The 121896-nt window shown below is 35.2% G+C and overlaps 5 protein-coding genes, 1 long non-coding RNA gene and 1 pseudogene across 10 annotated transcripts; 2 read left to right on the top strand and 5 right to left on the bottom strand.

Annotated features, from left to right (window-relative positions):
- Positions 1-11306: 11306 nt before the first annotated feature.
- LOC129884353 (uncharacterized) lies at positions 11307-11957 on the bottom strand (annotated as a pseudogene).
- A 2604-nt stretch (positions 11958-14561) lies between these two features.
- Positions 14562-28632, bottom strand: LOC129887547 (uncharacterized). 2 transcript variants are annotated; one of them, XR_008766428.1, is made up of 4 exons: positions 28479-28632; positions 28303-28364; positions 24604-24716; positions 14562-17329 (listed from the first exon to the last, which is right to left on the bottom strand). It is a non-coding gene; the product is annotated as an uncharacterized LOC129887547 (long non-coding RNA). The 2 variants fall into 2 exon arrangements; XR_008766429.1 differs by lacking the exon at positions 28303-28364.
- An 805-nt stretch (positions 28633-29437) lies between these two features.
- LOC129887546 (cullin-3A-like) lies at positions 29438-36590 on the top strand. The gene is made up of 2 exons (XM_055962671.1): positions 29438-30004; positions 34344-36590. The coding sequence occupies exons 1-2, from the start codon at positions 29841-29843 to the stop codon at positions 36382-36384; spliced, it is 2205 nt and encodes a 734-aa protein (XP_055818646.1). The 5' UTR covers positions 29438-29840; the 3' UTR covers positions 36385-36590.
- Positions 36591-38050: 1460 nt separating this feature from the next.
- On the bottom strand, positions 38051-51024 carry LOC129887545 (uncharacterized). 2 transcript variants are annotated; one of them, XM_055962669.1, is made up of 10 exons: positions 50819-51024; positions 50415-50534; positions 40637-40719; positions 39830-39913; positions 39656-39731; positions 39484-39556; positions 39116-39189; positions 38787-38880; positions 38441-38536; positions 38051-38335 (listed from the first exon to the last, which is right to left on the bottom strand). In XM_055962669.1, the coding sequence occupies exons 1-9, from the start codon at positions 50931-50933 to the stop codon at positions 38473-38475; spliced, it is 783 nt and encodes a 260-aa protein (XP_055818644.1). In that variant the 5' UTR covers positions 50934-51024; the 3' UTR covers positions 38051-38335; positions 38441-38472. The 2 variants fall into 2 exon arrangements, with proteins under 2 accessions (XP_055818644.1, XP_055818645.1); XM_055962670.1 differs by having other exon boundaries at positions 50415-50528.
- A 25744-nt stretch (positions 51025-76768) lies between these two features.
- On the bottom strand, positions 76769-78330 carry LOC129884352 (uncharacterized mitochondrial protein AtMg00860-like). Its single transcript, XM_055958668.1, has 2 exons — positions 78175-78330; positions 76769-77254 (listed from the first exon to the last, which is right to left on the bottom strand). Exons 1-2 carry the CDS (start codon positions 78328-78330, stop codon positions 76769-76771), a joined length of 642 nt encoding a protein of 213 aa, XP_055814643.1.
- A 4728-nt stretch (positions 78331-83058) lies between these two features.
- LOC129887544 (sphinganine C4-monooxygenase 1-like) lies at positions 83059-88110 on the top strand. Its single transcript, XM_055962668.1, has 2 exons — positions 83059-83753; positions 87276-88110. The coding sequence occupies exons 1-2, from the start codon at positions 83505-83507 to the stop codon at positions 87828-87830; spliced, it is 804 nt and encodes a 267-aa protein (XP_055818643.1). The 5' UTR covers positions 83059-83504; the 3' UTR covers positions 87831-88110.
- Positions 88111-89680: 1570 nt separating this feature from the next.
- Positions 89681-97498, bottom strand: LOC129887543 (probable methyltransferase PMT2). Of its 3 annotated transcripts, none has more exons than XM_055962664.1 (7): positions 97218-97498; positions 95161-96516; positions 94822-95032; positions 94332-94626; positions 93443-93817; positions 92711-92788; positions 89681-90302 (listed from the first exon to the last, which is right to left on the bottom strand). In XM_055962664.1, the coding sequence occupies exons 2-7, from the start codon at positions 95803-95805 to the stop codon at positions 90071-90073; spliced, it is 1836 nt and encodes a 611-aa protein (XP_055818639.1). In that variant the 5' UTR covers positions 95806-96516; positions 97218-97498; the 3' UTR covers positions 89681-90070. The 3 variants fall into 3 exon arrangements, with proteins under 3 accessions (XP_055818639.1, XP_055818640.1, XP_055818641.1); XM_055962665.1 differs by having other exon boundaries at positions 95161-95812; XM_055962666.1 differs by lacking the exon at positions 97218-97498 and having other exon boundaries at positions 95161-95812; positions 96300-97199.
- Between the last annotated feature and the right edge of the window lie 24398 nt (positions 97499-121896).

The raw sequence follows: 121896 nt of genomic DNA, 5'->3' as shown, positions 1-121896 counted from the left end.
GATGATTAGTTTGGTGGAAGTTCTGATGGTAATGTCGGTCAGCTTGTCATATTCAATGTGAAACCTCTTGAGCATATCTCCAATATATTTTTGTTGAAAGATCATAATGCCACTTATACCTTCTTTACTTGAAGATCAACAAAGAAGTTCAGTTAACCCATCATAGTTATTTCAAATTCACTTCCCATCAGCTTTGCAAATTCTTCACATAATGAGTCCAACATATCACCAAAAATGATGTCGTCAACATACACTTAAACTATGAGTAGATTTTTCCTTCTCGATTTTAATAAAAGAGTATTATTAATCTTTCCTTTCTTGTATTTATTTTTATGCAAAAACTTAGACAATCTCTCGTATGAGGCCTTGGTGCTTGATTCAGTCCATAGAAAGGTTTATCCAGTTTGAAAACATGGCTGGGTTTTCAAAATCTTCAAAACTAAGAGGGTTCTTCACATATACCCCTTTCTTCATAATTCCATTTAGTAAGTCACTTTTAACGTCCATTTAAAATATTTTATTTTCATATAGGAGACAAAAGTGAACAGGATCCTTATTGCTTCAACTCGGGCAATAATATAAAAGGTTTTATCATAGTCTATCTCATCTTCTAGATTACATCCTTGAATAATCAATCTACTTTATTCTTAATGGTGTTACCTGATCTAGGGTGTATTTGCGCATTCAAATACCAAATGTTGCTCGTATTTTAGCTTAGCTCTGATTATAATTTTATGAATATCCTTATGTTTATTGATGATATGTTGTGATGATCTAATGTACCTAATTAGGTTGACTTTAGGTCAAAACTAGCAAGAAATGATTCGGATCGGACCATAAAGAAAAGTAATTCGTGCTAATAGCTCTCAAAAAGACCATGAGGTAAACCTCATGTCGCACAAACTAAACTTTGAAGGTTCAACAAAAAGAGGTCAAACTCGAGATAGCCCCTGCTCCGCGGGCTGGTCTCCTCACGATGCCACTCGCCTAGCTACCCCTGTCTACCAGAATAGATTTGACCCAGTCAATCCAGGAGGTCGCGGGTTAAAGCCCTGAAAACAGCCTCTGGCAGAAATGCAAGATAAGACTGCATACAATAGACCCTTGTGGTCGGGCCCTTCCCCGAACTCTGCGCATAGCGAGAGATTTAGTGCAATGGGCTGCCCTTTCAATATATATATATATTGATGACGTTCTTAGGGTAAGAATTCTTTAGTTTAAATTATTATAATTTCTATTTCACACAAGTTATGAGTAGTTAAATTCACAACTGGGGTTATGAAACTTAGAATCGTGATGATGATAATGAATATTTTATATATATATATATATATATATATGGAGTAAAAGGGTACAAACTTTGGTGTTTGTCTTTACTCAAATTTGTAGTTATATATATATATTCATAAATAGGGTGATCATTATGTGTTAAGTTCATTTTATACTTAGCTTTAGATGATTGACAACCATTAATAAAGAAACTCGCATGTATTCTGACCTGCTTGACTATGAAAGTATAGATTAGGAAAAAGGTTCATTAACAAGAATTTGGTTATACTAACCACCATACTATAACTTGAGCTCAAGAGAGGATAGTTTACTTGAGACATTTTGTTGACGAAAAAATTAATTCGATACACAAGTGCTTGAGAATGACTTAGGGTGATATTCTCCTAATCCGGCTAAGAGGCTTTAGGAGACTTATAGATTTATCAGTTTTACACAATGAATACACCAGAATGAATGGATAGTATATTATTTATTGGAGTTTCACTATCAAATAATTGTAGCCCTAGTTTATCTTCTTTATTGATAAAAACCAAGTAATTAATGTAGTTAGTATATTATAAGAAAAAAACTCTATTTTCCAGGATAATAGTTACTTGTGTGATTCTCAACATGAAATTATGAAATAACTTTAGTACACTCTTTACGAGATTCGACCCTTAACCTAATCGGGTTACTGCATCTTGCATCAATCACTTTAATCCCTTAAAAGGAGAGTAGTTTGGGCAACATCAAAATTCTAGCGTTGTTACCGGGAGTGTAATTTAGAGTTTTATAATTTATAAAAATTAATTAGGTTGCTATTATTTTCTTTTTTAAAATTACACTTGTTTTTTTGTCCATTGCAATGTTCTCCATTGTTTATGCCTGATACTAGGATTCAACGATCTCCCTTGGTTTCAATTGATCCGGAAATAGAGAGAATACAGGCGATGAAGTTGCTCAACCCTAAAGTTTGAACTAAAGAGACACTCAAAGAAGAAGCTAATGAGTAAAAAATCGCACAATTAATGATGCAAATGTGTTATTGACTAAGCATGTAATGAGGGCACCTACACAGAAGTCAAATGTTATAGCTATTAATGATCAAGGGTAAATACAGAAGGAAACTTACCATAATTATGAGGATGAAGCTCACTATATCAATAACCAGGTGAGGGTTCCCTTCCAAACTACCAGGGTTATAACCAAGGACCTTGGTGGAAAGGACAAAGGGATAAAGGTTGGAACACAGATCAAAATGCATGCTGCAGAGATAGGAACCAAGATAATTGGGACAATGGCTTCAACCATGGGAGTGCTAATTCATGTAGGTTAGAGAAGTTACACAATTGTGTTGGGTCCTTACTTATCACAAAAATCAGTTCCCATTGATGAAGAACCACTAGTCTATTGTTGAATGTATATGACCTATTTTGTCAAAATTCCATCTTGTCTTCCTTATATGTAAAACAAAATATGAAATACTTGTCGGTGTGTAGAAACTTGTGGTATAGTGACAAAATTCCATACTCTATAAACAAATCACTACATTTCCTTGAATGAAAGATTGTCCTTAATAACATAGCCTATTAGGGAGGACTTCTACCACTAACACTCCTTTGTGATTTTCATAGGGTTAACTTAGACCTTCTTGACACCATCCTATCGTATTTATGGATAGAACTCTATCTGGAGTCCCATCTAAGTGGTTCAGTTGTCCTTTATTACCTCCACTATCGTGAGTGTGATCCTAGTGGCCGTTGCCGAGAAAGTATGTTTCCTTGTTGCAATGAATTCCCAATTTTCTAGGTTTTGCATGACTACATTGGGCATGTGAGTCCTTGATAAGTCCTTAGGCACTTCTTCACATACCAGTTGTAGAACTATCGATGCAGTCCATCGACCTGGCATCCAATTTGCAAAATGAATTGGATCTAAGTTTTTAGCAACACCAATCTCTGGGTTATCAATCTCTCTATTATCGCTTTTTCTTGTGTTATTTTTCAGGAAGATGGCGTTCATAGGGGTCACTTCTGTCGGGCTATAGCAATGGCGCAAATAAATACCTTGTTGATTGGCGCCGTTTGCAGAAACCCTAGGTTTTAAACCCATAATCCCCTATTTGATCATCTTTATTCTATTTTTCTATTTAAACACCCACCCACAAGTATAGAGAGAATATAAATAGAGTGTGTAGAAGGAGAAATAAAAATGGTGAGATCTAAATTTCAAAGAATCTAGTATAATTACCTTCCAAATTAGTGCACCTAATGTAGTCTACAAGGTAGTCTACAAGGACATGACCTACAAGGATGTTGGATTTTACATCCAAAACACAGACCAATGAAAGAAGAAAACAAAGAATAGAAAATGATAAAGAAAAAAAAAAGGAAGAAGGCACTAAAAAGAAACAGTCTGCGAATGATCCAGAACTGAATGGAGTTTACAATAATGGGAGATAATCCCTTTAGGTGTAGAATATTATCAAACAATAATTCTAGTCAAGAAAGTGGCTAAGGCAGGTCAAGAGAATGAACAGGCACTAAGAAACCTACTACCTCAAAAACCTTATAGAAAATATACTCAACAGAATTAGTCCATCAAAGGAGGAAGAAGAACTAGATAGACCTTATTTGAGACTGAAACCCAGGGGAAGATTTACAATAAGTTGTCTTTTATCACATCAAACAGAGACAAAAAGTGAATATGATGTACAACCACATGTGGATTAAAGGCATGCCTATTAAAATTTCCTTTTAATGTGAAAACTGTGGAAGACCAAATTAGTATTAGATGGTACTTTTAGAAGTTGGGGGATTCAATTCCACTCTAGATGCTTTTGCTATGATCAGCCCAAGGTAGAGGACATATTCCATGTCTTTCTACACTCACCAACTGCTCAATTGGAAGGGAAACACTTATGTGGGCCTGTAGGTATAAAAATGGAGAATATGCACCCAACTCAAGTAATAAATCTATGGTGGGAAATAATTGTTCACCATTAGGTGAACTATATCTTTTATGATGTCCTTGCCACCATTCTCAAGGATTTATAGAAAAGGATAAATAAGGTGAGTCATAGAGAAAAATGTTGTGTAGTAGATTAATTTACCAAATTATTCATACTCTAGTTTTACTTATAAAGACAAGGATGAGAAAGAGTAAGCATATTCCATACAAATAGAGGATAGTGGTGGAATCTCTAAATAACTACAATCCCAAAGTTAAGGTAACCAAGGTAGTTTTGAAGCAACCTGACACTAGAAGGATGAAAGTTAATACTAATGGAACCTCAAAAGTAAACTTGTAACACCCCAGAAGTTGGAAAGTTTAGTTGGAAAGAAAAGTTTAGAAAATTTTGTTGGTGCAAGTTTCCACGAGACTACCTACGGATCGTAAAAAGTCCTACAACTCATAGGTAAGCAGTCATAGGAGACATCCTAAGTTTGGAAAAATGATTAAGACATTAAAGGGTGCCGAGAGAATACATGAGGACCTACAACCCATAAGAGTGGTCGTAGGATGAGAATTAGAGGTAGTGTTTCAAAGGTTGGGTTCCACGAGAGGTCCTATGGACCATAGGATGGGGTTACGGGCTATAGGTGGTCCCGTCAATTGAGATTTAGAGAGTTGTTTTCTTAGGATGAACAGGACGAGAAGTTCTATGAACCATATATGTATGTATGGCCCATAGAGTGGGTCATAGGATGAACTTCAGAGACTTGTACTTTTGCACTGGTTTCCCACAAGACCATGGACGGTCCGTAGGTGGGGTCTATGGCTCATAGGTGGGGTCCATAAAGTCCCTCCAGTAGCTATTTCTCACGATTATTTCAGTCTTTTTTTATTCTTTTAACACTTAATTTATGTCATTTTAAGCCTATTCCTAAGACCTATAGCTACTTTTACCCTTCAAAATTCTCTCATTCCCTCTCATTCACTCAAAATCCAAAAAGAACTTAAGTTTTATTCTCCAAGGATCCTCCTAATGTTAATTAGGGTTCATCAAGCTTCAAGTCTCCTCTTTTAAATTTCGAGGCTAGAATCCATCAAGGTATGTGAGAATTTATCAATGGATCCTTTTCATCCATTGAATTCCAAAGATTTATCTACTTCTTCAATGATTTTGAATCCGCATTAGAGTTATGCAAGTTTCTTATGGATTCAATTATTTTTGACTAAATTCTCCTATTTGATTTTATTATGCATGATTCGATCTAAATGCATATTTTCAATGGTTTTTTCATGTACCCATGCATTATGCCTATTTTATGATTATGAAATATGTTTCGAGATTATGCATGTATCATGATTGGAGAGATTGTGATTTAATGATTCTTTTAGATAAAGTATCAATTATGATTTATGAAAATAAGGTTGCTTCGAATTGAAGTATTCTCATCATGAAGGATTACCATGACTTAGCCACTTCCAATTGAACTGTGTTTTTCTATGAAAAGTATATCATGATTAAGATGATTTAGATAAGTGTCTCTTATGAATGGATTATGTTATGAATCATGATATGTTGAAAGGAGTTATTCTTATGATTTTAAGTATTTTATAATGAACTTGATATTACTAGATACTTACCATTTCAAAAAATTATGATATGATTATATATATGTTTTTCATTGGGAGTTTACTTAGCACCGAGTGGACTTTGGAATGGGCGCTCACCCCATTAGTAGAGGCTTGAGACATTCCATAGAAATCCCATTGTCCTAGAACTATGTGTCATCATAGGAGAAAAGGGTCACTCATTAGTAGAGGCTTGACTCCTTAGAAAGGATCACCCATTAGTTGAGGCTTGATTCCTTAGTAGCTTAGTGGATCAACTTAGGAGATGTTATGGTCATTACTTTGGCAAGTAGGATCCTCTCTTTTCATTATGAGCGTAGAACAATGAACTCCATGTTATAGCTCACATAGTTATATGTCGGTTAATGGCACCTCCCACAAAAGACTATGTTTGCACTTATATTAGATTATGATGTTTAGGATATTGTATTGACCATGTACTATGTTTTTAACTCATATTGATAAAGGTACATCATGTTTTAGCTTGATCATTGCATTATCATTTTTTTCAGATTTATTTTGATATCATATCATTGCATGTTCTCCATACTCAGTACATTCAGAGTATTGACAGATACTTTTGCCTATATTGTCTCATAATATAGGGTTTGACGCTCCTTTTACTGGTTGTGGCTAGTTTAAGATTCTGATCAGCATGTACTACTTTGGTGAGTCCTCATGGTTTAGGATATGGTCATATTATGAGTTCTTTTATGTCTTTTCAGACTTCTTTCAGTTTTCAGATATATCGTAAGCTAGGTATTGTCCTATGCCACAACTATGAAATTATAGGCTTATATCAGACTTAGTATGATTTCCGCATTGTCAGTCTATGATTTCCGCATTGTTAGTCTTTGTAATGAGATTCTCCTTATGTTAAGATTATTCTTGAGATTTTCTCTTCCGCTTATCTTGTGTTTCAGTTATTTTGATTTCATAATATTATACTTATGTCAAGGGGCTTGTTTAGGGTCTCTCAGGATCCTATTCGTCATGTCACACCTAGGGGATTGTCTAGATCGTGACAAAATCCATGAAAAATCTTTTGCGATTTCTATGTAAGAGATAAAAGAGGAGATATTTTGCATGCACAACCTCAAGAGAATAAAGATTTGGCTTGTATAATCACTCAACCAAAAGTTATAGTTATTCTGCATGCCTTAAAGTTCGTTGAGGCAACACAGATGGATAGGGTGATGATTGAAACAGATTCTCTTCTAATAAAAACATTGTAAAAGGAGGCTGGAAGATTCCATGGCAAGCTCAGACTATTTATAGGAAATTTGGAGACTAAATCAAGAAAGAACAATGATTATTAAGCATATTTGTAAAGAAGGAAACAAATGATCACCTCGCTTATTATCACTAGCAACCACAAATCTTATTATGATTAGTTTTCAAGAGATGGAATCCCAAGGAAGGGGGATAATAAAAAGTGACAAGTTGATGATGTCCTATCTAAGAATTCGATTATGTAGAAGATGAAGTTGAGACTAGAGAAGGGGGGAAAACACTCGCAGACACAACATATTGAACTAGATGAGGTTTATCAAATACAAGAGGAGGGGCAATGGAGATACACACAAATTACAATTTTGATTAATACATCAAAATTTGGAAATTGAAGGTATCAACATCCTTGGATGCTCAACTCACTTCCCAAAATAAATGAAAAACAACAAAAGAATCAACCACCAGTATTTTCCATTTAGGAAATCGATTAAGATGGATAATAGAGAAAAAAAAGTTCTTCGAATTCAAGTCCAAAAGGAGGAAAAATATGAAAAAGTTATATACAATAATTGATTGTCTAACTTTGCAGGAAGTCAACAGACAGATAATGCACATCAAGAAAGAATAATACAAAAAAACAAAAGGATCTAAACCCACAAAAAAACATCGCAAATCACAACACATGCGTAAATCTGGTACAAAGAAAGAATTTCATACAACAAACCAGGACAACAAAGGAGGTATACACAACTTGAAACATAGAAAGTAGGACAATAGTGGTATCAACATCTACGGAAGCTCAACCCACTGTTCAAAATTTAATTTAAAAAAGTAAGGTACAAAAAATGACAGTGTTCCTCGAACAAAAGTCAGAAAAAAGAGATCGGTCAAGAAAGATACAATTCTATTAAATGCAATAAACACAAGAATAACAAGCATATAAACAATGCATCGAACATAAAACAAAAGGCTAAATAGGAGGAAGAAGAGAAGATACCTACCTTAAGCGTAAATACATCACAAGTCCAAATCAGAATAGAGACCACCGTGTTCAACAACAACCACACCAGATCTGGATGGTAAGAGGACACACATACAAGAGGAAATGGAAAACTAAACAGTAAAACATCAAGAAGTTGAAAGAAGAGTACAAGAATCATACCTTAGATGACCGGAGGAAACAAATCGACGTATCGGAGCATGAGCCACCGACGAACAACATGAGGAAGAAGTTCAAGGGGAAAATGAGCTAAAAAGGATCTTTGAGAGTGGAATGAAGGATAGGGGATTTCTATTTTTTTCTTTTGTTTTGTTATAAATATATAATTAAGGGTTAATTATAAAGAAATGAGGTTGATTTGAAATATTTATAAATTTAGGTTAAAAAATTAAAATATCAAAACTTTTAATAAAACCCTAAATTTTCTTCATTCTCTTCATCTTTTTAAATTCTCTGTTCTCCTCTTCCCTCCTCTCTTCTCTTCTCTTTTCTTTTCTCCATTTTTTTAAAACGCTCTTGTTCCTTTTCCCTTTCATCTTCTTCTTCCTTAACTTCTTTGCTTTTTTTCTTCTTCGTTTTTCCCTTTCTTTCCAAACTTTTTGTGTTTTCATCTACTTCTTCTTCGGATGTTGTCATCCTCATTTTTTTCTTTACTCCAATTTGATTGTGAAAATTATAAAAAAATTGATGAAAAGAGAAGAGAAGAGAAGAGAGAATATGTTATTTATATAAACAGGAGTTGTTCAAGCAACCAAGAGATATTGTTTAAACAACCCTAAGTTGTTTAGTTCAAATAACAGAAGTTGTTTAAACAATCAAAAATTATTTAAACAACCAAAAGTTGTTTAGTTCAAACAACCAGAAGATATTTAAACAACCCTAAGTTGTTTAGTTCAAATAACAAAAGTTGTTTAAACAACCAAAAATTGTTTAAACAACCAAAAGTTGTTTAGTTCAAACAACCAGAAGATATTTTAAACTACCCTAAGTTGTTTAGGTATTTTTTATGATTCTTTAGTTAAAACAATGAGAATATTTTAAATATCAGCTAGTTATTTGGAGATATATGAAAATATTTGCTAATTATTTTGGAGATCGAGATATGAAAATATTTGTTAGTTGTTTAGACAAATGTTTAAACATCGGCGTTTGAAAGACTGGAATGTGTTGAGATTGAAAAACAAAAGATATGGAAGAGGACGAAGATGAATGTGGGAAGCTGCTACTGCTGCTCCCGCTGAAAAAATGAGCAGATTTTCAGAAAACTGTTTGTTGCTCTGTTGGCTAAACAACCCTCTTATATGTTGGGCATGTTTGTAAATAGCAAAACTTTGGGGTGTATAAAAATATTCTTTTTTTAAATTAGCATAACCCATTAATACCTAATTATACTAGAGTCCCTTTTACCCAATTTTTAAAACTTGTGTCCTATATCCTCAAATAGATAACTTAAAAGTCTCTTTTAATTAAAATCCCCAAGTTCAAGACTATCCAAATTCAATTTGAAAACCTATTTTACTTTTGTTCTTTTGCTTTTACGGTATTTTAGTTTTCTGTACATACCTCTTTTATTCAAAAAAATAGTTAGTGGGATCTGTTTCACTGACCTTAATTTTTTTTTAAAAAAAAGTGGTTATTAAATGTAATTTTTTTAATTTAAAGTTCTAAAATATTAGACAAAGTTATATTGTCATTTAACTAAAAACTTAAAAACTTATTTCTTTACTACATTTTTAATGTTATGATTATATAAGGAAATAGTGAAACCTTTTCTAATATTGATTGTAATATTGTGATATGTATAGTAATTTTTAGCGGCTATATAAAAATTTTTGTTGAAGAATTAATTGTAACTTGAAATATGGAAATAAAAATGTGATCAAATGGTTAGGCCATTAATGCATTATTATATCAATATTCAAGAAAATTATAAAATTGTGTATTAGTTACGTTAATTTCTTCCCGCAAATTTGTTCTCCCTTTTCATATTTATAATAGTTTTATATTCCTTTATAAACATAATTTTTTTATACCCATTGAAAGAAATATTTGGATAAATTAATTCTTAAAAGAATAAATTTATAGCTCTGCCTATAAAAGAGTTTAAAGAGTCAATTTCGAATAAATAAAAAATTTAAATATTTATGATTTTCAGTGTTATCAAAGGCTAAAAGCGCAAAAAAGCTTTAAGGTCCATTGTGGCTTTAAGCGTAGAGCGCAAATAAAGTATGGGCTTTAATAAAAAAAGGGGCAAAAGAAGAAAAAGATACAAATATATATATATATATGTTTAGTCCAAGCCCAATAATTATAAACATGAATGATAAATATATGACCTAAGAAATTGAAAAAAAAAGTATGATAAAGTGAAATATCAATTGTTTAGTATCACTTCTTCAAAAGAGGCTCATTGGCAAGGAAAAGTAAGCATTAGAATCTTGATGACCACACTAAAGTGCACATAAAGCCAAACGAAGTGCTAAACACATTTTGAGCCTCACTTCAGGGCTTAAGCGCGCTTCAAGCACGCCTTTGACAACACTAATTATATCTATTAAGTTTGGCTCTAGATCAGTAACTATATTGTTCCGCCCCTGGCGCCGAGTTTGAATTGGAATAATCCATCCAAAATATGGTGGAGGGCGATTTTAGCCTCATCCCTCCCCCCAAACAGTGATACCATGATCCTAATAAAAATTATTGATTACCTGAAGAAGCACGCAGAGACAATGAATTTGAACGAAGAAGAAATCAAAACTCACAATAAGAAGTTCGTGAAATCTAGATTCAAAGATTAATTTGAAGTTCTATTGGTTACAAATTACCTTTACATTAGCGGTTTGATAGTTTAGGTATGAAACACAAAAAATTGAAATTTACGTTTTTTTAAGGTGGAATTATTTATCCACGTGGAGGGTCACTTGGCAATTTTTTTTTAAAAAAGTAGTACATGCACCATCAGATATTAGTTGAGGTGTGTTTTGATAAATCCTTGGTGATAATTCAAATACGAAAATCGTGATAGTACAGATATGAAACTTAAAAGACTAGAATACTTTAGGTGTGTTGAACTATTAATACCTTCATAATTCTATTCATCAGAAAAGACGTAAGAGAAAAAGATGTTCATCCTGTGATGAAGAATTTGAGATCGAAGAATTGATCGCGGTTCAATCTGGAACCATCAAAAACATGGTGGATGACGATTTTAGTTTATTTCGGCTCATTTAAAAAATGAGATGGCATTGGAGGGTGAAGAGGCACAATTAAGAGACTGCCCAACACAATAGGCGGCCTTAGCTGCATCGTCCTTAGATATATGACATTTCAACAAGAGCGTAATGTTTCTTCTTAAAACTCATGATTACATATTCAATCTCACAAAAATTGCTAAAAAAACTCTCTCAATCTTTGACAAGTATAATCATCACCGATTTTCCTCCAAGATACCTTAAGAATTCTTTCCTTGTCTACTACACACATGTGTGATGACTCTTTTTTTGAATGCAATATTGCACTAATTCGAGCAATTCGCCAATAAATTTTCTAGCAATTTGTCCCTCCTCGTCTAGTCGAGCCAGATTAATATTAGGTGCAAAAACCTACTCTGACATCATTTTTCTACACTTTGAATCTTGTTTCTGCTGTAATTGAATCTTTTTATCAAATAACTTTTTTCTTTTTCTCATCCTTGAGAATGTCGTATGAAGCCTTGAGCTTTTCAAAGTTGAAGTGAGCATTCATTGGATCATCTGGTCTCTTGTCTAGATGCAATTCTAATGCTTTGTTTTTATATGCCGATTTCAGAAAGAGTTTTCCCTTCCTCACCAGAGGGTAAATTCAAAGCAGTATAATGATCAACTTCAATATCCATTGCTAATTTCTAGACGTAAGAAACTATGAGAACTGATCATAAACATACTTGTTCTATTTTATTTTTCTTAATCCTATAATAACTCCAATTAATTAATTAGAATCCTGAAACAGTTAGGTCCTTGGAGTACAAGCAACTCCGATTCCTACATATTACGATTTCTAGGAATTCTATACTAACTTGGATGGCTTATTATTTACTATTCACCATGTCCCATTTTATGTGGAAGCCTTTCTTTTTAGCCGGTTTCAAAAAAAAATATCACATTATTATAACTTAAAATAATTAATTTTATCTAAATATTATTTTAGCCCATAACTTTCAAAAGACTTCGTTTTGTCAAGAATTGTTTAAGCTCCAGAAGGTATCTCTCCTTACTTCCACTGCCTACCACCCACAAACTGATGGTCAAACAGAAGTAGTCAATAGATGCCTTGAGTGTTACCTCAGATGCATGACTTTCGAGAGACCTAAAGAATGGCCACAATGGTTACCACTAGCTGAATGATGGTACAATACCACTTTCCATTCCTCTACTCTGATGTCTCCATATGAGATAGTGTATGGCCAGAAACCACCACCTCTTCTGCCTTATATGCCTTTGGATTCCCAATTGGACGTTGTGGATAGAAGTTTGACTAATAGGGAAACTACTTTGAGGATGCTCAAATCTAATTTGCTCAAGGCTCAAAACAGAATGAAATCTCACGCAGATAAGAAAAGGTCTTACAGAATTTATGATGTGGGTTATTGGGTTTATGTCAAGCTCCATCCCTATCGATAGACCTCCTTAAGATCTCACACCTTTCAGAAGTTATCCGCCAAGTTCTTTGGACCATTTGGAATTGTAGCTAAGGTTGGTTTGGTTGCTTATACTTTGGCATTACCAGCACGTACCTGGTTCCATCCCACTTTCCATATCTCTCAATTTAAAAGAAGATTGGTTCGCATGCTGCCTCAGTGACACTCCCTGTCATTCAATCTGACTCTGGCCATGTCCTCTTGATGCCAAAAAGGGTGTTGGATAGGAGGCTCATCCAAAGGAATGGCCGAGCTGTTCCACAATTATTGATTAAGTGGCTCAACACTGCCGAAGAAGATAGCACCTGGGAGGACTATAATAAGTTTGCTCTTCGATTCCCTCGGTTCAATCCTTGAGGAAAAGGATTGTCTCAAGGGGAGAGTATTTGATACGATCCTAATCTGTCGATGCCTATTTTAGCAATAGATTAGTCATTTAGAAGTTACGTGGTCAGCTGTAGGTAGTTAGAAAGTTAGTTGTAACTAACTTTTAGATTCCATTTTCCTAATTCAGTTACTCACAGCATAAATAGCAGAACGGTGAATTGTAAAGCATCAGAAAATTCTCAATCAATAAGATTTCTCTCTTTCTTCTCTAACTGCTGAATCCAATAAGGGTTCTAGAGTGCACTGTTCAAGAACAATTCAGCCATTTGTTCTTTAGGTGAGCTCAACTCTGTTCAATTTCATATTTCGAATTTCAGGTTGTATCAAATTGGCATAAGATTACGATCTCCCATAGTCTTCAAGTGTGTACATTAACCAAAAACTGCTATCAGCAACAAGGCTTTATAAAAGAACACTAAATTTCGGTTATTATATATGAAGTTGATCACTCCTTTTACATATTCCTTTACTATGTTACCAAAAAGCTTTTATGATTATGATGTCTTATATTCAAACTCAAACTTCTCAAATTAGATTCTTCATCGAACTAAATCTAAAACGAAAGATTTACAAATTTATTCAGACAAATATAAAAATTGGATGAAAAAATTGTAGGCAAAATTACAGTCAGTGGCCATTCGGCCCATTTGTTTTCAAAATAAATAGCCATGTCTTTTTATCTAACCAAACAAATGGCCAGTGGCCACTCGGCTGTGCAAAGCAAGTGGGCCATTTGCTTTATTTTAAAAAACAAATGCTATGCTCTTTGAAAATAAAATCATTAATTTATTTATTTATTTGCTCCTTTTTTATTTTTTTTTCTTTTATAATTGTTTCACTTTTTTTGTGGAAAAAATGAGTATTTATGTCTTTTTTTTTGTTTATTCTTTATTTGTAAAGGTGGGAATGCATAATAGTCAAATAAATATCGATACATTACATAATTATTTATATAATATCAATACATGATGATACACATTTATACAATATCAATATATTACATATACACTACATAATTATTTATACATCACATATACATGTTTATACATCATTTATACAATGTTGATACACATTTATACAACATTTATACAATATCAATACATTATATATGCACTACATAATTACTTATACAATATCCATACATTATATATACACTACATAACTATTTATACAATATCGATACATTACATATAAAAAATTGATACATGACATATACACTACATAATTATTTATATATTATACATGTTTTTACACAATTTATACAATATTGATAGATGAAAACAAATTATTGAAAAAAAAAGATATTTTTTAATTTAAAATGCAGCAAAAAAATAGTAAAATAATTTTTATTTTTGTAAAAAATCAACACTGCAAAGAAAAAAAGAAAAGGAAAGAAAGCAAAAAAAGTGTGTGATATTCAAAGTCTAAAAAAAAAATTCTCACTAGATGATCTCAGTGCACGGTAGTTAACGTGCGCAGGGGTGGTAGCTATGGTGAGAGGAAGAGGAAGAGGGAGGGGACGTGGTCGTGGACGGAAAATAACATTGCTAACACTAGGAAGCTTGGTGGGAGCTCGAGTGATAGGAGTTGTGGAAGAAATACAGGTGCAATCAAAAACCTTATCAGTGAATAAAGGGGAGAATGCTGAAATAGGAACTGCGTCAAGATTTGAGGTAGCTAGGAGATTGAATCTGAGTGTGACGCCTCCAACTGCAGATTCAAGAGGGCCCCCAGATTTAGAGCCTTTACATGGAGGTAAGGAAACTGAAATCAATGGAACAGTAACCAACATTTGTAGTAGCTAGAGCTAAACCGGATAAAAGTGTGATTGAGGAGGAACATACTAGTGGCCTAGGGCAAAACAAGGGCAAGGAGAAGATCAAGGATGCTGAACACATGAAGCCTTTGATGAATATGTTCAGGAACAATAGAGCAGCAAATAATGGTATGAACTTAGCCTATTTTCCTACGCAAATTATTGATGGACAAACCACAGTTCAACTGGAGGAGGAAGATGTCCAAACTGAAGAGGAGAAATAGAAATGTGCCCTCATTGTGTATGTTGTTGGAGAATGTCCTGGATACAACACAATGAACAGGTATGTTACTTTGAACTGGACTACAGTGACTAAACCAAACCAGATGTGTATCTTCATGAAGAAGGGTATTACATAATAAAGTTCCAATCAATCCATGATGTGAAGGAGATATTGTATACTGGACCATATACCATTAATCACAGGCCTATGATACTAAAACAATGGTGTCTTGATTTTGATTTTGGTAGTGAATTCCTAGTTGAAATTCCTTTGTGGGTGACCTTTCCCAAACTACCTCTCAACTATTGGGGTGTGGGATATTTAAGCAGAATAGAGAGTGCAGTTGGAGTACCACTGTTTGCTGATGAATGTACAACTAAGCAAACAAGAATTTCGTATGCTAGGATGCAAATTGAAGTGAATGTTACTAAGGACATTCCTTAACAAATAATGGTTATGGATCCTAACGGGAAGGCATTTCCCCAATTAGTGGAACTTGAATGGCGACCTTAGTATTGTGGTAAATGCCAAAAGATTGTCATCAATGTTCTAAGTCTATGATAGCTACAGATGATACTTCAAAGATGAGGAGGCCAGGGAAGAGGGTAACTCAGGCTTGGCAATATAAAGGACCTATCAGCCACAGAAGCAACCTATTGAGCCTAATAAAGAACAAGATCAGACACTTACAAGCCCTAGTCAGCACAATACAGATGAGCAAATGAAACAGCTAGAGAAGGGGATAGCTATAGCAATGCACACACCAAGTGAGACAAAGCAGTATAACTTTTGGCCAAATGCAGGATACACCAGCATATAATTCACTGTTACTAACTTCCCTGTGTTAGCCACTATACCAACTAGGAATGGATTTGAGAGTCTGATACATAGTAAACTAGCTTCACTGCCAGTGGATAGAGCTCAAAAACTTATTAATGAAGTGGTTATTCTGGAACTTGAGGGGTGTGAATAAGAGATATAAGCAGAAGGAGCTTAAGTCTTATTTGCAGAATAATAAAATAACTCTGGCTGGACTTATTAAAACAAAGGCGAAAGAGTACAACATGAAGGCTATTAGTAAAAGGATAACACTATGATGGGGAATACTAAATAACTATAATACAACAACTCATGGAAGGATATGGTTGATATGGGATAAAAACTATTATGAGGCCAATGTCATAAGCAATACAGCACAAGTGTTGCAGTGTTTAATTAGAGATAGAGCTAATGATCAACAATGTATGATATCAGTCATCTATGGGTTCAGTACTATAGAACTGAGGAAGTATCTAGAGCAAGATCTGAACACACAAGCACAAAGCATTTCTCCACCTTGGCTTATAGTTGGTGATTTCAATGCTTTATTAACTCTACAGGATAGGCTAATTGGGGCTCTAGTTACAATGAATGATGTTAAACACTTTGTGAAATGTGTGCAAACTATTGGCATTAATGAATTACCATGGAGGGAAGTTATTACTACTGGACTAACACGCAGTATGAGTCAGGAAGGATATAAAATAGAATTGATAGAGCCTTTGGTAATTATGATGGATGGTACAATGGGGAAATATTACCACTGACTATGGGAACCCTGGTATCTCTTATCATTGACCTATGGTACTCACCCTGCAAGAACCCCAGCATTGTAGTAAGGTGAACTTCAAGTTTTTCAATGTGTGTGCTGAACATGACACATTCTTGACTATGGTTAACATGTCACACCCCGGGAGGGTACCCTAGACGTGGCCGGCACTCGAAAGTCATTTCTTGCCTTCAAGCGAACCACTTGGTCCAATCACACTTTCATTTAATCACATTCTATCAGCGGAAGACTCTATTGTGGGCTACTAACCATAATATAAGGCCAAAGGCCAAACAACTATCAAATCAATAATCAGCTAGAATAAAGCTAATCAAAATGGACAATTCAACACTTCCACACTCTAGTCTATGAAGCCTCTATCAACAATCCAGGAGGTACCAATGACAAGTCCATGTCTACCAATAATCAAAATAAAGGAAGCAAAACAAAGCTATAAAGATAATCTCGGTATCCTCCGGAAACTAGGAGGACTCACCAACTGACTGGAAGTAAGGGGATCTTCAATGGTGCGCCGGTTGATGATCTCGAGTACCTGTCTTTGCATCATGAAATGATGCAGGCCAAATGGCGTCAGTACATGGAATGTAAAATGGCCGAATGAAACAAACATCAAGGAAGAATAATATCAACTCAGAATCTCAACTCAAGAGAAGAACAGCTCAATCAAGTGTCCTAAGTCAAAACAAGAATATGGTTTAGACGGGACCATTCACATACAATTCAACCCAATCTGACTCAGAGTACTATCAAGACCTATATGGGAGTTTCTCTTATCCGACAACCATCACTTATGAGCCCGTGACAGTACAACAAACCGACGTTGTTGCCGCATCCGTTCATACTTTGCCAGGGTATGAACGAATCAACCAATCATGGATCCAATCCAACCAAGTCATATAATGTCAGGACAATAATTTTGGGGAAGCATCCGACTTTAACGGTTCAATCCCCTCCTACATTTGGCGACGTAGTTATTGGATTGGAGTTATTACTTACTCTTACCTAATTCAGTGCTCGATACTCCTCCCAAGACTCAATGCTCATAAAACTCCATCCAATCAACTCAATCAAATCATATCGATAAGTCTTATTTACAACCTTGTCAACTCATCAACTCTATCACAATCAAACCTCTCCCAACCATACTATCCGATCAATCCCAATCATATCTTTCACGAGTAGATTAAATATGCATATATAACAACATACAAACCTATCCAATCATTCCTCTATTCATTTAACAAATCTTTTGGGACTCATCACAACTCCAAGGTTTTAAATCAACAATTCAAGATAAACAACATATTTAAGAAAATTAACATTCTTTATCAAAATCAACATAGTTAAGAAATTAACAATATATGATCGACCTCTCATCTCAATCAACTCATACCAATATGTAGCACATCACTTTCTAAACTCCACAACATCAAAATAATAGAAATTAGGGTAATAGATGAAAAGGACCTATTTGGACCTAACTCTATCAATAAACTTCATTCTTATGAACAATCAATTTCAAAGAAGATGTAGGGCACATGGGTGAACTCAACCCATGCTTTGAATAGCCTTACATACCTTAGTGAAGACTTTGAAGAAAACCTTGATGTTAGGTCTTCAATGGAAGGCTTGAATTCTTGAAGTTCTTGAAGCAATCCTTGTTGGAAATTGTAACATCCCCTAAAAAACGTTGTATACGATGTTTCAATTCTCGCCTAAATATGATACAACCTCTGTATTTTGGGCATAACTTTTCATAGGAATATCCAAATTGGGTGATTCAAATTTCTGAGTAACCACAAGATCTTTACCTACAACTCTTGTGAAGACCATATGTTAAGTTTCAGAGGTTAAGTAGGTCAAATAAATTAATTATTGTAAGACAGAATGCTGTGACGGAAAGGAGTGTTTATAGAAGAAAAATCATATCTTACTGTAGGATTATCCGAATTGGTTGATTCTTGAACGACATAAAATTAGACTTCTATATCTACAATTCTTATGAAGACACCAAATCCTAATAAGGAATTTATCCTGTTCAAACGCAGCTCCGAAAAGGAGTATTCTGTCAAAGATAACTCATTTCACCTACCATTGAAAGATCTAGATACATTTGACATCACTCATGACATAAATTATCCTCCATTTAACATCATCCATGACATCAATATATTCCATTAAATGTTCAGATTTTTCTTTATAATTATTTTATTTATTGTTAGGTCTCTCTTTCCCACCTATAAATACCCACCTTATTTCCTCATTTTATTCATCAAGCTTTGTCAAAGCAAATCTTCTCTCTATACACTTCTTTACATATTCTCAAATATAGTTTTAGTTCTTAGTAGTGAAGAAATACTATTCCGGTGATTCATATACTCCGGGTAGTACACAAAACGTTCCGGCAAGGAGAAAAGTTAGGACTCAAGAGTGTTCATTAAGTCTTTCGGTTCCGACTAAAGCTTCGGATTCCAGGTATGTAAGGCTTCAATGAGAGTATTCCTTCCACTCTCATGTCTAAATTATTTTGATTATATGATAAATTATAAAAAAAAAATTAGCTCTACTCTAAGTTATGTGGGTGTTTATCCATGGGTTCTTTCACCCATGTAGTCCAAAAACTCTTTCAATTAAGTCTTTTGATTTCAAGTAATATTTTCTTATGGAAATTCTTATTTTTACTTAATAGTATGAATCATGGTTAAACTAATGATTATTGGTCTATTTTGATGCAACATAATTTTATATGTATGAATTGATGGTTTACAAGTAATTCCTCTATTTATCTATTTAAAGATTCTTGAAATTCATGGTGGGTTGTTTAAAAGCATGATTTTTAATTAATGGATTTCAAAGTATTTATGTATATTTATTTACATACATATTTGCAAGTTGAAGTGATTTGAACCCACCTAGTTTTACTATGTTTTTAATAAAGTTTGACTTGAAAGCTTTGACTCCAAATAAATGTTTATGAAAGCAATATCTATGATCAAAAATGGAGTCTTATGAAATGAAAGAATGATGAAATGATATGAATGATGGATTCTTTATGCAATAAGGACAATTCTTGCATATTTGAATTATCAAATGTTTTAATGAGCTATTCTACCGAATATGATGTTTGAAATCTCAAGTTATATGCTATGAATATTTTGAAGTATTAAACTATTCCGTGGGATTGACTTAGCACCGAATGAGGCATTGAGGTGGGATTCAGTAAGGGAATCCTAGTAGCAACCCCTTGTCTCATTAACTATGTGCCAACATAGGAGCACTTTTAGGCTTAGGCTAATGGATCCATGAAAGCCCTTAAAGTTAAAGTTAAAGAAATGAATGAAGTTGACGGAGTTCTACCTGGCAAGTAGTCTCCCCGGCCAACGTAGGGGGTTATGTTGGATTCCATGTAATAGCTCGCATGGTCTTAAATGTCGGTTATGGTTAATTTCCCACAAAATGAATGTTTTAAAGGATATATATATGATTTATTATGCATACATTAAATTATGTTCCATATTACATAAATGTTTTAATGTTTTCCTCAATGTTCATGCATCCTTACATACTTAGTACATTCAAAGTACTAACGCATACTCTTTTGCCTACATGATATCACCATGTAGGGATCAGTGATCCTCCTCGTTCTCCTCCACGTGGCTAGTTGATATTCCATTGAAGACTACTTTTGGTGAGTTCCCATGTTCCGGGAACAATACTCCTTTATCTTTCTAGCTTATGATATGTTAAGATATTTTACTATGGCATTTCTTCTATTATAATTAAGGGTGAGCTAGGGACTTGTCTTAGCCCCATTAAATCTAATAGTTAGAGGTATTGTTGGACATATGTAAGTTGAAGATTTACTATTATGATTTCCGCTTATTTATTTATCATCATTACCTATGAAAGGCTAAAAGAATGCTAAGAGGCTGTATAATATTTAGGCGAGAATTGAAATATCGTATACAACGTTTTTTAGGGGATGTTACAGAAATGGAGAAGAAAAAGAAGAGAAGGAAATTTCTAGGGCTTTTAGAGAGAGAGAGGGACTGAAATAATGGTCCATAAATGTTCAAGGCTGATGTATATATAATTTGGGAAAATACCCAAATTGCCCTTTCTCCAAAAATTTGGAAAACAGGCTAAAATGCTCCTGGCGCGATAGTGGCGCGTCGCGCCACTGCGGCGCCAAGTCGAATTTAGGCTTAAAACCTGCACATCTGATAGTGGCACATCGCGCCAAGGACCAAACTACTGAGGCTGTTTTATGGCGCGATAGTGGCGCGTCGCGCCCTTACAACGCCAAGCCTATATTTTCTGGGTTTTGGAAAATAGGCTTAAAAACCCTGCACATCTCCTAGTGGCGCGCCGCGCCAGGGACCAAACTACTGAGGCTTGTTCCTGGCGCGATAGTAGCGCATCGCGCCACTGCTGCGCCAAGCCCAGGTTTCCAGCAGTTGTCACCCAGGCCTGAAATTCCTGCAGTACTAGTCCATCTTAGGAGAGTTGTAACTTTTGACTCCGAACTCCAAAAATTACAATCTTAGTGGCGATGGAAAGAATACTCGAAGACCTTTAATTTAATAGATCATGGGCTACCCAGATCTTCATATTTCAAATGATATGGTCGCTAGAAGTCGACCCCTTCTACAGACTCATTCTAAAACTTAGCCGAGATGAATTCTTTGGACTTAGCTTGGTTCTAGGGATCCTTTGTGACCCCACATAACCTCTAACACTCTTAAATTCCTTGGGAACTCATCCTAACTCATGCATACACTTCACAATAGTCAGGTTCGATCCTACATGTATACGAAGAAGGGTCCGAATCTTAGTGAAGAATTTTGGGGGGTGTTACATTATCTCCCCCTTGAGATCATTCGTCCTCGAATGATGAGTAAACCAAGGATGGACTCGGGATACAAATCACAATCAAAATTCAGTCATGCAACCAATCAAATTCTCAAACTAATTACTATCCAAACTCAAAATGCACAAACGAATTCAAGTCAAGAAAATGGACATTACCTTCAACATTCTCATCGGTAGGCACAAATAGATGTGGCTATTTAGATTTCATATCTTCCTCTGCCTCCCATGTGGCTTTCTCAATAAATTGATTTCTCCACAGGACTTTGACTGAGGCGATCTCTTTGTTCCTCAATTTGCGAATTTGGCGATCAAGAATTTGGATCGGAACCTCTTTATAGGATAAGCTATCCTTAACTCCAATACTATCAATGGGGACTACCAATAAGGGATCGCCCAAGCACTTCTTCAACATCGAGACGTGGAATACCAGATGAATGGCGGCTAGCTTTGAGGGTAACTCTAATTCATAAGCGACACTCTCTATCCTCCTCACAACCTGGTAAGGACCAATGTATCGAGGACTAAGCTTTCCCTTCCTTCCAAACCTCATGACGCCCTTCATGAGTGACACTTTCAAGTACACCCAATCATCCACCTCAAACTCCAAGTCTCTCCTCTTCACATCGGTGTAAGATTTTTGACGGCTTTGGGCTGTCTTTAGCCTATCTTGAATAACTCTCACCTTCTCCATAGCTTGGTGAACAAAATCAGGCCCAATCAACTCAGCTTCACCAACTTCAAACCACCCAATTGGTGATCTACACCTCCTCCCATACAAAGCTTCATAAGGAGCCATTTGAATGCTTGCATAATAGCTATTATTATATGCAAACTCTATGAGAGGTAAGCGATCATCCCAATTTCCTTTGAAGTCAAGTACACATGCCCTCAACATATCCTCCAATATCTGGATGGTGCGCTCTGCTTGGCCATCTGTCTAGCTGGGTTCGATCCTACATGTATACGAAGAAGGGTACGAATCTTAGTGAAGAATTTTGGGGGGTGTTACATAACCCCACCTAGAAGAAGAAGTTTAGCAATAATAGTATGAAGAATGTGTGGTTTAAGATGAAAGATCTTCCACAGGGATTGAGGAAGCTAAATAATTCTGAATTCAAATACATAAGCAAGAGAATAGAAAAGGCCAAAGAGGATCTCAATAAAATACAAGAGCATATAGCCATTCAAGCTACTGATGACTTAATTGACCAAGAAAAGGAGATGCTAATGAAGTCGGAAAAATGGTTCTTGATAGAGGAGAGTGAATTACAACAAAAGTCTAGAACAAAATGGATTCAGTTAGGGGATGCTAACAACAATTACTTCAGTGCTCTCTAAGGGAGAGAACTCAGAAGAAACAAATAAGGATCATCACCTCCCTTTCAGGACAGAGATTATATGAGCCTAAAGATATTCAAGAAGAATTTTTCCATTCTATAAGGGGCTTATGGAAACCTCAGCAATCAATCTACCAGCCATAGATATTCAAGTTATGAAAAGGGGTCCAGTGCTGACTAGACAATAAAGAATCAAACTATGTGCAGAGATATCGGAGGAGGAGATATATACAGGACTGCAAACCATTGGGAATGACAATGCACCAGGTATTGATGGCTATAATGCTTTTTTTCTTCAAGCAGGCATGGTAGATCATCAAGCATGAAATTATTAATGCAGTACAAAGTTTTTTCACTACTGGGAAGATTTATAAACTTGTTAACTGCACATTAGTATCCCTTGTCCCAAAAGTGAATAGTCCGACCAATGTGAAAGAGTCCAGGCCTATTGCATGTTGTACTGTGTTATATAAGATCATCTCTAAGGTATTTAATAAAAGGCTACATGATGTCATCCATACCATCATAAGTGACAGCCAAGCTGGGTTTATCCCATGGAGGAAAATATCTAATTGCTCATGAGTAGGTTAAAGCATACACTAGGAAGAATATTTCACCTAGATGTATGCTGAAAATTGACCTTCAGAAAGCTTATGACTCTGTAGAATGGGGCTATCTAGAACAGGTAATGAAGGAGCTGGGATTTCCTACTATGTTCATTAAATAGATCATAATTTGTATGAAGATAGTTAGTTACTCTATTGTTGTGAATGGCAATACCTCTCAGGCATTTGTAGTTGTTAAAGGGCTTAGAAAAAGGATCCAATGTCTCCATTTCTATTTGCCATTGCAATGGAGTACATTAGCAGATCACTCAATGGACTCAAGAATGACAAAACTTTCAAATTTCATCCAAGGTGTTCTAAATTGGGTATTACACATCTATGTTTTGTAGATGACCTCCTAATCTTTTCCAGAGGGGTGGTACTAGAGGATAGACATCAAATCACACAACAACTTGGATACTCAGTGGGAAAACTACCTTTTAAGTACCTTGGGATTCCATTATCCACAAAGAAGCTATCTGTACTACAATGGTATCCTCTTATAGAGAAAATAATGGCAAGGATCAACTCTTGGACATCTAAAAAACTATCTTATGCTGGCAGAACACAATTAGTCCAAACTGTGTTATTTGGGGTTTAGTCATACTGGGCATAGTTGTTTATTATACCTACAAAGATTATCAAGCTAATTGAAGGCCTATGTAGAAGCTACGTATGATCTGGAGAAGGTCATCTTACCAAGAAGGCTCTAGTTCTCTGGGATAGAGTCTGTTGTCCCAAAGCAGCAGGGGGTATGGGATTACTTAATTTGTAGGTGTGGAATAAGGCAGTACTAGCAAAAATATGTTGGGATCTTGCACACAAGGAAGATTATGGATAAAATAGATCCATAGTTTCTATATAAAGGGCCAAAGCATGTGGCAAATACCAAGACAAGCTAGTTGGATGGTCAGGGAGGTCATGGGAACTAAACAGGTAGCTGATCAAATGCAACAGGCAAGAAGTAAAAAAGGAAGAATGATAAGGCAAACATACCTACATATATTAGGAGAGCAACCAAGAATGTAGTGGAAATGTCATGTTCAGAAATGCAGCCAAACCAAAAGCCTATTTCACCTTGTGGCTCATGCTCCATAAGAGGTTATTAACTGTAGACAGATTAGTTAAATAATTGAGACTTCTAGTGTTCAGCCTATAACCTATTTTTGACTATTTTTTGTATAAATAAAAACATGGCTAAATTTTTGTTAATAACTCTTTGGTACTTATATGAAATTAGCCCAAAATTGTATTCAAAAGACAATCGAAGAGAAAACATATGAAGAAACCGAATTTAAAAATTGAAGATGGAGAGGGAGATATGAGAAAAACATTATCTTAAAATTACAACAATATTTCTCACTCTTGTTGATAGATTATCTCTGCTCACTCTTCAGCCCAGAAAATATATATATATATATACCTTCTACAATGGCTTACTTTGAACGCCAAAATTATTGAGTAAAAATAAAAAATCTTTAACAATATTAGTGTTTTGGGGATTTCCGGTTCAGGACACAAAATTTCTTCCATTAAATACGGAGTTGACACGTATACCACAGGTGTATCCTAGTTGAGGCTGTAGTGTTGTAGAAAATTCAAAATTCTCAAAAATGCCCTTTGTTATTTCATTAAAGTCTCACTGATGAACAACAACAACAACAACAATAACCCAGTGAAATCCCACAACGTGGGGTCTAGGGAGGGTAAAGTGTATGCAGACCTTACTCCTACCAAGGTAGGACGGCTGTTTCCGAGAGATCCTCGGCTCAATAGAAGCATAGAAGCATAAAAGAGGTCAGATAAGGCTGAGAAGTTCAGAGCGATAAGGCAAAGCAAATAACGAAAGCGATAGATTAATCAAAGTATAGGAAGTAATAGATAATAACAGAAATCAGAACATAAGAAATTATATTGCGATAATGTGCCTACTAATAAGAAAAAGTAGCGAGACTATGTACTAGCCTTCTACCCTAATATGAGTCTTCCACACCCTCCTATCTAAGGTCATGTCCTCGATAAGCTGTAACTGCTCCATGTCCTATCTAATCACCTCTCCCTAATATTTCTTCGGCCTACCCCTACCTCTTCTGAAACCATCCATGGCCAACCTCTCATACCTCCGCACTGGACATCTGTGTCTCTCCTCTTCACATGCCCAAACCATCTCAGTCGCATTTCGTGCATCTTGTCTTCCACCGAGGCCACTCCTACCTTATCCCAAATAGCCTCATTTATAACCCTGTCGCTCCTGGTATGCCCATACATCCATCTCAACATTCTCATCTCGGCAACTTTTATCTTTTAAACGTGAAAGACCTTAACTGGCCAACACTCCACCCCATATAACATAGCCGGTCTAACTACCACTTTGTAGAACTTGCCCTTAAGTTGTGGTGGCACCTTCTTGTCACATAGCGCACTGAAAGCGAGCCTCCATTTCATCCACTTAGCCCCAATATGATGTGTGATATAATCGTCAATATCCCCGCTGCCTTGCATGATAGACCCAAGGTACTTGAAACTACTTTTCTTTCTGATGGCCTGGTCACCAAGCCAAACTTCTGCACCAACCTATGAGGTGTCTCACTGAACTTGCACTCTAAGTACTCTGCCTTGGTCCTACTCAACTTAAACCCTTTAGACTCCAAGGTGTGTCTCCACTCCTCCAGCTTGGCATTAACTCCGCTACGAGTCTCATCAATCAGGACTATGTCATCCGCGAAAAGCATACACCATGTCACCTCACCTTGAATATGTCGCGACAATCCATCCATCACCAAGGAAAATAAAAATGGACTAAGAGTTGATTCTTGATACAACCCCATCACAACTAGAAAGTGCTTTGATCCATAATACTCCTGCAACACCCAAAATCATGACGCCTCCCTGTAAGTTCCAAATCTCCCAACACAATCTCTCTGTCCTCTTCTTCATTCAAGAGTTTATTGAAGTTTGACTATCATCTCTGTTTAATGAGGGTCTCCCCTACCAAAACTTTTCCATACTCATCCTTAATGCACTTCACTTGATCCACATCACGTGCCCTTCTCTCCCGCACCTGGCTAGCCTGAACAGTTTCCTATCCCCGCCTTTCTCTTCTAGTTCAGCATAGAGGCGTTCAAAAGCTGTTGTTTTTGCCGTTAAAACCGCCGACTTTACCACTTTCCTCGCTATCTTATAAAGTCCCATATTCGTCCACTCCACCACCTCATCCTTGCTTTCTATCAACTTCGCATACGCCATCTTCTTTGCTTCCACCTTCCCTTGCACTTCTCCATTCCACCACCAGTCCCCTCGATGCTGACTACGACTACCTGTCGAGACTCCCAACACTTCCCTTGCTACAACCCCAATACAACTAGCCGTCCTATCCTACATACTGTTCGCATCCCCATTACTATCCCAAGCCCCCATACCTTTCAATTTCTCTCCCATCTCCAAGGCGCTAGCCGTGTTCAAACTCCTCCATCTGATCCTAGGTCGGTCATCCCCGGCCCTCTTCTTCCTCGTCATCTTGATCCTTAAATCCATCACCAAGAGCTTATGTCGGGTCATAAGGTTGTCGATCGGAATGACCTTACAATCTTTGCACAGACCTTTATCGTCCTTCCTAACGAGTAAAAAATCTATCTGAGTATTAGCCACTGAACTACGGAAGGTTACCAAGTGGTATTCCTTCTTTGGGAAACTCAAATTAGCTATCACCAACTCAAAAGCTCTTACGAAATCCAACAGTGAAACTCCTCCTGCATTTTTGTCTTCGAAGCCAAATCCTCCATGCACATCATCATACCCTCCCGAAATAGACCCGATGTTCCTATTTAAATCCCCTCCCACGAAAAGCTTCTGAGTAGGCAACATGCCTCCCATTAACTCATCCAAATCCTCCCAAAATCGCCTCTTATCCTCCTCGCCTAAGTCCGCTTGCGGCGCATAAGTACTAATAATGTTCAATGTGATTCCTTCAACGACCACCTTAATCGACATCATCCTATCAGTGACTCTCCTAACCTCCATCACCTGATCCCTTAAATCACTGTCGACTAAAATGCCTACTCCATTCCTATACTTTGATCTACTAGAGAACCAAATCTTATACCCGTCTACCTCCTTAGCTTTAGAACATATCCATTTGGTCTCTTGGACACAAACTATATTAATCTTCCTCTTCTTTAGAATCTTAACTAGTTCTATGGATTTTCCCATCAACGTCCCAATGTTCCAAGAACCTACTCTTAGTCCAGACGCTCCTTTCACCCATTTACCCCTCCTTACCCTCGTCCCAGAGCGAGAACATGACCCTAGTCTATCATCACTATCCAAAGCGACGAAAACACGTATGAACTAATAAGTTATTCAAAGGTCTAAAGTCAGCAAAATGTAAGTACAACTGTTTGATCAAAGAATAGATATAACTACAGTAGCAGTTAAATAATACAAACAAATGCATATGCAGATGCCAAAGCCACTAAAAGATATGAAATACAAAGTGATAAACTGAGAACCAATTAGTCTAGAGAATACAAGCAATGAGATAGTACTTGACAATATAGAATGTAGAATGGAGATAACACACACTAACTAATAGGCAGAAAACAAGAACAGTAAGTAATTGATTAAGCAATGACAGTAACAATATGATATGAAACACAAATAAGCAGTTCAAGAAAGGAAGGAAAGGAAAGATATAACCTGTCCCGAAGAAAGAGTCTGACCGGCAAAGTTTGGACGTTTTCGGAATCTACTTAAGGAGGCTGAAAAGCGCAAGACGAAAAGCTTTGTCAAAAAATAAAGAAGAAGAAGAAGAAGGAAGAGTTCGCCGGAAAAACTTTACCGGGAACAAATAAAGAAGAAGAAGAAGAACTTACAAAAGTATCAGACCGAGCGGAGTTCGTCGAAGGACTTTACAAGAGGGGCTTCGCCGGAGGAGCTCGTCGGAGAAGACAGTAGCGAAGGACTTTGCAAGAGGGGCTTCGTCGGAGGAGCTCATCGGAGAAGACAATAGCCGCCGAGGGACAGTAGCTGTTGAAATTAAGTGAGGTAGCTTAGAATTTATTAAGATTTTTTATTTAACTATTAAATTTTTTGCCTTTCAAAATTAAGTGACGTTTTTACTTTTTTTAATTTTGTTTCATAAAATCAAGAAGAAATTAATTTATTTTTTAAGAAGAAATCATTAAAGAGCTAAGAAAAAATTCAAGAAATTTGATAAAAATAAGTTAGTAAAAATATTTTAACTTTCTAAAAGTGTGCATCTTAATATTTGTATCCAAATTAAAAAGAAAAAATAACACAGATAATCAAACATATATTAGTTAATTAGTTAATATAGCTACAATTTGATTGAATTACTACATTACGCGGCCCACGTCTAGAATTTGTATAATCCAGCTCCGAATTGTATAAATTCAGAATTTGTATAATCCGGTTCCTAATTGTATAAATCCAAAAATTTTCTAATTATATAAATTCAAAATTTGTATATGCTCACCCTAACTTGTATATAGTTATTCTATTAATACATTTGATTTGTATAAATTCTGAAAAACTCCTAAATATATAATAAATAATTTATATATACTTATCCTGTTTGTATATTGACAAGCAAATTATATAAATAAAAATACTTTTGACAAATAAAAATATAACTATGAAGCATAATTAGATAAATTATAGTTAAAAAACATAATTAAAATACTTATAATAGTTATTTGTGAAATTTCCTCTAAAAATGTCACTTGTTTTAAAATTAGAAGAAATGATTTTACTATAAATAGTTGAAATTTTCTTTTACTATAAATATACTCCTCCATATAATTTTCTTTTCATCGCATATATGCCTCTTCTTCTATTTTAAGATATCAAAAATCTTAACCCAATTGGGTGGATTACTTTTACGTATCCCTCAATCTTGCGCTTTATTCTTCTTCCTCCCCTTCACGCCCCACCCCAACCCCACCCCTACCATTTTCATAACCCTATTACTCCAATTTCATGCTTTAAAAATCTCAACTTTTTTTCAAGAAAATATCATCTCATAAATCTCTGTAATCTGTTTTCTTGATTTTCTTGTTTTAGGGGTTGTATAAACTATACAATAAAAAGGGAATCTTGAATCTCATTTATCACAAATTTTCCAAAAACCCAAGTTCTTGTTTTGTGTTAAATTATTCCATCAGAACTGATAGATTCACCATTATAGCTTTAGTTCAGCTTTTTCTGTATATAGGATGAGTGGTAATCAGAAGAAGAGGAATTTTCAGATAGAGGCGTTTAAGCACAAAGTAGTGGTTGATCCCAAATATGCAGACAAAACTTGGAAAATACTGGAGCATGCTATTCATGAGATTTACAATCACAACGCCAGTGGACTCAGCTTTGAAGAGCTTTACAGGTCCAAATCATTTCATTTTTTATTTTTTTACTCTTTATGTAACAATGTATAGAGTAGGAGATTACTTAAATTGACTGCTTAGTGCTTACATATGAATATTACTTGCAACTTTGATGAATCCTCTAATTCTTGATTAGTTGGGTATGCTCACCGCAAAGGGGAGATAGGCTTCAAGTTACAGTTACCGCAGAATCCAGTAGCTTTGGCCGAAATCTACTAAATATGTACAAAAAAAAATATTAGAACCCAGTTATTAGCCCTTGAGGTCATTGTCTTACAATTCAGAATCCATGAAGTGTAAATTCTGAATCTTCCTTTTTAGTGTGAAGCACTATATCAACTCCAATTAGCTTGGGATTGACACATAGTACCTAGTCTGCTTATTCAAGTTTCTTCAAGATCGAGAATGTGGAGAAAATATATAGATCCATTTGATGTTTGGCGTTTGTCTGCAACAAGCAGTGGTGTCGCTAGACATTTCATGAAGGGTGTTCAAACTTTGGATAGTAAATTAAAGCAAAAAAAAAGGCAAATCACAAAATTGTGGACATGGGGAATCGAACTTCAGTGACCTGCAGATTACTGCAGACTATTGCCTCTGAACTACTACTCTCTTCACATCAAAGTCTCGCGTTTCATAATCTGTTAAGTTTTAAAGCAGGTCACAAACTTAAAAACAAAATGCAGACCCCAGGGATTGAACTTGGGCGCCGTGTAAGTTTTGTGCACACCCTTGCCACTGAGCTCCCGCTTTGTATTGTTTCTAAGGGTGTTCAAAATGCTATATATACCAATATAAAGTAAAATTTGATCTATATATATAGTGTAGTTTTCTATCTATTCTTCACACAGTTTTCATGAAGTATGATTGACCAAACCTTGATTAAGTGATTACTAGTGCATTACACTGCATTTTCGTGCCTATAGTACGTAACAGCTACTCTTGTATGCAAGTCTATTGCACTGACAGTATATATAAAGAAGAAATCCATTTCACGTGTGCCTGTGTCGTGTCATAAAATATGTGACTTTTGAAATATTGTGTCGTAAAATATGTGAATTTGAAATATTGTTGCGCTTGCTTAGTTTTGATGCTCGTAGTACTGAGAGTCTTAGGAATCAACATTAGTAAACATAATCTTTTCCTGTATTCCATTCTTGTATTATATCTAAGTTCAATAATTTGTATTATTTCAAATCGGCATCTTGCTTCTATTGATCGCATGGACCATTTGGAAGAGATGTTTTGATTTCAAACAGAAAATGTAGAATCTCAGTTACTACTAAGTTGGATGTCGGAATTCTGTATTATTTAGATTGATATGTCATTATTCAAAAAGTTATTTAGGAAAGGATATAGTATCTCACAACACAATTTGATGTCTCCTTCTTTTGTGTTTGATATTTTTCCCAATGTAGATTTCCAAATCCTGTTATTATTGGAGATGTAATTTGAAGAATTTCTATGTCATCTATTCTGTGTCTTTAATACCTCAATGTGCCTGATTTTATAATTTAAAAGATGGATATAAACTATCGTTGTTTAAACTGATTAAATGATTCTAAAACTTGTACCCAGCCATTGATACTTGACCTAATCAAGTTTCCTTTCCTCAGCTGTCTTTTTCATTCAAAAGATAATTTGAGCCTATAGGAGCTTAAGTAATTTGTTCTGGGTTTACCTTGGTTGTCTTTAACTACAGTTAAGATGTGTAATTTTCTAAATGCAAGACAACTTGGAAAAGTAGCCCCTGGATTGTGAGGTTGTAAAATATGCGTTATGCTAGAAATTTAGTTGTTGAAAAAGAGTTCCTGAAATCTGGAGACTAGAATAGAAGACGAACCCCCCCCCCCCCCCCCCCGGTTTAGCGGTAGGAGGCGGAGTGCATAATGTTTGGACAGGCGCACATCACTTCTGTTCTGTACGCTGAGCATACATAGCAAAGTTTTTATGATTTTTCACATAAGTTAGTGTGGTATTGGCAATTTGTCCAAGCAAATTCATTGTGGTATTGGCTGTATGTGAACCACAGACCAATCTCGAACCTTTATGGCTTTTACCATGAAGAGAATTTGAGCTTTACAACAAAACAATTCTTTTTGCCCTTCTATACTACTCTTATTGATGCAAGTAAATGAATTTTTTGAGTCTGACTTAAGTTATTTAACATGTGAAAATTTGTTATGTGAAACAAGGAGTTAGCACTTTACGAGTGAAGTCCTGTGCTTTAGAGTAGTGTGCGCTTGATGTGCAAAGTGCTCTCAACAAGAAGTGGTCAGATTTTTGAATCTCAGTTCTGAGGAGTTGAATTTATGTCTGTGTTATCGTTTATTAAATGCTGAAATTAGTTTTTTTTAATAACTGTGGTGTACATACAAGTTTTTGCACATCTCGACTAATTCCATAGGATACTTGCCACCTCCCACCAGCAACAGGTACTAGGCAACTCTGTCCGGCTAGGACAAATGAAAAAAAATCACCTAATGTTTTTGTCTGTATTGAGATTTGAATATGAGACCTCATGGTTTTCAACCCACTTCATTGGCCACTAGGCCATACCTTGGGTGCGCTGAAATTAGTTCTATTACGACTTGATGATTATAGTGCTAAATCTATACGTGTTTGGTAATTCACTTTAAAAACACTGCTCCCTAATCACGGCAAACTCTGTACTGAGGTAAGTGTAAATACAATATCTTATATAGATCTTTTGCTTTCATGTGGGGCATCTAGATTCAGAAATTTAAAAGCTAAGAGAGGTTTGATTAGAGTCTCAATTGTAGCAGGTAAGTACTTTAAAATAGATTTTTGGGGGAAAACCTATGATCTTACAATCTGTTTGGTGGCCAATTATTACAAAATTAAATACAGTTCCATTTCTATGGTGATGGTTGGTATTCTAGATTCAATGTCGCTATTTCAGGATGCATTCTATTTTGTCGAAATGACAAGTTTTCATTCATTTGTCAAGCGGGGAGAATCTTCAATCCGTTGAAGGAAGGAATCAAGAATAGACTAAGAGGTCCTTTCTATCCTCAGCCTTTTCCTGAATTCTTTGCTCTGAATCGCGACCAGATAATCATTGACCCTTCCCCCATCACTTCTCCTCAGCTGCCCCTACTCCCCCTTGACATTTAGTTTCCTTCCCTTCCCATGCTCTACTAGTCTCTTTGCCTCTTAGATTTCCTTCCTACTAACTCTTTCCATTCCTCTAAATCTACCTCACCTTCATATCGTATGCTGCCTATTCCTCTCCTATATAAGGGTTTACAGTTTTTGTGTTTCAGTCATTTATACTATTTTCATTTCATTCAAATTCCAGTTAGATGGCACACCAAACTCTGGATGAAATGGTTCTGGTGCATCAAAATTCACACGTGTAGTAATCCTAGAATGAGACGAGTTGGGCATGGAGTTTGAGATTTCTAAAATATCATAATCTTAAGCTCACAATCCATCTGCAATAAAGGTTATTCAAGTGTATTACTAGAAAATCTAGTAAGGAAATTTCATACTGAGATGATAAGCTGACGTCTGAACATACTTATTATTTGCACATATTTCATTATTTGTAAATCAATATTTGTTCTTCAATTTTCAATTGAAATAGAGAATTCAATGCTTAGAGTATTAGTAAATTGTCTGTGGTCACGGATTGCATTGGCTCATGTTCAGTGATTCACAATTCCACTGTCTTTTGTTCTTTTTTCTCCCTGCAACTTGAATAGATAATTAAACTGGAAAGGCTGTTTGGTATATGGGTTGTTTTAATTTGTTGCTGAGGTAACGAAAGAGGAAGATGTTTGTTGGTTCTGTTCATGGAGAATTCATCAGGCTAGCAGAGAATGTGCCCCTTCTTGCTGTTCGCTTCATTCTTCCTTCTCAACTGAAGTTATTAGATGTCTTAGGGTGATCTAGACTTTCCAAAAGCCTAAATTTTAACACTTATTCTGTAGAGTTCCTAATGGCCTTGCAACAAAACGAGATGTAATGACTTCTCACATTAGAGAGATAGGTAAACAGCTCCCCAAATTTTAACACTTATTCCATAGAGTTCCTAATGGCCTTGCAACAATAAGAGATGTAATGACTTCTCACATCAGATAAATAGGTAAACAGCTCGTACCCGATCCTGAGCATCATTGACTCTATTTTTTAGTCTTACCTGTTTGCCATTAGTGATAAATAATGACACCTTTACAGTCTGAATGATCTGTTGCGTTGTGGTTGTCCTATTCCTTCTCCACTTTCGTTTCCAAAACTCTTTAGTTCCTCTCTTTTTTTTTTGCATGCTTGAATAGACTGTTCGTGATATTGAGATATCTTCTGTCAATGCAGAAATGCTTATAATATGGTGTTACACAAATTTGGTGAGAAGCTATATTCTGGACTTGTATCTACAATTACTTTCCACCTACAACATATCTCTAAATCCATAGAGTCCGCCGAAGGTGATTTATTCTTGGAAGAGCTGAATAGGCAATGGGCAGATCATAATAAGGCATTGCAAATGATAAGGGACATTCTGATGTATATGGACCGGACCTTTGTTCCAAGTACCCATAAAACCCCCGTTCATGAGCTTGGGCTGAATCTTTGGTGCGATAACATAGTACGTTCGAGTAAGATTCAGATGAGACTGCTGAGTACACTTCTTGAACTTATACTCAAAGAACGGGATGGTGAAGTAATTAACCGGGGACTGATGAGAAATATAATTAAGATGCTAATGGATTTAGGACCATCTGTGTACCAGGAAGACTTTGAAAAACCTTTCCTTGAAGTGTCAGCTGATTTTTACAGAGCAGAGTCTCAGGGGTTCATTGAATGTTGCGACTGCGGAGAGTACCTCAAGAAAGCTGAAAAGCGTTTAACTGAAGAAATTGAGAGGGTGTCACACTACTTGGATCCAAAGACTGAAGCGAAGGTCACTAATGTGGTGGAGAAAGAGATGATTGAGAACCATATGCCTAGGCTTGTCCATATGGAGAACTCAGGTTTGGTGAATATGCTTCTTGATGATAAATATGAGGATTTGAGAAGAATGTACAACTTATTCCGTAGGGTTCCTATTGGCCTTGCAACAATAAGAGATGTAATGACTTCTCACATCAGAGAGATAGGTAAACAGCTCGTTACCGATCCTGAGAAGCTGAAAGATCCTGTCGAATTTGTCCAGTGTCTCTTGAATGAGAAGGATAAATATGATAACATAATAATCTTGGCATTCAACAACGACAAGACTTTCCAAAATGCCTTAAACTCATCTTTTGAATTCTTCATTAACCTCAATCCGCGTTCTCCTGAGTTTATTTCATTATTTGTGGATGAAAAATTGCGAAAAGGCCTTAAAGGAGTCAGTGAGGAAGATGTTGAAGTTATTCTTGACAAGGTGATGATGCTCTTCCGTTACTTGCAAGAAAAAGATGTATTTGAGAAGTACTATAAACAGCACTTGGCAAAGCGACTGCTTTCAGGAAAAACAGTTTCTGATGATGCTGAGAGAAGTCTGATTGTTAAGCTGAAGACAGAATGTGGTTATCAGTTCACTTCCAAATTAGAGGGCATGTTTACTGACATGAAAACCTCACAGGACACAATGCAAGGATTCCATACAGCTTATGGTGCTGAATTGGGAGATGGCCCCTCATTGGTTGTCCAGGTTCTCACGACGGGATCGTGGCCTACTCAACCTGGTGTCACCTGCAATTTGCCAGCTGAATTGTCAGCTCTGTGTGAGAAGTTCCGGTCGTATTACCTTGGGACCCACACTGGTCGAAGGTTATCCTGGCAAACAAACATGGGCACAGCTGATTTAAAAGCGACATTTGGGAAGGGCCAGAAGCATGAGCTCAATGTCTCTACTTACCAAATGTGTGTCCTCATGCTCTTCAACAATGCTGATCGGCTAATGTACAAGGAGATTGAACAGGCCACGGAGATCCCTTCATCTGATCTGAAAAGGTGCTTGCAGTCCCTGGCATGTGTCAAGGGAAAGAATGTTCTCCGGAAAGAACCGATGAGTAAGGATATTGGGGAGGATGATGCCTTTTTCGTCAATGACAAATTTACGAGCAAATTTTACAAGGTCAAGATAGGAACTGTAGTTGCACAGAAGGAATCCGAGCCTGAAAAGCAGGAGACACGTCAGAGGGTGGAAGAGGACAGAAAGCCCCAGATTGAAGCTGCAATAGTAAGGATCATGAAATCCAGAAAGGTATTAGATCACAACAACATCATTGCGGAAGTTACAAAGCAATTGCAATCTCGTTTCTTGGCAAATCCAGGGGAGATCAAGAAACGGATTGAGTCACTTATTGAGAGAGATTTCTTGGAAAGGGATAATGCAGATAGACGATTGTATCGCTACCTAGCATGAGAAATGCTTCACTTGGACTTGTCTTTAGGAACTTTGAGCAAGTCATAATTAACCACTTTCTTAAGCTTCTTGGTAGAATTGATATGATTAATATTGGAATTTTCTCCTATCCCTTTTAGTCTCTGTACCAGTAATAGAGTTTCAGTGGATGAAGGTGTTTCTGCAGATTACATGCATTTGTTCTATAAGAGAGAAAAGTATCATAATATTTGCTCAAAGATTTAATGGAATGAGCTATATAACCTGTCATGCTTAGCCTCAGTTGACATGTTAGCTGCAGTGCCCCTTATTATGAAGACCATGTCATGCATTTGCTTGTCTCATTTCTTCGTTTGTTATTTGATACCTGGTTTTGGGATTTCATTGACAATGTAAATATTTTCAATCTATCCGGTCATCTAAAAGATAATTAGAATAACAATTCTTTCAAGCCGCTTGATCCGGGTGACGGCGTTTTATAAGAGCTTGTTTGGGGTTTGGCGGCTCTCTAAGGCTTCCCACTCTAGTTTTAAGTGGGTGTGTGAATGAATTAGTAGGTGTTTTAGACATGATTTGGTTGAAACATGAAAAAAGTAGTGCTTGAAGTTGAAGTTGCTTTTAAATATGAAAACAAAATTGAAGTTTTATGAGTAAAAACTCTTAAGAACTCTTAAAATATGTTTTCTAAAATTCAAAAATTATATTTGAAGTTGGAATATTTGAAATAATTTTAAAACATTATTTCAATATTTTGAAACAAAATCTAGCTTATCATCTATTATCCCATCCTCCACTAATTCATCATTTTGAGTTGTTTATGCAAATCTCTTTATACTTTATTTGTATGATTGAAATTATCATAACACATATTTCCTTAGTATTCTCCTATATACATAGTACAACAATGATGGAAAAACGATTTTGTTCAACACTCGTCATCACTCTGTTAAGGACGGTCTTTGATACTTACTGAGTACCCTTATGCAAATTTTGATCTGGGTACCAGCTTTGTTCGCGATCGAGATTTCAGGTTGGAGCTAAGTTCACATGGTGAGCTGCTTGTTTTGTCCTATAGACTGCAGTGGTTATGGAGTCATTGTATCTCTATTTATTTGTATTTCTCTTTCAGTTAAACGTTGTATTATTCAAATACAGTTGCACTTTCTATTTCAGAGTTCCCAAAGAGCCTTAAGATGTATAGATAAGCCATAAAGTGGCAATACAGGCAGTCTGGTGCCCAAAACATCTCACATTTATGGGGGAAGGGCAACACCCTAAAAGGTGTGATGTAGATAGGCCATAAAGTAAAGATGTGAAGTTTTAGCTTCTCTAAATTAGCTTACATGCTACTTCAACAAGTTCTGCAAATCACACAAGCAACAAATATACTTGAGCTGTGAAGGAAGTACAGCCAAAATAGGCTGTGATTAGAACTGGGAATTCAAAAGGAATGAACATTGTGGTGAGCTTTCAGATTGCTTACTGAATCATCAACAACAACAACATACCCAGTGTAATTCCACAACTGCAATCTTGGGAGGGTACACAACCTTGCTCCTACCTTGTTAAGGTAGAGAGATTATTTCCAATAGACTATCGACTCAAGTGAAGCATAATAACAAGTATTGAAAGGAAATAAGAAGCCATGCAAAAAAGTAAAGTAGAAGAGAATAGTAGCAACAAATAATACGGTAACCAAACAATTTTGCTTCAAGATTGCTTACTGAATCATTGCTTCAAAAAAGAGACAATTTTGGATGCTCATAGATGCTTTTCTTATTATCATGGTCTAGCAACAGTAAAACTATGCAAAACTCCAAGCATGAAGCGTATTAAAAGCCTCTATAGCTTAACTTTATAATTTATAATTGAAGCATAGATGATTAATCGATAACGTAATGATCATCCAAAAACAACACACTACTTTGATGCTTCCCTCTAAAAGTAATACTTGATAGTAGTCAAGTTGTATCTGCAGTTATAGAAACAACAGTGAGATATTAAGTGCATTTATTAATATGAGATACCATTTTACAAGGAAATGAAAAGGAGAAAGAACAAAAGTTCTTTTGCTTACCATCCAAATGTCAGAACCAATATGAAGAAAAGCTAGGGTGCTGTTAGAATGCGGTTTTGTATATCTGCAAATGACTTCACATCTACATCCCATAGCCTGAAAGGCACAATTTTGTGAACGAAAATTTCATAACCAAACGACACATTGTTGTTCTTTGTATGGTTGGTAAAAAGTAACAGAAGACTTGAATTTTGTTTTACTCATAATTGATATTCAACAGTTCAAAATGTTAAACTGAACGGTTTTTATGGAGCAACTACAACACTAGCACTATCTTTTTGTTGCGCTAGACATTTGCTAAGGAAGTTGTCGAAATTTAAATACAGCAAGACATTCAGAAGCTCACCAGCAGTCAATTCCAGCAGCATTTGCTCCTCCTTTATCAGCCTTCTCGTCATCTCCGACATGAACAGTTTTTATTGCTTCCACACTGATCTGATCTACAACATTGCTAAACATGGTAAGGCAAACTTCTTGTATTCAGTTTTAGGTTTTATTCGACTAATGTATTAGTATCAAATTATAATTTAAGCCTAGTTCAGGGTCATAATATAAATCGAAAGAGTTGTTAAAGAAGTCAATTTAGAATATTAAACAAAAAAAGAACAACGCTAAAGTAGAGATACCTTCTATCATCGTGTTAATGAAAGATACACAAGTATTTGAACCACATACCTAAAGCAGCTCTGAATATCTTTATATCTGGTTTTTCATGTCCAACCTCTGACGATATGATGACAGCATCAAATCTGTGGATAGAGAGCAACAAAAGTAACTGATAAATGACGCATCTTCAAAATTTCAAGTAGGCATTGCCCCTGCCATTTCATGCAGATGAGAATTCTTAGTAAATTTAAAGGGGTTAAATTCATGCAACTATTTCCAACTGTTTCAAGGCTCAAATTTAAGACCATTTAGTTCGCAATGTAAATAGGTACTGACATTCAAGACCAAGGAACACAACTGACGCCCGACATAAACTAGTTTAAGCTCCAACTGTTCTTTAACAACGGGCAAAAAAATAAGAAAGGATTGATGCTTACAGATCCAACACATTCAGATCTTTCAATATCTTCCTCAACCGGGTGTCAAAGTTGGATACAACGGCCAGTTTGACTGTCCCAAGGTTCAGTAATTCAGAAACAAAGGATGGCAAGAAAAATTCATTACGCAAATCTTAATGTCAGAAGTGAAGTGATGCAGATACTTGATAACCTCCTGAACGTTTCAGAATCAGTATTGTGTCATAGGCTCCAGCTGGAAGATGCCATGCCTCACCACTTGCATAGTGCTGATTAAAGCAAACACTATAGGTAAAGCAGTCATATCTAACTTCGAATTTCTATAATATGTTTGACTTCATCTAGGTAGCTACTAGCAAGAAATGACCTGGTATACTTCTTCAAAGTAGGTATCGTCACTACAACCAGTTGCTTCAGAAACAACAAGCTTCCAGAAAGGCCGGCCATCATCCTGCCAATTGTACATAATCTTCAGTTGATTGATAATGTCAAAGGAACAGTAAAGTATAGGAAGAAAACAAGAACTTAACCCACAATTCAATTTTAGGACATTTTAATACATCAGTTACTGGACACTACGCTGGAGTTTTTGAATGGCTAAGAGAAATTGGAGGTGCACTGCCTGCAACTTTTCTGGTTCATAAAGAAAAACCACATAAATTACTCAATAACTGTGCCGATTCATACAGATATGCAGAATACACTGACAAAGTACATTTCAAAAAGGACAACTTTCCACAAGTAATCAGTATTCCAAGAGTTTTTTCATCTTTGTATCCAAAATCAACTCAGGATACCAGCATAATTTTCTCTTTGCTGAATCACGTTTCAAGTGCTCTGTCCATAGTGGGAAAAGGCAGGGAGAACGTCAAATTACCTTATTTCAAACAAGCAATCTCTTTAGCAAGTTATTTCTACAATTCTACGTGGAAGAACTGAGTCATCAAAAACTAAAATGGCTTGCTATATTTGCATGGGAAGCCCAGCGAGAGAAAGCGAAGGAAGGGTAAGACCAAGAAGAGGAACACATATAACACAAGAATATAAGAATAAGTTCTAGTTTTCAAATAAACAAATACTTAAAAGGCATCAGGCATGTTGGATTTTCCCAGTCAAAAGAAACTCTGATTTTTCACATGTGACAAACGAGCATGAACTCCAGTGAAGTTGTAACCTGATAACGAAGATTTTCTGGCCATGGCGCAGAAAAAGCTCTTTTGAAACCTCGCTTTATTTCGGCTGGAGAAGTTGTCATCCCTAAAATTAGATAAAGTACTTTTAGCAATCTTTCTGGAGAAACATACAGATATTAATGTGTTCTCTTGATCTTTTCTGCACTGGATAAAATTGTTTGCTTGAAGAAAAAGGCTAAGGAAAGACATTTAAGCTCACTTCAACGTTCCAGGGAAACTATTCTAAAATTGGTTCACATAATTGCTGTTGTTTTCTGCTGCATAATTTAGGACTTCATGTAGATACAAGGGGAATGCTAGTACTACATGCTTGATCATTTAACTTATATTTGACTGTTGGCTAAATAACAAGGTCATCTTCTGCTAAAATATTGATTTGATATAAAGGTGTACACACAGTCAGAAAGTCAGCCACTTCTGAAGCAGCATAGAATCTACTAGTAGATAAACCAGAACGAAGCTACTAATGTTTCTTTTCATTTCAGAAAATAAATCTCATTATTCCTCTTGTAGTTGTATCATCATGCATTGCAATTTAAGAAAGCATTTCTTGCAATAAATTGCCTCAAGAGAAGAACACATGCGCGTCTGAATTTCAACTGAAGTAGACTCACAAATTTGAAACAGCTCAACGGTAGCTTTGTAAGAACAATATATATAAGTAATACTCCCAACCAAAAAAGAATGACAGGATTAGGAATACAAGAGCCAAGGCATCCAAAACTTCATTTGAATTCCTCAATTTGGAAGAGAATTATCGAAAAATAACATAAATATAATATAATATTACAATTATTTAAGAAATTTTTAAAAAAACTCATAGTAAAAAAAACAATTTCACTCTCCAAATAGTAATAATTCATATAAAATGGGATAGACGGTGTTAGGATCAGATGTCCGGGTAGTGCACAATCAGACAGAGTAGCATTATAATGACAATAAAAAGATAATAGGAGACGAAGAATTTAACGTGGTTCCGTCAATTTGACCTACGTTTTAGTCTAATTAGCCTAAGAGAATAACCTTACAAAGTCACACCAATGTAGAGGTTCACACAAATTATTTTCCAATACTAACTCTATGGAATATATGAAACTCTCTATTACAAGGAGTACTCAAGAAGAGTTTATAACAAATTTTGGGATGATTCAAGGGAAGAAAGAAGACTTATTCTTACAAAGGAAAGTTTTTGGTCCCCAAGTAAAGAAAAAAGAAAATACTTCTATTCTTTGGCTCCAAGCTATGATGCTTTCGAAAAGACACACTTTACTGTGGCTCCAACGACACTTGGCCCTCACACAAGTAGTTTGCACATGGCTAAATTTAGGTCATATCTCTTAGAAATCAAGATGAGCTTGTAACAAACAGAAGGATTAGGACAAATGAGTGAGAAAAGTTGCTCGATCCTCAGCAAAAGAGGTATCTTGTGTGAACAAAGTACTAGGAATATGGAGTTTTGTGAACACTATGTGTTCGAGAAGCAGAAAAAAATCAACTTCAAATCTCTAGCAATTCATTAAACAAAAGGTACTTTGGATTACATTCATTCAGATCTTTTGGTCCTTCCCAAACCCTGTCAAAAGGTGATGTCAATGTCAACTTCCATTGATGATTATTCAAGAAAAGTTTGGGTTTATTTTCTGAAAAATAAAAGTGATGTTTTTCTAACTTTCAAATAATGGAAAGTTTTGATTCAACTTCTGAAAGTAAACACAACTATTATACATGCTCCTTGAATAACCATGATCTAACATACAGGAATATAAAATCGCTTGTAACCATTGTCTTAGACACTGCTTTAATCCGTACAAGGATTTCGTTAACAAGCAAACATGATCTTCACTTCCTTCAATTTCAAATCTTTCGGGTTGACACGTTTTTTTAACTCAAGTTCACTATATAAGAGAAGATATTTTCAAAATCAAGTTGTTCTAATTTCAAACCATACATGGCAACTAGAGCAAGCAAGATATGAATAGCTCTATGTTTAACAACGGGTGAGAAAATATCATTCAATCAAACCCCTTTTACCTGACTATAGCCCTTTGTAACTGAACATACCTTATACCTTTCATTTTCAACTCCTGGAATACCATTATTTTTCTTTAAGACTCATTTGCAACTAACAACTCTCTTTTCTGATGGTGGCTTCACAAGAGACCAAATACTATTTTGTGGAGACACTTGATTACTTCATTCCTTGCAATCAGCCTTTTGTCTGAATCTACACTCAAAATTGCTTCAGAGTACTTTGATGGTTCTCCAATTTCTTCAGTTTCTTGTGCAATTTAAAAAGCAAATGCAATATAATATCCACACCTTCCTGGTTTTTGGATTTGTATGCGTGACTATGGATTATAAAAGTTGTGACTTCTGGAGTTTAACCTTTGGCTGAACTTGAGCAGTTTCAAGTGTATTTTGTTCCACAGTTGATGAGATTGGCTCATAAGGAATGTTAAATCTCAAACTTCACCTGCTCCTATGTAGTCTTCCCTTTATCTGTATTACAAAAAAACTAGAAGACTCTTTTTTGGAATGGGATTGGGACACCATCAAAGTTACATCTCTCTAATTATAAATTTTAGTGACATGGGATCAGGACACCATAGTATGTATCCTTTCTCTCCAAATGTATACCCTAGGAAAATGCACTTTTTAGCCTTTGCCTCCAAGTTTCAATCATTTACATGCACATATGCTTCCAAATATTTTTAAACCAGTATAATCAACAGGAGCGCCTAACCAAAGTTCAAAGGTGTAGATGGAGCACGATTGACAACATAACACGTTGTAGATATAGCCTCTACCCAAAAGGCATTTGTCAACACAACTTTTGAAATCATGCAACTAGTTCTTTCCAAAAGAATTTTGTTGATCCTTTTTGCAACACCATTTTGTTGAGGGTCATCGTCACAATGTGATGTTGAACAATTCCTTCATTCTCGCAAAACTCGTTGAACTCAGAATTACAAAATTCCAAGTCATTCTTTGTTTTAAGCCGCTTAATTTGTTTTCCTTCAATCAAAACTTTCCATTGTTTGAAAGTTAGAAAAACATCACTTTTATTTTTTAGAAAATAAACTCAAACTTTCCTTGAATAATTATCACCGAAAGTTAACTTATACTTGACACCACCTTTCGACAGGGTTTGAGAAGGACCACAAAAGTCTGAATTGATGTAATCCAAAGTACCTTTTGTTTTATGACTTGCTGGAGATTTCAAGTTGACTCTTTTCTGCTTCTCAAACACATAACGTTCATAGAACTCCATATTGTCGGTACTTTGTCTACACAAATATCTCTTTTGCTTAGGATGGAAAGACTTTTTACACTCGTTTGCCCCAATCCCTCAGTTTGTTACAGGCTCATCTTGATTTGTAAGATATGACTTAATTTAGCCATGTACAAAATACTTGTGTGATAGCCAAGTATTGTTGGGGACAAAGTAAAGTGTTGTTAAAGCGTGTGACCATCTCATTTAAAAGTTTAAGTTGTTAGAGAGAGCACACTTTTATTATTATATTCTCAACACAACCCCTTATGTGCAGGCATGATTCTTTTTCATGTGCCAAGCACTTACAAAATATTTTTTTGAATTTTGATATGGGTGGCGATGAGATTCGATCTCAGGAACTCTGCCTGCTTTGATACCATTAAAGATAGAAAAATATAAGACAAAAAGATTGTGCCAAATGTTATGTATCTTTATTCCTCTATACAATGCATGTATAAACAGCAAAAAACAAAATAACAAACTACCCAACTATCCTAATTATTAGCTACCCTTAAATAACAAAGTAGCATTTACACAGAAGTAAAAGTGGAAAAGGTAACAAACTACCCAACTATCTCCTAGTTATTAGGTACCTTAATACAAACTGCTATTTACATGGAAGTAAAAATGGAAAAGGAAAACTACTATTTACATATGGAAAAAACAGAAGTAAAAATCTAGAAAGTCTCGTGTGGTTATTTTTGTATACTTTCTGTTGTCTGAAAAGCACAAAATCCTTTTAACCTTTTTCATTCTTCTTTGTTACAAAATCAGCCTCGAGCTTCTTCTCGGATGAGTCTCCAATAAATCCAACACACCCTTTCAAGTAGGAGGGGGAGGAACGAAGACCCGTCTTGTTCAATAGGAAACGATGAGAAGTACCGGGTAGAGGCTTCGTAAACAAATCTGCTACTTGGGATGAAGCTGGAAGAAAAGAAAGAGAAATCAAGCCATCGAGGGATCGTTGACGGATGAAGTGACAATATAAGTCAACATGTTTAGTCCGCTCATGAAAGACGGGGTTTTTAGCAATATGAATTGTTGCTTGGCTATCTGAATGGAGAGAAATTGGTAAGGAAGGAGGCAGAGACAGGTCGGAATGGAGACGAACTAACCAAGTCAGCTCAACAACTACCCTCCTCATCAATCTATACTCAGCTTCAGCGGATGGAAGGGAGGATTGTTTCTTTGACTTCCATGAAATAGGACTATTACCGAGACTAATTAAAAAAACCACTAACAAATCGTCTAGAATCCAAGCAAGTAGTCCAATCAGAATAGCAAAAAGCTAGGACAACATATCATGAATGGTTAAACTTGAGAATAGCTTGACAGATCCTGAATGAGAAACCTTAACCCCTTGTGAACTAGGAAGGCTTACAGAAGTAATTGTTGGTTTAAGATTGAAAAAAAAAATTCTTCGTTATAACTCATGCTCAATTTCACCTGAGTCTACTATCCACATCTTTTTAGTGAAGGTTTTACAATCAATATCTGAGTTTAGAGAGAAAGAATTAGGGGTTAAAGTACTACTAACACAGTTGATAGAAACTATGACATCAGAATTATTGCCCTGATCCTTATTTTTCACCTGCTGAAGCATCTGCATGACCCGTGTGAGGAGTTTCTCATGCTCCTTGATTCTGCGTTAGTCATGAAAAAATCTCCAAAAAATTCATTAGAAGTCACAGCATTACTCTTGACAGAATTCTAAATATTTCTCTGCTTAGTCAATTTAAAATCAGGTGGAAAACCATGTATTTTATAACATTTTTCAATGGTATGTCCTGTTTTCTTGCAATATCGGCAGACAAGAGTAGAATTCTTGATATCATAGTTTCCTTTATGTCCCCTGAAATTCGTAGAAAATGGTCTTTGTCCATTGTTTCCCTGACTGGCAGCAATGAATGAAGAAGCTTCATCGGGAAATTTCGGTGTATTCTGGACCTCCCTTTGCTTCAACAATGCAGAAGGGAGTGGTGAAATCATAAGTATATTACCTCTAGGTGCACAACAAGAGTCATTAAGGCCCATTAAAAATTGAACCAATCGTTCATCTTGCTTGGACTTAATGTTCTTTTCCTTTGCGCCTCATGAACGAGCACAATTGCATGGAATGAAGAAATCCAATTCATCCCAAAGACGTTTTATCCTAGTGTAATAAGTAGCAATATCAGATGAACCCTGAACAAGGTCACTGAGTTCCTTTTGAAGCTGGAAAAGCTTAGCACTTGAACTCTGTCCAAACCTGGCTTCTAATTCTGCCCACAGAACTTTAGCGGTGGAAGAGTATATAACACTTTCAGAAATTTCTCTAGAAAGAGAGTTCAAGAGCCAGGAAATTACCATACTGTTTTCTCTAGACTAGGCACTGTGCAGATCTGTACCAGCAGCAGGTTCTTGAGTTGATCCATCAATAAAACCTGACTTGTTTTCGCAGTCAAGGCTATGAACATGCCTCTCTTCCCTCCCCCAAAACAATTGCTATCAAAAGTTGTATTAACCAACAACATACCAGGAGAATCAGATTCTCAGAAGTAAAAATGAAAAAAGGATGAGAAGGGTTTATGAGCACAGTGGCTGCATTAGTTCCAGCAAGAATGGGAACTCGAGTCTCAGAAGATGTGTTTACAGGATCTACCATTGTAACAAATTACACATCAGGAGAAAATGAAATAGGAGCAGAGATTGAAGAAAATAAAACTATTTTCATTTTTTTCCTGATCTACAATTTGTTACAATGGTAAATCTGTAAACACATCTTCTGAGACTCAAGTTCCCATTCTTGCTGGAACTAATGGAGCCACAGTGCTCATAACCCTTCTCATCCTTTTTTCATTTCTTCTTTTGATTAAGCTGGTATGTTGTTGGTTGATACAAATTTTGATGGCAAGAGTTTTGGGGAATGGAAGAGAGGCATGCTCATAGCCTTGACTGCAAAAAACAAGTCAGGTTTTATTGATGGATCAACTCCAGAACCCGCCGCTGGTACAGATCTGCACCGTGTCTGGTCCAGAACAAACAATATGGTAATATCTTGGCTCTTGAACTCTCTTTCGAGAGAAATTTCTGAAAGTGTTATATACTCTTCCACTGCTAAGGATCTGTGGGTAGAATTAGAAGCCAGGTTTGGACAGAGTTCAAGTGCTATGCTTTCCCAGATTCAAAAGGAACTCAGTGACTTTGTTCAGGGTTCATCTGATATTGCCACTAATTACACTAAGATGAAATGTCTTTGGGATGAATTGGATTTCTTCATTCCATGCAATTGTGCTCGTTCATAAGGCACAAAGAAAAAGAACATCAAGTCCAAGCAAGATGAACGATTGGTTCAATTTTTAATGGGACTTAATGACTCTTAATGTGCACCTAGAAGTAATATACTTGTGATTTCATCACTCCCTTCTATCCCTAATGCTTATGCATTGTTGATGCAAGAGGAGAAGCAACGGGAGGTCCAAAATACACCGAAATTTCCTGATGAATCTTTTTCATTCATTGCTGTCAGTCAGGGAAATAATAGACAGAGACCATTTTCTACTGATTTCACGAGAAAAAAAGGGAACTATGATAAACAAGAAGTCTACTCTTGTCTGATACTGCAAGAAAGCTGGACATATCATTGAAAAATGTTATTATATACATGGTTTTCCACCTCACACATGTGCAACTGGCACAGGTCATGCAGATGCTTCAGCAGGTGAAAATAGGGATCAGGGCAATAACTCTGATGTCATAGCTTCTGTCAGCTGTGTTGGTATTACTTTAACCCCTAATCCTTTCTCTCTAAACTCAGATATTGATTGTAAAACCTTCACTAAAAGACGTGGATAATAGACTCAGGTGCAACTGAGCATATGAGTTACAAGAATTTTTTTGTCAATCCTAAACCATTGCCTAGAATTACTTCTGTAAGCCTTCCTAATTCACAAAGGGTTAAGGTTTCTCATTCACGATCAGTCAAACTATTCTCAAATTTAACCATTCATAATGTGTTGTATGTGCCTAGTTTCCCTTTCAATTTATTCTCTGTACACAAGTTGGGCAAACAACTTTCTAATATATTATTCTTCACTACTTCTCATTGTTTCATGCAGGGCCCTTCAATGAAGAACCCAATGCTCCTTGGTGAAATTCAGAATGGTCTCTACATCTTGAAGAATAGGCTTCCAGTTGCTTCCTATTCTGCCAATTCCTGCTTTAAGTCTAGCTCTAGTTTATATTCCCTAAAGGATGACAAATCCAGTTTGTCATGTATTTCTCTTTCTGTTGTTCAAAGCAAGTTATGGCATGTAAGGTTAGGGCATATGCCTTATCCAATATGGAGAATATCAATGGAATTCCTGTTTCAGTTTGTTCGAAATTTCTGTTCCTTGTTCTATTTTTCCATTAGCAAAGCAATCCAAACTTCTTTTTTCCTATTACTCATATTTCATCTCAACAAATTTTTGATTTAATTCACATTGATACTTGGGGGCCTATAAAACCCCTACTTATGATGGTTACAAGCATTTTTTAACAAGAGTGGATGATTTTAGTAGAGGGACTTGGACTTTTTTATTACCACTAAAAGTAATGCATTCTCTTTTCTCAAATCTTTCCTTGCAATGATCAAAAGACAATTCAATAAGAAAGTTAAGGTCATTAGATCTGATAACGCTTGGGAATTGGGTTTAAGTTTAGAAACCTCTAATTTTTTGTCTTCACAAGGCATTATTCATCAAACATATTGTGTTGCCACACCACAATAAAATGGTGTGGTTGACACAAAACATAGGCATCTTTTGGAAGTCTGTAGAGCTTGCTTTTTCCGTCTCATCTTCCACCGAAATTTGGGGGGGGGGGGGGGGGAGGGGGGATTGTGTCCGACTAAACTATTATCTTTTCAAACACCATGAGAAGCTTTTTGGTCATCCTCCAAATTACTCTAACTTAAAATGTTTAGGTTGTCTTGGTTTTGCTTCTACTCTTTCCTAGGGTAGATCTAAAAATTGGATCCTATAGTTGAGCCCTGTGTGTTTCTTGGGTGTCCTTTTGGGAAAAAGGGGTATAAGTTACTTAGTTTACATTCTCAAAAATACTTTGTTTCCAGAAATGTTTTTTATGAAGATATATATCCTTTTCTTCTGTTCAGCCTACTGTTTCCGTTTTTCATCTTACTGATTCACTAATTACACCTGATCCTGATTTTCATTTAAGAAGATTACATTTGCAATATTATCCATTTCTCTAATGTGTATGATACTTGTTTTTCTTCTCCTATTTCTGTCACACCATTTTCTTTTACTGCTTTGTCCATGTCGAATCAACAATATATCAATTCTCTTTCACAAATTAAAGAACCTACCAGATTTTCCCAAGCCATTTTAACCCCAAAATCTAGCTCATGGAGGAGGATTTTCCAAGACCATATAAGGAGACAAAGGATCTTTCCACCCACCGATGTGGGACACCAACACACACACACACCGCACGCCCAAGACTGGACATCTGGAGCATGGACAATATAAGACGGGGGGGCCCAACATCGGAAACAATGAATTGGATGGATCTGACTTTGATACCATGTAAATATATGACACCTGGGCCTAACTCAACCCCAAAAGCTAATTCATGGGGGAGGATTGCGTAAGACCTTATAAGGAGATCAAGGACCTTTTAACTCATTGATGTGGGACACCAATAATAAAAGTATGCTTTCTCTAACAGCTTAAGCTTTTAGATGAGATGGTCACACACTTCAACAAGTGTCTTGGTTTCAAAACATTACAGCTTTGAGCCAAAGAATAAAAGTATGTTCTTTCATTCTTTTTTCTTTACTTAGGGACCAAGAACTTTCCACTATAAGTTAGGTATTCTTTCTTCCTTTGAATCATAGCACAAATTGTTAGAATCATTCTTTGTGATAGAGAGTTAAGTATATTCTATAGAGTTAATGTTCAATAATACTTTGTGTGAACCTCTTCTTTGGAGCGGCTTTGTAAGGTTATTCTCTTGGGTTAATTAGAATATCTACTCCGATTTTATACTCTGTTGATATGGTAAATTCCTCCTCGGCGTTTGTGGAATAGGTTATATTGACTGAACCACGTTAAATTTGTGTGTCCTTTATTTTCTTAACTTACCATTATTATCATCTCGCATTGTCTTTGTTATTATCATTACAACGTTGCTTGGCAAAATTCTATACTACCTGGTTCCGATCCTAACAGAAGGTGTAGTTCAGCATTCCAGTTAACAACGATGATACATGAAGAAAGCTATAACTACAAACATTAATAGGGTGAAGCTCTAAACTACAGGCCAATTAAACTTGTATGACTCTCTCTCTCTCTCTCTCTCTCTCTCTCTCTCTCACACACACACACACAAGAAACTCAACTTTTGCCTCACCCCAAGAAGTGGATTGGAAAATGGATATAATGATTTCTCCTTTGCTGTTTGAGAAGTGAAAATATTACTATTAAAGAAAGGAACCAACAAACCATATTTCTTGCCAATCATAGCATAAGTCTCTTCAACTGGCTTTGTCAATTGCAAAAGTGTATTTGCTGCATCCAACAACAGTCCATCATATGCTCTCCTCCCCATTTCTTTCCCTGCCCCTACCAAGAAATTCAACATTATGACACTACTAATAACTGCACTTTAGGATCCAAGATTTTAAATCCCCACTTTCACAATATTTCTCTACTCACTATTTTCCTTGCCAATTGATGCACAGCAGCAGAGTTGAGTAAAAATACATATACATTTATAATATTTTCAACTATATGTATATATAATTCAAGCTAAAAAAAATAGTGGGTGTGTGCCAAGATTACATTTTTATAAGAGTAGTGGAAATTTAAAGCAAAAAAGAAAGAGAAAAAGAACCCTTTAAACGAACCTGTGGGAATCTTGATAGAGGAAGAAGAGGAAGAGCATCGAATTGTGAATGAGCCAGAAAACTTTGGTCTGAATTTGAAAGGATTCAGAGCTCTGAGAAGAGCACCGGCTTCCATTGTTCTCTCCTCTGCCGACGGAAACTACAAGGTTAAAAGTTCTATTTTTACTAAATTGAGGGACTACCTTGGAGATTGGCTTCTGTTTTCTTTTTTCATTCCATTATGAAAGAGTTTTGAGTGAAATGAAATTTACCATGTTAAAGAGCTTTTTTTGGATTAGTTAATGGTAAATAATTGATATATTTTAAGTGTTAAAAAATATTTTTAAGTATTGAAAGTAATTTTTAAATAAATAATTATGTATTTAGATGAAAATGTTAAAAGTATTAATAAGTGGAGCAATTAATGTATTTGGTAAAAAAAAATGTAAATAAGTTATTATTTTTTTTATTAAATGACTGAAACATCTTTATATTTTTTACAAGACATTTATATCCTTAACATAAATAAAATAAGCAAAAGCACAAGGAGGGGATATAAAATCTTACCTCCGATCCTACGATGGATTCATAAGTCGATTAACCTACTAAGGTCGGTCGACTCATTCCCAATACTATAAATTAAACTTAAGAACTATGCACCTAAAAAAGAGGACTCCTCTCGATACAAAGAATCTAGGAAAGCGTAACAACTCTTCCTTTACAAGTAAGAACAAAATCAAAGAAAACCTAAGACCCTATTCAAAATAGCTATAACTTAAAATAAAGAAATAGCAAGATTGAAAAGGTAAAGGAGAACAAAAGTTGCACAGAGATAGACTATACATTCGGAGGTGTGAGAGGTTAGCCATGGATGGTTTCAAAAGAGGTAGGGGTAGGCCGAAGAAATATTGGGGAGAGTTAATTAGACAGGACATGACGCAATTACAACTTACCGAGGACATGACCTTAGATAGGAGGGTGTGGAGGACCCACATTAGAGTAGAAGGCTAGTTCATAGTCTCGTTATTCTTCCTTATTAGTAGGCGTATTAGCGCACTATAATTCCCTGTGGTATGATGTCTATTATTATTTATTACTTTCATTACTTTCTGTACTTTGATTGCTCTATCTTATCTGGCTTGTTTTCGTTACTTGCTTTTCCATATCGCTTTGAACTTCTTATTCTTATCTGACTTCTTTTTTGATTTTACTGAGCCGAGGGTCTTTCGGAAACAACCGTCCTACCTTGGTAGGAGTCAGGTCTGCGTACACTTTACACTCCTCAGACCCCACGTAGTGGAATTTCACTGGGTCGTTGTTGTTGTTGTAGACAGACTATACATTTTTGTTTTGGGAAAGATATTTTGAGAATTGAAAAAAATATTAAGAAAAAAAAATAAAATACTTGGTCAAATTCAAAGTGGTTATAATTTGAAAAAGTATATATACAAATTGGAATAATCATCTTATGACTTTTGTCTTATAAGTACTTTGGGTGTTTATCAAATGTATAAATTAATTTGACCAACTTATAAATTAATTTGACCAACTTATAAATTTAACCAAAATTTTCATACAAAAAAGAATCAATATTTTGGAACTATTAAAAACAGAATAAAATTATCATATATTTGGTTGTTGATCCAACAATATTCCTTTCGAGTTACTAGAAATGAGAAAATAGTCAAATGACCCCTCCTATCTCCAATCTATCATCAAATTTTCAACTACATGCTTATATTTCACGAAAATTCTACTACCCCTGAACATTTTAAAAGTATAATATATACCCCTCAAAAAACTTACACTCAAATTTGTATCAAAAAGTGATCTTCACGCGCTCTGTCATGTAATATTATCTTTTTTAAAATAATTTTTTTTTCCTTTATTCAGTTTTTTTCTTTTAAATGTCCCTTTTTCTCTTTCTCTTTCCTTCGCATCCTCTTTTTTCTTTGACTTTGACGAATTGATTTTTTAAATCAATGAGGATACCTTTAATGACTGCCACCATCCTTTTCGACTTTCACCGAAGTTATGAAAGCAGAATCTTGATGTTCTCCATTGAAGCTAGACTTTAACAATGTTGACATGAAAAGTCCGACTAATTTTTGCAACTATTTCAATAAATGGATCTTTCACCCAATAATCTCATTGATGAATTCTTCTCCATTAATAACACAAATTCGATCCTCTTAACTTTTGATTTTAAGCTATTGTCAAATTTTCACATTGATGAGAAATGGATTTATTGTGAAAAATTTGTAATTTGAGGATGAAAGTTAGCTTAATGGTGGAAGACTGATAAGGGCGACGACCTAGTGGTGGAGATGAGCTGTCGTCGATGTTTCTCCATTGAAAAGAAAAAAAAGAAGAAAAAGAATGTAAAAAGAAAAAATAAAACACAATTAAAAGGAAACATATATGAAATAAAAAAATCATTTTAAAATTAAAATTTTAATTATTATTAATTACACTTTCTTTGTCACCTCATCATTTAGGGAGCAAATAATTTCATTTTAAAATAGGCTAAGGGGGTAATAGGACTCCAGTAATGAATAAGTGCGTAGTTGATAATTGGATAATAGAGTGGGCGATCATTTGACTATTTTCTCTATTAAAAATAGGATAAAAAATATCCTCAACAATAACAAACTAGCTCAATTATGTCCCTATTTCGTGAATGGAGCTTTAGCCACATGTATTGTCTTTTAAAACTTATTTCTTTATTGGGTAATCTTTTTTAAGCATACAAATTAACGATTGAAAATAATATATTTTATTATATAAGAAGAGGGAATAAGCAAGCACCAGACTGTTAACGTGTCTGCTTGTGCTGCTTGCCTATTCTCCTTGGTTAATCTATTTCAAATTTCAGCTTTGAAAATTTACTTTGCTTGGGATCATTCATAAAATGGGACCCATGAAAATATTTCGTGGGTTTCATTTATATTTTGTATTTACTTTGTTTATTTTTCTTTGTTCATTTTAAATTTTACACGTCTTTTAAATTAATGATTAATATGCATATTTTGTGACAATTTTTATATTAATTAAAAAGATATTATTATTACTATTATGATTATTATTTTAAAAAAATCTTTTTACATAAGTGAATTTTTACTATAAAAAAACATACCAAGTATTACTTAATTTGTTGGAATTTTATTTAAATTAAATTATTAATATAAGTTTTCTTAAATAAAAGGTTGTGTCTTTCATTTTTTGGTTACCACCAATTCTATTTAAATTCAACTACTGCAGATTTACAAACAACCTTATATTGAAAATATTTTCTTTACAAGATTCTCAAAAGAAATATTTTCTTCTCCGAAAGATCAAGTCTTCAAGTTTTTGCTTTTCAATAGGATTTCTTCACTATTTGCTTAGTGCAGAAATTCATAGGCTTGTCATATCCACTAAAACTATTTGCATACAATCCCATAGCAATTTCGTGGAGGAGAGGGAGCAAATATCATTTTTAGAAAAGCGTTTTGCATGTGTTTCAAGCCTACAATTTTGTATTCTTTGTTCATATTATCAAACCTTCATCTTAGTGTTCTTCTTCATATAAATTTGTGTCCTTGATATATATTTTTCAACAATATAAAAACATATTTAGTGGTTTGAAGAAGATACTGACATGATTGATAATCCAAAATAATGATGGACTGATTAAAAAAAATAAAAGGAAGAGAAATTGTGGTTGTAGTTTATCTACTCAAAGTTGGACCTCTATATCGGATGGTTCCTAATCCTATATTCTATAACTGAACTTGTATTGGGGAAGAGATTTTGGCTCTACTTTCAATGTGGCTGATGTGTTTAAATTAATATGTCATCCTTTGTCGTGTGGAGATGAGTTGTTGGCAAGCAAGATTAAAGTTTGTTGTTGTGATAAAATCATTTAAAGTGGACAACAATGTTAGTGTGGATATCTTCTTTGACAGAGTATATTTTCCTTTGTATGGAATAACCAAGAAGACACTCTGATCCTTAAAGATGGATGATGAATTTGAAGAAGCGGGATAAGTGTCGATTGTCAAGGGGATACTAGTTTAAATAAAAAAAAACAATGTTGAAGAAGTGAAATTTGGAAATTAATCCTACTAAGTTGCTGGAGTATATGGTTTAGCAGAAAATTAATCAGAGATGCTAAAAGTTGTTTGGGTTATACCAAATTCTCGCGGGTTATTACAGAAATGATGACTTTGAATCTAGATATGGTAAAAGTGATCATATCAAAGAATGGAGTATGACAAAATCAAGTTCTATTTTCTTAACCTTATTTATGAGTTTTCTTCCTTTTGTGATTTTGTGAATTTATTTTCATAAATGATAGGGTAGATATCTAGATGATACATTTTTGATGATTTTCAAATGCTTGATAATTTTAGAAATAATATGTTCTTATGTGATTATTGTGATTTATTGTTCCTACATAAAGATCATATGTGAAGTTTATTTTCAAGTTGTGAGATGATATGAAGTATTTCATTTATAAGAATCATATCAATACTTGAAAACTATTTTTATTGTTTTAAGATCGTGAGAATGAATGACATGTATTGTTTGATACCATTTAAAAGTTAAAGACATTCTTTGACTTTGATGATTTGAAAGAAGCCTAGTAATTTTGTGCAATTTATCTAATTGTGATTTGAGTTTTCTTGTGTAATGAAAAGGCTTCTCAAAGATTCAAATTGTGGAGGCTTCTTGATTATGAGTAGAAGTCAATATATTAGACTTTACATTATTTCATATATATTTGAAGAATATAAATTTAAAATAGTTAATATGCCTTCAACTTTTGATGGATATGTGATATTGTGTGAAACTTTGTCGATATGTTGATCATAAGAATGATACAAATAACATAATATACACGAGGAGGTTTTCAAATTTCACATTTATAATATAGGATCCTGGAGAAATTGGTACTACGTTGGATATCAAGATTAAACAAAATAGTGTATTGAGTTAATCTCATTACATTGAGAAAAAAGAAAAATGCTAAATAAATTTACTTAGAGACTAACACCCTTTTTGATCCTATATTGAGTTATCTAATAATTATGGGGAAACAATTGTGGCTTAACTTGTGTAAGGAAACGCTATTGGAAGAGTCAGTAGTCGAGTACTTCTTGATTTTCATTATAAAATAAATGATTTGAGAAACTCTAAGTTTCTTACTATTTTATAAGGATATATTTCGGTGACAATCGAACATCGAATATGTGACAAAAATAAAGTTACCATATGATGGGTATTTACCTTGAGAGAAGGTACAATTTCTTGAAATAAAGAAATAAACTTGCATTAGTAGAAGCAAGGAAAGGAGTTGAGTGGTTGAGAGATTTATATCCTTTTAGAAAGTACATTGACTTTGCAAAATATGAGCTCAATTTTGTGATAGTCAAGCCTCTCTAGTCCTGATTTTCAGTCCTTAGATGATCTTTCGGGGATTTGGTATCGCTCTCGCGGCCCACATCGAAACCGTTCTTTACCCCTAGATGTCAAACCCGAAAAAGCACCTCTCCCCGACTAGCCTTGCAAAAGTGGGTGGACAAAAACAAGGGATTCCCGGGGCCCGAATCCCAATAAGAAGATGAAGTCTGATCGGACCAAAAATGTATTACGAGCTAACAGATTTATGGGGAACTCTTGGTCATCTGTTCCCTACCTCATCCCTTTGTTGGCTCTTTTCTGGAATCTTCTTTAACGGAAGAAATAAAAGCTCGCACTAGAGAATCGGAAACTTTCACAACAACTTATCAATGTTGATAAAGCTCATATTCCTTTGTTTAGAATCAGAGTCCATCCATGAATATTCTAGTCGTTATTTTCATTGAACTGCTACAAGATCATTCTACTCAATGTCTGCCTCGCCACTGCTTTCGGAGCAAAAAGATTAGACGTCCCCCATGCTATGGTTCCCTTAGGTCCAAATTCGATGCGGCTCCATTCGATATCCTTAGAATATCCCAATTCAGTCTCTCTTGGAATCCTGAATATGTCAATACATAATAAATTGTACTAATACACATATGTCTCTCTCCCATCGTCCAAGAAGGAAAAGCTAAAAAGCTCGTATACCAAATCAACCTACAATCTTAGATGTAGGAAGCAAAAAAACTTGCGTGAAGGACGTTTTCTCCAAATGTAACTGGATCGAGATGAGAGTGGACTGAACATCTTTTCAATTTGAAAGCAGAAAACTGCCCACAGAACCCCAACCCAGTTTGATATGAAAGATTTAGGAGACTCAAAGTCTCTTCTGGAGATTGTCCCAGGACGGACATAAAAGATGAATAATGAAAGATGAGGAGAGGGGTTCGTAGCCTTAATTCAAGCTAAGCATGTTAAAATTATGTATTGAAAAGTCAAAATGCATAAGTCATTGACATGATTATGTGAGAAAGTTAATTCAAGATGGAATGACTTCTATCATATTGATGTAGTCAAAGAATTTGACTAATCTATTTATTATTTACTAAACCTCTTAAAAGGAAGTTATTGAGTATAACTACAAGTTTGATTATGTCAAAACTCCTTATTTAGGTCCACTAATAATGACAACCCTACCCGACACTATAAAATGAATAGTTATGGGTTCAAAGGATAACAACAAATAATTGATATATGGATATTTCAATACTAAATTAAGAGATATACTAGTACTGGTTGTCATAGATTAGAGGGCTGAGTTCTATTTCTCTTAATGAGGTTCAGTTCATGGAACAAGTGTCTCAAATATGACAAAGACACTGAAAAAAATTCACCTATATGAACGTAGAAGTGGTGCCGCTTCGATTGAGAGTTGGAGTTACTTTCATATATGTTCATGAATTTGGATAGCACATGGCCATTAAAGTGCTAAGCATGTTTGAGTGTAAAGCAGAAATACAATGTTTATGTGTGTAATGTCACCGATGTTATCACAAGGAATAACATGTTCAAAGCTATAATGCTACATGAAATTTCGATTCCGTCTTGTGACATTATACTAAGGTAATGTTCAAATCGAAAGATACATTACTCTGTGCATGAACATATTTTGATCTTTGTGTCCTAATTTATATTTAAACAAGTGGAGGATTGTTGGAATTTTATTTAAATTAAATTATTAATATAAGTTTTCTTAAATGAAAGAGTGTATCCTTTCATTATTTAGGTGGTGTCTTTTAAATGAAAGACTGTATCTTTTCATTTTTTAGTTGGTGTCTTTTAAATGAAAAAGTGTGTCTTTTCATTCTTTAATTGGTGTCTTATGAATGAAAGGTTCTTTCTTTCATTCTTTGGTTACCACCAATTCTATTTAAATCCAACTACTGTAGATTTACAAACAACCTTATATAGAAAATATTTTCTATACAACATTCTCAAAAGAAATATTTTCTTCTCCAAAAGACCAGGTCTTTAAGTTCTTGTTTTTCAATAGGATTTCTTCACTATTTGCTTAGTGTAGAAATTTATAGGCTTTTTAGATCCACTAAAACTATTTGCATACAATCCCATAGCAATCTCGTGGAGGAGAAGGAGCAAATATCATTTTTAGAAAAGCATTTTGCACGTGTTTCAAGCCTACAATTTTGTGTTCTTTGTTCATATTATCAAACCTTCATCTTAGTGTTCTTCTTCATATAAATTTGTGTCCTTGATATATATTTTCCCGACATAATTATGTGCAGCAAATATTCACAATGTTTTAAATTTAAATTTTTGATTTAATTGTCCAAAATTCTATTCATATTTTTTTGTTATTAACTAAGTAATATGGTTGATTATTTTATTTCTCAATCTTTTTATCTATAAATTACCTTTTATTTCTATTGTTAATGTTAAAATAGTTAATATTATTAGTAGAAAAAATCAATATCATTGAATTTAAAAAATTAAAAGTACCACAAATAAAAATTATGAATTTCAAATTATGGTGATCCCCTTTTCTAGTGTGAATATGAATATGAACTACCACAATGAAAATCAACTTTTAGAAAGGCAAAGATTAAAAAAATTGTTTTTTGTGTAACATGTCCTTCTTTTTCCCCTTGTCCATTGATTTTTTTTTTCATTTTGGTTAGCCCTTTTTAATATGTGAGATGCGGAAATGAAGAAGCTAGCTTTCAAAGGAACTTCACTCTATTTTAGGAAAGCTATCTACATATCTTCTCTTTTCAACAATAAAATAAAATAAAATCAAGTCCCACGTAATTCACAGTTAATCAATGAAATAGATTGCTACATTGTGTAGTTTGGTACATTTTATGTATATATCGTTAAAACTTGTTATAATGGTCATTTGTTATAATGACATTTCACTATAATTGCTTGATTTTCTCTAAAATTGATTTTTCATGTTATATTTTACTTATCTATAACAACATTCTACCTATTACATCAATGACATTCATTATAGTAGTATATTCTTTGTAAAATTACCTCTTTATATAAGTTATAACAGTCATATTCAAATATTGTGTAATAATATTTTGTAAGAAATCCCTTGTGGTCAGGCGCTTCCCCAGACCCCGCGCATAGCGGGAGCTTTAGTGCACCGGGCTGCCCTTTTAATATTTTGTAAGAAATATATTATGCATAAAATAAAATATTACAATATTATGATAATCATCCTTTATGTCATGCACATAGTAAATTTCAAGTAAAAATATCTAAAAGAAAAAACAAATGTATTTAAATAATGTACCTTACAGGAGAACCTATCTAAATCAATACTTTGATAAATTAATAAATTCTCAAAGATTATATTTTTCTTCGATCCTGACTTGGACAAGTGAAAAAAATTACCGATTTTGATAAGATAATAAGATAATATATTTTTGGAATATCTCTATATAAATATATGATCCCATTATGTCACGATCCTGGCCTGTTGTGAGTGATATCCACACTAACCCTCCGGTGGAAGAACCAACTTCTAGCCAAAACTTAGCCCATCAACATCAGCTTAGAAACAAACACATGTGAGAAATGAAGTAAAACAATTTAAAACAAACAAGACAGAGTTCTCATAAACTCAATCATTAATAAAAATTATTTGCGAAAAAACACCTCCTAAAATTTGAAAGTCGTAGTACTAAAACTTTAACAAAAGTCTAGAATATGAGGATGCAACCCCAAAAATAATAAACATAAGCTAAAGAGTATGAGATTGTCTGAATCCAATAAGAAAGGACTAAGAACCACGAGGAATCTATGGTAGCCTAGCTAAAAGAACTGACTCACCTTTGAATTCGAATGATCAAGTATCTCTCAACTGAGGTCTCTCAACAGTCATCTGAATATGTCATGTACTCAACAAAGAAAGAGAAAGTACAATATAAGAAAACAACCATAGTATACTGGTAGGATCACACAACCAGTCCAAAGCATGAATGTAAACAAGCAACTACAACATAATAAAATAGGCTAACACATACATGTATATTACAGTCATGACTTAACCCAGATTTCCAAACAGAATATTCTGAACAACTATTGAATGAAACATGTATCACATAATCACAGAAAATACATACATAGTCCTCTCATGGAACCCACACATAAACTGTTAGTGTATTGGCACGTACTTGAGCCAACTAATACTGAATCATACTAGGCGTAGTACTCGAGTCAACCATATAGATATTCTATACTGGCATGGTACCCAAGCCAACCATTTTGATATCTGTATTAGGCAACCCGAGCCAACCATCAGTCACAAACAACATGCACAATCACAACCACAATGAGCAATATACTTGAAGCCAAAAGTAAATAAACAGGTTTATTGCATGCGATTATCAATATGGTGTCATTTCACATTAATCTTTTAGTTTCCCTCACATGCATTGCACAAGTAATACTAAAAAACATTAGACATGCATACATACATAATTTGGAAACACATAAATCATCACCTACCTCAAATCAAGCCTTGAAAACTCTATGGAACCTGAGCTTTCCCCTTGTTATGAATCTTGTCTTGTTTTTGGTATAAAATAATAATAAAATACAAATAATCAATGATAATGACCTAATTAAATCCAGATTATAACCAAATCCTAACCCATGCCAATTCATAATTATTTCACTCAAACTAGAGCTTCCCACCATCAATTTCAAGTTAAAATCATTTCTTAAGGTTACCCTATTCTAAAGCTTAAGATTACAGGTTGGAAAAGTGATTAACTTACCGTAATCGATGAACACGGTGAAAAATATCCTAAGTCGTCCTTGCAATTCCCCCAAATAAGATGGCCAAATAATGACTAATTTTGAAAGTTTTCTGCAATAAATTTTGACTTACCCCACTATAGCAGATCGATCCGCTATAGCGGCCCGACATAGTGGTCGGAGTACTGCTATAGCGCCTGAAGTACTCCACTATAGCATTCATGCCCGCTATAGCACATGCTTCCTGCTATAGGGGGTGCCACTTTCTATAGCGGCTTGCACGGTACTGCATCTTGAAAATTCCCCCAAAAGGTCCTATTTTACAACACACATTTAATTATTAACGTTCCAAACCATCCCTTTCACACCAAATTAATTTTAAGGAGTTCTACTCACCCGAATTTAATTTCATAAAGTCCTACAGACTCCTTTGTTAGCATCAAAGTATTTTGACTAATGACTTGACTTTCTGTAGTAGGAAATCAGTACAAGAAATAAAAAAAGAAGAAGTATTTATAAGGAAAGTAAGGAAATCAATCAAGACAAATCACAATTAGATGATTTGGTCAAATGGAAAGAAGATCAAGAAGAAGATATTACAATCCTGTTGATTAAATCAATCAGATCCCGTAGAATAAGAAAAGAGGATTAGATCCCAACTATTAGGGATCAATCAGAAATAATTGACATCAGACGAATATGGTAAGAAAATTGTTGACAAGAAAAAGGACATCAAGCATACAAGGAAACAAGATTTCTGTACAAGACAGAAAAGCTTGAAGATCATACAAAGGAATACATGGACATATCTAATATGGACATGTACACTCAATCAACGAAACATTACATATACTTGATTGAATGAAAAATTCCTTGGGTTTTTTCAATCAGAGCTAATGACTAATTCCTCAACAAAGCCGGATATAAAAAGCCTCTCTACATCATCAAAACAAACTACACAATTTTACTTGAACTTGTACTCAATTAGTTCTTTCATCTTTCATAAATACTCGAATGAGTCAATGTAACGAGGGATAAGCTTACCTTTTTTATAAAATCTCATGACTCCTTTCATAGGTGACACCTTCAGCAACAGTTGTTCACCAACATGAAAAGTCATATCTCATATCTTACAATCCGCATACTCATTTTGTCTACTTTGAGCTGCCAACAACTTTGTTTGGGTGTTCCTTACCTTTTATTGAGCTTCCCTCACTACTTCAACACCCAAAAGTTCCACCTATCCATCCTCAAACCACCCTATAGGTGATCTACATCCTCTCCCATAGAGTGATTCAAATGGTACCATACCAATACTGGAGTGGTAATTATTATTGTAGGAGAACTCACACAAGGGTAAGAACTGGTCCTAATGGCACCTAAAGTCTATTACACACACTCTCAACATGTCTTTCAATAATTGAATCATCCTCTCTAACTAACCATCAGTCTGTGGATGAAAACATTATACTGAAAGTGATTTGATTTCCCAACGCCTCAAGCAACTTCCCTTAAAACTTAAAAGTAAACTGAGTGTCATGGTCTGAAATGATAGAAAGGGACACCTTGTACAACTTTACTAGCTCCTTGACATAAATCTTAGTTAATTGTTGAGAGTTATAATCCACTCTGATTGGAATGAAATGAGCTGATTTAGCAACCTATCTACAATGACCTAAATTGAGTCATACTTTCCCAAGGTCTTAGGAGACCCACTATAAAATCCATAATTATCCTTTCCCACTTCCACTTAGAAATAGGCATTCTCTGAAGTAAATCTGCAGGCCTTTAGTGCTCATACTTCATCCGCTAACAGTTTTAACATTTGGATATATACTCAGCAATTTCTTTTTTCATCCTAAGCCACCAATAATGTTGCTTCAAATTATGATACGTCTTGATCACATCCGAATGAATCGAATGTCATGATCCAATTGAATCTTCTAACACATTCTTGATCAAATCATTAACCCAAGGGACACATGTCCTCCCTCTAAAAATGAGCACACCTCCTGCATCAAGAGTGGCATTTGAGTCTCCCCAAACACCACTTTATTTAAGAGCTTATTCAAGTTGTCATCCCCAAATTGCTTAACCTTGATGTTCTTAATTGATGTGGGTTTGACCTTAATACTGGCCAACACTCCACCATTCTTTGAAATTCCAAGTGCATGAACTTAGATTCCAAGGCCTGAATCTCTCTAGCTAAGGGTCGCTTGGACACCCTCAAGTAAGCTAAGTTTCCCATGCTAACTGTCTTTCGGCTGAATGCGTCTACAACTACATTGTCCTTATCTGGATGGTATTAAATAATCACATTATTATCTTTAAGCAACTCCATCCATCTTCTCTACCTCAGATTCAAATCCTTCTGAGTGAACACATGTTGCATACTGCGATGATGAGTAAATATCTTATACTTGACATCATAGAGATAGTTTTGCCAGGTCTTGCGAGCAAACAATATCGTTACCAACTCTAAATAATGAGTTGTGTAGTTCCTCTCATGTATATTTAACGTCTTTGAAGCATAGGCTATGACATTCTTGTCACCCAAGCCTGAATGTGAAGCATCACAATAAATAATAAAATCCTTACCTTCCATCGATAATGTTAGGATATGTGTTATAGTTAAAAGTGTCTTAAGATTTTGAAAGCTCTCATCACACTTGTAAGATCACTTAAATGGTACCTCCTTTTGAGTCAGCCTTGTTAGGTGTGTTGCAATAGAAGAAAAATTCTTTACAAATCGGCGATAGTAGCTAGCCACCCCCACAAAACTCCTACCCTTAGTCATAGAACTAGGCCGGACCCATTACTTGTCTGCCTCAATCTTTTGGGGATCCATCACCCCTTCTTTTGAAACCACATTCCCTAAGAAGACAATCAAAGCAAACCAAAATTCACACTTAAAAAACTTAGCATACAATGCAAAAGTGGTCTACATGCTCTTTTTTACTCTTGAAATAGATCAGGATATCATCTATGAACACAATCAAGAAAGAATCTAAGAATGGTTTAAACACACCATATATCAAGCTTATAAAAGTTGTCTGCGCATTGGTCAACCCAAATGATACTACCACAAACTCATAGTGCCCATATCTGAGTCCTGAAGGCTTTTTTAGGTATATCCTCAGGCCTAATCTTTAGCTGGTGGAACCCTAACCTCAAGTCAATCTTAGAGAAAACTGAAGCACCCCACAACTGGTCAAATAGATCATTTATACGAGGCAAGGGGTACTTATTTTGGATGGTGACCTTATTTAATTGTTTATAATCAATGTACATTCTCATGCTACTATCCTTTTTCTTTACAAACAACACAAGAGCACCCTAAGGAGAAGTGCTAGAATGGATGAATCCCTTATCAAGCAGTTCCTAAAATTGAGTTTTAAGTTCTCTCAATTCTTCTATAGCCATACGATAGAGATGAATGGAAATTGGGCGAGTGTTCAGCTCGAAATCAATGCAAAAGTCTATATCCATACCCGAAGGAATACCAGTCAAATACGTAGGAAATACCTCTTTAAACTTAGAAACCATCGAATAGACTCAATAAAAGGGGACTCTATGCTAATATAACAAGGATGAGAAAAATATGCCAAACAATCCTGCCCCATTAGCTTGCTAGCCCGAAGAAAGGATATGATCTTAACTGGCTTTAGCTTGTACACCTTTTCTCACTCTAAACACTCCCTACCCGAGATCTCTAGAGTCACAATCTTAACATTACAATCAAGTCATGCTCAAGATCACATCAAAATAAACCATATCCAAAATGACTAAGTCTACCCAAGTTTGAGATCCTATAAACAAAATAGAGGAAACACAATACACATGGGTAACAACTACTGACTTTCTAATCGGGGTAGATACATAATTGGGGGAATCAAGAATATCACATATCAAGTCATGATTCAAAGGAAACTTAATAGATATGTAGGAATACATAGAACCCGAATCAAATAACATTGTATCCATCCCGTTATAGATTAAAATCGTACATGTTATCACAGCGTCTAAAGCCCCAACCTCTGGTCTGCTAGGAAAATAATAGCACTAAGCTCGATTATTAGGATGAGCAACCCCTCTACCTTGTTTCACCACTCCTCTCCGTACATTACCATTTCCTCGGCCTCCATTACCTCCTTAATTACCTCCTCATCCACTATGTGGACGTTCTCTACCATTATTTCCTCCACTAACTGGCACCACTACTCTAGTCTGTTGCTGAACCTACCCAATTGTATGTCGGTAAGGGCATTTCCTCTTGAAGTGTCATTGCTCCCCACAATTAAATCAATTATGGCCTAAAAGACCTACCTGTCAATGCATAAGAAACCCCTTGACCAGCTGAGTCAAGGACTCCTAAGAAACCCCTGAATAACCACCCGTAGAAATGGGCATAACTGAATGAATTGGACGGGCCGAATACAAATTCCTGGCTAGAACCTTTGGAGTAGAAACCACTATAATTATTCGTGTTCGTGGGCCTCTTAGCCAATGTCTTGGATTGCACAACCTGTCAAACTCCCTCAAAATCTTAACATGATCTGAGACCTCAATGAAGCTTTTACCTATAGAGGTTAAGCGAATAGACAATAACTATAATTCAGAATTCAAACCATTGATGAACAAGCAAATCTTCTCTTCCTCAATGTTCATCGGCTGTGTAGCATGAAGGGACAAACTATGAAACGTAGCCTCATAAGTAACTACTGTCGTGTTGCCCTACTCAAGAGCCATAAACTTATCTTTCTTTCGGTCTCTCAAGGTATGAGGCACATAATTTTTCAAAAACAAAGCCTAGAACTAAGTCCAAGTTAACGGAGGTAGTACTGATGATCAACACTCCACTAAAGCTCTCCACCACTATTTTGCTTCACCCTGAAGCTAGAAAGTCACATACTCAACCCCATACTAATGCAAAATTCCCAGCTTGTGCAATCTCTCAAAACAGTCCAAGATGAACTCAAAAGCATCCTCACTCTCTAAACCGTGAAAAACTGGAGCCTTGAACTTAAGGAACTTGGTCAGAATTTTATGCTCCGTGCTAATCATCACGGGTCTATTAGTGGGCAAAAAAATACATATGTACCCAACACTTCATCTACCTTAGGAACTGTAGTAGAAACTGGACAAGTAACTGGAGCCTAAGTAGCCTGTACCATGGGAGTGGCTCCAATGCCTGCCAACTCACAAAAGAAGGCCAAAACCTATTGGACTGTGTCAGTAGATAAAGGGGGAAAACATGTACTCCCACCCTGTGTCGCTAATACGCCCAAATTACACCTCCCTAAAGAGGTATAAACCAGTCTTTAGCCAAGTATAGAACCTAACAGAGGTTAGGGTCGATCCCACAAGGAATATGGTTTAGACTTAGGTTAATCATTTATTATTTGTATTCTTAGTCGGATTATTTCTTTAAAGGAGGGTTTGTATAAAAAATAATTAATTAATTCGATTGCAAGTATCATGTAGAAAAGTAATAATTTAATATAATTTAATTCAATAAAAGATGAAACTAGGGTATATGTGTTCTCCACGAATCCTTAACTCGGTAGAACCTTATATTAGTAATTCATATCTAGTGTGTTACATGTAAGATCGATAAGTTAATTTCACCTAAGTTTTTGGTCTGGCAAATAAGTGATTATTACCAGGTAACTTGATCCATCTACGGGTGTATGCTTTACTAACCCTTAACAATGATCCCAAATTAGCTATCCTTTGGCCCGTTTAAGCTATTAGATGAGGGTTGATAGCCTCAAATCTCATTGTATAATCCATTTTCCCATCCGTTACCTCTTTGATCTGGCAAGTAAATATAAGACGATTTCTAACTCGTGCACACGTTAAAAAGCAATCAAATCCAAGGAAAAAATAATACATGCATGCACACTATTCAAAAATTATATTTTATTAGGTCTATGTCGTTCATTCTTCATGGTTCCCACAATCCTAGTTATAGAATTAGCTACTCATAATTGGATGATCAGAATTCATAATAATTTGGTTAAAATAAATCATGCACTTACAATAACAAGTTTAGAAATCCAAAAGCTTCAATTTAATTGGAAAGTAATCATCGATGATTAAAATCCAAGAATTAAAGCCAAAAGTAGTTTATGCTTCAATCTCAAACTCCAAAACATGCGTCACATAGTAAAAAATCCAAAAATTGTATTTATAAACAACTAATCCTAAATGAAATAAATTTAGGAAAAATAAGAAAAATAGGTCAGTTTGGATTCTACGACTCATTCCTAAGGATTGTAGAACACTGAACGAGTTGTAGGCCATTTCATAGTCACAACTTCAGTTTAGTCTCCGATCTCTTTTCTACTATTATATTTCTACGACTCATAGGAATTTCTACCGCTCGTAGCTTCCAATCGTAGCTAAGTCTTGCAGTTTATTACTCTGGTCATCCTCTACGGTTTGTTCCTACGGTTCGTAGAAATGCTTACGGCTCATAGACACCCTTCATAATTTTGGACTTGTCTTTAGATATCAACATTGCTTCTACGACTGCCACCTACGGCTCGTAGAAGCTCATATGGCTCATAGGTTGGCCTCTGGAATCTAAATCTCACTGCAATTTTACTATGTTTTCACTCTTCATCGCCACGACCTATTTTCTCTAGTTAAACAAAGACAAACATAATCAAATCTACTAATAAATGCTTAAAAGACATGTAAATTCTTAAGTTTAAAGCATTACAAGAACCGTAAATCCACAGTACATCAACATCCGCAACTTAAAATGGTTTCTTGTCCTCAAGTGATGCTACCATCACAAATGACACTATGCAAAAGAAGATCAAGAAATTACAGCAATCACATGACCTTTCAAATCACAATACCCTCCAGCTTTTTATTCAAGCATCAGTGCAAACATCATCTCTAAATCATGATAACTCCCTAGATAAATTTATGACATCCCTATACCAATTGACACATTTACATACACATATAATAATCACCAAGATCGTGACTTTTCGACAATGTTACTTGTGCACTCACTGAAAAAATGTCTCATTTTTATGCATATATCAAAAATAGTTTTCAAGATTACGGACTCAATATACACTCACTCTCACAATAGAATTTCAAACATTTATGCACCATACCATAGGCTTGCCATTATTTTCAATACTCAGACTCTCGAATAGTTGAATTAGGATCACAGTAGAACTTTCTTGGCTTGTAATGTAGGCACGGGGACAAGTGTGGTATATTTGGATTATAGTGACCTTTTGCACTCCTAGACACTACATTAGCTTAGTTCCACATTTCACGACCAATAACTTTGTTTCACCCCTATTCTCTTCTTTTATTTATGCTCGGGTGTGGCTTTCACTCTTCTTTCCAAACACTTTCTTATCTTTGGCAATTTCATTATTCTTTTTGATCATTTACTCTATTCTTTTATCGCAGCCACACCCTATTTATTCCTTTTTTTCTCTTATTACACATTTCTTTTCATACCCCCTCTTTTCTCGCTTTTCTTTATAGCAGTCATCCTCAACTTAGTTTTTTAGCCTGAGTTGAAGTGCACATTATCTTAGGAGGGACCAGGGCCAAAACAAAGATTTACAATCAATGACGGGGAAGGTGAGTTGTGTCTATTCCAATAAAAGGTCCTTTTCAGGCTCAAATCTTTCGATCGAGGGGTAGAATTTCATTTGATTGGTTATTTTTAGGCTAAGTGGACTATTTTCAACAACGACATATGATTCTTTTCTAATCAACAGTTCAATTATCACAGTACGACTAATGGAGCAAGTTCTAGATTGACACAAATAGTAAGAATGAACAATAGCCTTACTCCACACATGGCATCAAGTTTCATTATCAATTATCAATCTCCAATTCATGTTTTAGATTAAGTCATGCACATCCTATCAGTTCATGTCATGTCATACAAAGATCCCACATATTCAACATATCAAAGAAACATATACAATACTTTAACAAATTTTGGAGGGGTCTATTTTATCGTTTAAATAATTATAACCATCATGTGATACATTTCTATTCCTCTTTCACATTTACATCCTAAACATGCTAGTTCAATATAAATAAAAGGACCTCAGGGAAAGAACACAGGTAAGAAAATCCCAAGGACTTAATCGAGTATCTAGGTTACTCAGACTTCACCTAGATACTCACAATGATAATAATCACCCCACCCCTTTTGAAAAGTCGTGCATGGTCCCTAATACAGTATATCAGAAGCAAATACACTGGGTTAAGACAATTTGTTGTGCCTATGCACAGAAGTACTATAGAGGGGTTGTTGGGTCCATCAAAGTGGAACCTGGTCTGTCAGCAGGCATCTTCGAATTAGCATGTGGGATACCATTAATAGCATTCCTCAAGCTCAAGGATCCAATTAATAGTTGCCTCTCTTTCTCTCTCTTATCGCACCAACTTATTATAAATGGAAACTTATCGAGCCTCCTTAAGACACCTCTTCTCTTTTCTCACAACTCGTGCCTCAGCCTCAGACTCAGAACCAGCCTCCTTAGGTGGGAACTTCTCAAATGATCGCTGCGGCTCCTCTGCAAAGAGATCAATAGTGAAAGTTGAAAGGATCAGCAAAGATAGCAGCAAAGGTGCCGATGTGGTAGCCAAAGCAATGAACTCAGACCAGAGCCTCTCTATCTTAGTTTGTATGCTAGTCAAGTCCGAGCTAGGTACGATCCTAAAGTAATAAGTCACCCTCTGCTTGAAGGCATCGATTTGGCCATGTATGCGCTAATCTCACTCATCTAGTGCAATCTACAGCTTTGCGGCATCTCACTCCTCAGATTCCTCTATCGCCTTTCACACCCATAACATAATTTGCTGGACTAACGAGGCCAACTAGGTCTCAGTGTGAGTCTTCCTTTGCACCAAACTCTTATGATACTCGACCAAAATAGTGACTAAAGCCGGTCGAATGTGATCGCGGGGTGCTATTGGGAGCACTGGTAGTAGGCGGGGTAGTTGTGGTGTCAAATCCATTCGACGCCCTAGTAATCTGCTCCTTCTCGGGTGTATCTTTATCATCTATTAGGTCTATGGTAGGCCCCTTAAATATATATGGTAGATGAACCTTCGGTCGTGGAGCTCGTTGTTGGGAAACTAGATAGGTATCATCTTTTATCAACACAACATCTTGATTCCGAGCCACCTTGATCAAAATATCCGACCCAACTATCAATAACACTATAAAATCCCTACATAATATGAAGATCAAGCACAGGAATAGGATTTTGGTGGTCTTTTAAATGGACCTTCATGGATCTCGGCAATGATAATATAGATAAAATCAACCTCATAGCCGGCCATCAAACATGCTACCTTAGGCGCTCGGTCTGGAGTCAAATGATTATCGACCATAGTCAGGCTAAGACCTTGTCAAATGATGGCCCACCAAAACTTTATCATGATGTTAAGTGTGGCTCGTCTGATCTGGGTAAGATGGGAAACCCAATATGTGGAAATACCCTGCTTAACAATATGGTCGACTATCTACCTCATCAGCTCCTCTCATTGTGTCGGATCCTTTATCATAATTCGATCTCAAACTGTCAATATCTTATGATCAAACTCATTGGTCGGGGCGGTCTACTAAAAATTTGAGCCATAGAGGACCCATTAGACAGTCTCCTTGGAAAGATCAATTGACACTTCTCGAACTAGTGTAGTCAAGAGAGGAGGTTGATCTAACTCCTTAGCTTTGGTCGGTGTTTGCTTTTTTATCGTGGCTGTATAGGAGGTGTAACACTTTTAAAACATTATCAGACTATACTTTCCCAAAGGGGTTTCAATCGATTCACATTAAAGTCAACAAAATATCTCTTAAAATTTTGGAATTGCATCGAGGCCGGACTTTAAGATACGGGTCTCCTCAGTAATATACCAATTGGAATTATGTTTGTCATTTAACTCTTGTACGAACCGATAGATGTCAAACATCTCCTCAACATACCATCAGTTTGGTTGCCTGGATATTTAATGGGTTATGATAGGCGTTTCGGTGTTCCTTTATCAGATTCAAATTTGGAGTCGGATTGGGATCCTAACTTTTCATCACTTTCCTTTGTCGATGATTGTCCCCCCTTTTCAGACTGAGAACTGTGTGAGAAGGAGGAGGAGCCATATTTACAGGCTCCAGAATCATTGTGAGTTGTTTTCTTTGGTTTTGCATCATCTGGAGCTCGGTAGGTGAGCTAGATTTGACTTGGTACTTTTCCTCGAACCCACTGAATTCATCATCAGTCGGATCATTTTGTAGTCGAGACTTTAATTTTTGAGTCACGACCTTTTTGGATGAGGTGGTTGATGTTCCTCCGTGCTTTAGGTTTGATTTTGGAGTCATAGTACCCACAAGACAAATATTAGTAACTATAACTAACAAATAAATCAAAGGAATGAGGAATAGAAAAAAATTCAAACTGATAGAAGTGATTTTGGTCCTACTAGCGGGTGTCTAAGTGTCACGACCTGAACTAGGGCCTAGCCATGACCCAACGATTATGATTTCCGAAGAAACCCCAACCAAGTCTCTTAGTATATCATAAGCGTTCATAAGGTAAACAATAAGCGGAAACTCATGTAAGTCCAAGAACATAGCATATCTAAAAAGAATCATGACAACATAGACTTTTTACACAATACGTCCAATATACCTCTACATGACAACATAGGCGGGGACTAGGACATATTCCTAGATCACCCTCAAGAAAGTAATGACATGACATAGGATAGTCTTTAAACATCAGAAAAATCTAGGAATGACAATAAAATGGTAAATGACCCGTCTTTCCCTTAAAGCATGAGGACTCACCATACAAATCTTCAAGATGGATCACCAACTAGCCACACCAATAAGATTAGAGCGTCCGTCCCTACATTGTGATATAATGTAGGCAATAAAGCATGCGTTAGTACGTTGGAATGTACTAAATATATAAGTGATGGTATGCGTAGTCAAAACCATGTTGTAGAATGACCATTTTAAATAACATAATAAAAGGGTTAGTAAAATCATAAGTAAATATGTGAAAGGTCAAAGCACTTTAAATCTTAGGAGTATCATATAAAAGTAAAGGATATGAGTAATCTTGTAGATCATCATGAAACATACATATGTGGAAAATAATAATAACCAATATTAAGACCATGCGAGTCATAACATGGAATTCGATGATACCCACACCGACAAGGGGGGAGGCTACTTGCCAAGATAGACTCCATCTAACATTATCATCATCATGTGCTATATGTGGATCCACTAGCTAGGCCATATTGACAAACCTATGGTGGAAACGTAGTTTAAGGGACTAGAGGTTGATATTAAGGCTTAGGTCGAGCCCCCACCTCAAAGTCCTCTCGGTGCTAAGTTAACATCCCACAGAATACATATCATAATCATAATGTAGGTTTACAAGAGATAGAAATCTTATAAAAGCGTACATCATCATGGCGGCCATACCCAATTCCCATACTACTAATGAACTTTGGTTTATAAGAAAATTAATCCACGATTATTAATGGTATTCCGGGTACCATAATAATAGGAACCTACTTTTAGGGAAAATGTTTAAAAGCATTGATGGCATATCGGGATGTCATACATGTCGTATCATAATTGTAAACATATCATAAGAATCTCTCATTATCATGTGATTAATATAATGTGGGTGTAGGCCTTCCATCGTTACGAATCCTTTTCATAAAACATCATTAGGGTCTTAAGTCACCCTCATTCATAAAGCTTGCTTACATACTTAAAATTCATGATCATAGCACATACTTGAAATAAGGGTAAAACATGAATACATGATCAATTGACTTGAAAATCATGAAATTGACTTGAACACATGCATGATCACATACTTTCTATCAATCTATACATAATTCATAAAGATAATATCATTTGGAAGTATAATTAAAAATACTCATAATTCATATCATAAACCCTAAAGGTCAATGTAGTGAAATTCATAGAAAAACTCTTCAATTCAATGCAATAACCATCAATTTATATTAAGATAGACTCATAATCATAATTGGGCTCATAATTCATGCAATTGGAATGAAGATGCTCTATGGGTGAAAGTACCCTAGGATCAATAACCCACATACAGTGAGAAGATCAAAGAATTTGGAAGAATTTGAGAGTTATTATGGAGAGCTTGAGTGAATTTTTTGGAGGTCTTCAATTGAGTCCTTGAGAGCCTTTTTGTAGAGAGAGAAATATTTGAATAGGGGAATTGTGATTGAATGAATGTAATTAGAGGTTTAAGATAGTTTATAGAGTAGAATTAGGCCCTAAAAATATGTAGATTCATTAAGTAAGAATTAAGGAAATATCTAAAGTGCCCTCACGTAAAAACTGAATTTGGGCGAAAAACCTCACCAAAGTCCACGACGTGCATCTCTCCTAGATAGGCCAATTTTAAGCGAATGAGATTTTGGCTAGATTTTGACTTGGAAAAATATTACACTGAATGGGAACAAGTGGGCGACGCGGAACCGCCATGCACCTCAATGTTTTAAGCAATTTATTAAAAAAATTATCTTTTGATATACGAGTCCTAAAAATCTACCGAGATCATTTTCCTACAGGTTTTGATCCTTTGATCGATATTTTGGACTCGAATTTTCCAAAAAAGATAGGGATAATGCGTTATGCAACCGACCTATTCCCAAGAAACTTTTAAGGTACTTATGAGCATTTTGAGGAATGTACACTAAGGGACATAGAATGTTCTATGAACCATAAAACCCTATTGTAGAAAGTAGGCCATAAATTGAGTTACTGAACTTTGAGTTACGACCTGAATCTATGGTTCGTAGAAGTTTCTACAGATTGTAGGTCAGTTCTTAGCTCATACTTGAGGCTACTAGTTCTAGGGACTTGAGTTGTATGAGACCTTTCTACGAGCCATGTAAAAGTCTTCGATCCGTAGAAAATGCTCACACAATTCAGGTTTCTGAACTTGGGCTACTGGTTTGGACTTTAATTTGCATCAGTGTTATCTACGGGTCGTAGAAGAGTCTATGACCCATAGAAGTACTCGTAATGTTTGGTGATTTTAAAGTTTAATCATTGAACATTGGGGTTTAGGCTACAATAACTACGGGTCTTAGGCTAACCTACATTCCCTAGAAAAACTCCGTAGACATGAACCCAAGTTTAATGCCCAATCTTCAAAATGCCAAATGCTCAAATTATTCAATTTTCAATCAGTTCATTAATCTTTTTACATTACTACACCCAAAGACTCATAACCCAACATCATTTGGTTCAATTTTGACCTAATTTCCTAGTTGTAATTTCATTACACCTTGATTTAGGGTTGAGTACTCGAATGTTTATGAAAAATTGAGCTTTAGATGACGTATATCTGAGTGTATTAGAGCTTGTAAATCACCCACAACCCTTTTTAATGGTTTGAACACCGACCTTTGGCTTATGGAAATTTTATTTCTGTAATTTGGGAAAAACGGAGATAATGGAATTTGGTGTTGTGAATTAGTGGATGATGGTGAAATATTGGGATTGGTATGGTGAGATTTGGAGGATGATAAACGTAATAGAGAGAATTTTTCTCTTTGGAATTTTGGAAAAGAAATGATAAATTGGGGGAATGTTCAAATCGTTGAAGTTTTTATTTCTTTTTAATTTTGGGTCAGGTCAGTGATTAAAGGACTTAGGTATTTGCAAGGCCCATTTACAGACTGTAGTAATTACAACGATCCATGGATGGGTCTCATAAATCACCTTGATCCTTAGAAAAAAATTAGAAAACATACTTGGAGTCTAGGAAAACAGTCTACGGATTCTAGAAATTTCTATCATCCACACTCATAGACTTAAAGCTGCAGAAGGCCTTTGGATTTGGCTTCTACGAATCAAGTCTATGAGCCATAGGAAAAACTATGACCCTTAAGAAACAGTTCGTAGAGCCATCTACACTTAAAATTTTCAGCATTTTACTTTTCATCTCTAAACACGTAACCATATTTAGGCCTACTTTTTTCTTTTTCTTGATTTTATTTTGATACGGACCCTAATTTAACCTATTTTATCCTAAAAAGTAAGATTAAAAAGTGAAAATTATAAAAAAATAAAAATTAAAAATATCTTGGATTGCCTCCCAAGCAGCGCTTGATTTAACATAGCGGCATGATGCAGGCTCCTTGGTTACTCAGACTTCACCAAGAGCCCATACTTCCACGGCTTTGATAACTTCTTCGGTGCCCATATAAGCTTTGATCCCATTCACTTTGAACCTCATTTCATCGTTATTTTCCAATTCGATCGCACCATGTTGGAAGACTTGACCCACTTAGAATGGTCATATCCACTTCGACTTGAGTTTGCTAAGAAATAAGCAAAACCTTGAGTTGAACAGAAGGACGAAATCTCAGGGTTCAAATGTTTGCTTTTCAATTTTTTAGTCGTTATACTTTTTCATTCTCTCTTTGTACAAGGTTGAACTTTCATACGCGTTTCGGAGAAACTCATCAATTTCGTTTAGTTGATTTTCTTTGATACGACATCCCAATCTAGATTCAGCTTTTTTAGAGCCCACATGACTTTGTCCTCCAACTTCACGGCAGATGGCAAGATTTCCCAAACACAAGTTGGTAAGGTGACATGCCTATGGGAGTCTTGAATGCAGTGTGATATAGGCATAAAGCATCATCAAGCCTTTTCTGCTAATCCGTTCTATTTACATTCACCGTTTTTGCAAGTATTTGCTTGATCTCATGGTTGGAGACTTCGACTTGCCTACTAGTCTATGGATGGTAAGAATTTGTCATATTATGTCGAACCCCATACTTTTTGAGCAACGTTTTAAACAACCTATTACAAAAGTAAGCACCTCCTTCGCTGATTATCGCTTTTGGTAGAAAATCTGGAGAAGATATTTTGCTTGAGGAATGCGGTGACACTCTTTGCTTCATTATTGGAAAATGTGACAGCTTCTACCCATTTAGACACATAGTCATCCGCAGCAAGTATGCACTTTATCCCATTCGAACTTATAAATGGTCCTATAAAGTCAATCCCTCATACATTGAATAATTCAATCACCAGAATAGGAGTGAGTAGGAGTTCATGTTTCCTCGAAATACCTCTTTCTCTTTGACAACGATCACTTGACTTGGAAAAATCATAGCATCTTCATGAATGGTAAGCCAGCAGTACCCGCATTATAATATCTTGTAGTCTGTTCGAATACCACTATGATGACCTCCAACAGGCGATGAATGACATGCTTCTAAAATACTTATTATCTAGACCTCAGATATGCAGTGACGAATAATCCCATCAGCATAGAAACGAAACAAGTATGTTTTTTCCCTGAAAAACTACTTCACATCAGACATGAACTTACGGCGTCGGTGAACAGACAAATCGAAAGGCACCATATCACTTCCCAAGTAATTAGCAATATCGGCAAATCATGGAATTAGATCCTGTGATGCTGCCAAAATTTGCTCATCAGGAAAAGTGTCATCTATCTCAACCCCATCTTCTAACTTCAGCCTTACCTCTTCTTCAAGTATGGACAAATGATCGGCAACCTGATTTTTGGTCCCTTTTTAATTTTTAACATCGAAGTCAAACTCTTGCAAAAGTAGCACCCAATGAATCAGTCTTGGCTTATCATCTTTTTTTGCCATGAGTTATCTCAATGCTGCATCATCAGTGTGTACAATGACTTTGGTGCCAAGCAAGTAGGATCTATATTTTTTAAAATCAAATACTATGACAAGCAACTCTTATTCGGTCACTATGTAGTTCCTTTGATCAACATTGAGGGCTTTGCTAGCATAGTATATGGGATGAAGAATCTTCTCATGCCTTTGCCCTAACATTACACTAAGTGCTACTCCACTCACATCACACATAACTACAAACGGTTGTTTCCAATCAGGTGAAATGATGATAGGTATCGAAACCAGCTTCTCTTTTAACTCTTTAAATGCCTTCAGACAGGCTTTAACAAAAACAAATTTCATCTCCTTCTCAAGTAGTTTGGATAATAGATGTGCTATTTTGGATACGTCTTTGATAAATCGGCGATAAAAATTACTGTGTCCCAAAAAACTTCTAATGCCCTTTGTAGAGATGGAAGGCGACAACTTTTCAATCAGCTCTCGATCAACTTCAATGCCTTTGTTCGAGATCTTATGATCGAGCACTATACCTTCTTTCACCATGAAGTGACACTTCTCCAAGTTTAGCACAAGATTGCATTCTTCACACTTTTTAGTATGTCACCTAAATGAGCCAAGCAATCATTGAATGAGTCATCAACTACCAAAAAATCATCCATGAAAACTTCAATTGTGTCTTCCACCATGTCTGAAAATATGGACATCATGCAACGTTGAAAGATCGCTGGTGCATTACACAGTTTGAATGACATTCTTTTGAAGGCGAATATCCCATACGGGCAAGTAAAAGTAGTTTTCTCTGGGTCTTCGGGTGCGATTGAGATCTGATTTTAGCCCAAATAACATCAAGAAAATAATACCTTTATTTTCCAATAAGATGGTCTAACATCTGGTCCATGAACGATATTGGAAAGTGATCTTTTTTGTCCATGCGTTCAATTTACGATAATCCATACATACTCTCCAACCAGTGACCGACCTCATCGGAATGAGCTCGTTCTTTGTGTTTGGCACCATAGTGATACAACTTATTTTTGGCACACATTGAACAATACTACCCATTTATTGTTAGCAATTGGGTAAACCACTCCAACAACTAACCACTTGATGATCTCCTTCTTTACGACCTCTTGCATAGGTGGATTAAGTCTCCTTTGATGCTCAATGCTCGATTTGCAGTCTGGCATACGTTGGATTTTTTGAGAACATATGTCCAGTAGGATGCCTATGATATTGGCTATGGACCATCCAATTGCTCTTTTGAAGTGCCTCAAGATAGATGTTAATGCTTTCACTTGCCTTTCATTAAGATCATCAACTATTAAGACCAACAAAGTGTTGTTGGGCCCCAAGAACATATATTGCAAGTGAGAAAGAAGGTCCTTGAGCTCTACTGTCGGAGGTTTATCAATGGATGGTTTTACAGGCAGGATTGCTCTATTCTTCTAATCTAAGTCGAGCTTCTTTGGTGAAAAGTTGTACTTCCTCATACCGTCAAATACACTAACCATCTCCTCGTACTCTCCAATGAGATCTACATTGAAATTCATGATCATGACAGTTAATTCTTCAACATGCAATCTCTCCTGAATAGGTATCTCCAGTTGCACTTCATCAACAAGATCGATCACGGACACTACTCGCAGATCATTATGGCTCTTCATTGATCGATAAACATTAAAAATCACTTCTTCATTATTCAGTCTAAACTTCAATTATCCAATCTCCATATTATATTTTGTTTTACCATAATCCTTTATGTTATTATTAATTTGTTTTAAGTAGTTGTATTATATTATTATGGTTATATACAATGTAGCTTGTTTTTCCTTTACCTTATTGTTTAGAATGTGTTTTTGTGTATCATTACCTACATAATTTTAATTTTTGATATCAATGATGAAATTTAGTTCCCTACATTTAATTTTGCTTTTAAATCATTAGTGTGATGGTGAATTATCATGGTCCTCTTTAAGTACATTTTTATCTTATTTTACGTTATTTTTAAAAGTTTGTACTTAATGATATAACATACGTAATAATTTACATTTATTATTTTACGTTATTATTAAAATTTTGTACTTAATGATATAACATACATAATAATTTTTATACAACAACAACAACAACAAACCCAGTATAATCCCATAATGTGGGGTCTAGGGAGGGTAGAGTGTACGCAGACCGAACCCCCACCTTGAAAGGTAGAGCGGCTATTTCCGAAAGACCCTCGGCTTTAAGAGAGGACAAGATAAAAGGTCAGATAGGGGCAAACATATAGAAAACAAGATGAAAACAGGAATATCAAAAGGGAAAGTCGTGGTAGAGTGGTACGGGAAGAAAGAGGCATAACTACAATAAATAAATAAATAAATAAGATAAGATAATATAGATAAGACAGTCAAAGTACAACGGCGCCACAACTATAAACAGCAATACAATGCAGAAATCAAAAGGCAATAAACAATGAGCAGAACTACAACTACTATGGTGCAAAAGATGAATCACTTAGCCTTTAATCCTAATCTGAGTCCTCCACAAAGGAAATTATAGTGCGCTAATGCGCCTACTAATAGGGTAGGGTAACACGACTATGTACTAGCCTTCTACCCGAATGCGGGTCCTCCACACACTCCTATCTAAGGTCATGTCCTCGGTAAGTTGTAACTGCGCCATGTCTTGTCTAATCACCTCTCCCCAATATTTCTTCGGCCTACCCCTACCTCTTCTGAAGCCATCCATGGACAACCTCTCACACCTCCTCACTGGGGCATCTGTGTCTCTCCTCTTCACATGCCCAAACCACCTAAGTCGCATTTTCCGCATCTTGTCTTCCACTGAGGCCACTCCTACCTTATCCTGAATAGCCTCGTTTCTAATCTTGTCGCTCCTGGTATGCCCACACATCCATCTCAACATTCTCATCTCGTCTACTTTCATCTTTTGGACGTGAGAGACCTTAATTGGCCAACACTCCGCCCCATATAACATAGCCGGTCTAACAACCACTTTGTAGAACTTGGCCTTAAGTTGTGGTGGCACCTTCTTGTCACAGAGCACCCCGGAAGCGAGCCTCCATTTCATCCACCCTGCCCCAATATGATGTGTGACATCGTCATCAATCTCCCCGTTGCCTTGCATGATAGACCCCAGGTACTTGAAACTACCTTTCTTTTGGATGGACTGGTCACCAAGCATAACTTCCGCGCCAACCTCATGGGGTGTCTCACTGAACTTGCACTCTAAGTACTCTGTCTTGGTCCTACTCAGCTTAAACCCTTTAGACTCTAGGGTGTGTCTCTAATCCTCCAGCTTAGCGTTAACTCCGCTACGAGTCTCATCGATCAGGACTATATCATCCGCAAAAAGCATACACCATGGCACCTCACCTTGAATTTGTCGCGTCAATACATCCATCACCAAGGCAAATAAAAACGGACTAAGGGCTGATCCTTGATGTAACCCCATCACAACTGGGAAGTGCTCTGAGTCTCCTCCTACTGTCCTTACCCTAGTTTTGGCGCCCTCATACATATCCTTGATCACTCTAATGTACGCCGTCGGTACACCTTTAGCCTCCAAACATCTCTATAGTATTTCTCGTGGAACTTTATCGTAAGTCTTTTCTAGATCAATGAATACCATATGCAAGTCTCTCTTTCTCTCCCTATACTGCTCCACCAGTCTCCTCATAAGATGGATAGCTTCAGTAGTTGAGCGTCCCGGCATAAATCCAAACTGATTCTCTGAAATAGACATGCCTCTCCTAACCCTCATCTCCACCACTCTTTCCCACACTTTCATAGTATGGCTTAGAAGCTTGATACCCCTATAGTTGTTGCAACTCTGGATATCTCCCTTATTTTTGTATAGAGGGATTAGTACGCTCGACCTCCATTCTTCGGGCATCGTTGCTGTCCTAAAGATGACATTAAATAACCTAGTTAGCCACTCCAAACCTACCTAGCTCGTGCTCTTCCAAAATTCACCAAGGATCTCGTCAGGTCCGGTCGCTCTTCCCCAGCGCATCCTACGCACAGCACCCTTAAGCTCTTCGACCGAAATACTCCTGCAACACTCACCAACGCGACGCCTCCCTGTATGTTCCAAATCTCCCAACATAATCTCTCTGTCTCCTTCTTCGTTCAAGAGTTTATGGAAGTATGACTGCCATCTCTGTTTAATGAGGGTCTCTTCTACCAATACTTTTCCATGTTCGTCTTTAATGCACTTCACTTGATCCACATCGCGTGCCCTTCGCTCCCGCATCCTGGCTAGCTTGAACAATTTCCTATCCCTGCCTTTTTCTTCTAGTTCAGCATAAAGGCGTTCAAAAGCTGCTGTTTTTGCCGTCGAAACCGCCGACTTCGCCTCCTTCCTCGCTATCTTATAAAGTTCCCTATTCGTCCACTTCTCCACCTCGTTTTTTCCGCATACCAATAATAATTTTTATATACATATATTATTAATCAATCGCGATACACACATTCAAAACACGTACACTTTACTAGTAATAACAATAATGAGAATAATTGAAGTCAAATTACTACTACACCAAACACAAAGGGCGTGTTTGGCATGGAGAAAAATATTTTCCACAAAAATTATTTTTTTGAAAAATAAGTGAATTTTTTAAAACTTATTTTCTAATGTTTGGTAAGTAAACAAAAAATTAATATCTCAAGAATATTTATATGTAAGCTAGCAAAATATTGCGAAGCCAAAATTTTCATTAAAGGGTGTCAAAATATAAAGAAGTAAATATACGAGAAAACCAATAAAATAAATTTTTAAAAAGGGAAAAAAATGCATGCAGTAAAAAAACACCATTACACTGCTATCAAGGATAAAACACATAACTTCAAGCAAATTTTATAACCCCTTAACAACTATACTAAACCTTTGACTTATGTCAAGAAGTGTCAACACACATACCTATATTTATTAAATGAAAATTTGACCTATATATACAATATAATTTTCCGACGAATGAGTATCGCTTCACACCCATCGGGCAAGGGTGGTTCCACCATTGGAATGGGATGAAGAGTGGCGGTTCACAAGTGGAATGGTCAAGATTGGGGTTAGAGATGTTGGACGGATGCGGAGGAGATAACGAACTTGAAAGTTACTAATAAAACTTATTTTTTCTACTTCACATTTTCTTATTTTAAAAAAAATATTTTTCTAAAAAAATTATTTTGATCAATCAAACATAAAAAGAAAATTGTTTTTTTTCTTCCAACCAAACACACCTAAGTTGGTTGTAATAAATTAAGTTGTTGAAAGTCAATAGGAGTAAAGCAACCAAGTATTTAAAATGAAGCTGGCGACGTCGACGGTTCCGCGTTGTTCCTATGTTTGTTTGGCACGTCGTCACATCACTTTACCCCTCAAAATTGTAGGTCTTTAATTATTATCTTTTAAAATATTAAGTAACAAAAAAGTGATTAAAAGTATCTCTAACAATAAAAAAAAAATTGCAAGGCAAAATAAATAAATTGCAAAGCATAAATTCACTCTCACTAGTTATGTCCAGGACATTAGTTCAATAAGTTATGCCTTAATGACATAAATCCAATGATGCAAGTTATACTCCGAAACATATATTCAATAATATAAGTTCTGTTTCAAAGCATAAGTTCAATAAATTATGTCCAATGCATAAATTCAGCGATACAAGCAAGTTATACTTATAGATATAAATTCAATGACATAAGTTATGTCACAAGGCATAAGTTAATTGACGCACAAATTATATCTCGAGAAATAAGTTTAGTGGAGCAAATTATGTGATAAGACATAAGTTCAGTGACACAAATTATGCCATAAGATATGAGTTCGATAACACAAATTAAGCCACAAGACCTAAGTTCAGTCACATAATTTATGTCCTCAAACAAATTTCGCTAAAAATTAATCAGCCTTAAGAATCAAATATCATCGAACTTATATCTCAGGGCAAATATTCATTAAGAAGTTTGGCCTAACGAAATTAGGTAAGAGAACTTGACCTACAAATTTTCATTAAATGATCAGTAATGGCTAATAAGAGGTGATAAATATCTCATGAAATTAATTAAAATATTCACAAATCAACTTAAATACCACAATTATAAAAAAATAAAAATGAAAAAGTAATTATTAGATAAAAAGATTATTCAACATAACCTTTATAGTATGAACATAATAATTACTCCTGTGCTTTAATTTCAGATCTTGTGCATACAAATAAAAATATCTTGAAAGATTTGACGTAAAACTAAAAAAAGTTGACTATAATATATCACAAAATTAATCAACTCAATCCACCAAAGAAAAAATTATTTTATTTTATGAGAAAATCATAGTTATATTATTATTATTATTATTATTATATTACTTGTAAAAAAGTTGATGATAACAATAATAGTAATGTCCTTTTTATTAATACTTCAAATCACAAAATCACAAACAGAACATAAACAACCAGAAATAGATCATCATTAGGTTTCCTTTTTCCTTTTTTTTTCCTTTCTTTTTTGGCCTGCTTTACTCTTTTGTGTTTTCTTGAATTCCTTCCAATTTCAATTTTGGGAGAGAATTCAATTTTTCAATCCAACCCCTCTGAAAACCCTAGCTCCAAATCCCCCATCTTTCCATGAATAAACTCTCATAGTTCCCTCAGAATCTTGTTTAATTTTCATAAAGTTTGAATCTTTTTCCATAGTTTCCAAGTTTCTTGTTTAATTTGCATAAAGTTTGAATCTTTTTTCATAGTTCCCAAGATTCTTGTGTAATTTGCATAAAGTTTGAATCTTTTTTACTAGTTTTCAGGAATCTTGTTTTTTAAGGAGATATGAGTATTGATAATGATGATGGTAGAGGAGGATTACATGTGTCAGATGAATTGTTGGGGACTATTTCGCCAATAGTGGTGTATTGGGTTTATTCAGGATTGTATTGTTTGCTTGGGGGTATGGAGAATTATAGGTTGCATACAAAGAAAGATGAAGATGAGAAGAATTTGGTTTCCAAGAAAGAGGTTGTTAAAGGGGTTCTTCTTCAACAAGTTGTTCAAAGTGTTGTTGCTACAGTTCTCTTTGCGGTTCGTTACCCCCATTGCCCTTTTATTGCAAAATTTCTGATTGACTTCACCATTTTTGGGAGTTTGATAGATGGTGATTGTTGTATTGTTACCTCTTGAAGCAGGTTAATTAAGTTTTGTTATTGTTTTCTTTTGAGTTTGGCTAAGCGTAGCTCGATTCAATGGAGGAAGGTTGTTGTAAATTTACTGTAAAAACAAAAAAATAGTTTAGCTATAATAGATACTTTGAATTGGATTTGGAGCATTCATTTATTTGATCAGTTGGATAAAGAGGATTCGTATAACCATCAGCATCTATGATTGATCATAGATGGGTTGACCTTTACTGGTGGCTGCTGTTTGATTTTGATCAAAGTTCGGAATTCCTTTTGATCTTTGAATATAGGTTTAAAATTTGTAATTGGTGCAAGTGCTGTGCAATTATACTTGCATGGTGTGTTCATACCCTGTGGTCGGCATGGAATAGGAATTAGAGGAAGCTGTCATGAAAGTGAAAAGTTTACTATTTTTGAATTTTGCACTGTTGGATGATTCCTTATATGAATATGTTGAGGACATTTAGGGGTTTATTGAAAAATTTAGGATTAGTTTTTATTGCTGCATAATTCTGTAGTCATTTGCAGGACGGTGGAGTTTTTATTACAACGTTCGGTCTTATCAAATTTCTATCTGGTATTTCTTATATTCGCGTATGGAGAGAAATGGAGATTGATATATTGTTACATTTGAACATGTTTATTAGCTTTATTTTCTTTCTTGGAAGTTTCTTAGCAACTCCTTGTATAATTTGTCGCCTTCTGTCGGTGTCTATTTGCCTTAAAAAGATATTTAATTAGTATTGGAATGAAATAGGTCTGAATAAGGCAGAATGTATATAGATGACTCATACTGTTAACCCCATATATTTTGGGTTGAGTCATAGTTGATTGATCGATTGATTGACTGACCTTGTAATGGTGGATTGCACCTGGCTGCTGAAGGTTTCAAACTTACTTTTGATCGGTGAGTTTTTGAATTTAAAATATGTTGTTTGGTGTAAGCAATGTGCAGTTTACACTTGCACGGTATTTCATTCCCTGTTGTTGGCATGGAAGAGGAAATTCGGTTAGAAGAGGCTGTTATGACTTACGAGGGATCATAGTTCTTCATTATGGAATTTGGCACTGCAAGGCATATGTGATGCTTCATTTTATATTAAGGCATTTTTTGACATTTCTCATTAGGTCTAATTGCTGCATAGTTTGTGGACAGAATGGTAGACTTCTTATTGATGTCTATTGTATTGTTTATAGATTTTGGCTGATACAAGGATAGAGATATCGCTTGTCTATGTAGCTGGTATAGATAGTTAGTGGGATTATTCTTTATGAAGTACCCAAGTTTTTAATAAACCTATGAAACGCTGTGCCTTCTTTTGTCTGAACTTATATATTTAATATTTTTATATATTCTAAAATGCCGAGGTTGGCAGATCATTCCCTTAATTTGAAGGGAAAGGGAAGACAGACCATGAATAATAGATGATTTCGTGTAACTGTCAGAAACAAAATGTGCCGAATAGTTTTAGCTGCTGGTTGAGTTGCAAGTTTGTTAGTTCTGGAATAGAAAGTAGCTCAATATCATTTGCTTGTCATTTAATAGGGGACAGTGCTAGAAAGAAGAAGAATTAATTTTATTTCTTGGAATAGATTACGTTAAGTTATAGAAGTTGTGGTTCATCTCTTCTCGGTTTGTGTCCAGAGGTATTGGGGTGCTCAACTTATAACTTTTCATGTTGAAGAAGCATTGATAAATTGATCATACTTGCTCAATCTATTAAAAGAAAGTGACCTCGGAGATAAATCCGAGGGTCTTTCGGAAACAACCTCTCTACCTCCACGAGGTTGTGGTAAGGTCTTCGTACACTCTACCACCCCAAACCCCATTTGTGGGATTCACTGGGTATGTTGTTGCTGTTGTTGGATTCGGGGATAAATGGATTGGGTGAATTCAATGATGTATAGCTATTGTGAGGTTCTCTGTGATTATCAGCTGACCACCAGAAGGTTTTTTTCTCCACATACCAGGGTTTGAAACAAGAGGATCTCTCCCCTTTCTTATTCCTCTTGGAAATGGAAGGAATTAGTTTAATGTTGTGCAATGCCATGTCTTTGAATTGGATAAAACGTTTTACTGTTGGGACACAGGTTCTAATAGGTTGGAGGCTTCTCACATCCTTTGTGCTAACGATAGACTAATCCTTGCCGAGGAGGTTCAGTTGAGATACTTGGGAATCATTCAGCTGTTATTTGAAGCTGTATCTGGGCTGAAGTTTAACACGGGGAAAAGCTCAACTTTCCTTGTTGATGAGGTGGAAGATATACAGAGATTGGAAGCAAACTTGGGGTGTCAGACAGAAGAGTTTCCTACAACTTATTTGAGCATGACTTTAGGTGCCAAATACAAGGCTAAGCAAGTGTGGCATAAGATTGAGGATAGATTTGAAAAGAAGCTTGCAACTTGGAAAAGGCAGTACCTATCCTTAGGAGGTAGAGTTACACTCATCAACAACATGCTTGACTCTCTTCCTACCTATCTCAGGTCCCTGTTTACGATAAGATCAATAAAAAAGAATTCCCGTGGAGTGGAAGTAAGGAAATAAGAGCCTTTCATCTGGTTAAGTGGGACTTAATAGTGAGAAGTAAAAAAGGGTGGATTGGGGGGAATCAGGAAAAGAGGCATACAATCCGGGCTTATTTAATCAAATGGGTGTGGAGATTTGGTAGGGGGGAAAGAAGCCTATGGAGAAGGGTAATCTCTTCCAAATACGGGGAACTCTGATTTTGGTATTTGGGCCGGATACAAACATCACCTGGCTTGGGTGTATGGAAACACATTTGCAGCTTATGTTCATCTTTTGAAACCAAACTAGAATTAAAGTGGGAGATGGCCAGAGAACCAGATTCTTACAGGATGCAGGGATTGATCATACTCCAAAATGATGACATCCAATGATCTTAACAGTTTTTCCTCTAATACCAATAGTTCATTATAATATGTCTGTATGCTGTTCAACTTCCGTGGCCACAAATGAGGCAGTTGACTTGTATTTTTATCCCCTTGTGGTTTCAAGCTAAAGTTAGGAGTTATTTTTCCTATTTTCCATATTCTTTAGTTACACAGTTACAACTATTAGCATACATCTCACCCGAGCTCTTCTGGCATACATCAGCCAATTGGTGGTGGGCTTGCTTATATTCTTTAAGTGAATGTCCAGTCCAACATCATATGCTTTGGAGATTGTTATTGGACCTTGGCTTTTAGAATGTTCCTTACCTGATTGCAAAACTGAAACCGTTCTTAGTCGTGCCATAGTCAAGTGTTTTTTCTCATGTAATTTTCGGTCCACTTAATATCTTGTTCCACTTGTGCTCTCTTTTCCAAACTTTCTCATTGTTTGGGTTTATTATATGTCAATTCATTTCTGGAAGCTCTAGTTTGATCATTTATTCTTGTTCACTAAACTTTAATTTTTTCGAACAGGTCACAGGTAATGCTGGCGACTCTGATGGAAATCAACAGGCTGGCTTCCTTGTTCTTGCTAGACAGTTGTTTGTTGCCATGTTCATCTTAGATACTTGGCAATACTTCATGCATCGTTACATGCATCAAAACAAGTTCTTATACAAGCATATCCATTCTCAGCATCACCGGCTAGTTGTTCCATATGCATTCGGAGCTTTGTACAATCACCCTTTAGAGGGTCTGATACTTGACACTATCGGTGGGGCTTTAGCTTTCCTTTTCTCAGGCATGTCTCCTCGAGCTTCCATCTTCTTTTTCTCGTTTGCTACCATCAAGACCGTCGATGATCATTGTGGACTATGGCTACCTGGAAACCTCTTCCATATCGTCTTTAAAAACAACTCAGCGTACCATGATATTCATCACCAACTTTACGGAAGCAAGTATAACTTTTCACAGCCTTTCTTTGTTACCTGGGATAGGATACTTGGTACGTATATGCCATATGCACTCGTGGAAAGACCAGAAGGGGGTTATGAAGCTAGGCCTGATAAAGATTGCAAGGATGACTGATAAAACTGTTAGTACATGTTTAAAGTATGTACCACTGCAATTTTACCCAGTATTTGCCTTTCTCAGTAATCTGTATATAATTATATATGTTTCTGCATATATTGTTGTATTACTGGTTTTCTTTTTGAGGTTGAAAAAGAAAAAAGGCAAATAATGTCTTTTCCTCTTTTGTCATAGTGTCTGGTTTCCCATAATTAGCTCTGTAGGTAGAAGAGGACTGGAGGTTAAAGATTGTCTGGCAAATGGTTTGTGTATCAATCAAGTAATATCTTTTTCTCAAGTGTTCTCTACCATAGCTGTGTGTTGTCCTCTGATAGCATGTCGAGTTGGTTAAAATCTTAAAATTTAGTTTAGTATGAAAATATAAGTATCTTATTTGGACACTGCTATTTAACTTGTACCAAGTTTTTTGAAAATTTTGCTCGTCTATCCACTTCAGACATGCGATGTTTGAAGTTAAGCTTGGTAAAGGTTGATTTTGGATAAGATGATTGAAGTTCCGTACAAGGAAAGTTTTAAGTGAAAATGGCTAAACTTTACCTATAAAAAACTTGATACACCTCATATATATATATATATATTGATGACAAGAAAAACCCGTAGCTGCTGTCCTTTGGGTGCTCACGGGGTAACCCCCTTTCCCCCTCCGATGCAATAGCTTGTAAATCACACAGGAAAGTTAACCCGTACTTGACAAGCCCAGTGCGACGAGCTCGACCTAGAAGGCAAATTTCTTGCTTTCGCTGGGAAGGGGTTTCGAACTTGAGACTCCAACACGGAAGTCCCAAGCCCAAACCATTGAGTCACCACAAAGGGTTACTTGATACACCTCATATATGATGCAGTTTTAAAATGGTCAAGACTTTTAAAAAATTTACTTGTAAGTTGTGAGTATGACTTAAATGGAGATCCCAAATTCGAGTATCTGTGCACTTCGGCCTGTGGATAACCCTTGGAGAATTTTCATTGATTTAATGGTTACAATTTGAATTGTAATGTTTGTAACATTAAATATTGATTGGTCTCGTAGCCATTCATATCTAGTATAGTCTTTCTTATTGTATTAATAACATATCAGGCATTTTAGGAAAGATATGCCATCCTTCATTTTCCTGTCTTTTGACAATTGCAAGAGAATCAAGATGCTTCTATGAATCCTTATCAAGAGGTCTTGGACTTGAGTATTGGTAATAGAAAATCTTTCAATATGGAGCACCTTTGCTTTATCGATAGGCTTATTTGATGTGAATTCAAATTAATTAATACCAGTAACTTTCGAATATTGAATAATCAAATTGAATCAAAGAGAATGTCATGTGGCAATGGGCAAAAAGTCTAGTGCCATGATACACTGTTGGAATTGGAGGCAAGTTTATTACATTGCTGAAGCCATCAAAGCTTATCTGGAAACTCAATACAGATGGTGGTTGCATGTCAATTCAAAATAAGGTCGGGGCTGGAGGAATTGTTAGGAATAGAAATGGAGACCTAGTGATGGCCTTTGCACACCCTACTCAATTCGACATCAACTACTTCAGTGAAACTCATGCAACTCTAATCGAGATTTCATGACATTGTGATCAACAAGTTACTGACTTAAGTGTGGAATTGGACTCCATGATCATCGATAACATGATTAATGGAATTTACAACGTTCCCCGGAAACTACAATATCTTTGAGAACACTCAACAGAAGAAGTCTCAAAGGAACATACAAGTAAGCCATTGCTTCAAAGAAGGTAATGGAGTTGCAGACGCCCTTGCTAAATGACAACCAACCTTTAGAAGAACTCCATAAGGTATCTGTACCGCAGTTAATGAAAGCTAAAATGAATCACGAGAGACGAGGGTTCAAATGCCAACAAGAGACCAGAAAAGCCAAGTGGTTTTTCCCCACTTGAATTGAACACATTACAAGATCTGTTTCTTCAGGGAAGAAAATGCTCTTAAGAATACATTGAAAGTTTCAGAAAAGACTCATCATGTAGTGTGGGGTTCCAAAGAGAGGAAAGAAAAATAAATAAATGCAAGTTTTACAAAGCATAATATCATACAGTATAATTTATGTATCCATCAATAGAGAAAGGTTAAACATACATACACCAAGTAGCCTCATCTCATTGACCAAAAATTTCTTGCTTTGAAGGTTGTTGAACTTTGATAAGTGAAGTATTCGTCCTTGGGATCCATTACAAATGACATTGATCAGTAGCACCATTACCGTCTCCACTGGCATCTTATCATGCGGATGTGGAATTATTATCCCCAACAGTCCAGTATTGTTTGACTGCTACCAGTATTTTTTCGGGAATAAGGGGGCCGTCTTCATGATCCATCAATTTGAAGTCCCATCTCATACCTCCTATTATCTTCTTTACCTTAATTAGAACGTCTACATCATCTCTCAGAATAACAGCGCCTTCTGGCCGCAAAATACGGTCCATTTCTAAGAGAATGTCTTCAAAGTCGCACCTTCATGATTTCAAAAAAGAAAAGCCAACAGAGGAATGTTAGAACACTAAGTTAGTCAAAAGCACAAAAGCAATTTTTGCTTCTTCCCCATTATATTCTAGAATCTTTTCCATAATAAAGGAGACAGCAGCAACAAGAAGAAAAAAAAAAGGCAGCCCAGTGCACAAAGCATCCCGCGTTAGCAGGGTCAGGGGAAGGGCCGCCACGTTAGCAACAAGAAGAAACAATACTTTGGATAGTCAAAACATACACTGGCCTCTACTTGTAGAATATACAACAGGCAACCCCATGCTTGATTTTGAAGTTACTCCTTAAAATTACCTACAAGTTTAAGCGGCTATATATTTACTGAATCCGTCCATTATTACTGACTTCTATTTCCTTTCAGCATATATAACAATTCAGTAAACCTTTCCTAGTCGCTCAACCTATTGCTCTAGCATTGAATTTCATATGCAGACAAACCAGCCAACCTCCAAACATTGTATTGACTTAAACACATCTCTTAACGCTAATACGAATTAGAAAAGCTCTTACTTATGCAACCGTGGGTGCGGCCTAGTGGTCAATGAAGTGGGTGGAGAACCATGAGGTCTCAACTAGGGGTGTTCATGGTTCGGTTTGGGTCGGTTATTGATTAAAACCATAACCAAACCAATTTAATCGGTTATTAAATGTCTAAAACCATAACCAAACCAAGTAAAATAATAACCACGGGTTTGGTTATTGTCGGTTTGGTTCGGTTTGATTCGGTTATTCGGTTTATGACTAGCCGAGATAATTCAAATATTCTCTCTCTACATTCTTCAAATTCTTATGAAGCTCTTTTTTCCTCACGACCCACAGAGGTTCAAAACAGAAAATGAAACAACTTAAACATTCGGAAAAAAAAAGAAAACAACTTAAAATCAATTTAAAATTTGAAAAACTCCTTACAAACCTTCTCAAAATTTGACAATCTTATACTTGGGGTTGAGGAGTTGAGGTTGCTCTTGAGCCTTCACTGTTAGTCTATGACTGTGAGTCTGTGACTTTGTGAGAAACCAACGTGAGAGGAACAAAAATGTAAAAGGAAAACAGATACTAGGGTTTTAAAGTTTTAACTTTTACTTTATGTTGCTGCCTGCTGCTCAAGTGCTTAGTGCTTATTAGAAATTTAGGATTTAGAATTTAGGATTTAGAATTGGCTTGAGAGTTGGGCTAATGGGCTTGGATTGTTGGACTTGGACCGCTGTTTAGTGTTTATTAGAATTTATAATTGGGCTTGAGAGTTGGGTTTGGATTGTTGGGCCTTAAAAATAAGTATATTAATATTAAATTAATAATTAAAACGTATAAAATATCTTTAATTATTTATGAAAAACTAATATTATACATATAAATAATTATAAATTTTAAGTATATAATTATCGGTTTGGTTCGGTTATTTATTCGGTTATTTTTTTCTATAACCATAACCAAACCAAATATTATCGGTTATTGAAATTTAAAACCAAACCAAACTGAATGTCGGTTTTTTTATTCGATTTGGTTAAATTTTCGGTTTGGTTTTGGTTTTAACTAAAACTGTGAACAGCCCTAGTCTCAACCTCTCAAGTTCAAATCCTAGTGGAGGCAAAAATACTAGGTGATTTCTTCCCATTTGACCGAACATTGGTGGACCATTATCTGGTATCTGTGTTGGTGGAGGGCAGCATGTACCCCATGAAATTATTCGAGGTATGCACAAGTTGGCTCAGACACGACGATAGAAAAAAGCGCTTGCTTGTAGATCTCTGCTTACCCAGAAGAGGTCGTCTACTAAGGGAGGATTACATCACAGAATCAAAACAGATCACTAAAGTTGACAATTACAAAGATGATGCATCAATGAAATAGCAAGTTGATCGAAAATAAGGCATGATTTTTATTCATTATATTATAGTTTTTCTAATTGCATAAAGCTCAACTTCAGAATGGAATTCAAAGGAGGAAATTAAGTCTGTTCCTTCCACTCAATTTATATCATGGTATTGACTTTTGACCGAGTTTAAGAAGTTAATTCGACGTACATATTATATTGGTGTTATTGAAGGAAATATATTAAAATAAAATTTGAAGTTAGTTTGATCAGGAACCATCATATTGAAGCTTGACAATTGAATAGTTTGATTCTTTTGAATTTTTGGAAGTAGTAAAGGACAAATACAAATGGAATGTGTTAAAACATTCTAAAGATAAAATTTGATATGGTGCCGTAAAAATATACCACTGAATTATTCCTTCTATTTCTAAATTGCAGCCAAAGTCAGATTGGCATCCAGCCTCATTCTTAACAGCCACATAGTATCCAAGGTTCTTGATCTCAACGGCGAACCAACAGAAATACAAAAAATAAGAAAAGAAAAAAAAAAGGAGGAAACACTTACTTGTCCTTGTATAAACTGAAAAGACCATGAGCATGAATGAGATCATAAGTCCTTGGGTACGTAGAGAATGCTTCACACCTTAAACACAATATAACTGTTATCAGAAGGTAGCTTTCAGCAGGACAAGAGGAAGAGAAATCACTGAATAAAGTAAATCAACAGTTTGAACTCCTTATGAAGAGACAAAGTTAGACCAAAGCAATTTGTTCAAAGTAGCCTGCATAGGATTGATATTCCTTTCGTCATTTCCACAAAGCAGAAAAAGATTTGGTGCTGAAAACAAATGCAGCAACTTATATTGTTGTGTGCATATGTGTAATTAAACTTAACACCCTCTGATACTTGAGGCCTCTTATTATACTTATCTCTTCACCCAAAAAGATTGTGATTTTAGTATACTCTAAGCTTATGTAACTGCTATACCTAAAGCAGAAGAATAAGGGTAAACTAACATAGAAAGGAAAGTAACATTAGATCAAGGTGTCCTTTCATATGATAATTCCTTAATTCTTCTCAAAGTCATTGATACATAACAAAGGTCTCCTTTGATGGTCCTTTGCATTTAAAACCAAAGACTCTGAATACAAGATTAATAATCACACCCACAAAAATCGAGTGGCAAGAGTACTGCAACTTCCTATGAACAAAAAAACGGCTGTCCTTGAAAAGTTACCAAAGACACAACTATACCAGATAAGTATATAATTGAGCATAGGAGAGAGGAAGCTGTACCAGTCATGATAAATCCCGATAAGCCCACGTTCATATATGACTCCCAAGGTATTTTTTTCGGCTATCATAGGCATAACATTCATAACCCACAACTTGGGAGACTGAAGAGCTGCAGCAAAGCCTCCAAGTCCAGAATTCATGTCCATGATATTACGGTACCTTCCTGTGTCAATGAGTTTGTTAATTTTCTTATAAGCACTTGCATGCTTCTTCCACTTTTTGTTGTCTTCCAGATATGCCTCAACTGAGACTCCAGAAACTAGTCCATTAGCAATTCTTGGGGGAACAGCAAAAAGTCTCTCAGGGAATGGCTTTAGACCATCGTCATCACCATTGCCTTTGCTTGGTGTTATGCATGCTTCCATTTTGATGTACCTGATCAATAGAAGCAAAATAATGGAATCCATGAAACTTGATCTTCAAGATTGAGTTTGCGCTACAAAATATGTAGTATTAGATGAAATGAAAGAGTTTATCCTTTTACTTCGCTACAGTTGAAGGGCCAGGCTAATAGGGCTAATGTTGTATTGTGCATCTAACTGCCTTGCACCAACAGGTTTGGATGGTAAGTGCAAAAGGTAAATATCCACCATATCAGATTATCACGAAACTGTAAGTATAGAGACTTCTAGATATCTTTCTGCATACTGAAACCTTCTTGAAACATAGTTCGTCTTAGGAAAGAAGTTAACATCATTCCAAAAAGTACTTATAGTTTTAGCACCGATGACATAATTGATTTTTTTAAGACACCAGTAGAGAAAACCTGGTTTACACTAGCATAAATTTGCCACTCATCGTAGGCAAGAAACACCTTCTCTTTAGCTTTTCCTTTAAGCAGAAAGAATTTCCAACATTTAAAACTGAACTGTTTAGAATGATGACGTACCAGACATCATCTGGATCTGCCGATTTACAAAGTGTAGCTTCAGAATCTTCTTGTGTAGAACGGCATGAGTCGGCATCCATCCTTTTCTGCCAAATAGCAGTCTCACCCTTCTCGGATTTCTTCTCCCAGCAAAGAAGCTTAGCAATCTCTTCAATTTTCCTTTGTTCTTCCTGAAGGTCCTCCATGGGGCGCTGCCAGGCCTTGTAATTAGTCTTCCAATTGATCGGAGGGCCAGAAAGCACCCAGTAGCCACCAGGTCGAAGAACCCTATCAACTTCCATCATGAGGATTCCATCTGCATGAAGAAAGACTAAGATATGCAACACAAGAACAGCTACCGAAAAGGTTAAGATTTCAATAAACCATAAAGAAAAAACAAGTAAAAGGAGAAATTAAAACCAGATATCTTCTAAAATTTAAAAGGTCACACTTGTTTGAAATTGCAATTTGTTATCAAGTAGGTATTCTTACTACCATACAAGATTCATACCAGCAGCTCCCCATGGGATTAGACAACGAGAACAATGAGCCATATCAAAGGCCCTAGATGGATATGGCATTTTGACTGTTCCTAGTACGCCAATAACAGCAGGTACACCCCTTTCCAGAGCAAACTGAACCTGAGCTTCATGTGAGTCTCGTGGAGCAAATGACATTGCGATGACATTCCTTTTCCAAAGATAAGCACCCCAACTTGCGACCTGGTACCATAAAGCATTATTAGTTAAAAAAACCAACACAACAACAAGAAGTATTCTCCAAGTAGGTGAAGAAACTGAGACATAGATATCTTTTGCTATAAGAAAGGTTTTCACAGTACAAATCATACCCCGCAACCAGTGTCCAGAGCAGTCCGAACAGTTCCATTTTGAATTGGAATTACTGAAGCAAGCTGATCAATATACTTATCTGCTCCTTGAGGAAACTGTGTCCCTCCTCCAGGGAACCTAAACACATTACCTTCATACTGAATCCAGTTCTGAATGGCTTTCTCGACTGTCAAGCTCTTATACGGAGCGTTGGCATATGGAACATAATCCCGACTTTTTGGCCATGGAAATGGGGTGACATACCCCTTAGGTGCTGGAATAAGGCAACGCAACTTCTTTTCAGGAGGCGGACAATGCCTTTCTCGATAGATCATATTTTCCCTTGGCAAGTGCATAGCACGCCTTTGATCTTGACATGGTGTATGATCAGTGTAACGAGGACGACATGGGCCAAATTCTTTGACTTCTGTTCCTGAATCATCAATACTACCTCCTTGGCCACCATGACGAGTCTCAAAATTGAGATTTGGTAGTATATTGCAGTTCTCACTGCTCTTGGTGACTGCCAGAGCTATACTATCCCCCTTCCCAACGCCACTTCTCTGCCATGATCCAAGCAAATAGAAGAAGCAACAGAGACCAGCCACTATAAATATTGACACAGAAGTCCTGGTCCTGTTGTCCCCTGAGCTTTTGTTAGCCATTGCTGTCCTGAAATGGTTTCAGAATTGAGTTGGGAAAACGAAGGAAACTGAATTCCAATACACGTGTTTTTTTTTGTAAAGATATGACAACCTAGGCCTAACTCAATCCCAAAAGCTATCTCATGAAGGGAGGATTGCCCAAGTCCATATAAGTAAACCACCGGTCCATTCCCCAACGAATATGGGACTTTTAACCCACTCTAACACCCCCACCCCTTGTTCAAGCGCAGGCTCAACTGGAGCGTGCACCAGGAGTCCAAACGGGGATGGACCTAACTCTAATACCATCAGAAGTATAGCTAGATTAGAGCATAGTTCTTCAATAATTTGCTCGTTGAGGTCTCAAAAGATCATAACTTTTGCTACCAAATGTTGTATAAGATTCTAGAAATTAGTAGAAGTCAATTAAAGCTAATTTGACATGAAAATCAGATAAACCTCGTTTTCCCTCCTTGATACTCCAATAACAGCGAATTAAAGTAGCAGTAGATCACCTTGGAATTTTAAACAGCCAGCAGTTCACTTGGATCAAAATCAAATCTTTTACTTGTTTTCCAGTTGGGTTTGATGCACTTGAGCCAAGGGTCTTTCGGAAACAGCCTCTCTACCTCCTCGAGATAGTGGTAAGGTCTGCGTACACTCTACCCTTCCATACCCCACTTAGTGGGATTTCACTGGGTATGTTGTTGTTGTTGTTCTTGTTTGCCAGTTCTAATACACAAATGTTTAACAAGCCAACCCATAAATCAATCTTTCAAATAGGTTCTCTTTTAGTTTCCTAAACAGTAAACAGGTATATTAACAAATAACAGCGCATCAGCTAACAGACCACCATTCAAAGCAACAACAACAAAAAAGAACAGAAGAAACATGAAGCCAAGAACTGATAAGATGCTAAAAACTGCAAGTTTATTACACTTTAACTACACCTAAGAAGTTATTATGATGCCTCATGAGAAAAGATTTTAAACTTTATACTGTGAATGGGTTTAGAAAGTGAAGCCTCACTTGAAAAATGAATCAATCAAACTGACAAGTAAGATAGGAACTTTATGATCAAGAATTCAAATTATTCAATGCAGATTAGCTAACAATGGCATGAAACTAACCTCCCCCCCCCCCCCCTCCTCACACTCACACACTTTCTTAATGACCTTCCAAATCTGCTTTATTTTGCTTTACAGTCCACAACAGAAACTTGAAGCACAAGAACTGATACTTAGAGCAGACCCAAGAAAATGGGTCTTTAACTACAGTAAGAAACTATCAGTATACCCCATAAGAAAAGATTTGAACTTTACACTGGACAAATGAATCAATCAGACCAAACTGACAAGAAAGATAAGAACTTTATAATCAAGAATTCAAGTAATTGAATGAAAGATCAGCTATAGAGGGTTAAATCAGTATACCACCAATGGCATGAAAAATTTTCCAACTCTGCTTTATATTGTTTTGTAAGTCTGCAACTCAGATATGGCTTTCAAATTAAACCAAGAACAGAACCACTGTAAAACCCCAAATTTTGTTTTTTTCAAGATTATCTACAAGTATACATCAAATTTACAAGTCTCTATCTCTCTCTTTGAAATTACATTTTTTTTTTTGTGGTGGTGTTTGGGTGGGGTGGGGGTGGGGTGGCGTGGGCGTGGGGGTTGGGGTGTAGTGGAGGTTTTTGTTTAATCTGTGTTAATAATCATATCCGTGTTTGCTAAAGTGTAAGGAGGTGGGAAATGTGCGTGCATCTATCAGATGCGATGGGACCCAAAGGTGTAAATTCTTATTTATACACTATTAATATTTGAAGTAAATTTCAAAAATACACTTAAATTATTAGAAATGTGAATTTTATATCTAAATTATAAATTATTAATTTGAAAAACACATTTTAATAGTGTAATACAGTCTCTCTTTTATTGAAAAAATCTTATCACATGACATTATACATAAATAAAATATCCTATATTGACAAAATACAATAAGCTTTTAAAGTATCAATATCCAAAATAAAAGAAATTATTTTTTAAAAAAATAATTATTTATTTAAAAATAAAATTTTAAATATTTTTCTCATCAAACTCTACCACCTCCTCCCTTTCCCCCACCCCACCCCTGGACAATCCCACCCTTATATTTTTTGAAATTTTTTTTTATAATTTTTTTTTGAAAAATACCTCAGCTCTTCCCCACTCCTTCCTAAAAAAAAAGATATTATTTTTATTTTTTTAAAAAAATTCTACCCACCTCATCTAATCTCCACTCCTAATTTATTTATTATTATTATTTTTATATTTTTCTCATTTTGTGTTAAATATGTACATATATTTATAGAAAAATATTTTTTTCTACTTGCATACCGAATATAATGAAAATAAAAATAAAAATTTTATTTTAAAAATAGTCTTTCGGCAAGTATGTATATATATAAAGCACAAAAGCGAAAAAAAAAATTAAAGCGAAGAATTAGGTGGGTGGATAGAATTGTTTCTTTTAAAAACAATTAAAACAATATCTAAATTATTATATGAGTGGAGGAGAAGATAAGTAAGATTTTTTTAAAAAAAATTATAAAGAAAATTAAAAAGTAAACTAAAATTTGGGGAGGGGGAAGGGATACGGTGAGAGGAAATGGTGAAGTGGGGTAAGATAAATATTTATATTTTATTTTATAATATGTTTTTGGAATAGTAATACTTTAATATTTAAATTTAACTAATACTAATAATTTATTTAATTTTTATCAAGGTAGATGTTTTATCTATGTGGAGTATGATGTGACAATTTTTTTAAAATAAAAGAGATAGTGTAGTACACACACCATAATGAAAACGTAATAAAAAAGAGAAGTGTGTTTCACAAACTAATAAATAATAGTTTAGGTATGAAACTCACACTCTCAATAGTTTAAGTATGAAACTCAAAAAATGTGATAGTTCAGATGTATTTTTGACATTAATCTCTTAATATTTTTAAGGGAAAAACTTAAATATGTTATCAAACCTTGAAAAAAGACTTATTTATTTTATTCGTTACAAATTTAGATCATATATGTCATTTTCGTTTGATAAAAAACTCATTTATGTCATTATTTGTAAATTGAAAATAGTTTCAATTTTTCAAAACCATTTTTTACACATGGTCCGGCCACATTAATTAAGTCATTTTTTCAAAGAAAAAAGAGACTTTTTCTATATTTTCTGAACCATTTCATATCTTGGTTAAAAATTAAGAGGAATATCCTACTTCAAATGCTTGCAAGTAAGGGTAAATTACAGATTGGTAACTAAATACACCATATATTATACACTCTTATAGATGGTATATTATATACTCTCACTCTTATGCTCTTTCAGAAAACAACCTTAGCATCAATATATATTAAGTTTATAACTTATTGAAGATGCAAAATGGAACTTCATTGTTGAATTAAAGAAATCAAGCATTGAACTATTGCCTATTGAAGTATATCGAGGGGCAAGTACACTAACCAACTTATGGTACACGTGAATTGATGGTCTGTCTGTAAAACTAGATATGTTATGTATATATATTTTAAAATTGATCTAATATAATTAATTTTTCTATCCATTCTTATTTATTCAATATACTAAAAATAGATATTCATTTTTAAAAATCAAGAGATAATTTACGTACCATTTTATACCTATTTAATTTTTATCCTTATTATTAATGCTTTAGTTATTTCCAATCCACTTTCCAACATTAGATGACTTAAGTAATAATTAAGGGTGATGTAATAAAATTATCAGTTTATTTATTATTTTTTAAAGGATGTGTCAAGTCAAATATGAACAAGTAAACATGAATGGACACTCAATCTAACTCGATAGATCGATCGGTTGGTGCACCTAATAAGAAGATGATATTTTCGATCGATTTGATCGAAATTATTCTTTTTTATTATTCAAAATAGTGGAGCTTTCAATCAATGTCTTCTCGTCTCACCCGTTTGGAGGAAAGAGTACTTACTGAAATTATACCCTATAAAAAGTCTTAATGGTATACTTGATTGAAAATTGAGTAACTTTACTTGAGGAACAAAGATCAATTGCCGCTTAATGCATTTTTTTTTCCTTTTATTAATAGTACAATGCCATATTCTAAAAATTCAAAATCCATGGAGAAAGGTGAAAAAAGAGACATTGCTAGAGTAATCATGACTAAAAGTAGGGGGCAAAAGGAGCATAGATTAGCATTTAAAAGTGAAATATATAACATCACTCATTTATATACTAGACCATCATCATATATACCCGTACAAGTAGCTTCATCGACCATACATGTAAAAGGTGATTAATTTTTCCTAATGGAATAATTTTGACGGAAAAAATAAAATCGAACAAAATAAGCTAACTTATTATAGATGAGACATAAAAATTGGACACAGAAAGGTTATTATAGATGAGACATAAAAGTTGGACACAGAAAGGGTACTTTGTCTATTCTAGAATTTAAAATACTTTTGTTACAATTATTGTTAAAAGGGGAAAAAGTCTGATATATCCCTTAACTCTCGTTATAAAAGTGGCTTACATATACTTCAATCATTATAAATAACTCATATATATTCCTATTATTATAAAAGTGGTTCACATATACCTTTTAACAAAAGTGAAAGAATTATTTTAAATTTATTTTCTTAATTTTGATTTAAAAAAAAATTCATGTAGGGGTATGTATGATCCGTTTCACATCTAATTTTTTTAAAACTTTTTTGATTATCATTATTTGAGTTCTTATTTTTATTTTCTTTTATTCTTTAGTGTAAAAATATGAGAAATAAAATAAAAAGTGTGAATGAAAAAAGAGAAAAAAGTAAGAAAATATAAAACTGATTTTTTTCAGCTGATTTATTTTTTACATGTATAAGAATATTTGGGGCATATACGATAAGTTTTACAAGAAAGCTAGTTAAAAAATAAATTTGAACATCAAAATAATAAATTCAAATTAGTCGTTGCTACAAATTAAAGAAGCAAAAAAGTACGTGTGAGAAGGGTCAAATATACCCCTACATGAATTTTTTTAATTAAAAATAAATTTAAAATTGATTTTTTAAATTTTCGTAAGAGGAAAAAGGTATATGTGAGCCATTTGTATAACAATAGGTGTATATATGAGCTACTTTTATAACGAAAAATATATCAGCACTAAATGACTATGGGGGATATATTAGACATTTTTCCATTACAAAAAAATGGAGGTATATGCAGTATTTGATATCACAAAAAAGGGATGTGTTATAAATCAAAACCTGAAGAGAGGTCTCTGAAATTATTCCTTAAATAAACAGAGAAAAATAATTATATGCTAACCATATTACATCTAATATGGGAGTTACATATATGGATGTTATTAATTATTTTTTTCTAGGGAATATTATGTTTTCCAATATCCTAGGATTAATTATCGTAATGATTACATGACTAATAACAGACTATACCAATAATTCCACTATTTCATTACTTAATTAATTTTATTTGTTTTATATAATGGATGTTATTTTTCAAGTGGGTCCCACTTAAAAATGGGCAAGTTGTCCACTTGGTTTTTACTACTTTTTATGGCAATAAATATAGCCTCTCCCTTGTGTAATGTTAGAAAAAAAAGCACAAATACAAAAATCAGATACATGTGGCTTTCTCTCTTCTGTTCTCCTTTCTTTTCTCTTACTCTCTCCTCCTTATTTTGTTAAGCTAGTATATCTTATAACATGTTATCAGCACGAGCCTTCATCGCTTTGAGCTATATTTTTAAGAAGGTAACAAAAGGGGTAAGAATTTTATTTTCTTAAAATGTCTAATATTTCAAAACTTGAGTTTGTTGCTCTTGATATTTCTGGAAAAAGCTACTCATCATGGGCACTAGATGTCGAGATACATCTAGAATCGATGGGTCTAGCATACACCATCAAAGATGACAATACGACAACTAGTCAAGATCGTGCCAAAACCATGATATTTCTCCGCCACCATCTTGACGAGAGGCTAAAATTACAATATCTCACATTAAAAGACCCCATTAAACTGTGGAAAAATTTAAAAGAAAGATATGACCACGTGAAGTTGGTCATGCTTCCACAAGCACGTCATGATTGGCTAAATCTGAAATTAATGGATTTCAAAAATATAACTGAATATAATTCTGTCTTGTTTAGAATTATAGCTCAATTAAATTTATGTGAAGAAGAAATCACTGAGCAAGATAAACTTGAAAAAACATACTCCACATTTCCACCCGCGAATATGCTTTTACGGAGCAATATCGCGAAAAAGAGTTTAAAAAATATTCTGAATTATTTTCTCACCTTCTTATTGCTAAACACCACAATGAATTATTAATGAAAAATCATGATAGTCGGCCTGTTGGTTCTTTGCCACTCCCTGAAGTGAATCAGACAAATTATAACCAACGAAAAAGAGGTCATGGCCCCAGTCGTGGTCGTGGTCATGGTCGAAAAAGAAATTATAGTCATGATACTCGGTTGACACCGAAAAAATGATCAACAGTATAAAAAGAAGAGTGAAAAGCCAGAAGCTTTATCAAAGAAAAATTCAGAAAGTATATGTCATAGGTGTGGAGGTGTGGGCACTGGTGACAGACTTGCCGGTCATTAAAATATTTGGTTCAGCTATATCAGGCATCCTTGAAGAGGACAAAAAAATCTAGAGGCAAATTTTATCTCTGAAGATAATATTGAACCTATGATATTTAAATAATTTTCTTATTATTTGTGTGTAATAAATGATATTTTTAGTCCGTGTAAATAAATAAAATTTATGTAATGAGCCATGTATTAATTATAATATTTACTTTATTTCTATTTGAAGAAAAATTATGGATATACCTCAAATTTTGTTTGGATCAATGATCAATCACGAGGATATTTGTGTAATTGATACTGGAACAACTCATGCTATTTTTAAAAATGAGAAATATTTTTCCAACTTGAGTAGAAGAAAAGCAAATGTTACTACAATTTCTGGTAATTCAAAAATGATTGAAGGCTCCGGAAGAGCTACTATAATTCTGCCTAAGGGGACCAAAATTGTTATAAAAGATACACTATTCTCTTCTAAATCCCCAAGAAACTTGTTAAGTTTTAAAGATATCCGCAAAAATGGATATCATGTTGAGACACTAAATGAAATAAATATTAAATATCTTGGAATAACCAAAGGTGTATCAGGCCAGAAATACATTTTGAAAAAATGACTAACTTTGTCGTATGGTCTATATTATGTAAAAAATTAGTGCAATTGAAGCACATATGATCTTAAACCAGAAGTTTACTGATCTAAATACATTTATGCTATGGCATGATCGAATAGGCCCCATGTGTGGCTCTTATAGCGTTTGCGAAGTTGTTAGCACAAATAATAAAATTAAGGGCGTAATTTCCAAATTATTCAATTAAGGTCATTCGCTTTGATAATGTTGGAGAATTTACATCCTAAGCTTTTGATGATTATTGCTTATCAATTAGGATAAAAATTGAACATCGTGTTGCTCATGTTCATACTCAAAATGGCCTTGCAGAGTTTGAGGTCATGCTATCTTACATGCAGTAGCACTTGTGCGTCTCAGACTGACACATTATAATAAATACTCTCCGTCATAATTAGTATTTGATCATGAGCCAAATATAACCCATCTATGAATTTTTAATTGTGCGGTATACGTGCCTGTAGCACCACCACAACGTACAAAGATGGGCCTTCAACGAAGGTTAGGCATCTACGTTAGGTTTGACTAACTCTCCATAATTCGATATATTGAACCTTTGACTGGAGACTTATTCACTGCTCGATTTGCGGATTATCGGTTTGACAAAATAATTTTCCCGCCATTAGGGGGAAAGAAAAGGAACCCGAAAAGGAAATTACATGGAAAGTTTCATCACTATCTTATTTTGATCCACGTACCCGCACATGTGAGCAGGAGGTCGAGAAGATCATCCACTTACAGAAAAAATAGCACATCAAATGTCAGATGCATTTACTCATTTAAAATGGATAACTAAGTCACATATCCCTGCAGTGAATGTGCCTATCCGGAATGATGTCCCAAAAGGAACATCTACTAGTATCATAGCTTCTGAATCCCAAACACGCCTGAAGCGTGGTAGATCACTGGGTTCAAAGGATAAAATCCTAGAAATAGAAGCGTGAGGAATAATAAAAATGATACTACAAAAGAACCTCCCGAAGAAGGTCAAGATTTGAGTAATCCTGATATTTTTGAAGAAATCACTGAACTCGAGACTCAAGTGAATGGAGAACTTTAAATAAGTTCTACCAGTGATGAGATAAATTTAGATAGATCGAAAATTATGGTGGATAATATTTTTGCATATAATATTGCAATTAACCTTATGCAAGATAGTGAAAGTCTAGAGTCTAAATCCATCGAAGAATGTCGACATAAATGTGATTGGCCAGAATGGCAAAAGGCAATTCAATCAGAATTAGACTCACTTGCTAAACGTGAGGTTTTTGGACCTATAGTCCAAACCCCTTGTAACACCCCATTTTTTTTCCACTAAGATTCGAACCATTCTTCATGTACGTATAAGATCGAACTCGAAGGCTTCAATTTATATATATGATCTATGATTGATTCATAAGTATTTAAAATATTATATGTGATTTAGGGTCATAAGGAATCCCAAAAAAATCAAGCCAAGTCCAAAGAATTCCTTTCGGCTAAGTTTCCGAATTAGTTAGTATAAGGGTCAACTTCAAACGACCATATCTCCTAAAATATAATGAACTGGGTGTCCCATAACCTATCAAATTAAAGGTCTTTGAGTCTTCTTTCCAACTCCACCAAGATTGTATTTTTCTGAGTTTGGAGTCAAATGCTATGCTTGATAGAACAGAGAAGACCTGCAGCGAATATTGGCCGATTTTCCAGATTTTGTAGGGATATTTTGGTAAAATTACCTAATATCTATATACATAACTGGACGCATTTTGGATCATAATTTCAGTCTTTTTCCTCTCCAAACAACCCAAATCTTTATCCCCTTCTCTCTCAAATTATCTCCAATAAAATTCTCTCAAACTCAAGGATTCAAGTTTCCGTTTGAAGACCTAACATCAAAGTTTCTTCAAAATCTACACTAAGGTATGTAAGGCTACTAAAAACATGGATTAAATTCACCATGTGCCATACATCTTATTTGAGATTGAATTTTCATAAGAATTGGGTTTTCTTGATAGATTTATGTCCTAATGAGTTCATACATCTATTAACTTGATTTTGTTATGTTGATAGTGATAAGTTGAGAAATTGATAAATGTTTTATGTTTGATATGAGTTGATTGATATGAGTTTTTATACATATTTTGTTATGTCTAAGAGTTGATTGATATGAGTTGCTATACATATTTTGTTATGTCTAAGAGTTGATTGATATGAGTTGTTATACATATTTTGTTATATCTAAGAGTTGATTAATATGAGTTGTTATACATATTTTGTTATGTCTAAGAGTTGATTGATATGAGTTGTTAAACATATTTTGTTATATTAACAATAGATAATTAACTTGCAGTAACTTGAAATCTGTTGGTACGTTACAGTTTAATTCAACTACCAAATGATGGAACATAGAAAGAATACTAAAATGTTGGTTAGGATGTTTTCATTAGTTTAACACCTTCACAGATCCAAATTGCTAGAAATAAGATGGGGACAATATTTGATTAACCTTTTAGTTAGCATGAATCCAATTTCTATGAGTTGATGCCTCAATGGAATTCCATTAGCATCATCAAAATTAAATTATATTTAAGAAAAAGTTATATTCCTATTAGTATATTCATATAATACTTCCACTTTGATATATTCTAATAATATAGAAAAAAGCTAAACTTTATCATTTATTTCCTAATTTCACGTGAAGTGTTTGGTTTGGTTTGGGACAACTTGGATAGTTATTAAATAATAATATTTGGCAAAAGAACACTATGGAAAGACATTCTTTCTAGTCAAAGGTGATGACAGAAAGTAAAGTAAGCAATATTCTTGAGATTTCCTAAAAATAAATATATAAAAAAAAGATATAGACTAGGCCATTGTCTTTTACATGCTTTAAAATATATATATATATATATATATATATATATATATATATATATATAAGATTGGGGTTGATTGGATAATATGATTGGTCAAGAGGCTTGATTTGGGATAGAATTGATGAATTGACAGAGGTCCAAACGAGACTGGTCGATATGATTAGATTTAATTGATTGGATAGAGTTTTATGAGCATTGAGTCTTGGGAGGAGTATCGAGCACCGAATTAGGTAAGAATAAGTAATAACTCGAATCCAATAACTACGTCGCCAAACGTAGGGAGGAATTGGACCGTTAAAGTCAGATGTTTTCCAAATTACTGTCCTGATATAATAGGACTTGATTGGTTATGAATTTATGATTTGTTGATTCGTTCGTACCCTGGCAAGGTATGAACGGACGTGGCAACAACGTCGGCTTGTTGTACTATCACTGGCTCATAAGTGATGGTTGTCGGATAAGAGAAACTCCCATATAGGTCTTGATAGTACTCTGAGTCGGATTGGGATGGATTGGGCTGGATTGTATGTGATTAGTCCTGTCTAAATTATATTTTGTTTAGACTCAGAACATCTTGATTGAGTTGTACTTTCTTCTGAGTTAAGATTCTGAGTTGATTTGATCCCACCTTGATGTATGTTTCATTCGGCCATTTTACATACTCGTACATTCCACGTACTGACGCCATTTGGCCTGCATCGTTCATGATGCAGAGACAGGTACTAGAGATCATCAATAGGCGCATCGTTGAAGATCTATTCACTTCCAGCTAGTTGGTGAGTCGTCCTTATTTCCGGAGGATACCGCAGTTATCTTTTCAGCTTTGAGTTAGTTTTCCTTTATTTTGATTTGTGGTAGCCATGAATTTGTCATTGGCACCTCTTATATTGTTGATAGAGGCTTCATAGATTAGAGTGTGGATGATGTTGAATTGTTTCGTTGTGACTAGTTTTATTTTTTCTAGTTGTTGAATAGAGATGTGGTTGGCCTTTGGCTTTATTATGAATAGTATTCTTATGATTTGAGTCTTCCGCTAATAGAGTGTAACTGAATGAAAGTGTGATTGGATCAAGTGGTTCGCTTGAAGGCAGAAATGGTTTTCGAGTGCCGGCCACGTTTAGGGTACCCTCCCGGGGTGTGACACCCTAAAGGTGTAAAACCAGTTGGCTATAAATGGTTTTTGTACAAAAACAAAATGAGAGAAATGAAATTGTAAGATACAAGGCACGCCTTATTGTACAAGGATTCTTTCAAAGACCCGGGGTCAACTATGCAGAAACATATTCACTTGTTATGGATGGAATAACTTTTCGATATCTCATCAGTTTTGTTGTACATAAAAATCTTGAAATACATCTAATGGATATAGTTACAACTTACCTTTATAGTTTACTTGATAATGAAATTTACATGAAAATTCCAAAAAGATTAAAATTGCCTGAAGCATGTATGAAGTCTCGGGAGATGTACTCAATGAAACTCCAAAGATCATAATATGATCTGAAACAATCAGAGCGTATGTGGTATAATCGCCTTAGTGAGTACTTGATAAATAAAGGTTATATAAATGATCTCATTTGTCCATGTGTTTTTATTAAGAAAACAGAGTCAGATTTTGTTATACTCGCTATTTATGTTAATGACATAAATCTCATTGGAACCCCTGAAGAGGTCCAAAGGGCAATTGAATATCTAAAGAAAGAATTTGAGATGAAAGATCTTGGAAAGATAAAACTTTATCTGTGTCTGCAAATTGAACATTTAGCAGACGGGATCTTTTTCCATAAATCTGCCTACACTGAGAAAATATTAAGATAATTTTACATAGAAAAAGCACATTCATTAAGTACTGCAATGGTTGTTCGATCACTTGAAGTGGTAAAAAATCCATTTCGACCTCTAGAAGAGGATGTAGAACTTCTTGGTCCTGAAGTACCATATCTCAATGCTATTGTTGGACTTATGTATCTTACTAATGCAACCAGACCTGATATAATATTTTCTGTTAATTTGGTGGCAAGGTATAGTTCATCCCCAACGCGAAGGCATTGGAACGGTATTAAACATATTTTGCAATACCTAAAGGGTACTATTAATATGGGTTTGTTTTATAATAACAATGGTTGTGCAGACCTTATTGATTATGCAGATGTAGATTATTTATCAGACCCACATAAAACTCGATCTCAAATGGGCTATCTATTTTACACACGGAGGAATTGCTATATCATGGCGATCTACAAAACAGTCTATTGTTGCTACTTCTTCAAATTATGCTAAAATAATAGCAATTCATGAAGTAAGTAGAGAATGTGTATGGTTGAGATCGATGATACAGTTCATCAAAAAAAAATGTTGTTATGCCCCGGGAGGGTACCCTAGACGTGGCCGGCACTCGAAGACCATTGCTGGTCTCCAAGCGAACCACTTGATCCAATCACACATCCATTCATATCAATCAATCAGCGAAAAGTATAAAATAAAAAAATAATTTAGTGGGCAACTCAAATCATCAATCTAACTCAAATAATAAAGGCCATGGGCCAACAAATCGAACTCTAATCTATGTCGTTAAATAGTTTGACAAGAATAATTCAAGAAATAAAATACTCAATCGACCCATCACTATCTAGTCTATGAAGCCTCTATCACTACCATCTAATTAGTGCCAATGACAGGTTCATGGCTACCTCAAATCAGAATAAAAAGACTAACTCAATGCAAGAATAATTTAAGTGGTATCCTCTGAATATAGGGGAGGACTCACCAATAAGCTGAGTGTGAACAGATCCTCAATGGTGCGCCTATTGATGACCTCTTAAACATGTCTCTGCATCATGAAATGATGCAGATCCAAATGGACGTCAATACATGAAATGTACGAGTATGTAATATGGCAGAATAAAATAATACCGGTTCAAATATCTCAAGTCATAAAGATAAAAGATACTCAATCAAGGTGTTATAAGTCTAAAATAAGAATACAGTTTAGACAGAGACCAATCATATACCATCCAATCAAATCTAATCATGTACAATATAGTTCAATCAAATCATATACAATCCGATCCAATCCAATCATATACAATCAATTCAATCCAATCATATACAATCCGATCCAATCCAATAATATACAATCAGTTCAATCCAATCATATACAATCCGATCCAATCCAATCATATATCATACGATCCAATCCAATCATATACCATCTAATCCAATCCAATCACATATCGTCTAATCCAATCCAATCACATATCATCTAATCCAATCCAATCACATATCGTCTAATCCAGTCCAATCAACTCAACAATCAAGTCAAAGGACTCAACTCAATAGATATGCAAATTAAAATTTAACAATTTTTATCATTCAACTCAATCATCTACAATCACAATCAAACCAATCATATCATGCACAATTCACTCAATTTGGGAGTTTCTCTAACCGACAAACATCACCTATGAGCTAGTGATGTACAACAAGCCGATGTTGTTGCCACGTCCGTTCATACTTTGCCAGGGTATGAACGAATCAACCAATCATGAATCCATCAATCAATCAAGTCCTATTATTTCAGGATAATAAAATAGGAAACATCCAACTTTAACGGTCCAATCCCTTCCTACATTGGCTACATAGTTCATGGGATTCGAGTATGGACTATACTCTTACCCAATTCGGTGCTCAATACTCCTCTCAAGACTCAATATGCTCATATCTATCAAGTGAGTAAAATACTCAAAATACCCATTTAGTCTCATTGGACTCTTTCAAATCAACTCATCTCAATCATCAAACTTTTCTCTTTAAATATTATACCATCTCAACTCAATGAATGTAGAAACTATTAGATGCATTTAAAACATAATTTCAACTCCTCAACTCAAACTCAAAATAGATATTTTTATGTAAAAATTCTCAACTCATTTATATTCAAAATACTCATGTTAAAATGATAATTAAGAGACTTCTCAAACTCAATTCATGCTTAAACTCTTTTTAAATCAAAGACGAAAATAATCATTCTTTAAACTCAAAATATTGTATAAATAGTTTATGCAAAAATGTTTACAAATTATTTATTTAAAACTCCTTCTCAAATCATATTTTTTACTCATATGACTCCAATCAAATCAAATTATGCAAATCACATATCATTTAGTCACATTAGACTCCAATCCATTTCACCTCAAACATCATCATCAACATACCTCTTCATCAATCATTCTACCCATGTTAAATAACCACCATTCACATCATCATCAAACATCATCATTCACATCATCATTCACATCATTATCAAACATCTTGCTCCAAAATTCTTATTTAATTTTATATTCCATTTATAAAAACAAAAATGACATTCTAGCTCTACCAAGGTTTCGTTTCTTTTTATGCCATTCACATTCATAACTATCCCAATTCATTCTTTTCATTTCAATCAATACATATACACAAAAACCATCAATCTCAACCTCAAGACAATTATAACAAAAGAAATCTCATCTTGGGTTCATGTGAATGAATACATGAATCCATACTCTTAGCAAAACTCAACTCAAGAACACCATCCATACATATGAATTTATAGATAAAAATTTATTTGTAGTCAATATGTAGCTACAGTTTATGAAATAAATATGAAAGATAATTATTCAATAATTCAAGCCATAAAATTTATCAATCAATTACTAGTATATAAAAATATTCTAGAGTTTAGGAAAATTTCAAGAAAATCTTCATAGAAGGTTCATGCTTTTCACCATTTTCATCCAACACATCTATGGGGCATATGGAAGAACTCAATTCATATTTTAGGTTAGACTTACATACCTTAGAGTAGATTTTGAAGAAACCTTGTTGTTGGGTCTTCAATGGGAAGCTTGAATCCTTAAAATTTTTAGGGCAAATCTTGTTGAAGATGATTTGAGAGAGAAGAGGGTGAAAGCTAGGGTTCTTTGGAGGGGCAAAAGACTGAAAATATCATCCCAAAACGTGACCAAGTTTTGTATATATGTTTAGAAAAAATATCCAAATTTCCCTTCATCAAAAATCTGAAAAATGGGCTAAAACCCTGCTGGCGCTATAGTGGCGCGCCGCGCCACTGCAGCGCCAAGCCTGAAATTTTTTGAAATCTGGAAAATGGGCTTAAAAAGCTGCAAGTGCAATAGTGGTGCATCGCACCAAGGGCCAAACTACCGAGGCTGGTTTTGGGCGCTTTAGTGGCGCCGGGCGCCACTGGAGCGCCAGGCCTAAAATTTCTGCAGTGATAGTCTATAGTAAAATGGTCATAACGTTCGACTCCAAACTCCAAAAAATGCAATCTTGGTGGTGTTGAAAAGAAAACTCAAATAACTTTAATTTGATAAGTCATGGGACACATAAATCTTAGTATACCGAAAGTTATGATTGTTTGAAGTTGACCCTTATACAAACTCATTCGGAAACTTAATCGATAGAAACTCCTTAGACTTAGTTTGGTGTTAGAGATCCCTTATGATCCTAAAACACCTCTAATACACTTCAAATATTTAGGAATTGATCTTAACTTATATATGAAATTATAAGTCATCGAGTTTGATCCTACACGTACAAGAAGAATGGCTCGAGTTTTAGCGGAAAAAAAATCTGGGGCGTTACAGATGCGGCCTGAAAAATGATGTTAAAGTACCCACAATTATATTCGAAGACAATGCCGCATGCATAACTCAATTGAAAGGTGGCTTCATAACAGGAGACAGAACGAAATATATTTCACCAAAATTATTCTTCACACATGATCTCCAGAAGAATGGTGATATTGATGTACAACAAGTTCGTTCAAGTGATAATTTTGTAGATTTATTCACAAAGGCATTACCAAAATCAACTTTTAAAAAGCTACGATATAAAATACGCGCTGCACTTTTTTTTTTCTCAGCCAAGGTTTTGTCCCACTGGGTTTTTCTGGTAATGTTTTTACTGAGGCAACACTCAAGGCGTATTACCAGATGTGTGTACTCTTTTTCCTTCACTAGGTTTTTTTCATTGGATTTTTCCTAGTAAGATTTAACGAAGCACAATATCTATGGATATTGAAAATAACTATATATATATATATATATATATTCTTTTAATAGAATTTTTTTTATAGACATCCAAGGGGGAGTTTTATATAATGGATGTTATTTTCCAAGTGGGTCCCACTTAAAAGTGGGCAAGTTGCCCATTTGGTTTTTACTACTTTTTATGGCTATAAATATAGCATCTCCCTTGTGTAATGTTAGAAAAAAAAACACAGATACAAAAACCAGATACATACGGCTTTCTTTCTTCTGTTCTCCTTTATTTTCTTTTACTCTCTCCTCCTTATTTTGTTAAGCTAATATATTTTATAACAATTTGAACAAATATCACAACTTATATGTTCGATTCGAATATATGATTAATATTAGGGGTGTGCAAAAATCAAATCGATCAATAAATCGAACCAAAAAAATATTATTGAGTTATTGCTAGTGGTTATTGGTTAACGGAGTTTTAATGGTTTTATAATTATCTGGTTAACTGTTTGATTTTGATTTTTAGTATTGAGTTATTGAATAAACGAATAACCCATTAAGACAGTAATAATTTACTACTTTACCCTTCATAAATATTAAATGTTAAATATTAATAATTAACCTAACTAGACACTATATGTCTATATCACTAGGGGATCTGACAACTGTTCAAGTTGTCTTGTTGGACTTTTTTTGTTTTTGCTTTAGTTTATAATTGTAGTTTTTGAAAGTTTGTAAACATTTGTAATTTGATTAACATTAGAAATTTCATATTATGTTTTGGATGTAATATGTAATTGAAGTAGTCTTTGTACTACATCTGCTTTTATTGATACAATTTTTCATTATCTTTCTTGTTTCACTATATCAAAACATTTACAGTTGATTTGTTTGTTTCAATGCATCATACCAAATTATTAGAAAAGTGAGAAGTCATATATTTATTTTATGATAATTTTCTTATTGAGTAAACCGAAACCGAACCGTTAACGACCAATAACCAATAAACCAAAAATCGTTAAAAAATATCTTATTGATTTGTTATTGGTTTAGCGTATTTAAAAATCGAAAACCGATAATACATAAAATCCAATCGAACCGATCAATGTACACACCTAGTTAATATAGATTTTCTCGGTCTGAAAATATTAGTTGTCCTTATTAAAAATATTTGTCTTAAAATACTTATCATTTTAGATTTCAAGACAAAATTCATTTATATTTCCTAATTTACCTTTAGTAGTAATTGTTCTTCAGGACTACAAATAGTTTAATTATGGCACGTAAATATTCAATAAAGAAAGATTATATCTTAAGATATAAATAATTGTAAAATAGTCAAAATGCAACTCTCTTAATTAATATATTCTTAAAGGACGCATAAATGAAAAACACAACTATATTTTAAAATGGAAGGAATATATAAGAACATCGTTATTAGAAAGTTAGTTGAAGATTCACAAAGTTAGTTAACGCGCACTGTGCACTGTCAATTAACACTGTGCACTGTTAGTTAGTTGTGAACTATGAGCTGGCATGTGACATGTGAAATTGTTATGTTAGTTAACTGAAAGTTTCTAGATTCTACAAACTTTAGCTAGTCTATAAATAGGTGATACAAACAAGCATTGTATTGACATCGTAGTTTATTCATTTTCTTCCTCTTCAAATGAAGCTTTCTCTTCTATGGTTTTTCTCTATTCCTGTAGTTTGTTAGATCAATTTTATCATGGTATCAGAGTAGGTCCTTTGATGAGCTGTGAGAAGTGAAATTGTAGACAGAAATCAGAAGAAAGATTGAAGATTAGAAATCATAGGAAACCAGGTTGCTACGATTATTGAAATCTGGAGATTGGAGATGATTGGAGTTAAAATCGATCATAGTGATCCATTGCATATAGGCCCATCAGATGTATCAGGAGCTTCATTCATACCTATCAAGCTAATTAGATATGAGAACTACAGAATTTGGAGTCGATCGATGAGGATCGCGTTGTTGGGGAGGAGAAAATATGGATTCATAACTAGAGCTTATAGTAGATTACTATATGAGGATGAGTTGCATGAGCAATGGGAGACCTGCAATGCAATAGTCCTTTCATGGTTGATGAGTTCTGTCAATGAAGAGCTTTTGAGTGGAATTGTGTATGCAACAAGTGCATATGATGTATGGGAGGATTTAAGAGAATAATTGGATAAAGTGAATCGTATGAGGCTTTATCAGTTGAATAGAAAGATCAATACACTTCCACAAGGGACTGATTTAGTATCAACTTACTTCACGAAGCTGAAGAATCTATGGAGTGAGTATGATGCTATAGTTCCAGCTCCAACATGTGTAACACCCCTCAAAATTTTTCCCTAAGATTCGGACCTTTCTTGTATTCGGGTAGGGTCAAACTCTATTATTGTGAAGTATATGCATGAGTTAAGATGAGTCTCTGAGTAATTGAAGAGTGTTGGAGGTGATGTGGGGTCACAAAGAACCCCTAGGACCAAGCTAAGTCCAAAAGGTTCGTCATGGCTAAGTTTTAGGATGAGTTCGTATAAGGGGTCGACTTCTAATGACCCTATCTTTTGAAAGACGACAATCTGGGTGGCCCACGACCTACTAAATTAAAGGTCATCGAGTCTTCTTTCCAATGCCACCAAGAATGTAATTTTTGGAATTCGGAGTCAAAAGATATGATGATCCTAAGACGAACTAGAACGGTAGGAATTTCAGGCCTGGGTTGCAACTGCTGGAAATCTGGGCTTGGCGCCGTAATGGTACGACGTGCCACTATCGCGCCAGGAACAAGCCTCAGTAGTTTGGCCCTAGCGCGGCGCGCCACTAGGAGGTGTGTAGGGTTTTCAAGCCTATTTTCCAGAACCCAGAAAATATAGACTTGGCGTTGTAAGGGCGTGACGTGCCACTATCGCGCCATAAAACAGCCTCAGTAGTTTGGTCCCTAGCGCGATGCGCCACTATTGGGTTGCAGGGTTTTTAAGCCTATTCGACTTGGCGCTGCAGTGGTGCGATGCGTCACTATCGCGCCAAGAGCATTTTTAGCCTATTTTTTCAGAATTTGGAGAAAGGGCAATTTGGGAATTGTCCCAAATTATATATGTATCAAGCCTTGAACATTTTGGATCATTTTTCAGCCTCTCCCTCTCACTCTAAAAAGCCCTAGAAGCCCCTCTCTTCTTCTCCAAATCCTTCTTCAATAAGATTTGCCTCCAAGAGCTTCAAGACTTCAAGTTGCCATTGAAGACCCAACAACAAGGTTTATTCAAGAATCTATTCTAAGGTATGTAAGGCTACTCAAAGCATGGGTTGAGTCCACCCATGTGCCCTACTCTTTCTTTGAGGATAGATGTCCATAAAAATGGAGTTTCTTGATAGGTTTATGTTTGAATGAGCCTTGCCCCTGATTACTTTGATTCTTATTGTGTTGATGTTGTTGAGCTAAGAAATTTCTAAAACCTTCATGTTAGCATGAGTTGATGGAGATGGGTTATTAATATGCTTTGTTGATTTCCTTAATCATGTGATTATGTTGAATATGTCAATTTCCTTAAATGTGTTACTCCTCTTGAATTGTTGGTTTAAAATTCTTAGAGTTGTGATGAGTCCTAAGGAGGTGACAAATGAGGAGAGAAATGGTTTGTTATGTTTGTGGGATGTTATAAATACATATCTAATTTAGGCTTGATTGAGTTGATTGGAGGATAGAATTGACGAGTGGACAAGGTCCTAAATGAGACTTGCCATTATGACTCGATTGAGTTGAATTGAGGATAGAGTTGATGAGTCGGCAAGGTTCTAAATGAAACTAGCCGTGAGGGCTTGTTTGATATGATTGGATGGAGTCTTATGAGCATGGAGTCATGGTAGGAGTATCGAGCACCGAAGCGGGTGAGAGTATAGTCCATACTCGAACCCCAGAAACTACGCCGCCAACGTAGGTAGGGATGGAACCATTAAAGTCGGATGCTTCCCGTGGGATCGAACTGTTAAAGTTGGATGTTTCCCATTTTATTGTCCTGAAATGATAGGACTTGACTAATCGATGGAATCCATGATTAGGGAGGCGTTCATGCCCTGGCAAGGTATGGACGGATGTGGCAACAATGTCTGATTGTTGTACTATCACTGGCTCATAAGTGATGGTTGTCGGATAAGAGAAACTCCCATTTAGGTCGTGATAGTACTCCGAGTCGGTTGAGTTGAGTGGCATGTGATTTGGTCCCGTCTAAACCATTTCTTGTTAGACTTAGGATACTTGAGTGAGTTGTTACTTATTTATGAGTTGAGATTTCCGAGTTGGTTGATCCTTTTCTGATGTTGTTTTATTCGGCCATTTTGCATACTCGTACATTCCATGTACTGACTCCATTTGGTCTGCATCGTTTCATGATACAGAGACAGTTACCAGAGATCATCAACCGGCGCTCCGTTGAAGATCTACAAACATCCAGCTACTTGGTGAGCCCTTTTAGTTTCCGGAGGATGCCAGACTTTCTTTACCATTTTTCTTGCTTTCTTTATCTTGCTTGTTGGTAGCCATGGGCTTGTCATTGGCACCTCCTAGATGGTTATAGAGGCTTCATAGACCAGAGTGTGGGAAGGTTGGACTGTTATATTGAATAGCTTTTATTATACTGGTTTTGATGAGTTGATAGTGTTTGGCCTTCGTCCCTTATAATATGAATAGTGTGCTTATGATTGAGTCCTCCACTGAGTGAATGTGATTGAATGAAAGTGTGACTAGACCAGGTGGTTCGCTTGAAGGCTAGAAATGGCTTTCGAGTGCCGATCGCGCCTAGGGTACCCTCCCGGGGTGTGACAACATGTGTCTGTCCAAAATCAAAAGACTATGCAGATCATCTTTATCAGTTAAGGCTAATTCAATTTTTGAGTGGACTGAATGATTCATATGATCAAGCGAGAAGGCAAATACTATTGAAAGGGAGTACACCTACTATCAATCAAGCTTATGCAATGATTGTAAAAGATGAGATTCAACAATTGTCCTGTGTGACTGCTGTGGGAGACAAGTCTGATCCAATTGCACTGTAGGTGAATAGGAACTCAGAAAATAGTTATGGAAACCAAAGTTACAAAGGGAGAAAATGTGATTACTATCATTTTATTGGTCACACTAGAGAAAATTGCTATAAATTGATAGGCTATCTTACAGACTGGAAGCAGAGAAAGAAAGGTAACTATAATAATGGAAACTCAAGAGGAAATGGTCAAAAATATTATTCTTGGGGTCACAATAATCATAGCTATGGCAAGCCAAATGGAAATCAGTATGGAGGACAAGGTAAAAATCAACCTTCAGCAAACAATTTCACTGGTAATAATTCCTATGGAGAGGCAAACTAAATTGCATCAACTAGTCATGAGATGAACAAATAAGTGAGCAATGCTATCTTAGCCAAGGGGCAAGGATTTACAGATGGAGAATATCAACAAATCATGAAGCTGTTGAACAAAGACACACAAGAGATAAGTCAAGTCAATATGGCAGGTATAACTATTTGTTTATTAGCTTATGTTGCATCACAAGAATGGATTGTAGACTCTAGTGCTACTCACCATATTACAGCAAATAAGGAAGTATTTTCAAAGAGTCATAAAGTAGTTAATTCACAAAGAGATAAGGTAAATCTTCCTACTGGATCCAAGGTTTATATATCACATATTGGAGAGGCCTTTGTCTTTGAGGGAGAAGCCGTACAAGATGTATTATTTGTGCCTGACTTCATAATCAATTTATTATCTGTATCAAAGATCACTAGACAACTTTCTTATTTTGTTTCCTTCTACCCTGACTTCTGTGTATTTCAGGACCTTTATAGTGGCAAGGTGAAGGGAATTGGTAAGGAGAAGGGAGGTTTATACATTTTCAAGAGTGAATGTGGAGTAAATGAGGCATCTAAGGTTCTAGTTGCAGGAGCAAGTGTACAGGACAACAATCTATGGCATAAGAGGCTAGGCCATCCCTCATGTCAAGTTTTGAAGTCATTAGATCTCTTGAAAGACAATAAAGAAATGGAGTCCTTGAATAATTGTCATGTGTGTCCTCTAGCTAAATCGACTAGGCTACCATTTCCTATTAGTGATACTAGAGCATCTATGTGTTTTGATGTTGTACATATGGATCTTTGGGATCCATAAAAAATTCCTACATTTGATAAGAAGTATTATTTCCTGACAATTGTTGATGATTATAGTAGATTTACTTGGATTCATTTACTATAGCTTTAGTCTGAAACCATTGTTTCTCTCAAGAATTTTTGTTTGATGATTCAGAATCAGTTTAATGTTCATATAAAGACTGTAAGATCTAACAATGGGACAGAGTTCTGTAACTCTCAGTGTAATGCTTTGTTTCAGTCTCTGGGCATATTACATCACAGTAGTTGTCCTCATACACCTCAACAAAATGGTGTGGCGGAGAAAAAGCATAGACAAATCTTAAATATAGCCAGAGCTATTAGATTTCAATCTTCCATGCCTATTAGATTTTGGGGACTGAGTGTCAAGGTTGCAGTATATCTAATGAATAGGTTACCATCTTCATCTATTGGTGGTAAGAGTCCTTATGAGGTGCTATTCTCCAAGATTCCTTCACTAACTCACCTAAGAGTGATAGGTTGTTTATGTTATGAATCAATAGTTCCAAAAGGAGATAAATTTTCAGAGAGGGCTAGACCCGCTATTCTAATGAGATATTCTACCACACAAAAGGGATACTTATTGTTAGATTTCCACTCTAACAAGTTTTTTGTCAATAGGGATGTTGTTTTTCAAGAGCATGTTTTTCCATTCTCAAACCTGCAAGCTCAAGTTCAAGCTATGGATAAAAATAGTAAATTTGTCTGCGGATAATTATAAGTTGGTGAATTATCATATAGATCATTGTTGCCTGGGACACTATGTAAGGGCAATAATTTTACACTTCGCGGAATGCCTTAACCATCCATATTGATATTTGAAATATCAAATTATGTGGCGTGATAAGGCTAAGATGAAAAGAGGAAAAAAAGAAAAATTGATAGAGTTCTAATTAAATTAAGGAAAATGCTCAAAATTTGTCATCGAATTTTGAGAAAAAGACTTATTAATGTTATCTGTTAAAAGTTTGACTCATCTATGCCTTCTGTTTAACTAAGTATATATCCATGCCATTAATCTTTTAGGACAAATACATAGATAACCCCTCTAACTTGCCTTTATATTTCATTTAGGCACTCTATCTTAGCCTTGTTTTATTTAACCCTTCAACTCTATTTTTATGTATCATTTAAACACAAAATATTAATTTTATGATTTCTTTATTTTTATATATGTTGTTCAACTGCAATTTTGTATTTTAAAAATTGTCTTTCATTAGTTAGTTTTCGTAAAAATAAAAATAAAAATTGACGGACGAACATTGATTGTTTTTTTGAAATAACAATTTTTTTTAGAGTTTCTTTGTATTTTTGCGTGAAAAATAACTGACAAAAATGTGTCGATTTTCTTTCTTAAAAAAATCAATGAAAACCCAATGAAGTCTGCTGAGTTTTAGCATTTTTTAGTAGTGTTATTAGCAATGAACAAGGATCTCATTTTTTGTTTTACTCGTATTGAAGATGAGTTATTTTTACCCATTTTGAGTTGAATTAAAAATGCTAGTATTTGAGTTAAATTAAGATAGTCTGGATATGAAAAACATAAAATATGTGGTGTTATTTAATTTAATTGATTGTTTAAGAAAGAAAATTGACGCACTTTCATCGGTTACTTTTTTTCAAAAAAATACAGAAAAACTCTAAAAATATTGATGTTCGTCCGTCTAATTTTTTTTTTTTTTTTTACAAAAACTTACGGACAAATGTCGATTTTTACAATGTAAAAATGTAATTGAAGAGCATATATAAAAATAAAGAAATCATAAAATTTGTATTTTGTGTTTAAACGGTACATAAAAAATGTGGTTAAATGATTAAAATGGAATAAGGCTAAAATAGAGTGCCAAAATCAAAAACTGACGGCATGTTAAAGAGGTTGTGTATGTGTTTAGCCTATTTTTTACAAAATAGTTGTAGTAGTCCTACATACACTACAACAACAATATACCCAGTGTAATACCACAAGAAGGTTTTGGGGAATGTAGAGTGTACGTAGACGTTACCCCTACCTTAGAAGGTAGAGACGTTGTTTCCAATAAACCCTTGGCTCAAAAAAAAAACATATCAAAGTAAATCGAAAAAGAGATTACTGAAGTGAAATGGTTATCATGGTAGTCCTACAAACACTCTTAAGGGAAAAAAACAATGGATAAAGCATATTTACAAGTAATCGCTTCACACACTAAATAGCTTGCTAGACATAACACATAAACTAAATTATTAGTTTCTATGAGTGCAAACATGAGCTACTGAAAAGATTACAAACACTGAGATACCTAAAAGAACTGCTTTGATTCCAAATTCTGACCACTAACACAGGTAATTGTCCACCAAGGCTTAGACATATGCGATTTGAACATGGAATTTAAGGCAATAAAAGTTCATTCCCAAATCCATACAGGTAACTGCCACCAAGGCTTGGATATTTGCGATTTGAACCTGAGATCTAAGGCAATAAAAAGTTAATTCTCGAATCCAAACAAGTAACTACCCACTGAGGCTTGGACATATGGTATTTGAACATAAATCTAAGGCATTAAAAACTTAATTCCTGAATCCCTATGGAATTAGATATATTCATCCTCTAAACAAACAAAGTACCACGTTGGTAGCTGAAAAGATTGAGACGTTATATATAAGATGTAAGATCTCTTAACGGTGTAAGGCATGTCAGGGAAAATCGTGAGGGCTTGATCTAAAATGGACAATATCACACCATGTTAAGAGTATCATTGAGCTAATTTAGCCCAACAATCCACCATTCATAAGGATCATGTGTGTGTGTGTGAAATTCTAAAAAAAAAATCAAGTTCTTCAATTCAGCAAACACCCTTTGTTAGCATATACAACCAGATAGGAACATTGTCACTAATAAACTTGACAAGACAGGAACATTGTTATTGATGAACTTCTACAGACTTAAAGTAATCAAATAGAAGAACATCTTTTGCATTCATTTCTTGAAATCAACGACGAAAAACTTTCAGGGTTTTCAGCCAGTGCAATAGTAGGGGCAACACTGGAACGATTTGGAGGTGCAGTAGATGTTGCTGCAGCATTAACCGTTCCAAATTGACTTCATTCAGTTAGTCATTTTTTCTGTAACAAAGAGACAGACAATTTGATATTTAGAATACTAATAATAAAAGACTGAATCTTTATACAAATTGTTTCTAGTTAACGATGAAGATTTTACATTCTTCAAATCGTTAACCGAATGAACTTCAAATCCTGATGAAGTTTTTATGACTTCAAGTCAGTATCAAATTCAGACGGAGTAGAAAACTAAAATGTTTTAATCTCTAGAAATTAAAACAATACAGATTTACTATTCGATTAAGTTTTTATATTCTTCGAATCGAATATTAAATTTTTTCTTTCTAATTCTTTTCTGAAACAAATTTTGCTATGCGATGAAGTTTTTATATTTTTTAAACCGAATATTAAATTGGAGTAGAAAAATCAGAATGTTTTTAGTCTCCAAATTCAAAAAATAGATGAACATAGAAAATAACAAAAAATAAATTTCTTAAACTTGATGAGTATTGTACTCAACAAGAATATAACAAGAACAAAGAAATATAGAAAGTTTAAATGCAATAAACAAATATCCGAGACCATATAAACTTGATGGATATTATACTCAACAAGAATATAACAAGAACAAAGAAATATACGAGTTTAATCCCCTCACTGTATCCGAGATTGTGAATTATTTCCTCCTAAGATAAAACGGATATACTTGTTAAAGAAGTAGCGGCACCTCAAACTTC

Source organism: Solanum dulcamara, chromosome 4 (assembly GCF_947179165.1).
Source record: "Solanum dulcamara chromosome 4, daSolDulc1.2, whole genome shotgun sequence".
Classification (NCBI taxonomy): domain Eukaryota; kingdom Viridiplantae; phylum Streptophyta; class Magnoliopsida; order Solanales; family Solanaceae; genus Solanum; species Solanum dulcamara.
The sequence above is the reverse complement of the archived record's forward strand: the minus strand, read 5'-3'. Positions and strand labels throughout refer to the sequence as shown.

Coding starts and splice junctions, on each gene's coding strand:
- LOC129887546 (XM_055962671.1), top strand. CDS start 29,841: ATGAGTGGTAATCAGAAGAAGAGGAATTTTCAGATAGAGGCGTTTAAG. Junction 30,005..34,343: donor AGCTTTGAAGAGCTTTACAG/GTCCAAATCATT, acceptor CTGTCAATGCAG/AAATGCTTATAATATGGTGT.
- LOC129887545 (XM_055962669.1), bottom strand. CDS start 50,933: ATGGAAGCCGGTGCTCTTCTCAGAGCTCTGAATCCTTTCAAATTCAGA. Junction 50,535..50,818: donor CTCTATCAAGATTCCCACAG/GTTCGTTTAAAG, acceptor ATTTCTTGGTAG/GGGCAGGGAAAGAAATGGGG. Junction 39,732..39,829: donor ACTTTGAAGAAGTATACCAG/GTCATTTCTTGC, acceptor TGCTTTAATCAG/CACTATGCAAGTGGTGAGGC.
- LOC129884352 (XM_055958668.1), bottom strand. CDS start 78,330: ATGAAGAGCCATAATGATCTGCGAGTAGTGTCCGTGATCGATCTTGTT. Junction 77,255..78,174: donor TTGGAGAGTACGAGGAGATG/GTTAGTGTATTT, acceptor CATACTAAAAAG/TGTGAAGAATGCAATCTTGT.
- LOC129887544 (XM_055962668.1), top strand. CDS start 83,505: ATGAGTATTGATAATGATGATGGTAGAGGAGGATTACATGTGTCAGAT. Junction 83,754..87,275: donor TTGCTACAGTTCTCTTTGCG/GTTCGTTACCCC, acceptor TTTTTCGAACAG/GTCACAGGTAATGCTGGCGA.
- LOC129887543 (XM_055962664.1), bottom strand. CDS start 95,805: ATGGCTAACAAAAGCTCAGGGGACAACAGGACCAGGACTTCTGTGTCA. Junction 93,818..94,331: donor GCAGATCCAGATGATGTCTG/GTACGTCATCAT, acceptor TCTATTGATCAG/GTACATCAAAATGGAAGCAT. Junction 92,789..93,442: donor ATCGGGATTTATCATGACTG/GTACAGCTTCCT, acceptor ATTGTGTTTAAG/GTGTGAAGCATTCTCTACGT.